General features: G+C 39.3%; 3 protein-coding genes and 1 long non-coding RNA gene across 33 annotated transcripts; 1 reads left to right on the top strand and 3 right to left on the bottom strand.

The window, feature by feature from the left end:
* Positions 1-2,329: 2,329 nt before the first annotated feature.
* Positions 2,330-61,108, bottom strand: mark3a (MAP/microtubule affinity-regulating kinase 3a). Of its 28 annotated transcripts, none has more exons than XM_047393162.1 (21): positions 60,457-61,108; positions 52,663-52,845; positions 51,443-51,496; positions 38,795-38,843; positions 37,752-37,817; positions 35,685-35,755; positions 33,873-33,929; positions 29,833-30,069; positions 26,714-26,854; positions 24,999-25,098; positions 21,000-21,112; positions 20,736-20,883; positions 20,186-20,400; positions 19,212-19,315; positions 18,909-18,995; positions 14,724-14,996; positions 12,419-12,445; positions 8,842-8,921; positions 8,644-8,721; positions 5,740-5,784; positions 3,072-3,166 (listed from the first exon to the last, which is right to left on the bottom strand). In XM_047393162.1, exons 1-19 carry the CDS (start codon positions 60,508-60,510, stop codon positions 8,645-8,647), a joined length of 2,136 nt encoding a protein of 711 aa, XP_047249118.1. In that variant the 5' UTR covers positions 60,511-61,108; the 3' UTR covers positions 3,072-3,166; positions 5,740-5,784; position 8,644. The 28 variants fall into 28 exon arrangements, 27 of the variants coding, with proteins under 27 accessions (XP_047249102.1, XP_047249097.1, XP_047249098.1 ...); XM_047393165.1 differs by having other exon boundaries at positions 8,644-8,691; positions 60,457-61,107; XM_047393160.1 differs by lacking the exon at positions 8,644-8,721 and having other exon boundaries at positions 2,953-3,166; positions 60,457-61,107.
* Positions 33,041-33,813, bottom strand: LOC124885013. Its single transcript, XR_007042564.1, has 2 exons — positions 33,396-33,813; positions 33,041-33,298 (listed from the first exon to the last, which is right to left on the bottom strand). It is a non-coding gene; the product is annotated as an uncharacterized LOC124885013 (long non-coding RNA).
* A 4,397-nt stretch (positions 61,109-65,505) lies between the features above and the next one.
* On the bottom strand, positions 65,506-75,054 carry eif5 (eukaryotic translation initiation factor 5). Of its 2 annotated transcripts, none has more exons than XM_047345934.1 (12): positions 74,914-75,054; positions 74,163-74,368; positions 71,692-71,971; positions 71,473-71,554; positions 70,290-70,462; positions 69,979-70,090; positions 69,714-69,844; positions 69,192-69,353; positions 68,926-69,087; positions 67,089-67,253; positions 66,856-66,999; positions 65,506-65,920 (listed from the first exon to the last, which is right to left on the bottom strand). In XM_047345934.1, the coding sequence occupies exons 3-12, from the start codon at positions 71,761-71,763 to the stop codon at positions 65,822-65,824; spliced, it is 1,302 nt and encodes a 433-aa protein (XP_047201890.1). In that variant the 5' UTR covers positions 71,764-71,971; positions 74,163-74,368; positions 74,914-75,054; the 3' UTR covers positions 65,506-65,821. The 2 variants fall into 2 exon arrangements, with proteins under 2 accessions (XP_047201890.1, XP_047201891.1); XM_047345935.1 differs by lacking the exon at positions 74,914-75,054 and adding an exon at positions 74,657-74,829.
* An 8,197-nt stretch (positions 75,055-83,251) lies between these two features.
* vps29 (VPS29 retromer complex component) lies at positions 83,252-91,981 on the top strand. Of its 2 annotated transcripts, XM_047345471.1 has the most exons (5): positions 83,273-83,364; positions 85,185-85,196; positions 88,821-89,012; positions 89,836-90,071; positions 91,499-91,981. In XM_047345471.1, exons 1-5 carry the CDS (start codon positions 83,362-83,364, stop codon positions 91,614-91,616), a joined length of 561 nt encoding a protein of 186 aa, XP_047201427.1. In that variant the 5' UTR covers positions 83,273-83,361; the 3' UTR covers positions 91,617-91,981. The 2 variants fall into 2 exon arrangements, with proteins under 2 accessions (XP_047201428.1, XP_047201427.1); XM_047345472.1 differs by lacking the exon at positions 85,185-85,196 and having other exon boundaries at positions 83,252-83,364.
* The last annotated feature ends 26,089 nt before the right edge of the window (positions 91,982-118,070 follow it).

Genomic DNA, 118,070 nt, shown 5'->3' with positions numbered 1-118,070 from the left:
GTCGGCCCACTTTTGAAAAATAAAAGCCACTAGTGCTGCAAAAAACAGAATAATACATTCAGGAGTTCAGGATGACTGGTGTCCTGCAACGTTGGCATTGGCATGAAGAAAGAAACCAGTGTGGCAAGTCTGCATTTTTTTTTCTCTCCCTAAAACAATGGTGGACAAACCAGCTGTAGAATTTCAGTTGGCAGAGCAAATTCTTCAGAATTGAATTCTTTTTAGAAAAGATTTGATTCTTGTTTACGTTTTTAAATCCTGTGGTTGGCTGTTCACCAAAACCATACCTTATCGCTGCCTAGACCCAGTAAGCAAGTTTGCTCTGACACAATTCAGCCAATGCAGGCCTGTGACTACCTCGCTCGGTGGGTCAGGGGCGTAACGGATATAAGCTGACTTCCACTCGCTTTGCCTGCATCGGTCCTCTGACTAAACACAGGCTAACTAAACCAGGTATTGGTACTCTTCAGTATGGGCAGGTGCCAAGCCCTACTGGGAAATGAAATAGGCATCTACATAAAGCTTAGCAGCAGAGGGAAGCATATGCTCTAAAATGTCCTGGTAGTCTGGGCTTTTCCTCCAGAGTGGGACTTCGATTTCCAAATTAAATTCAAATTTCTCTAATGAAAGTTTACACCACAGAGCAGGATACCGGTTATCTCCCTAAGATGGTTCAGGAGTGGCTTTACACAAGAAACCTGACCGCTGTAGCCCAGGTCCTACATGTCTGTGTGTGGTGCCTGTCAAAGCGCAGACTCCAGCTGCAGTCCACACCTTGTAAATACGCTTTGCTTTACAATCCTACCCAGGGTGTCATCTCTGCTGCTTGTGAACCTTTTCCTACCAGTTTTTCCTGCCACTCAGTTTTCCATCATTATGCTTGACTGAAGTGGCAAACAGCCAGCTTCTTGATCAACGGCCTTTTCAAAACGATGTTTTTTGTTTTCACAGTAGCATAAATAAAAATGACGGATGTACAGAAGAGTACGGTCATCTAGATAAAACTGAAAGCAAGATACAGTGAGGAAAAACAAAGGGCCATTTCACTTATTTTGTCTTTGATATATCATCAGCATATACCCGTTTGTGTTTTGATGTGCTGGTCCATACATTTGATCGTTCAACCTTTTTGTGAGTAGGTTCAAAATCCAAAGATATACTATTAAAGCAGCCTCTTAGTAAAAAAAAAAAGGTGATCTCTACATAGACAGGCTCTGACTCCAGAAGGAATTCCCCTTTTTGTATCAGAGTGCCAATGACCTTCTGCTGGACATCTGCCAAGTCAGCAGTCTCTGTAGGTCATTAAATGGTCATAACATTTTGGTATTAATCCTTTTTTCTTGGTCATATGTAATATTCACATTTTCTGAGAAACTAAATAAACAGATTATGTGGTTAAGTTTTCTCCAGAAAATGCTGCAGATAGGAAGGTTGTTATCCTGAACTATAGGGGTGGAGAGAGGATGTAAGGCATTTGAATGAATATTTCCAGCTCTGTTCCATTCTGGAACTGCCTCTTCCGCTGCAGGGGCCGGTGAGATCTTCCCTGATAAATGTAGCTGCATGACTGATTGTTTAAATGTTGTAAGGAAAAGTAGTCCCTCTGGACAAGGTTCACATTTTTACACGTTTGAAGCAGCATGAGTGGTCCCAATTTACCAAACAGTACCACAGTAGAGGGATGCTGGTCATTTTGGCCCTTACCTTGGAAGTTGTAGTTTCATACCAAATTTATTTTTTTTAGGTATTAAATGGAGCCATCCACTGACCAATTAAATACATTTGATATAACCCACTGAAAATCTACTTTAAAGAAATGTGTTTCACAGAACAATACCTAGCAGCAGGAGGTTAATGTGTATTTTTGGTCTTCATTCTTCATCAAGTCAACTGGCTTAAACTGGGAGAGGAAAAACAAAAACAAAAAAAATCAATGGAAGTAGGCTGGAATTCATCCAAAAATACAATACCTGCATGTAAAATTCCCAATCAGATCTGAGCATTTTATGACTATGTCCATAATTCATAAAACTTAAATAATTCGTTAAACATTAAAATGACCCGGTTTAAGTACATGGTTATGAAATGTTTTTTTTTTTTATAGGTACATAACGGAAGTAGGAAGGAACCTGTGGGACAAAAATCTGTAATTTTCACAGCACTGTATGATAAAATCATAATCTGATTTCATGTCTAAAAGAATAAAGGCAAGTCTATTCATTTAAATGTGAGCACTAAAACTCTAAAATTGACCAAATAATTAAGCTTGACAATTTGAATCCAGTTTTCTGTTGGTCATGGTCCACATAACAGTGATGAGACGGGACACTTAGGTTGACAGACGCTTTAATGGAGACATGGGTGAACCATAACCATGTGGGCATTAGCATGGACTTCCCATTAGCTCTAACGTTTAACAAAATACAAAATGAAAAAAAGTGTAGCAGTGAAGCCATCTTGAAAGCAAGATACATTATTTACACAAAAAACACAAAGCTACGTCTTGTTTTTACTGAGAGAAAAAAACAAAAGGTGAAATAAATAAGACCAGAAATGCTTTTTTTTTTTTCTTCTTTTTTCCACATTCACAGCATGACAAATCATATCCAACTGGTTAATGGTGACCTCCTGCAGTTAGAACAGACAGATATTAGTAGATAATTCAGTAATTATTGCCAAAAGCCTTTATCTATACATTATAATATTCAATACAGACTGTTTTGTTTAAAAAAGGAGACATTTTCAAACTGCTACTTGAATGATTGTACAGCTTAAATACCTCTCAATATATATTTTTAATGTATACTTAAGTCCTTTTGTTCATAGTTTTAACTCGTTGGCAATTTTGGAAGCAATGTTTTTGAAAGTGATCGATGACCCAGATATCCTTTTGAAGCGGACACCATTCAGGGAGAGACGGGGCAGCTTGCAGACCTCCATCTCCCACTGGACCAGGTTTTCGGCCCGCCCATCTCCGTGGACGCAAAGAAGCAGGAAACTCTCTTGCTGTTCGTAGTCGCAGTTGTTGGCGTCGAGCACCTTGCGAATCTCCCTCATGATGTCGCAGGGCTCCATGGAGCTGGTGGTTCTCATACTCCAAGTGAATCTGAGGGAGCGGGGTTTACCGTCTTTGATTTCCCCTTTTTGATCCCCAGGTACATGGCGACTGTTGGGAGAAAGACAGGAAGAGAAGCGTTGCTCAGATTAACCGGATCATCCTGGTGGAACTGTTGGCAAAAACGTTCTGACTTTCTGCACACCAAGAAGTTAGGTGAAATAAAGTCTTGGACATTTGCACCTGAGACACTTTCTGATCTAACTTGGTTATTTTCATGTCACTGTGGAGCCTTTAACTTGACAAAATGTAGTGAACAGTTTCAAACTGCAGGGAAATAAATTAAATAAATAAATTTATGTTTAATTTACTTTATTTTGTTTGTGAAACAAAGTTTTTATTAAAGTTTAAAGGTAAAATGAAATAGCTATTTTATTTGAATAAAATAAGACCATTTTTTAAATTATTTGATTATAGTTAATTTAGTACTTTTACTACATTTTGTCTGAGACTTCCAAACTGAGAAAGGGGAAATAAAAGCAAAACAAAAGACTGAAGCCATCTCTGAAAAACCCAGAAGATCACTGCAACTTTTAGATTTGTTACTTTTAAATGTGAGGGGCATCCCTTCAGAAAAATGTTTGCTTTCCTCTTCAAACGGTTCGGCCCAGAATTATTCATACCTGACAGATATAGATTTAAAAGGACTAACAATCAACCGAAGTTGGTTTCTGGTAGAAAAAAAGAACAGCATCTCTCAAAATATAAGATAACAACGTTAAAGGAGTAATGCTTTTTTTTACTGATAAATCATCAAAATATCAGTGGAAACATGCAAAAGCCAGTCATTGCATGTTTCCATTGATATTTGATGATTTCTCTTTAGTGATAAGATTCAAGTCTTTGAGGTAGGAAGGCCTCCTTGCCATCACCCTAATCTTTAGCTGCCTCCACAGATTCAGGGGGACTTGCAACCAGTTAAGGTGCACCTTAGAAAGGTACAAATAGGGTATATTTAATGACATAATGATCAGAAAGATGCATTCTTGATAACCCAGATCTGAAGTTTTTGTTTTATCATGCTGCATTAAGCTCACTTCAGCATCACATATTTGCCCATGCAAACAGTAGCTGCCTGGAAATTCAACTAAATTATCTAAGCACTTGACTTTACAATAATATTAACAGGGAAAAAATGATTACTTTTGACCAAGATGCAGTTCCATAAATAATTAGCTTCTTTGCCCACCTTTAAAATCAGCTGTGTAAAGTTTGTAGTTCCAGTGGATCACTTTTGACTATTTGCTATTTATGTTAATAGGGTTTTCAAATAAAGTCTGAGTCAAATATTTAGAACAGGAACTGACTGATTAGTTCTTGCAATGCTTAAATGAAGGCAAAATATTCACAAACTCAATGTGAGAACTAGAAGATCATTTTTGTTCATGTTTTGTAAAGCCATAGATGTGGAGGTACAGTTATATAGAATAAATGACTGGAGATTCCTGAAAGGAAATCTAGAAGCCGAGCGAAATAATGTATAAAGAAGACTATTCTGTATGTCAATACTCAGGGTTCTAACATTTGAAATGTTTTACACATCTCTAACAAATTCCAGTAGTTTTCAAAATGTTCTGGACATTTTAGTACACAAATACTTAGTTGGGGTTTATTATCTACAGTTTCCACCAGTTAAAACAATGCAGGGCTGAACTCTGCTTTGAATTTGCCAGAGTAGTAAAAGGCCAGTTCCCATTTACTGCTTTTTTTGCTCCTGGACCAACTTAGACCATCTCTTGAAATCTGTAATACATAGGCCTGTATGGACTGGATTATTTACTTTAAATAAGAGTGAGAAGACTTATTTTTCACAGATTCATATTTGTTTTTTCTTTTAGATAATGGAAATAAGAGATCAAGTCTGTATATTTGTCTATACTGTAGGTTACTGAAATTCTATTAGTTGCCTCAGTAAAACCTCTGTGGATCGCCTTCATTTTGCTTGATGGTATTCTACTTTGTATTAGTTTTATTTGAAACAGACACAAACAGACATTATTCGTTGGTGTTTTGTGTTGTTTTGCTTTAAAAACCCTGTAACCTTTAGCTTGAATTTAAATCTACTCACTCAAAAAAATTATACAATGAAATTCTAGTCTTTCCAGGCTTCACAGCCTGAGGAGAAATCTTTCATATAAAGATTTCTAAACGTATAAACATTCTCTACTTCACATATCGATGTGTGAAATAAAAAGCAAAACCACTAAAAATCACACAGACATTTTAAAATGTAACCATTCCTCTTTGGTTTTCTGGGTTTTTCATAGATCATGTAAAGGAGTCTTTGTTTCTGGAAAATCCCAACATAAACTGCAGACATTTGTACTGATTTAATGGCAGACTTTACATTTTCAGACTGACAAAACACCCAACATGCAGAGTTAACAGAGCAGCACATTGCAGAGCCATGCAACCAGAACACAATGATACAACAGCCAACTCAGTCATAGGCAAAGCTTTAACAACATACTGCTGCAAGACATTCAGGTATTCTGCGAGACCAATCAGAGGGACTCCTAGACACACATTTGGGTAAAGCAGCTTGTATCTGCAAGCCTTGTGCCCTAGCACAAGGAGGCAGGAGATACATGGGAAGCAGTGGGAGCAGGGGCAGGTAACCTCACCTTGAGCCCTCAAGTCTCCCGTTTCTCTCAAACTCGGTTGAGACTCTGAGACGCCATGAGAAGATCGGACAGGGAGGCATGGGGGAGTCAGGGTGGAGAAGGGGACAACAACAAAAAAGATTGTGGATTGTGCACAACAGAAACCATCTTTGATCAATTTCAGTGAATGTAAAAAGAGAAAGTGACGGAACATGGTGAACGACGGTGTGAACCACCACCAAAAACAAAAACAGAAAGAAAGAAATGGAAGATCTGGCTTCCATTAACTTCAGAGAAAGGTCATGAAGAAACTTAACAGTGAGGTTTATTTGTCTCAAACCAACAACAGAACAGACAGAATACAGCAACGATGTTTCAACCCAAATCAGCAGCAACCAAGCAGGTGGGATGAGAACCAAAGCAAGGCAGAGAAGCTGCAAAAAGCTCTCAAACAAGACTGGAAGCCTGATTGGAGAGTTTAAAGTGTGTGGAAATGAAAATGTGCAAAATATTCCAATAAACATTCCTCATATGTTTATTGCTATTAAAACATAGATTTAGATGTACTTGGACAGGGGACATCAGCTTTTATTTAGTTTAGAAAAGTCAGTGAGCAGATGAAATCTTATGGGGGTCTGTTGGGTTTGCAGACACTGAAACATGACGTTTACAGTCCACCAGTCAGACCTCCAACATCAATCTGTCCCTGTGATGAAGCTGAACCCTGATGTTCAAACATCTAAGCCCCAAAGACCTGAGGAAAGGTTTTCTGTTTCCTTCCTCAGCCAGAGGCAAAGGGATGAATGAACCTTTCTCTAAAGGGTACATTTAATTTGAGCACTTCTCAGTTTTTGATTGAACAACTTGAAAATGACCCAGTTGACCTCTAACCATGTCCTTACTAGAAGAAAACATAACATCAAAATGAGGGTATACTTTAATTACTGGAACACTTTAACAGCCGTCTCTGCAGAATAAAAAGGAACTAGATCCAGGAAACAGCTTGCTTGAGATAGCATGCAAGACAGAAGTGTAAACTAACATGAACGATGTTTGAATCTGTCAACTACTGAGTGGGACTGCTTCACTGAAATGTTGATTGATTTAATGTCAGGTGACATTTTAATTTTTCCTCCATTCAGTGAAACATTTCCATTCAGGTACATCTCAGTGAACTGGAATCATCTGCATTCTGATGAGGCTCATTTGTCAGATTAAAAGTACTTTTTTGATAATAACCTTTAAGCAGGTATTAAACATGTTTATTGGTCTGATGTGTCTATTGGTCTATAGTGTGTTTTACAGAGTTAATTGAGTTTCAGAAATAAATGCAATTTTCAATAATATTCTCATTTATTGATATGCACTTGTTACTTCCTGATTTTGCTTTGATTCTTTCATTACATTTTCACCAATAGCTTTTTGGATAATAACTAATGATCCACCAAGAAACTGACTGCTGAAAAAAAAAAATCGGTGCATCTGCTGATGCTACAAAACAGAACCATCTGCCACAGGACATGAATTAATGTCCCACCTTCAGGACAGTACGTCGAATTGACCTTGAGCTGATTTCAGCAGATAACATGAAGGCTGGACACATTCCCTGAGCTTTTAACCTCTTTCTGCAATGGAACATGCAGCATTTTGAAATATTTGGCAGCCTTCAGAAATGGATCTTTTCCAGGAATAGCCACAGAGACCCCTCTCTACAGTTTGTAATGCTAACTGCGCTTAATGTGCTAATATGTAATATGCTAAAGAAAGTAAAAAATGTCAACTCCATGTATTAACATGGTAAAATCCCATCTTCCAGGGACTACTCTCTCACACAGCATCTGCTACCGTTATAAATGACTAGGGGTGCACCGATTGCAATTTTCTGGACGATCACTGATCTTTGACAAGCCTCACTTGCCGTTTCCGGTTTTGGCCAATACCGATTTTTTTATTATTATTTTTATGATATATATATATTTTTTAAACGGACAGTCAGGTGTTATAAGGTAACAACACACTTTGAATTTTCCAATTTTATTTTATTGAACGATACCCGTGAAACAATACAAACTTGTTTTAACTGCACATGAGGCAGTGTCCTTAAATAGAAATGAAAAGTTTAGAACATTCCTGTTCCTTCCTTTAATAAAAAAAAAAAAACTTGCACAATCGGTTTCACAAGTATATAAGATCGGTTTCAAATGCAAGTATCAAGCAATCACTAATCTCCCACAATTAAGGAAATTGGGGTCGATCATTTGGCCGGCCGATCAATTGGTGCACCCTTATAAATAACTTATGATCACTCAGAGCAGCAAGGCTGGAAAGATTTTTCCAGGTGTTGAAGGCTGTTGTTTATAGCTCTCAAAGACAAATCAGAATCAGCTAAAATCGTCACCAGAAGATCGGCGCTCTACAAAAAAACAGATCAGAAACGGGCCATAAATCACAGATCGGTGCATCTCTAATATTTACTTTTACAGTTTGTATTGCTGTCTATTACTGTTCATTTGCTTATCCTCTCAAGTAATCCATTTATATTGAAACTTGGTTATATAACAGCATTCTTATGGTGAAAACATCTCAAGGTATTTAACTATAGTAATAATGTAGCAACATTAAACTTTAAAAAGTCTCCATTGAGCTCCCTGCCCCTCTGACAAGACAGGCGTTTAGGACAGGCTCCCATCATGCACTACAGCGTGGAGGAAACAAACAGGACGAGTAAAGGGCCAAGAGACTCTGAACTTTTAACATCTAAAAGAGGACAAGAGGACAAGTGAACAGACGGGACGGACAGCAGGTCCTGGGCCAGCCAAACAGGTGCAGAAAAAGAACACTACATGAGGAGGAGCAAAGTCTGAAAACTAGGCTGTTTTTAGACGTTTCCTCAGGGACAAATTGAGAGACTGAAACAGCCCTTACTCTAGATCTTCATCTTCCTACAACTCTCTATATCTTCTGCTCGAGAATCTGAAAGAAAGAGATTGGAATCTGAGGAAACTGAAACAACAAAAAAAGAAGGAAAGAATATTTAAATGGATGGCATGAGGACAGGCCAAAAAAGAAGAGAAAAACATGATAGGATGATGAGACGGAGAAACTGAAGGGCAAAAGACTTACTAAGGGTCTTTCCTCCCTGGGTAGAAGGGTTGGCAGGCCCTGTTTTGGCTATCTGCCGTTTGGCTGGGTCAATACTGACCCTGGGCAGAGAGGAAGAGCAGCAAGAGGTACAAGTTAAGGACACAAGAAGGTAAGGAAGACAAAAACACAGAAGTATCGAGGAGAGGGGTGGAGGTGGGAGCAGGAGGTGACTCAACCTAAAATGTCCTGAGGAGGAAAAAAATGATGAAAACTCACTGATCAAGTCCCAAGATGTGAAGAGCAGTACGGAGAATCAGAGCTGACAAAATTTAGTAAAAGGATATCAGACAGGTCAAACTCTGGAAGTGGAGAAAACAGTAACGTGTCCACACAAGGAAGAACTTTAGACCTTTTACTACATTTTTTCACCTTGGAGGCTCCACAGAAATGAGAACATAAAAAGCGAAGGTGTTTCAGTGGGAAGGTAATGAAACCAAAACAGACCAAGACACCCTGGATCCTGATGAAGCTGGCAGATGGAGATGAATGTTTACAAATCAGCCACAAGAGGGCGCAACAATCCTCAAGTCAGCACCTAGTGTCAGCTCCTCTTTGGGTGCACTAACTGGACTTCATGCTAAACCCGACAATATAACATGTTACAGAACCCAGATTTAACTAAAATGACCTCTCCCTGTCCCACTGGATGTTTGGCCTTCCTTACATCCTGTGAAACAACAGTTTCCCTCAACTCAACAGCATCCTCTTGCAGCCACCCAGTTCTGCAGGAACTAGGCCCATTCTATGCAGAGCAGCATGGCCAGATACTATTTAAAAACCTTCCAACCTTCATTTAAAACCTTACAAGTCTGCATAATGACTTCAAGGTAGAACATAGAACAGACTTCATTAGAATGTTACCTTATGTGGAACAGTTTGATCACAACCTGTTTTTGTTCAGGGTACCTCACCTAATTGGTGCCACTATGGGAGTTTTATGCAGTCAAAAAAACGCTGTTATTGGTGGAGATAAATAAGCCTGCTGAGGCCAAAACCTCCATTAATAAACCATTACTAATGCTGTCCACCAGGAGTACACACTGACTGAAGACTCAAGGAGAATTATGAGATAATATCCTGTTTGATTCGTTAAACTTTCTGTTCCTCTAACACGACAGATTCTACAGCTATACTGACGGCCAGTAAAATAAGATGATGCTAATTAGGCCATATTGTTTCTGAAAGTGTGCTTGGAGCAAAACCGTGTCAGTAAATATAATTATCACAGACGTATTGGGACCCCTTGATCCTCTTCTTGTTTTGTTACGTTAAAACCACAAACATTAATCAACTTATAGGGATTTTATTTGATGGACAAATGCAAGAAAGGCTAAATTGTGAAGTTGAAAGAAAACAATGGATTGTTTTAAAACATTTCACCAATAAAAATCTAAAAAAGTGTGGTGTGCATTTGTATTCAGCCCAGAGTCAATACTTGATTGAACTATCTTTCTATAAAGGTCCTTTAGGGTATACCTCTACCAGCTTTGCACATCTAAAGACAAATGTTTACAATTCTTCTATGGAAAAAGACCTGAAAACATTTTGGTCTGGACCTTCACTAGGCCATTCTAACGCATTAATATTCTTTGATGAAAAGCATTCCATTGCAGCTCTGACCTTATGCTTAGGGTCATTGTTCTGCAGGCAGGTAAATAGCCACCCTAGTCCTGGATTCTTTTCCAGTTTCTGACAGGTTTCTCTCAGGACTGCTCCATTCATATTCCCAGTAACTCAGACCAAAGCATCCACACAGCATGATGATGCCACCACCATGTGTCAGCATAAGGAAGGTGTGTTCAGGGTGATGTGCAATATCAGTTTTCAGTCACACAAAGCCTTTTGCATGTAGACCAAAATGTTCAATTCTGGTCTCATCTGAGCAGAGCATCTTTTTTCACCTGTTTGGAGTTTCCTGCAAACAGAACCTCTTACAGCTTTCTTTCAACAATATCTTTCTCTTCCATAAAGACCAAATTTGTGGAGTGCACAACTTATAGTTCTCCTTGTCCAACTGCAATGTACATAAATGATTTGGTGGGTTTGTAACTGGACTGACCAGCACACCCTGAAATGTTCAAAGCTTAGGATATTGTTTTCTAACCTAAACCTGCTTTAAAATGTTCTCCCAGACCTGTCTGCTGTGTTCCTTGGTCTGCATGATGCTGTTTGTTTACTGATGTTCACCTCTGAGGCCTTCATAGAACAGCAGGATTTATATGGAGTGTAACTCACACACACATGGATTCTATTTACTAAATAGATGACCTCTGAAAGTAACTGGTTTCACTGGATTTATTTTAGGGGACTCAATATGAATGCATGACATTGCATTGTTTTTCTTTCTCATTACAAATAGGCACAGCTTTGTGTAAGTTTGTCACATAAAATTCAATTAAGTTCAATAACGTTTGTGGCTGTAACATGACAAAATGTAAGAGTTTAAGACGGGTGAATACTTAAAAATGAAGAGATATCCGATTTTAAACTTGACCTTTGATATGAAAAACAGAGGAAGCTGTTAAAGAAGCAGGTTTTACCATCTTCACACACTGTGGTCCCAGTGTGGAAACAGTGATCATTGTAGCATTTTAATCTAACAAGCTGATGTTTTGACTAATACAGCAATTTAACAAGCACTGCTTTATTTATTGGAGTGTCCTGTATCTATGGCAACTTGTTGGTAACAATCTAATCTTTAGTGTGTGTATGCACACTGAAAACAACCCAAGAAATCAGCTGATAGTTAAAAACAAATGAGAAGAGCGTTGCATGGCCTTTATCAGCAGAAAGAATGTAAGACCAACACGGCTGTAAAGCCTGGTTTTAGGTAAGGGTTTTGCAGAAACTCAATGTAATGGAAACCCCTAACAAACCTTTACAGGAAAGGGAAAATGAACCAGTTGTATTTAATTCCAGAAAGTGTGTTTAAAAAATGTTTCTGTCGTTTGTTTTGTATAAATAGCTCTAAATCCAGAAGAACCCAGACCTGGGTTGGTCTACATCTGAGCACCAAAGAATTAGGTGAATAATGCAGCAGAATAATGTTTAAAGCATCCGTGTAATGAAAGACCTGTGTTGCTCACGACGACGACTGCGGTGAGAAAATGACCCACAATAAATGGTGGCTGGAAGAAGCGACCCCATGCATGCACTGACGATAGATTAGTGACGAGCTGGTTTGTTGCTGCTGTTGGTTTATTAGCTGATTGATCAACTCTCCCAATCAGCCTTCAGCCACTCAGACCAACCGCAGCCACGCAGAGCATTTACACACATGGCTTCTTTCTGATTCACACCAAACAACAACGTTTTACTGTAGAAGAGTCTCCCTGTATCACATCAGCTAACACAACATTTAACACAATCCATTTTCTCAAGAATCCAACTGTAAACCAGCTTAAATAAGTCACACTAATCTGTTTAAAAGCCATGTGTGCAGATGCACCCAAACAGAGCAGAGTGTTAGTTCAGTGCCAGCAGCCTCACTCAGCTTCTCAGTGAGACTGAGCTCGTTCTTGTTGGTACAGAGCGAAGAACAGTGCAGGAGTCCTACCTTTTGGTAAACCTGAATGACATGTTTCTACAACAGAGTCAGACAAAGAAACAGTGAAAATGGTGACAGAGAAAGTGGGAGGAAGAGGGGAGGGGGCATGGAGAGGCGGGGTGAATGAACAAAAATGGGGTGAACGGACTCATTGGCAGTGTAGGTGAGAATTTAGTTTTCCTACTGATTCATCATCTAATGATTTACAGGCGTTGTTGGAGAGATGTCGCTGACCTGGCTGCTGCTTCCAGAGCTTCTTCACACAGATGCTGCCGGTGAGAGTTTTTTAAAACCAAATATCTGACTCACGGCCACACTGTGACATTACTGTTAAGATTTTAGTGTAGAGCAGATTTACACTTATAAAATACACAGTAACCTCCCACCTTGTTGCTGCCAACAAAGTGGTGTTCAAATTCCCCTGCTGAATTGTGGGAATTTAGTAACTACCAGGACTACAAATAAGGGAAGCCCATTAATGAGAAGTGAAGAGGTTACAGAGCTTTAAAAAGGCTCCAGGAATGTTTTGCTATCAGAAATGAGTTTCTTTCTTCAAACTGTCAGAAACTGGTTGGAGTGTGTGTCAGAGTGCTTACATTGTAGTATCTCAATATACAGAGCCTTGCCAAATATTAACACCCTTTTAGTCACATTGTCACGTTCTCACGGTAAAATCACAAAGATCAATGTATTTTATTTGGGTTTCATGCGCTGAACTAAGAGTAGTGGTGGAAGAAAAGTGTGGCTGTACATTTGTATACACACCCTTTACTATGACACCCTAAAAAAAATCAAGTGCAACCAGCTGCCTTCAGACGTCCCCCAGCAAATAGTCCACCTGTGTATAATTTCATCTCAGGATAAAGCTCTTCTGTGGAGCTTTTAGAGGTTTATCAGAGAACATTAGTGAACAAAAAGCATCATGAAGACCCAGGGAACACAGCAGCCAGGTCAGGGAGAAGGTTGCAGAGAGGCTTAAAGCAGGTTTAGGGTATACAAAATATCCCAAGCTTTGAACATCTCACAATGCAGTCAATCCATCATTTAAAAACTGACAGAGTATGTGACTGTAGTTCTACATAGACTGGACCGTCCACCTAAACAAAGAAAACTATAAAAAGAGACAATCAGAGAAGCAGCCAAGAGGCCTGTGGTAACCTAGGAGGAGCTGCAGAGATTCATAGCTCCACTATAAGCCATGCACTCCAGAAATCTGACATTTATGGAATGGCCTGCACTTGTATAATGCTTTATGAAGTCCAGAAAGACCCCATAGCACTTTCCACTACAGTCAGTCATCCACCCATTCATACACACATTCATACAGCTACAGCTACATTGTAGCCCTAGCTGTCCTGGGGCAGACCGACAGAAGTGAGACTGCCATACAATAAGCACCACCATCAGCTGGCAAGGCAATGACTAAGACAGACAGAGTAGGGGTTTGAACCAGCAACCCTCCGGTTACTGGATGAACCCTACCACTAAACATTCAGACAGAGCTACAAAGGAAAGAGTTAGATCAAAGTATATTTATGTTTTAGAATGGCCTAGTCCAAGTCCAGCCCCAACTCCTATTGAGAACATGTAGGAAAATGTGAAAACCAATGTTCACAGATGCTCTCGATCAAATCTGACTGAGCCTGAGCTATTTTGCATTAAAAAAAAAGGGCAAAAGTTAAATTCTAGATTTTATTTGTAAAAACCATTTAAAACCAAATATCAGTTTCCTTCCACTTCACAATTATGTTCTACTTTGTGTTGTTCTATAATATATAAATTCCAATAAAAACATTGAAGGTTGTGGTTGTAACATGAGAGCGGTCAAGGAGTATAAATACCTTCGCAAGGCACTGTACATTATACTAAAGAAAAATCTATTACCAGAACACCAGTGTGTTTACTTATAAGAGTTATTTCATTTACTTTAGATAAGATGTTTTTGTCCATATCTGCATCCAAGTAATGGTTTACTGAATTATTTACCTGGTCAGGGTTACATGCCCTGATTCTCATTTCCATGTTCTCTTTATAGAGTGACGTCCAATTGTTTGTGTTTAACGTGAAGCTCCTTCAGAGAAGTAATGTTTCTCAGTCAGTCAACCAGGCAGCGACACAAACAAACTCAGATTTAATTAAAATAATAAATCACAATAATCAGAACAGTGAAGTGCTGCCCCACCATGGATATAGGCAGGATAAGGCACTGTGTACATTGATCACATGAGGTTGTAGTCTGCAAGAAGGTTTGGGAATCAAGTCTCTATTTTCTATCCTAAACATTCAAGTCAGTAAGATGATGATGATCGCCTACCTGCGGGTGAGTTTGGATGTGAGTTTAGAGAACAGGTTGCTTGTCCCGCGGCTGCGGGTTTGGGACAGCGGGGTGGCATCGTGGGACAGGGTGGGGGAGGCTGGCGGCCCGTTGTACGTGGCAGTGCGGCGGTCTCTCAGCTGGCCGCCGTGGAAGGTGCTGCGGCTGGCTGTGCCTCGGGGGAAACGAAGGCGGTCGGGTGTGGTTGCGTTGGTGATGCTGTGAGTTGACGCCACTGGGTTCCTCTGGCCCCCGGGTGATACTGAAACACTGCTGAAGTGCAAGGAGGGAAAGAAATTGCAGTCCGAAGAGGTTACAAATCTGAGCGGTTCCAGTTTTTCCTGAGCATACTTGTTCTACAGTGTAATGTCTAATAGATCTAATACTGTATGTCATTCGTGTAGGCATGGGCCTGTTACCAGTAACAATGTATACCAATGGTGGGCGATTCCAGTCCCACCCTCGACAACTGAGTATTTTTACTGAAGGTTGTCATATTGTGAGAATCTCATACCAGCCCATGCCTACATCCACGTTGACAGTATATGACTGAAGTATAGTTAAATGATTAGGAAATGTTACGATTGCATCTCATTACTCATTTTTAAAGATGGCAGCTTATTTCTGCTACATGGATTCCTTAATTGAGTTTTGAGAATATGTCAGACAGAGTGGGAAAGTTAAATCTGTAGTGCATTTAAAACACTGGATGCCATATTTCAGCAGAATGTTGGAACAGCAAAGAAATCAGAACAAACCAATAAAAAATAAAAGCATTAAACATTACATTTTTTGTCCTTGGTTAAAAAAAAACATGGTACTAGAACTGGAGTTCTTTCCTATTCTCAATACATGTTTTCAAGAGCAGGTATTATAATTAACCAATCTGATTCTAAAGCAGCAAATCAAAGCCAGACATCCATAATCCCTGGGTAAACATTTGTCATGTAAATTCACATCACTTCAAACTATTGTAGAAAAACAAAACTTGAGCAGCTTCCCACCCTGAACATGAATGCCTAGATGTACACAATGAAGAGTAAGATGGGCTGTGGCTCAGTTAAAGTCGAAAAACAGAAACAGAACATGGACTGAAGGTGCTGGGACAGCAGAGGAGAAACTCTGCCATCCAGGAGGAGGTGAATAGATAAGGGAGTCCAGGAAGAGAAGATGAATGCTAAGAGTTTACAGCAGAGAACAGAGGTGAGATCAGGAGCAGAGTATGTCAATGTTTGCTGCAGAAGCATGGGATCATCAGTGGAATGATGGAAACGTGGAACATTAACACAAAGAGTCTAATCTGTCCTTTGCCAAGGAGTGGTCGGCCAGTTGACCTGACTTTACTGATCTTAGCTAAATTCTATTTCTTCTTAAGAACAACAATCAAAATATTTTTTCTAGCCCTCTTGCCATGAGCAGTTATTTTTATTACAAGCAGATGTGACATCACAGTTCTGTGTGAGAGAACAGTCCCTCTTAAACACGGTGTTACTATATGTAAAAAAGACAAAGTGATAACGGACGATTTTAGCATCTCACATACAAGATCAGCAAGGTTAGAGCAGCTAGCATTGCAAAAGGAGCACATTTTTGTGCATTCCTTAAAGGATGTAGAGCCTAACTGAGATTTTTAAAAGACTGCAAACATTTCCAAAAATTGGCCAACTTCAGTCAGCGGCATCTCCCAGTTTTCCGTGTGACCTGATCAGTCTCTAAGATAAAAGGTCACCTTGAAAAAAAAAAAAAGGGATTTTGTTTAGGGCTCTACCATATATACAGGTCCCTCTCAAAATATTAGCATATTGTGATAAAGTTCATTATTTTCCATAATGTCATGATGAAAATGTAACATTCATATATTTTAGATTCATTACACACTAACTGAAATATTTCAGGTCTTTTATTGTCTTAATACGGATGATTTTGGCATACAGCTCATGAAAACCCAAAATTCCTATCTCACAAAATTAGCATATTTCATCCGACCAATAAAAGAAAAGTGTTTTTAATACAAAAAACGACAACCTTCAAATAATCATGTACAGTTATGCACTCAATACTTGGTCGGGAATCCTTTGGCAGAAATGCCTGCTTCAATGCGGCGTGGCATGGAGGCAATCAGCCTGTGGCACTGCTGAGGTCTTATGGAGGCCCAGGATGCTTCGATAGCGGCCTTTAGCTCATCCAGAGTGTTGGGTCTTGAGTCTCTCAACGTTCTCTTCACAATATCCCACAGATTCTCTATGGGGTTCAGGTCAGGAGAGTTGGCAGGCCAATTGAGCACAGTGATACCATGGTCAGTAAACCATTTACCAGTGGTTTTGGCACTGTGAGCAGGTGCCAGGTCGTGCTGAAAAATGAAATCTTCATCTCCATAAAGCTTTTCAGCAGATGGAAGCATGAAGTGCTCCAAAATCTCCTGATAGCTAGCTGCATTGACCCTGCCCTTGATAAAACACAGTGGACCAACACCAGCAGCTGACTCGGCACCCCAGACCATCACTGACTGTGGGTACTTGACACTGGACTTCTGGCATTTTGGCATTTCCTTCTCCCCAGTCTTCCTCCAGACTCTGGCACCTTGATTTCAGAATGACATGCAGAATTTGCTGTCATCCGAAAAAAGTACTTTGGACCACTGAGCAACAGTCCAGTGCTGCTTCTCTGTAGCCCAGGTCAGGCTTCTGCCGCTGTTTCTGGTTCAAAGTGGCTTGACCTGGGGAATGCGGCACCTGTAGCCCATTTCCTGCACACGCCTGTGCACGGTGGCTCTGGATGTTTCTACTCCAGACTCAGTCCACTGCTTCCGCAGGTCCCCCAAGGTCTGGAATCGGCCCTTCTCCACAATCTTCCTCAGGGTCCGGTCACCTCTTCTCGTTGTGCAGCGTTTTCTGCCACACTTTTTCCTTCCCAGAGACTTCCCACTGAGGTGCCTTGATACAGCACTTTGGGAACAGCCTATTCGTTCAGAAATTTCTTTCTGTGTCTTACCCTCTTGCTTGAGGGTGTCAATAGTGGCCTTCTGGACAGCAGTCAGGTTGGCAGTCTTACCCATGATTGGGGTTTTGAGTGATGAACCAGGCTGGGAGTTTTAAAGGCCTCAGGAATCTTTTGCAGGTGTTTAGAGTTAACTCGTTGATTCAGATGATTAGGTTCATAGCTCGTTTAGAGACCCTTTTAATGATATGCTAATTTTGTGAGATAGGAATTTTAGGGTTTTCATGAGCTGTATGCCACAATCATCCGTATTAAGACAATAAAAGACCTGAAATATTTCAGTTAGTGTGCAATGAATCTAAAATATATGAATGTTAAATTTTCATCATGACATTATGGAAAATAATGAACTTTATCACAATATGCTAATATTTTGAGAAGGACCTGTAGATACTTCATTCATAAATTTATAAATACAAATGTGTATTTATCATTTGCATCTTTTGTGAAGTGTGGGACATGGTAAAAATCTGAACTGAAACAATCTCTTTGTTTAAAGATCTACCAATTTCTGGTTTTCATAACCATAAGGATGTATAATGATGAAACTTATTTAGGAAACGTTCACACTGCCCGTCGTAATGTTTTTTTCCTGAGATCTGATTTTGTTTTGCGTGTATGCTACAGGTGAAGGCGTTAAGTCAGAGAATGATGCTGCGCATGTCATCATGTGTATATCTGTTCTGAAGTTGTGCAACTCGAGCCAAAAAAAAGACTGCTGTTGTGGCAAGACACAAAACTCTAGCAACAGGAAGTAACATGATAACGCGATTAGCTTGCTGCACAAGTAGCATTGTTCTGCATAGTGTGTAAAATAAAGAGAGTTTCATTTGCAACACTTTGCCAGCAGTTTAAATGTGGCCTTAAATGTAACTTACTAAAGGTCGTTTGCAGGCTGAAAAGGGTGAGGTGCATTCAACCAACAGGCTGACAACCAGCATGTTGGTCTCAATATTTTTTAGATGAAATATACTCTGTGCTTTAGTTGCAGGGTTACACAGTGTGAAGCTGGCTGCATGTGTGGGTTAGCGAGGGCAAACATGGGCTGCTACATGAATGGAGACAGACGGGGAGGGATTGGAAGCCCTGCTGTCTTACTTGGCCAAGCAGTGGTCCAGAGTGTAGTAGGAGTGGGGCAGTGTGGCCCATTCTGCCTGACAAGTATACAAAGGACCGACGGTTTGATACCTCTGCTGTACCGAAGTGGATGAGGCACCGAACACGGCGGCCGCAAAGGCAGAAGAGGGGCTAGAGGCACAAGCCATCTCAGTCATGCTGGGCATGCCACAACGAGGAAAGGAAAAAAAACAGCCCGAAATCAAAAACAGGCATGAAATAAAAAACATGAGAAAAGGTGAAAATAAGAACAAGAAAAGGAGGAACAGAAGAAGAGAAATTTAAGGGATCAATTGGACTTAATTATACGAGGTCAAACCTAAATTCTGCTGTTCTGTCCAAGATGCAAGCTCACAAACTGACAAACGCTCTCACCTGTTCTCCTTCCCATTAGGGATGACAGAGAGGCGGTCTGTGTTGTTCCTGTCATTGCAGACGTACGTGTTCCTCCTGGTCATGCCTGCCGAGGCAGAGTTATTCTGCAAAGCAAAAATGAAGGAAAGATATTCCAGGTCAAAATCACATCAGCCAGGAACTCGAGCCTTAGGTATAAACTCAGATAGATAGTTGATTCCAACTCATTTTTAACTGGGGGCTCAATTCCAATAATTTTGTCTTGAAGCTGTTTTAGAAAACTAGGCAATGAGTTTCAATGACAAAAAAAGCTCAGTAATATGGAGGATCAATCCTGCCATAATTAGGAATAAACACAGAAATAAATAAATAAATGACTCAATAAAACTATTTCTGGGCCAAAAAGTAGCTGGAAATATAAATTTACTTTCCTGCAACTTTTTTGCACAGTAATTATTTTAACTGAGTGATTTCTGTATAACAGTAATACTTGTACAGTAAAAACTGACTAAGGTCACACTCTGTTTTCTGCATCATGAAAAGCACATGTAAAAAATCAGGACGTGAAAATATTTTCTCATCTCCAGACTGGAAACAGCAAAGGAACCTTTAATCATATTTTCCTGTCGTTCTAGTTCAATCATGCAGCCGAATTTATTCAAGGTACAAATAAAACCAATGCAGTGGACTAAACTGATTTCCTCCTCAATCAGATTCATTCTTTTAGGACCATATAATGCAGCTCTTTCTGGAGACAATGCAAGCGATACATGGCTGCCCTGAAGAAAACAAAGTTGTGCAGTTCCTCTTTAAACAGCCAAGAAATGGGCTGTCACTGAAGGACTAAAGCTGGAGGACAACTGCCAAAAAAACAAAGCAAAGGAGATTTGTATTTGATATTACTGGACAGAAGAATTCAATAGAGAAAACTGATCTCACGAGTAGAGGGCCCATTATAAACCAGCCACTACAGACTGGGACTGTAGGTTACTTACGCTTGGACAGGTGGTGGCTCCCTTCTTTCGGTCGGGGATGTCAGCCTTGTTGGGGTTGTTGGCGTTGCCCAGTAAGGGGCTGGAAGGTGGACCACCTCGGCTGCCGGGGGTGCTTGGTTTCCGGAGCGATCCACATTCCTCTTTCACACTGTTGTCCGCTGTAGTGGTCTGGCTTCTCTTTGGATGAGCCATGCCTGGAGGTACATTTTGACCGACTGATGAGGCGGGGATTGAGGAGGAAGAGGGGAGTGACAGGTGTGTAAGGCATAAAGACAAAAAAAAAAAAGAATGACATTTTTAATGGTTCCATCTAAAAATGCTTACAATGAGTTAATTCTTATTTCTTTTAGAATGACTTTGATATGACAACATCAAGATCATAAAGTAGCTCCACTAAATCAAAGTAGTGACACATCCTGATAGAAATCAGACATCCCCCCACAAAACAGGAAGAGGCAAAGCAGAGTCTGAGCTGTAACGTTTTCATTTACGTGAAAATCAACATTAGCGTATAGATGACTATCTAGAAAATGACCTGTAGTCTGCTCACCTTGTTCACTGTAACGCCTTTGTTTGTGATTGGAGGAGACGCTCCGCTGCACTTTGAGGTGGGATGGTGACTGGCCGTTGAGCTCACTGTTCGGTCTAGGTTTGGCCAGAGACAGATTGCTGCTGGAGGCAGAGTCACTGGGCTCCAGCTGAGATTTAAGAAAGCATTTTAAGTCAAAACATGCAGGACAGAAAATCTTGCAATATCCTCCTGATGTGTTTATCGGTATCAACCCAACAGAGAAATATGGCTCTGTGTTTGTACCTCAGAGGCTTTCCTGCCCAGCAACAAATAGGTGGCTGTGATCTCATCATACTTCATCTTGGTCAGAGAGTCCTGGATCTCCTCCAGGTTATAGCCCATACCCACCATCACATCTGCATAAAAAACAAGGTGTTTATTTAAGCTGAGCAGAACGCAGTGCAAAGGTTAAAGAGGTATACTTTAGATAGTTGCACTTCAATTGTTAGCTAAAAGTAACTTAACCATTGGAAATTGATACAAAAAGATCTGCACCCTATCTTATTTGAATGCACTTGTGGACTTGGACCAAACATTAGAAGATGTGTGCGGATGTTCATGTTTCCAGAATTGGCAGAAAAACAACAGACTCATGTTTCTTCCATACTTTAAAGAAAATAAGTAGGTTTAACACAGAAAATGTCAGGAAACAAAGCAGGAAACATTCTCTGGAGCATTAAACATTCATACACCAGGGACATCTGAGGCCTAAAAATTTAAACCATGTTTTGCTTCCCATCGGTTTGCTGGGAACGAGCAACTTTCTGTATAATAACCATGCTGTGGCATGTGCCCTGGTATAAATAATCTCCAGCGTCAGCATTACATTACTCGTTAACCAGGATTATGGGGTTTGGGCTAAATTGGGCGAGTTAATCAGGCAGCAAAATATCTTATCTTTGTCAGAGATGTCTTCATCTCCGTAACTTGCCTGGTTACATTTGGGTCAAACCCTGAAAATGATTTGAAAGAAATTCTGACAGACTCAGATGCTGGCAGCAGTTCAAAAGGAGAAATGATTTCGACAGTTCGTCTTCTTAACAGCCAAGTTTTGAGACTGGGTTTGGAAGTGAAGGAAATGCCCCTTTCAGTTTGCAATCAAGAAACCATTAGGCCAGACGATGCCTCGGAAAAATATATTTATACTGTTTAAAGTTTTTTTTTTTTTACTTTTAGTTAAGCTACAACCTCAAACTTTATTTTACAAAAACCTTTTGTCCATCTTTATTTACCAAATAGTTAAAAGTTCAGCCAGATTAGATGGAGTGTATATGTGAACAGCATTTTTAAATCTTACCACATATTCTTCAACAGACTGGCCAGTTCTAACATGAATATGGTTTCATCTAAATCATCTCATTGCAGCTCTGGTTGTATGTAGCAAGGTGGTGGCTATGCTATAAGGTGAACCCACACCCCAGTCTCAGGTGTTTGCAGCCTCCAACAGGTTTTCTTCCAGGATTGCCCCGTCTTTCAACTCCATCCAGCTGCCCATCACACCTGACTAGCTTCCCTTTGCCCGCTAAAGAAAACAGCACCATGCTGCCACCACCATGTTTCATCATAGGGGCAGTGTATTCAGAATGACATACAGTGCTACATTTCCTGCACACAATATTTTGCATGCCAGAAATTTTTATTTTGCTCTCATCTGATCAGAACATGTTTGTTGTGTCCCCTAAATGGGTTAACGCAAACTGCAAACATAAAACACAATAAAGTGCATTGTACAAGTTTTTATTTGTTCTGTGACAAAATTTGGAAAACTTAACATGTTGGGAAAGCTTTTGCAAGGCACAGTAGCTTCTCATAGTAAAAGGTGCCAGAATGAGTACTTCATGGACCGTGACCACGGATGTGTTCAGGTGTTCTGCCAATATTCCCTCTGTCAGAGCAGGCTGTTGTTTGCATTCACCGGTGCTAAAAAACACACTATAATAATACTCTTTGGGGTTAAATGCTTCAACTGCGCTACACCTGGAAACTAACAGTGATGTTTGTCTCAGTAACATCAGGATCCCCATGTATCAAAGAGAAGAAAGAAGTTCTGCTTCTCTAACCAGGCAGAACTGGATCTGCCATTTTGCTCAGCCCGAGCACATTTTTCTCACTTTCCCCCTCCAGCTCCTCGAACACTTTGGCTTCTTTCTCAGCTTCGCAGTTCAGCTTAGCTGTAGAACTGCGAAGCTGCTGACTTCCAAGAAAAAAGAAGCTTGTGAAAACTATTCAAAAAAATCCAATATGAATAAAGTATGGACACAATTTTTACAGGTAGAATGAATCCACTAGTTAATAGGATGTTTTTTGCTTAATCAGACACAGGCCTAGACATTAGGTCATTTGCATAAATGTTCCTTGTTGCTTTATGTAGATTTGATCAGAAACTTAGTTGTGCCTCCTAACATCAGTTTAAACACTCACACCTTCCAGGTTCTGCTGGAGATTTTCCTTTTTAACCACCACAGATGGAACAAGAGTTACGACTTGTTCTGCTTCTCATAGGAAACACTATGACAGTCATAAAGCACCCTATCATTTTAATCTTCAGGTATTATTTCCAGACTCTGCAGAAACTGTAGCTTTGAAGGAGTGTCCTTTGGTTCATGTAAAACTCATAAGATATCATAAAGTTTTTAAATATATATATATTTTGTGCAGACCTGTCCGCTTTATTTTCCATGGCTGTAGGAAGAATAGATTTTACCTGAGTTTTGTTGTTCTTTGCCTTTAAATTAAAATATAGTTTTGCTGTTTGGCTGAAGAGTCAAAAGTGACATGTGCTTGACACAAGTTGGCAAGAAGTACATAAACTGCTGAATTAAAAACATATGCTGAGCATAATCACTTGGTTATAAATTTAGATTGTGAATAGCTAAGTTTTTGCATAGAGAAATTGGGATATTAACGTAATCATAATTTTGCTTTAAATTAAAACATCCTAATATATCTTTGCTATATTGCTCAACCCTGCCAAAAATGGACCACTTTTCCACTTGTTGCTAGATCATTACAGAACTTGAAGAATGTGCCAACGTTTTCCACTATATTCCTGAGTGACACTCATTTGAAGACAGCAATGTGCACATTTTGAACAGGGAAGACAAGTGGCTTGAGAGATGAGTGAAGGAAGCCATCAATGTTGAACATGAAAAACCAACACTAAACAGAGAAGGTGGCTTCGGGTTTCATCTTTCCAACACCTACTCTGCAGCCCGGTCTCGTCTCCCAAGATAGTTTTTCAGTAATTCATATCTTGGGACACTTGACCAAAACAACTCGCATGGGATTGTTAGGGACATGTACATTGAGCTGGTTAGAGGGTATGGCCTGTAACTCGCCTGTTCTAATTGCCCCATTAGTGACCACAGGGGACCTATTAGTGTGATTGTTCTACAACTTATAAACCTGTCGTTTCCATGTTCAGAACTAAAGAAACATTTTGCATGAGGGGAAAAATCTCTAAAAACAAGGAGACCAGTTGCCTTAAATACTTTGGACTTTACGCAAGTGTTGTTGTTGACCTTTTAAATTAAAGTGTGGTTGATAGTTTTACTGAACACACAGACAAGTCTTACATTCTGAATGTACTCCATACAAGTTGGTAAAACTAAACAGCCTATTATGATGAAGATATGTGTTAAATTGTTGTATGATATTTTTTCCTTACAGGCTATGTTTTTATAAGGGGAAACTGTGATATAATCACATTTGTGATTTTAGTGTTAGAGAAGAATAAAACATGTATATTTTAGCATAGTTCCTCACCCCTACCTAAAATAGCCAATATTTCTACTTATAATAGCTGGAGTATGTTCAGAATTCAGATATTCCTCAACTTTTACTCAGTTTCTTCCTTGGAGTGATGGGGACTTCACACCGACACACGTTTACCTACAGCCAACCACAGCTGCTGTTATGTAAGAGCTCCCCCTGCCATTTCCAGCTTCTATGCAGGATGTAATGGGAAAGCTTCTGTTGGTCTCTGCATGCAGCAGCACAGCTCATGTTCATTTATTCATCGCCACATCTCATCCTCCTCTTTAAGCTCTTCAGCACTGAAATAACGAGACAGCTCTGCACGATGGAGCTATGTCTTTCCTAACATTTAACACATTTCCACATCTTCATGCTGGACAGAAACAAGAGGCAATGAGATTTTACGTGTCCCTTTAAAGTACATCTGAGCAATTCTGAGGACCGCTTCAGCAGCTTGTTGAGAATTTGTCTTTTGATGCTGGTTACCTATTCTCTTCTGATCTGTGATGTCCAGTTCTGGTTCAGTGTAAGGTTTCAGCTCATCCTCTTCGTATCCCGCGTTGATCCATCGATCCTTCATGATTTGCTAAAAATTGAAGGCATACAGTTGGAGTCTGAGTCATACCACATTTATAAAGTCAAAATGGGTATTCACATACAATTCAAACAGGTTGATATTGTAACTGTACATATAAATACCTTCATGTTTCTTAAATAATTATTTGTATGCATTTTACATTTTATTACAAGCATTGGATGTGTTGCAGGGATACAGACTGCATGTGCCACCAGTCACATTGAGATGAGATCAGTTAAAGTTAAAGTCAAATCAAAGTCAAGTCAAAGTTAACATCCATATTGAACTCGGCTGCATCCCATTTGGAAGCAGTGCTACTTTTAATTTGCAGCTAATCGATTGCTCTCTGGGGTTTTGATAAGGTCTGATCCAAACTAATTATCACTGTTCAGCCTCTGATGTAACTGTCACAGTTCAGGTCAATGGGGTCACATCTAAAAACAGACAGGCTGTTAACATCCACAATGAAGCCAGAAACGTAGGCTTTCGTTGTTTTATAGTCAGCTCGGTAAAATCCTTCAAGAACCTAAAATTGAAATCTAAACAGCTCTTTAATGAAATCTGAGAAAACAAAACAAAAGGATGTTAATATGAACGAGAAACCCAGAAAGAATCAGTTTTTTTAACTTTGTATGCAGAAAACAAGTCTAAAACTGAAACCTTTACAATAATTATGTAGTTAGTGTTTGAACCTTTAGGATGTTTTGTATCAGTGAAGATATGAGCTTGTTTCCAAGTTTTTATTCATTTTTTACCAAAGACTTGGATTCACGCTTTCATCTGTTATAACATCAAATATCACATGCTTTTACTTTCAGAACTATATGGCCTTATGCATTCTTCGACACTGTTTTGGAAAGCTGCTTTTCCATTTTAAGAAATTAAAAACATCATACACAAATGTAGGATTTAACTTCAATGCACAAAAGATAATGAGCTCCAAATAACCAAAATGAGTTTGATGGCATAATTTTAGTTCTTTTTTTCAAAACTAAAAATTAAAATGTCATGCTCCATATATCACTATTTCCTGCTGTAGTTATTTCTTATTCTATTTAAGGAGAATACTTTTCAGTGTAGTAACAACAATATGCATTAAGTTATAATTGTACCATGTAAACTGTCCCAATTGTAACAATATAACAATATACTCTAAATGTGTTTACGTAGCACAACATCTTTACAAACTGCTAGGCTTTAAAAGACATCAGAAACCAAATTCTGTTACAGTTTTAGGAAATAAGCCACTAGGCATTTTCATCTTTTCAAGCAACAGTAACAGCGTTAAAAACCTTCTTATTGAGGAAGAATTCCCTGTTCAATAACTGTAAGAAGTCATTCTTACATTCGTTGATAATATATAAAGCTAATTCACTTTATGATTGTATATGCTGGCTTTACAGAACACATTTGTACAACCAGAAAAATAACTGAAATGTATTATTCATAGTTACAACATCAAAAAGGAGGAGGAGGAGTGTGGGCCAGATACGCACAGAAAACAGGACACTGTGGGCGTTAGAGGAGATGATGCATGGGCAGGAAGGAGAGGGGGAGGGGGGTGAAGATGGCATTCTCCAGCGTGCTGCAGAGAGAGGATTAAGAACTAAAGTTGTATATTTACATTGTCTGCGTCCTCCCTCACCTCGAGAGTACCACGCTTGGCCGGGCTGAGGACCAGGAAGCGTTTCAGGAGGTTCTCGCAGTCCGTGGACATGTAGAAGGGAATGCGATACTTTCCTCTTAGAACACGTTCGCGCAACTCCTGCAGAGAATAAATGGAGGATGTTAAAAAGATCCTAAAATCCATGTAGCACTTGAAAAAAAGAGCTCCTTGTATTATGCAACCAGACCTCACTGGACTTATTAAAAATAGGTATGCTATAAATAAAACAAGCAGACTCAATCTAATCTACTGCAACATCCAAAACAAAACCAGTTTAACTGATTTCTTAGATGCAGGAAAGGAATTTTAGAGGGTGAATTGGAAATTTGTATTTGATACTCCAGGCAAATATGGACTTGGATTTTCATATTAACCAGAATATTGTGTTGCTCAACTAATGCCTGTGTGAAAAAATGATTGGATTTCTCAGAGCTTTAATCTTAAATGAGGCACCAGGGAGGGTGGTCCACTCACCCAATAACTATTTGCTATTTTAATTGAACCCCTGGCAGCTGCAATTCCCCAAAACAAAAATGTTCATTAAAATAAACGTCCAATTTAACTGACGATGTGTTGTTCTTACTCGACGAACAACTTTAAACTACTATAATACTAGGAACAAATCAAAAGCCCTAACTATCCTCCAACATTCATCTCAGTCCAGCCATCCCTTTTACAGATTGGAAACATCAGGTACTTGGCATCAATACTTCCAACAGGCTGAAACAATTGAATGACACCCCATAAATTAAGAGTAGAAGATGATCCCACACATTCCCATGACTGAAAGACGGAGGTTCTTGAATGTCGTGGAGTGTCAGCAGTCAGAATGATGATCTTTTCTAAAATAAATTGTATCTTCTCTATGATCCAGGTAACCCGCCCCATACTTGTTCTAAACATTAAACTCTAGCACATCATTTTTATTTTTTTATGGACAAATAAACCTCTGTGCATAAGTAAAAAAAAAAAACTTATATAAGCCTGGTGGGAACATCACAAAATCAATAGGTCTTCAATTCTCCCATGCAGGCAAACACCTATTTGGAAGAACCCAGAGATCCTGCAAAATAGAGGGCTCCTAACTTTCCTACATTGAACAGTAAAGGGGTAAATCACTTACAAGCCATGTTTGATGGGGATGATCTGTCATTTCAAATTTTAGTAGGCTCATATGGCATTAATAAAAATAAAAATGTACTTATTGGCATACATTTGAGCTACTGGACAAACATTTGCACAAATGCATTTAAAAAGAGCCAAAATACAAATCAGGAGCTTATAGTACACACTATACAGAGAAAAGGATATTCTGAATAGGTTTTCCTAAACTAACACATCCAAACTGCATGGGAGATTTACCTGACGATTATCTACATGCACACTGGTACTGCCCACGTTTTCCATCACTTTTGGATGACTTATGCCTAAAGTACACCCTGCCAATCTGCCCACCACTCTGCCTGCTTGGTAAAAGTTGATATGGAAAGAAATTAATCCCACATGCTTCTTGAAGTTTTAAGCATCGCAAAGGTAGCAACACTTAGGAAGATATAAACAGAGTTTAAATATATTTTCAAATCTTCTCAGATTATGTTTCTTTAGAAAGAATATCTGCTTGTATGAAAACCAACAGAATGACTTCAAATCAATCTGGTCTCCAATAATTAAATACATCTCTCAGTGGGTATGGATCTTGCTGCCTCGACGTCAGAGTCAGGGGGGAGTGGGGGTGTTGGCACCATGGGTGGCGTTGTCCTTGGTGCTGTTAACACATGGCTGCTGTGAGGGGTGGAGGTGTGCGGGTTGGTGTTGCAGTGGTTAAACGGCAGCTGGGGTAAGGCTAGGCTTTGGAAAGCTGGGCTCTCTTGCTCGGCCCGCTGCTTCTGGTCGGGCTCGGGGATCTGGATTTGCTTTGGATGGGGGAGTGCCTTCTGGGTGTCCCTGGCTTGGTGGATGGGCTGGGGTACACGGTGGCAGGAGTTTGGTAGACTGAGGGTGTGGGTGCATGGTGGGGGTCAATGGATGTCCATGGATCGGAAAACTATAATCAACAATTAAACTCTTAATATTTCTCCTGGATGCTTAGCCTGAAAAATTAGCGGTATCTGTGGCTTGTTTTTTTCTGTCTGAGAACATCAGAATTCTGACTTCAAACCACTGCTTGGTCAGAATAAGCTTGAAGTTGCTCTTTAGGGCCAAACAACAGGTAGATGTGAGAAAACTAATTGTAGAAACAATTTCCGAGCTTGTAAGCCCTGACAGACATCCCTAAAATGTTCTAACAGATATATTACTGCAGGGTTGTTAAAGTGAGACTTTCAGCTCCTTCCACATACTGTTGCCATGTTATTTGTAATCAATCTATGGTTTGATGATAAACAGTAGCCTATACTGATAACACAACTAGGAAAAACGTTCAGAGTAAAACCACTGCTTAAAGCTGAAGAAGGAATTACTCCCAACGCAGTAATTTGTCATTGCGGCAAATCACAGACATTCCTAGGTGTGCATGTGCTTCCAGACATTCCCAATAGTATGAGGCATTGCACTCTCAAACAAGATATTTGCATGAATTTGACAAATTTAGGTGCGGAAATGATTCTATCATAAACAATAGGCCTGGGAAAGTTGAAAAAATGTGAGCTTTTGAGAATAAAAACTCCAAAGTTGCCCTGATCTCCACTGAGGAATTAGCTGCTTCTTACAAAAAGACATACAAAGTATTAGAACCTAAAAGGGAAATGCATTTTTAGACATTTACCTTTGAATCCTGACTTTACAACAGTCAGAACCCTGCCCTGCCCTGATGTGGTTACAATACTGCAGCAGACTCCATTATAAAGTCTCAAAAACTGATGTCATCAGTAGAGAAAGGCTAAAATCCAGGATATGATTAATGGTACAATTCTTATCCAATACAGAGTAAACAGATGGCTATAATGAAGAAAGGGATATATAATCCTAACAGAACTAGATTAGAAAAAGTCAGCAAGTCATTGGAACCTAACTAAGAAATTGTGACTATGAAGACTGTGACTGCAGCATTATGTCAAGCATACACACTATAATCCTACCTTGAGGTTTTGTCCATCAAAGGGCAGGGAGCCACTGACCAATGTGTAGAGGATGACCCCCAGACTCCAGACGTCCACCTCCGGTCCATCGTACTTCTTTCCCTGGAAAAGCTCCGGTGCTGCATATGGTGGAGAGCCGCAGAACGTATCCAGCTTGTTGCCCAAAGTGAACTCGTTGCTGAAGCCAAAATCAGCAATCTTTATGTTCATGTCTGCATCTAGCAGCAGGTTCTCTGCCTTTAAACAAGATTAAAGTGAAATACTTATTAGATATTCTACATCTTTTTGTAAAAAATATTTTTTCAGACATCTGCTTATGGGCATTCAAAATCAAAGTAAAGTGATTACCATTTTCAATGTAAAAGACAAACCTAACTTGTTGATCAATTTTTCTATAAATAGTGACCAGTTCTTCTGTAATTTGTTTCTTCATAAGCAAATCCAACAGAGTGCTGATCACCTCGCTCATTATTAAAACTCAACATGCACCAAGAAAATACACCATATGTCAGCCCTACCAGGTCATGCTAATAACATCACTCTTTGGTGCAGACTGTTTTCAATCAAAGCTGACTCAAAGCTATAACCAGCATCAGTGAGGTTCTTAAAAATGAAGTCAGAAGAAGGGATGGAAGACGCTATTAAAAAGGAAACTGTATTTACTGCAGAGACATTTCGGCTGTTCAATCAGGATGCTTGAAGAGAGAGAGCTAGATTTCTGCGGGTACAGGTCACCCCACTCCATCATTTGGCACTTTGGGAGTTTTGGGTGCTTCATAAATGACTTTGTAGAATACAAAATAGGAACAGACTTCAGCAGATAACAATAAAACTGAACAGAGTGCAGCAAAGCTGCTCTGTTTGAACCTTTTGAGCTTTCAACCAGTCTTATTCCAGGCGGTGCTGCTGTAAGTTCTGGTAAGATATTAGCAGTTACAGTAAATCTATTTGTTTTTGATTGCAAATTATATTAAGCTGTATTTTTCGGCTACTTTACAGTAGAACATAATGTTTTCCTTTGTGCCCATTTTGATTATCACACACAGACATATTCCTCGTACTTGCTGTACTATTCATGGCCGACCCTTTAACTGACTAAGTTTAACTTGTTTCTTCAACAACTGTGTGTTGAGCATGCACCCAAAGTAAAACAGGATTGTTCCTGTGATCAGTAGTACTGCTTCCACCACTTGTCTTGATTTCAGACAAGGAAGGCGACAACCAAAAGCCGTTTTAGGTTTGCCACTTTCACTTCATCAACCCAATTTCCTTTCAGCCTATGGAGATAGATCCCAAACTCAGGTTGCGGTTGGGTTACTGAAAAGAATATAACTACACTGCTGAGAGAACATCAGTTATAATTATAGTTTCCACAAATAAATTACGAAGCTTTCTGATCAGTAATAAGTCAGTGAATGATTTCCCTCTCTTTTAATCTCTGACTGCATTCTCAACCTACAGCAGAAAAGTGTCACTTATAAACAGTCAAAAAGACAACTAACCTGCTGTTAGCAGATTCAGAAGCATAATATTATCCAAGTTGTACCCTCCATAATATTGCAGTGTCCTGGTCCCATAACCCAGGAGCAACCCACTGTCTGTTTCTCACCAGAACCTAAGTTCTGTGGTGTCTAGATAAAAATGCAGCTATAATTAATTAATTTAATTTATCACCGAAGGGTTGCAGATAATTATTCAACACTGAGCAGCAAATAATTTCATAAATCAAAAAAGGGATATTTTGTATGGTGTTAATTTAAATTCTCAAATTGAAATTGATAAAAAGCTTTATTGGCAGGTCAGAGCGTTACAAAACCTGGAGATGGGTCACAAAATTCTAATTGCTGGACCTCTACATAAAAAACGTACCCACCCAAAACATTTAACCAATACACTGATAAGAAGTATGATCATCAATGTTAAAGCAATAAGATATAATGGCCAATAAGCCAAAGAGACTGATTTTGTAGGTAGTTCAAGCTTCCACACGCTGGATCTTCCATTCACTGAGCACATGCAGTCGAGACAAAATCAGAACACCCCAAGATGGCATTTGTTTATCTTAACATATAGGGACATTTTAAATGGCTAAATTTGCCCATATAAAATCAGGTTCCTATGATGAGATCATCATTACATAAGCAATTGTAAAGAGGTCTGCCTTACATAAACCATAAATATGTGCTTTGCTGTGGTCATGACTGCCAAAGAGAGACTTTATTGAAAGAAATGTCTATGGCCTTCAGAAAGAAGGTTGTATCAATTTAGGTGTCTGGTAAGGAATATATAGAGGTTTCCATTGAATCTGAAATCAACCCTTCCACTGTACATAAAATAGCCTACAAGAGGAGGATATAAAAGAAAAACTACCAGGTGCCTAGGTGTAGCTGTCAAGGCAAGTTCACCATGAAAGCAGACTGCAAGATGCTAAACAAAAGTTTCCAAATACCTTAAAATGTCATTATGGGACCTGCAGCAGGCTCTTCCTTCTGTTAGTAGGAGATTGCACAGGTTCTGCTTTTCATGGTATGTGTGCAAGTGGGTAAACCTTTACACTCCAAGAAAGCCATCAAGGCCAGACTAAAGATTGCCAGATAGCACGCAGACAAAGACCAGGACGTCTGGAATAAGGTTCTAAGTACATATTCATTTAAACTTGAATTATTGGATACAAGAACAGAGGACATAAATCAAATACAGCATTCTAGGAAAAGAGCCTCATGGCAAATGTAAAGCATAGGGCTGGGAGTGCCATGGTTTGAGGGTACTTTGATGCAGCAGGACAGGCCAACTGACCATCATAGAATAGTAGATGGACACTTCAGAAAAATGTGAGGCCATCTGTAGAACAAATTAAACCCAAGAAGAATGGATCCTGCAACATGACAATGACCCAAAACATAATAGTAAATCTGACAAGAAATGGCAAAGAATAACGAAATGGAAAATCCTGGATGCATTGAAAGTCCAGGACTCGATGAGATGCTGTGGAGTGACTTAAAACAGGTTGTACATGCAAAAACCCTGCAAAGGCTGATGGCAGAGACTAGTGGAAGGCTAGAGAAACGTCTCACTGACGTTATTTCTACCAAACAGGAAAACACTATTAGGGGCTGGGGTGTCCTAACTTTATCCAGAGTTAGAATACACATTTTGTTTATCTTTTGTTTAATGAGTAAAAAAAAAAGGTAAATTCCAGGTAACAATGTTAATTATAGGTCAACTTTATTTCTTTTCCACAGATAAATTAAGAGTAGAGATCAGTATGTAAACATTTCTTTTAAACGAACTGAATGTGTCCTAATTTTATTCCACAGCTGTATTCTCTGCATATATAGAGCAGGCAAAGGACAGAGCACTGAACTCCTCTCTCATCAGCCTCTTCATGGATCATTGATGACGCTCCACAGAGGAAGCCAATCAGCAGAGCAGATATGCTCGGCTTCTCTTGGCTGAATCACATTCCCTGTTGCACAGTTTTAAAATACCAAAACATTAATATTTATACAGGGAAAGCACAAAGGCAGAGGCATGGCAGTAAAGCACCACAGCAGCAGATGTACCAGTAAATACGTGAAGAGGTCCAGAACTGCCGACGTGTGTTTACAGACACTCCCCAACACCGGCTGAAGCGCAGTGATCCAATTCAAAAACTGGAGTGAGGATGGAGACTAGTCTTGCCAGCATGCAGCTTTTTGGTATGAAGGCGTAGTGTGTTTGAGTTATAAAACTGAACACGCCGGCATGACGTCTGCTCTCTACACCCCGACCTTTTCTACAAAATGAGTCAGACATAATTAGTCTTTATGGTGGGGGCACTGGACTATTTCTAAGCTCTGCTACTGTTGAAACTCACCTTCTTATTGTTTATTTCGAATAACCAGGATTGTCAATCTGATCTGTTAAGATCCACTGCAGATTTCCAGAATATAACATTTTAACTTTTTATTCAGATCTGAGAAAACTTGCTGCTTCGTGTGTTTGTAATCGGTTTTTCATGAAGTCACTGATGTTTACCAGCGTGACCTTTCTGAACTCACCTTGAGATCTCTGTGGACAATGTGCTTCTGGTGGCAGTACTGCACCGCTGAAACAATCTGTACAGGGGGAGGATGAGCAGAGTTCAGCACAATGTCCGCATGTTGTCAGACTGTGATAAAGGATGTGGTAGAGAGAGCGATGTGGTTGACGCCAACAGGAAAGATAATACACAGTGAAGGTGGAGCTAAAGACACAAGAGAGGTGAGAAATCACATTTTCCTACAAGCCGTGGCTCACTCTCAAAGGCCAAGTACTGTGCCTTGCAAACTATTTCAGATCCCTGGAACCTTTTCTTTTTTGTCACATTACAATGACAAACCTCAATGTATTTTATTGGGTTTTCATGTGATAGACCAGCAGAAAATAGTGCTTGATTGAAAGTGAAAGGAAAATGATGCAAGGTTTTTCAAATTTCTAACAAATAAAAATCTAAATGTGCCATGCATTTGTGTCTACAGCCTTAAGCAAGAAGACTGTAACAGTTTAGGAGTTTGGTAGGGAATATAAAGAGGTTTCATTTAAGTATGAAATCAGATCTTCCACTCTACGAAAAATAGTCTACAAGAGCAGGATACAAAAACAAACTACCAAATGTGCCTAGGTGTGGCTGTGAAAGCAAGGTCACCATGAAAGCAGACTGCAAGATGCTAAAAGGGGTATGTCGCTACCAGCTTTACACAGCCACAGAATAATTTTTTTTATACAGTCTTCCTTACAAAGAACCAAAAGTTTAGTCACATTGAATGGGGAGCATCTATGAAGACAGTAATTGTCCTCCTCCAGTCTCAAGTCTTTTTCACCCTCTAGCAGGCTTTCTTCCAACATTTTCCTATATTAAGCTCCATCCATCTTCCCATCAACTCTGATCAGCTGATCTACAAGCCACTTCTACATGTTTGCTCTGGCACTTGCATGGATTGGCAAACCTTAAAAAAGGCTCTTTATGGCTTTCATTTACAATGCCTAATGCATTCCCACAGGATGATGCTGCCACTACCATGCTTCACAGTGGGGATGATGTTTTCAGGATTATGTCCAAAGTGGTTGAACAGTGCTCTGTGATATGTTCAAAGCCCAGAATACTGTTTTATAACCTAACTCAACACTTCTCCATATCTTTACCCCTGACCTGCTGTGTTTCTTGGTGCGGTTTGTTTATTAGTTCTATAACAGACCTCTGAGGCGGACCTTATTTGCTAATTGGGGGACTTGTGAAGGCAATAAGCTCTGCTAAATTAAATTTTTGGACATCAAAGTAAAGAGGACTGAATACAAGTAGAAGAAAAACGTTTCAGATTTATAATTAGTAAAAAAAAAAATGAAATGAAAAAACATTGTAAAAAACACTGAAGTTTGGGCTGTAATGTGACAAAATGGGGAAAGTTACAAGGCACTGCAACTACATTACTGAGATACAGGATTTCTACTTTTATGTCATCATGTTAACAGCTGTTAACAGACAGAGATCTTTCTTTTTTAGAACTTTGTGCCAAATTCTTTGAGTATTTGTAAAAATATCTGCAAAAGGCAAACCTTATTAAATGTGTTTCCAGGTTGCATAAACAGTTCACTACAGAAGGATTGGGAGTTCTCAATAGGCTTACATAGTTAGGCATTGGGCCAGTTTCTTCTCTTTGCTGAGCTGTGTCTGTTATGGGTAAGGAGAACTGTTTAAACATCTCTGTTCAGTCTTTGGACAACTGAGACACGGCTGTCCTCTGAGAAAGGCCGCAGAACAGGGTACTGTCTGAGACGGAGTCAGGAGCAGAGGTGTGAAACCAGAACACTGCAGGGGGGAGAAAGTTAGGTACCTGTCTAAATTTAGCTCTGGCCTCTTTTTCCTTCATTCTTCCATGTGCAACCAGGTAGTCGAACACCTCACCTGCAAACAGAAACAAGGAATCAGGAAGGGCCTCATAGCAACGAAGGAAAAGTTGGAACCTGATGCAGGGACTGATGTGCTGAAATAAAGTGAATCATTACTTACAAAGCTCAGCGGATAAAAATAACATTTTATGCAGCTGGCGTGCTGCGCCCCCCATGTGCATACTTTGAGGGCATTTCTTGAGCATATTGACGTAAGCTAACTGATGCATCCTACAAACTGAGCCCCTCCTGAAGGCACAAAGCTGCTGCAGAGTTCTAGAAGCAGACGCTCCCCTGGTTGACACATCTACACAGCGCCGGCCCACTGCAAAACTACAGATGCCAGTTTTCTAAATCAGCTGCACTGGTTTGCATGTGAGTGAAGATCAGTGAAAGCTCATAAAAAGGTAAAAAAAAAAAAAAAAAGCAGCTAGCAACAAAACCTGCAAAAAGCTGCCCTTCTGGATCCTCAAAACATGAATTAAGCCCCCCGACTCGTCCAGAGATGACCTGCAGAGGCAATCACTGTGTATGTTTTTATGCTTGAAAGCTTAGTCATCTGTGAGCTCTGACTCAGGAGTCAAAAACACAGTGAGCTAGCTAACACCCAAAAAGCAGGCCAGCTGAGAGCTCAACAAGGGGAGGAGATTCAAGGACAAAACAAAGTTGGCAAGTAAGCAAGCAAAGTGTAATACCCCGTTAGAACTGGGAATACTGTATGAGCTGGAAAGAAATCTGAAACTACAATCGTCATGTGGTAATTTAAGATGCTAGATGAAAATATTACATTCTGGACTCACTTCATGGTGTCTGTAGCTATGGCAAAACAAGTTCCTGAAGGCTAATCTTGAATTTCAAAGAAAAAACTGCCATTTATGATTTACAGGTAATAGCTTTAATGCTACAAGCTGACCGACTAATTTGATTCAACAAACAAAAAAGGCTCCGACTTTGAAAAAACGAATGTTGACCTTTCAGAGAAGCTTTAAACAATTCGACACCTTACTCTTCCCCACTGCAGGCACAGAGGAGTTTGAGCCGTTGTATTACCATAATGAATACAGATTAATTGCTGATACCTAAAAATTTAAAACACCTAAACACTAACAGAGCAAAACAATGGAAAATTGTGAATCGTACAGAAAAAAAGAAAAATATCAGATTTGTCTTGTCTTACAACCCAGCCCAAGTTTCAACTATTGGGCTGCGGACTTTGGTCAAGATATATTAACTATTACTATACACATCTCTAATATTTACTGTCAATAAATTATATATCAGAGTTTACAGTGTAGAACTCTGCATGTAAACTGCATTTTTCATATTCTTGCTTACATTTTGTTTTTCTTAAATTTAACATGCGTTTGTGCAAACAGAATTTGCACGTAGAGAACGTCGGCGTTCAGCACGCATTTTCCAACGCTGTTCCAAAATTATAAACAGAACATCTCAAAATCTGTGTTGAATGAGCTGCTCTCCACTCACAATAATATTGCAGCTGTAATAACGGCACAAATATGCAGAACAGAGGTGCTGCAGGCAGCACATCTACAGCTGTTTTCCTAAATGTCCGTCTGTGCTCTGTCCCGCCCCAGTCATTTCTGTCCAATGGGAACAATGATCGTCACCCGCGTGGCTTTGTTTACAAGTCATAGTTCACTTGCAAAAAGTACAATGTGAAAACAAACCGCACCAAATGAAAAAAATAAAGTTTGCTTTTGGTCCGGTCCAAAGAAGCGGACCACAGGACTTTCCTGGTGTGAGAACACCCTAAGGAATTTGACTTCTTGGTGCGATGCAGAAGCAATTACAACACATTTTTAGTCCAGAGAGAAAAAAAAAAAACAAGAACACACTTTTCAACCTTGAAGAGTATTCCTCCATGCTGTTGGGTTAAAACTAGAGGAACTTCATGTCATCCATCTGTCTGAGAAAACACTGGCAAAATGTAGCAGACTGAGCGGAACTGGAAGGTGTTTTAGGCAACATGACATGTAAAGATTTCATCTCACCTCCACTGGCATACTCCATCACAAGGTAGAGCGTCCTCTCAGTCTCAATCACCTCAAACAGCTTAACTGCACAAAGGAAAGAGACAGAAAACAAATTATGAATTCAAATATATTGAAAAACAGGGAGGGAGCAGCTCCACAGCAAAATAAATGAATTCATGGACACGAAGAGGAGCAATGCGGAATAATAAAGATGTTACATGGGCCCTTGTGTGTGTGTGGTGCTAATGTAAGCATTGCGTGATGAAACAAATCCAACCTCAATAAGTACAGTGCAATAAACTCTTATGTCTTTTAATGCTCCTGCTTGCTGATTAAAGGCTGTGTAGTGAACAGCTGGGAGTTGTCCTGCTAAATATAGAAAAGGTGGGACAGTAAACAAAGATAGGAGGAGGGGAAGCACTGTCTTTCCATCACCCTGCTTATTCTAATCATATTTCCTGCAGAGGAAATTATGGGGCGAGCAGACAGAAATGAAAAATGAATTTTAATGGAATATTTTTAAATGTTAAAAACTATCACTGCATCACCTGGGGGGACCGCTGGAGTCAATACCCTGGTAAGGTGGGTGGTGCTGACCGTTGAGTAACAATTTGAATGCAGTCATAGGTGTGAAGGTATAAGTTGTTTTAGTGAACAACAGACCACAGACACAATGAGCAGCGCTGAGAGTCACGTAGAGGTAAATGGGATTCAGCTGCGGCAGTCACGTGGGTTACATTAAGTACATAAAAAAACTTTAAAAAACAAAAAATATTTTTAATACCATTTTTTGTATTGACTATATTGAAAAATGGATTATTATGACAAACTACATTAATCATTAATATAACATGAAAGATGGTATGTGTGTTTTAATTGGAAAAACCACAAAGTTGCCAAAAATCAACCCAGCAGTGTCACCTTAGTAAGTTAAGACCAGGGAGAGTGCTTTGAGCAATGATTATATTTTTTACTTTTTCCATGTGGACACAAACATATCACATTCCGAGCCATTTCAGCGTAATGCCTTCGTGCTGAAGTTCTGTGAAAGACCCACTTACCGATGTTGGGATGATTTAAGATCTTCATTATTCTGACTTCTCTGAAAAGCTGCAAATGAGAGAGACATATTGTGTTAGATTAAATACTTTAATATTTTAGCTAATACTACTCAAATTAGGCCTCAAAAACACACTAAAACACTAAATTATCCTTAATATAAAGTAATTTATCCAATTCCTGACTGAAAAAGAAAAACGAATTTATGGGTTTTTTTTGTTGGTAAATATAATTTCATAAAAAGGTGAAGAATTGGGAGGGTTAACTGATTTGACCAGGAACAATTTCAACCCAAATTCAATACAGCAGCATCACCCTTCGGCTGTACATCCCACGCTGCACTATTGCTGTATTAATAATTAGCCGCTAACTATACCACGCTCTACAATTCCATAAAAATCTAAAAAGGGTTCAATTTTTCATGATGCGGTCAGGCGTGCTGATCAACCAACCACTGCAAAGGAAGCACAGAAAAACTCAGGAAGAAAATAATGTTACAGAAGCTGGTTTTCTGCTGCAGTAGGTTATCAGGGTGGGGAATGTAAGAGGCATTTTGGCTGTCTAGTTTTTTTCAAGTGATTTGAAGCAAATTTTATTGCTTGTCCCATGAAAAGTAATAATAAAATATTTATTTAGATCATGAAATCGCTGCTCCTTATTAGACATTGAAAATGATGTCGCTGGAGGAGGCACCCTGTGCTGCTAGCTTGATGGAGGGGTGGTGTTTCTTTCCATTACCATCCTTAAAAACAGTTTATTTCTTTATTATGCCTGCTTGTCTGCTTTTATTGGACATCAGCCATTATGTTGTGCTAACGAGTTTTAGAAGACTTAATACACATGGAACGGCATCCCTCCGCTTACACTGTTAAGTTTTAGCTCAGAGATGTCCCACAAACTGTCTTAACAAATGTAAATCATCTTTATTTTTTCCTTGAAACGAACATGAAAATAGAGAGGAAAGAGGGGTGAGCTGATACAGAGTTAAGAAATCAGTGTTGTGGTTCTAACTGGCTGGCTAAAGGCTATGTTACCAAACAACAAAGGACAATAATTATTCTCAGCACCGTCCAGTTAGATTTGTAGTCATAAAGAACAGAGTTTAGGACCATGCTGTAAATACCATTGCTGCTCTGAGAGACTCAACTATGTTGCTTGTTCACATTAGCATGCCTCAGTAAAAATGATTAATTGCATCAATAATGAAGTCTCTAAACATTAAGACACCACAGAAAACAAACTTCAGCTTTATTGAGATGTTGATTTTATTTTCTAGCAGAACTTGCTACCTGCCAACACTGTCAAAAGTTCTAATACCTGCTTTAATGGCCACAGTATCACTGGTTGACTGGCAAGGATGCTGGCCTGAACATCACAGGGACTCTATGGGCTTTTGTCGAATAGAAGAATAGAGACACCAGAGCCAATACAGACCAGCTTCCTTAATACATCAGCTGAGCCACAGGTAACATCCTCCATGCTACACTGCACTGCTGAAGTAATTCATGCCAAATGATCCGACCACATACTGATTGAATTTACTGTACAGTGGATACTTCTCTGTAGGCCCATCAAACAGGAATGTAATATTCTAACGTTCTGAGAAACTTTATTTAAGTTACTAAAATAAATCAGCGTGGATTGTATTCGAATTTATTTAGATGATGCACCTCTAGGTAGTTATAAACTCACATTCAAAGCAACTCCAGCGATTTCCCACCTTTTGACATGTAGACATTGGTAGCACCATAATCACATTTTCTCTGTTGATTACTTGACTTGCTTGCATGATAAACTGCTGCCTTTCTGAGTGTTTGTCTCATCTACTTTACCTAAGCCCTCACCAGGAGTGGTATAAATAATCGCAGCACCACAGCAACAGGCAGAGGTCTATTGACAGATTCATATTCGTAGATGTACTGGGACACCTTCTGTCCAGAACCCTGCACTGCTCTGCCTAAAAGGCTGACAGATGGTGATAAGCAGCGGGGACTGTTTTCATATTCAGTGAGGCTTCAAACATCGGGCTGCCTTAAAGCACACACGCAAACAGTCTGATATAAATTTTGTGAAATATGCAATCTGTGATACATTCTACATTTTCAAACTGACCTCAGCAGTCTGTGGGTCGGATCTCGCATGCTGTGTTTACAGGTTGTTTTTGTCAATGAATCAACTGTAGATTCATACTAGTCAGACACGAAGTCCAGTTTGACCAGTGAATCAAGAAGACTGAAGTTCTGATATGTTCCAGAAGACTGGGCTGCTGATTGGGAGTTTTTTTTACCAATGACTTTATCACTTCATCTGGGGTGATTTCAAAGTGAAGTGTCAGGACAAATCTTCCATGTTACCAAGTGATCTAGCAGGGTGAGTCAGAGCTGAAAGTCTGGTAAAACAAGTCCAACAGCTTGCTTCAGCAGTACATTTACTCCTGCGCTGTACTAAAAGAGTGCAGCAAGTTTCCTACCTAATGATCTACACTCTGACTTTAAGCATCTTAGACTCCAATAAAAAAACATCATTTTCACATTGTTGTCTAGGAAACATCACTTGTTCAACATCTTGTCTATTAAAAAGGTTAGATCTAATTTACTCTCCAAAACTGCTGAACTCTGTCATTATTTCCAAATAAAAAGGGCAGACAGTTAATTATAAGGCTTGCTCAGTTCTGTGAAGGCTAGTTTGAATCAAACTTGAGCCTTTAGGTTACCAGAAAGAACAGGATCAGGGTTACTGTGAACTAAATGTCCAGAATGTTGGTTTAATAAGCCTGTTTTTCAGCTCATGTTGCCTATTTTTCCCCTTTTTGTACAGTCATGTCTTGTTGGAACAGCCGACAGCGAGTCAAGCCATTTTTTACTGCAGTGGAGATTTACAGGTTAAAAACCTGCAGTTTCATGTTGCTGGAAGGTGTGAAGGTTCAGACCAGTTAGACTCTTTATCTCAGCTCATGTTGCAGCTGTTTGGCTGTATAGTTTTAATGTCATTGAGAGTATTTTAGACTAAAACGTCTGAACCATGTTTTTAGAAAAACAAGTAAAATGTAACTCCCTAACCCTAACCTTCAGTCTCACCATCTTAAAAATGAAACCACACAAAGAACTTTAAAGGCGCATTTATAATGCTGCTCCGATCCAGGAATCAGTAAAGGATCGGTAAAGGTGAGACAATTCACACCTTCGGTTGGCCCGGTTTGCTTTCACACGGGTTTTTTTTTTTTAATTGGGCCAGACAACGTCAGAGTTTCAAAAGACTGGGGGGCAGTATTGCTCCAGTATTTTGCTGATTAAGAAGAAAAAAAGCGCGACGAAGAAAGTCTGTTTCATAGGGGTTCTGTTACCACTTTGGTTTTAAAATGTAGTTGTGTGTCTGCACCTCTTCACTACTCCACGTAGCCCCACAAGACAATTTCAAACTCTTTCATCTCCGGATTCACGCAAATACCTTGTTTTTCCTCAGCTTCTTCTTCTTCTACTCAAATGCACTGCTCTTACATTACATCCTCTCTAGCTGCTTTAGGTACGCTGGCCCGGCATGCAATAACACTGCCAGCAAACCGCTCCAGGGTCCGGATAAACCCCGTCAAACCCTGCAGTTGTAACCGTGCCAGGGTATGGTTCTCTGGTCCGTTTCAGGCTCTGGGATGGGTTCATACCGGCATGATCCGCCCCTGGCACGGTAAAAAGTTGTGGTGTAAAAGCACTGCAAGGCTAAAGTCAGGACAGCAAGTTCCACCAGGGAACACTAGCTGTACTATGATTTACTTAAAAGGTCCAGGGAGAAAATGGGTTTTAATTATGAACTCTGATCATCAAAGCCTCCAGGAACAACTTGGCGTGGATGCCAAGCAAACAAATGAACTAGTCTGAGTGTGATTGCCAGACAGAAAGATCTGTTTCCTATGCCCGTGACAAATTTCATTCTTTAGAAAGCTCTGAACACAGGTTATACCTTCCTACTCCACATATGAAAGCATTCACACTCTTACATGTGTATTACTCATGGTAAATACCATTTGTAGAAAAGCGCAGCAGGATGAGGCAAGGTCACCACATTAAAGACAAACTAGGTCAAGGACAAAAACCTGCAGGAAACTCAGTCATCCCACTGCAACAATGCATGGCTGAAAATACAATCCATTTAGTGATCGATTTAAGGCACCTTTAGGTGAAACAGCACACAGCTCCAAGCTAAAATCCCAGATGCTATCAGCTGTCATAAGTGATAAACCTAGAGGAACTGTTCTACACGTTCCTGTTTCCTGCAGCGAGTACAACTGATGAACAAGACTGAGTGGGCTAAACTTTAGATCATTTCCTGGCTTTTGTTTTTGTTTATGTGTTTTTGGAAACCTCCCTTCCACCAGGTTACAAGTTGAGCTGAGTCACTATAAACAGATTACAGCCTCTGGAGTATTAGCTAAGGAAGGAAGATGTGTGGTTGCTTTTTATTGCAGCAAACCCATGTTGTTTAACTCAGTTAGACATAACATAACAGACGGTCATTCTCCACTAGTGGGTTTTAAGTTCAGCTCATCATTGGAATCCTTCTCAAGCCTAAATGTGGCTGCTCTCATCTGGACAAACTAATCAGCCTGAAGGAACATATACTATAATTAACAGCCCCTTTCACACCACGTTTGGGACACTTAATATGTAATCAGCCCAGCTCTCTGCTCTGTGTAGATATAGAAAGTAACCTCTATGCAAGATCAGTGGGTTTTCTTCCAGCCAGACAATTCAGCACTGAGCTAACCAGCCATCATACAACGCTATGGAGGATCTAACATAAAGAAGAAAAAAACAGATTGGTCTTCTCATGCCTTGCAGATAAAACTAGATGGTTCCACAATAAATACATTTATGAAGCGATAAAAGTAACATGTAGTACATCTGTGTTAAAGCTTTTCGGTTCAAAATGCCAGCTGTTATAAATCTGATGACATATTTAAAAAAACTCCTGGAGGGATGGTATAGACTGGCATATCAAGATAATTATGTTTCAGATACATTTTCTTCTTAAAATATTCATACCCCTTGACCTTTTGGACATTTTGTCATGTTACAGTCACAAACTTCAATGTATTTTATGTGATACTGTAGATCAACATTAATTAGTTCAGTGAAAGGAAAAGGATGCATCAGAAAAGTGTGTGGCCTTCGGCCCCACTGAGTCAATGTGTTGTAGGAACATGTTTAGCTGCAAATATAGCTCAAAGCCTTTAGGGGAATGTTTCTACCAGCTTTCTACATCCAGACAGGGACATTTTTGCCCATTCTTCTTTGCAGAATAACTAACCTAGTCAGACTGGACAGTTATCTTCTGTGGATTATTTTCAAGCCTTGCAAGAGGTTCACAACTAGATTTCAGTCTACAGTTTGATTTCATTCTGACCATGAACCTGCCTGCTCTGAACTTGTGAGGTCTTCCAGGGTGACCCTGTATTTAGCTCCATCCAACATCCCATTAACTCGGACCTGCTGCCCTGTCCTTGCTATGCAGAAATATAAAAGGCGTCCCCTAATTATGATGCTGCCACCACTGTGCGTCACCGTGGGAATGGTGTGTTCAGGAAGATTTGTGGGTTTCTCCACACACATCAACATGCACATAGGCCAAAAGTTTAAAAGTCAGTTAGTTGTACTGGATTTACAGAGCCTTGCGAAAGTACTCGGCCCCCTTAAACTTTTCAACCTCTTGCAACATTTCAGGCTTCAAACATAAAGATATAAAATTCTAATTTTTTGTGAAGAATCAACAAGTGGGACACAATCGTGAAGTGGAATGAAATTTATTGGATGTGTCAAACGTTTTTAACAAATAAAAAACTGAAAAGTGGTGCATGCAATATTATTCGGTCCCCTTGCGTTAATACTTTGTAGCGCCACCCTTTGCTGCAATTACAGCTGCAAGTCGCTTGGGGTTTGTCTCCATCAGTTTTGCACATAGAGAGACTGAAATTCTTGCCCATTCTTCCTTGCAAAACAGCTGGAGCTCAGTGAGGTTGGATGGAGAGCGTTCGTGAACAGCAGCCTTCAGCTCTTTCCACAGATTCTCGATTGGATTCAAGTCTGGACTTTGACTTGGCCATTCCAACACCTAGATATGTTTATTTGTGAACCATTCCATTGTAGAATTGGCTTTATGTTTTGGATCATTGTCTTGTTGGAAGATAAATCTCCGTCCCAGTCTCAGGTCTCTTGCAGACTCCAACAGGTTTTCTTCCAGAATGGTCCTGTATTTGGCCCCATCCATCTTCCCATCAATTTTGACCAGTTGGATTATGGTTTCATCTGACCAGAGCACCTTCTTCCACATGTTTGGTGTGTCTCCCAGGTGGCTGGTGGCAAACTTTAAACAAGACTTTTTATGGATATCTTTGAGAAATGGCTTTCTTCTTGCCACTCTTCCATAAAGGCCAGATTTGTGCAGAGTACGACTGATTGTTGTCCTATGGACAGACTCTCCCACCTCAGCTGTAGATCTCTGCAGTTCATCCAGAGTGATCATGGGCCTCTTGGCTGCATCTCTGATCAGTCTTCTCCTGGTTCGAGATGAAAGTTTAGAGGGACGGCCGGGTCTTGGTAGATTTGCAGTGGTCTGATACTCCTTCCATTTCAATATGATTGCTTGCGCAGTGCTCCTTGGGATGTTTAAAGTTTGGGAAATCTTTTTGTATCCAAATCCGGCTTTGAACTTCTCCACAACAGTATCTCGGACCTGCCTGGTGTGTTCCTTGGTCTTCATGATGCTCTCTGTGCTTTGAACAGAACCCTGAGACTATCACAGAGCAGGTGCATTTATACGGAGACTTGATTACACACAGGTGGATTCTATTTATCATCATCAGTCATTTGGGACAACATTGGATCATTCAGAGATCCTCACTGAACTTCTAGAGTGAGTTTGCTGCACTGAAAGTAAAGTAGCCGAATAATATTGCACGCCCCACTTTTCAGTTTTTTATTTGTTAAACAAGTTTGACACATCCAATAAATTTCACTCCACTTCACGATTGTGTCCCACTTGTTGTTGATTCTTCCCAAAAAAATTTAATTTTATATCTTTATGTTTGAAGCCTGAAATGTGACAAGAGGTTGACCAGTTCAAGGTGGCCGAGTACTTTCACAAGGCACTGTAATTTAGGGGTTTAAGGTGAAAGGAGGCTGAATGTGTATGCACACCGCTTGTAAATAAAAATTGTGAACCATGTATCTATTTCCTTCCATGGTTATGCACTACTACTACTAGTGTTATGCTTTAGTCCATCACATTAAATCTCAATAAAATACATAGAAGTTTGTGGTTGTTACATGACAAAATGTGAAAAACAAGGGGTAAAGGGGGGCTGAATACATCTGGATGGCAGTGGAAGTCCAAAGTTCCCAGACCCTCAGGAAGTCAAAGACATGCTGAATTAAATGTGCCTAAAAGGTTCAACCTCCCACGCAGGGAGGCGTTTGGTATTAATTACCTCTGTGTTATGTCTTGTATAAAAAGGCAGCTTTTACATTGTGTTTTTAATAAATTACTAGATTTTGCATTTTCTTTTATCCTAATATATTAAATAAAAATTTTTGAGTTTGGACCAATTTCTGAAAAACAAATGTGCCCAATTTACATTTTTCTACAACTTCTTTAAAAAAAATAATTTTGCAACTTATTTTTTTATTCATAAAAAGTATTAGAATTATATCTGTGTGGCTTGAAATGTTGAACATTTGTAGGTCAAAAGCAGCACAGATTTACATTGAATAGGTGTACTATTGCCTGCTGCATTCATATTGGCTAATGTTAGCTTACATCAGAAGATACTAGGGCATCCCAGACATTACTGGGTCAACATGCTAACTTTAGCTTAGGAAATTCATTTCTAACAACGATTGTGTTTCAGCTGAAGTTACATAACGCTGCTGTAAAGCAGCTGGGTTAAAAACAGAAATCAACCTCGTAATGGGTCTACATGATATCGGATTAAACAAACAAGATGCTATCAATTGTAGATGTATGATGAAAGGTTTTTAGTTTAATTTTCTTAGTATTTTACCCCTAGCACAGCATGGTTCATTGTTTTAGGCTGAGCAAGGTGCCATAGATGATGTTTTAAACTATGAGAAGAACAACAAGTTCATTAAAAGTGTGCAGGCTAACAGACTCCAAGCTTTAAGCCTCCTCTGTTTACATTTCATCAAAATGTGAGATTTGCATTCCTTCCCTGACCTTTGACAGCGATCACAACAAGAGCTTTGGCGATGACAGATGTGTCAACGCAACCATACTTAATTATTAAACTGCTGAAAAGGCAATTTAAGGCCTCCTGTCTGCTATCAGCCTCTCAACCATTTGTGCAGTTACAAAAGAGTCCAGTTTTATTTAGGTTGGCTGATTCTGGATCGCTGGCTTACAATCCTGCCATCACAAGTGGAAGCATCACCCAGACCATAAATTCAAGTACCTCAGGATATTCAGTACCATGCAATGAAAGATTTTGAGGTTAGCTCCGGTTTTTTAAGTGATGAAGTTATTATCGATAATAGTTTCATTAAAACCAGCTAAAACAAACGGTGTACATCTAACTGCTGGTCATCCACCACCTCCTGAAAGCTCACGGTGAGATGACAACTTTCTACTACATGTAAGGGAGTTATTACCATTAACCTAACAGATCCTTGCTTCAAAAAATCTTAACTAAGCCTCTAAAGCTGTATTTTCAAGTAGGGGGTAAAATCTGGCCTTTAGTTGAGAACTGAATAAAGGGATTACTAACACCTTTATGTGTTAGCGTTAATGTATTGAATCAGTGCAAACTCAACTTAAAAACTGAAAACAGAGGAAACAGCTAGCATAGATCAACAGTTATGGATTCTGAGGTTAAGACTGATAATAAACCTAAGACAGATAAAAACTGTAAAGGCATTCCGGTAAATTATTCCATCTTCCAAAACCATGGAACGGCATGAACCATTAGTGTTTTAATTTAGTATATTAACTGTTGGGTTAACCAATGTTTTAAAATAATTTCGACTTTACTACAGTTATTATTGTCTTTGACAATGTGAGTTTTACTTGTAAACCCCCTAAACATGAGTAAATGTTGGTAAACCTACTGTTTGATGTCTGCCTTAACTATGGAACTAATCTGATCTTGACTGGATTTCCTTCATCCCAACAAAAATAGGAGAGAAGTAAAAAGAAAAGGGAAAGCTTGCCTATAAATGGAAATTTGACATGAACATGAACATGGCCTGCTTCCTAAAAATAAACATTAAAAGAAGTCAAACACTTTGTGGAACAGCGTGAAGAATAATCTGATAAACAACTAAGGGTCTCTTTTCTTGCCGGTGACAAAGCAGTAACCCAAAAACAACAAGGACTGACACAAAAGCCTCACGCTTTGTGTTTCTGTGAACAGCGGCATCATGACTCAGTGTCTTTGTGTCAGCGTGGTGTCACAGGAGACGCCGAAGGCCCTGGGCCCCTGAGCTACAAAGGCAGCAATCAATGGAGCTTTGGAAAAACTGATGGAAAACCACTAGCCGACCACTGAGAGAGACGAGAAGCAGACAGCGGCGCTGTGAGGTGGGGCCAGCTGAACACCAACATCAGCAGCAGGCGCTCTCTGCCTCTCATCCGTGTGACGCTTTAAAAAGAATCGATGCTGCTCTGATTTCCCAGAAAACCTCAGAGCCAGGAGTCAAAGTGGCATGGAACAAAACACACACCTCCCTTAATAAGTATACACCCCAAGAGATGCAGTATATGGAGCTCATTTCTAACTCATCAACTGCTATTTACTGCCTACCTAAAGAGCACTATCCCAGTGTGTAAAATCAGCATTTAGAAAGTAGAGCTACTTCCTCAGATGCTCAACTGACCTCCAAAAGTATTCTGACACATTTTATTACAATCACAAATTTTAATATATTTTATTGGGATTTTATGTTACAGACGAACACAAAACAGTGAAAAACTGCAAACTGGACAAAAAATGATAGAGCTGAAAAAAAATCTGAAAAGTGTTGCTTACTTTGGTATTCTGCCTGCTTTAACCTGATACCCCAAATAATATATAGTGCAACCAACTGCCTCAAAAGTCCCAATTACACAGATTTCACATATGTGCAATTTATTCTGAAAAATCCAGCTGTTCTATGAAGCCCTCAGAGGTTTGTTAGGGAACATTAGTGAACAAACAGCATCATGAAGACCATAGAACAATGCAGAGAGGTCAGGGAGAAGGTTATGGAAATGTTTAAAACAGGGTTAGGTTATGACTCTCAGAGCAGTGTTCAAACTGAACACATCATCCCCACTATGAAACATGGTAATGGCAGCATCATGCTGGGGTAATGATTTCTTTCATCATGGACAGGGAAGTGGGTCAGAATTGATGGGAATGGGCATGGCGCTAAATACAGTTTCCACAAGAAGACTTGAGACTGGGATAGAGGTTCCCCCTCCAGCAGGATGACACCCCTAAACAGACAGAGCAGCTATGGATTGGTTTAGATCAAAGCATATTAATGTGTTCTAATGGCCAGGTCAAAGTCCAAATGTAAATCCAACTGAACATCCTTGACTTGATACTTTATCTCAACAGACATTCTCCATGCAATCTAAACAGGCATGAGATATTTTGTAAAGAAGAAGAATGGACAAAAATGTCCATCTCCAAATGTGTGAAGCTGGTAGTGAAATTCTCCTCTTCCATGGGTTCTACTTTAGCCAGCTCCACTCCACTCAGTTCGCTTTGTGACCATTGCCATTACTGGCTTTTCCGGTCTGGTACTAGCTTTCTTGGTCCCTGCTCATCAAGACATCCCATTTGGTCTGAGCAGGGTCGTAATGTGACGTAAACAGGCTGCTGTTCACTGATTGGCTATGAGCATGGTCCGTCATATGTCCAACCCCTCCCTGAGCTGCAGCTGGAAGTTTAAACTCTGGTAACAAATAAAAACATTTGCTAAGCTCTTTAGTCGATGAGGCTAACACAAAAGTGTTCATTCCTCATGAAGCAGAGTGACGAAAATGCTAAATGTGGTAACACTTCAAGCTAACACGAGGAAACTTATGATTGAGGGCACCTTAAAAAGGTCAGTAAAGCTCCTGTATCTCCAGCAGTGAAGTAGTAATCCTCCCAGAAAACATAAGCTAACGCTACCTGTTTAAGTATTAGCGTCATGGACACAGACTGCCCAATGACGGTGCTCTAGGTATGCTACCATAAACACAAAATGCCAGGGGATTAAATCGTTCCAACGCTCCAAATTAAAGAAGCATGTTAAAATGTTTAACAAGATGACACATTTTTAGGCTTTGTTATTCTTGCTGCCTATTATTGAGAAAATATAATCATTTATATACCAAAGTAATTGAGTGAAATTTGGTTTACCATTGGAGAACTTTGATTTATAAAAAGGACAGAACTTGGACTGTATAATTAGTAGGTTAATGACATAAATGTGAGAACTGTGTTTCAATATCTGTATAACAAGACATCCTTCCAGAATAAGACAAAATGAGGGTAAACATGATCTGACATACCAAACATGAAAGTTCACTCCAAAGATGTTTTGTAAATGAGTAATGCCAGAATAAACCATTGTTTCGGTATCTGCTTCACAAAAAGAACCATTTCCATGAAGAAAGTCTCTGAAGGCAGTAGTAAGTTGGATATAACCTACGAGGCATTTTAAAAGAAGCCTCCTTTACTTTGTTGGTCAAAAACAACGTTTGTGATAAAAGCCAGACTTTATCCCAGCAGATATTTTCCACAAAGCTGAACGCAACATTCTTTTCTACTGCACTATGAATCAATGTAGGTAAACGTTCATCAGCTGACGGCTCAGACGGCTGCTAAATGCTAAAGCAACGAAACAAACCTCTGCAACCCACCCTGCTGCTGTAGTTGATCACTGAAGAAAATATTCAGCAAAATTACCAGGAAGACAAATTGTTCAGGGATGCTGCTGAAATCGTCATGGACCTGATCCAAAGTGTTTTCTATGCACCAGATCCATGTTTCTTTTAAAACACAATTTATTTTAGTATAGAATAATCCTTTATTTGTCTGTCAGTAGGAAAATGTAATTGCATCAACAGCAAATTGACAGAGAAATGGAAGCACACAGTGTCACACTAAAGATAAGCCATTATAATAAAATAACTACACGTCTGAATCCAATCTACATGTTTCCATAAATGGTATAAACACCTAAATTAAGTGTTATCTAGTCTACCAAACAGGGAAGGGACACCTTTTATTATATATTTATCTAAATGAAGGCTGAATTGTTCCCTATTTATGGATTTTGTCTTAATAAAAAGGAATTTAAAACATTGTCATACTGTAACATAATTTTCCCCCAACTGTGCCTTCAAATACTTTGCTAGCATATTGAAAATGGTACCAAGTATATTTCTTAGTATCGATATCGAGTTGGAAACATTAGTGTCATGACGACCACAGTGGCGAGATTGATCATCATTGAGCAGAGTCATCCCAACTGCACAGTTCAGAAAACACACAATGTAGCAACCATATCTTCATACTGGCCCAGCAGAATCTGCTCCCTATCTGCACCGTTTACACGGAGTAAAGTGATCCTGCTCAGCTGGGATAGAAGAGACTGAAGACAGTACAATACCTTCTGAAGGCTGTTGGGGTTCAGCTGTGTCTTGTCTATTATCTTTATTGCCACCTGTGGAGAGAACAAATAAATCACACCTTAGATAAATGGGACAGAAGAGCAGAGAAGAGGTGGAAATGTGTGAAAAAGAAAAAAGTGGGATTAACACCCGCGTAATTAAAAACAACACACAGACACAAAGAAGGGCTCTGAAAACCAAAGCAACTGTGACTTTAGAGGCCGACTACAAACATTACTGGCCTGTAAGGGTCTCATAATCTGCATGCTTGTTTTGTTAATTCTGAAATCTAAATGTGCAGCAGCAGCAGCCTGCCTCAAAAACAGCATCAACTAGATTTAGAGCCCTGGATGTGTCAATGGATGGACCCGACATCGTCCTGAAATCCATTTGATCTGACACAGAGTCAGCTTTATGCCTAAGATACAGACTGGGTCAGCATCTGAGGTTGAACACCCCTGTTTGACCCTGACAGAACATGAACCCCCCAAGGCTCAAGTTTTTCCCAATTAACTCACGGACTGAAGCAAACAGACCACCGCAGCAAGGCTTACTGGGACTTTTTATTGCTCTGTGTTTTGGCAAAAAGACAAGACAAGGATGTCACTCATCAGCCTGATTTCAATGTTTTTATTCCAAAAATAAGATCTTGTCCAATTTAAAGTCCGCGTAAATGAAACTTAGGTTAAGTGGTTAGGTGGTTGTAAGTGACCTACTCTGGTATATAATTTTACAGGTAAAAGCTACAGATTTTACAGTGGTGTTTTTATTATAGTTTCTACATTTGTAGTTACATTTCTATATTTTTGATTTATTTTCAATATTTCTAACATAACATCTCATTTATAAAAGGTAAGTTCTGTACTTCTAAATTCTTAACTTTTTCATTTTGCAATTTTTAATTTAAATTTAAATTTCTTCTATAACTTTTAAATGTAGAAAAAACATTTATTTCAAATATCCTACTTCTAATTTAGTTTTAATTATCGTTTACCTTCTAAAATATTTATCTTCTACTTTCTAATTTAATTTCTTATTTCAATCATTTCTCATGTCTACAGCTGCAGCTTTAAAGCAGATTTTCCATTATTATGTAACTGCTGTTACAATTTAGGCATATATCCAAGTTTTTCTGGGTAAACAGATTCAGTCTTCAGAGTTTTGAAGTTTCATGCCGTGTTTACTTCTTACAATGAAGACGTTATCCTCTGCCTCTTACCTCTCTGCCAGTGAGGATGTGGCGGGCAAGTTTAACTTTGGCGAAGTTGCCTTTGCCGATGGTCTTGAGCAGCCGGTAGTTGCCGACGTGGGGCTGCTGCGACTCATCTGAGCTACGGGATCGCATGCCGGTCCGACCTGAGCGTGTGCCGAGCTCTTGCCGCCCGTTGCTGTGAGACGTGTGCTGTGGACAGAACAATAACGTTACATAAATGCTGCTTCTTCAATCCTAACAATGGAGCATCTTTGTACATCACCCATGACTCAGGAAAGGAAGGGAATAAAACAACAAGAATCTTTATAACCAATGAACTTTTCCAAAATTCCTGGCAAACCTATTTTGGTTTAAAGGGAAAAAAGTTCTTATTTTATAAACTTAAATCTCCAATCAGGTATTCAGTAAGACACTTTGCTGTTGAAGTACTTAGACAAGAAGTGTGAATCAGTGATTGCAGTTTTGATAGATTCTCCTATTACTAGTGAAATTGTTGAATGACCAGAGTTAGTTTGCCCAGTCCTGATCGATGGCCAGTCGGTAGGAAACTCCAAAATCGGACATATTTCCAACCAGCGAACCCACCATACCTAAGCACTAACATTTCATGCTAACCACAACTTTCTTTGGTATGTAGGTTGTTGAGTGAAGAAGATTCAAATTCAGCTATTTTTTATAATCCATGGAGTGTTTTAAACATGAAGTCTAAGGAAGAACAAGAAGTGTAAGGGGCTAATTAAAAGGAAACTGTGGTTGATTCAGGCTTTAGGAGAGAACTTTCAGCAGATAACAGGAAGGCTATCTAAAGCACAGCGAAGTTGTTCCGTCTGTTGATATTAAAGTGTTGCCCAACACTTTACTTAACTAGGAAATGCACACACAGAGTATTGCTTATAATTACTATGCCTCACCACGCTAAATGTTAATACGTTAAAATGTTAAAATGAGTAAAATCCTGTTCTACCGTGACTGCTCTATCACACACACTGTGTAAATAATGATTTAGCGCTGGAAGCAGAAAAGCTTTAAAGAATAATTTTTAATTCTGTTCATTGTACTTCTTAAACAGAACAGTTTGATAAAAAATATAGATTGTACAGATACAAATCTGATTGGTGTAGCTCTATAGTAATCAACGCCATCACAGAAATAAAAATAAAAAAAAACTCATCTAAGAGTTTTATTTCCTTACATAGCCCACCCACTTTTAACCATCCTCAGATGTTCTTCACCTGAAGTACTGCATTCTAACATTAAAGGTATTCATTTAAATAGGTCCCAGATTCTGGTGGCACCGTATGGGACCAGACAAAGCATTCTGGGCTAAAAGAACTTTTATGAGTTACAATTTACTTGTTTTGTCATTTGCGCAGTTTCAAACAGAAGTTCTTCACCTTAGATACAAGGTGCTGCTGCCCAGACAAGGTGGACAGCATCTCTTTAACTTATCCCTCAGACTGTACGGTCTGGTTTCTGTTAATTAGCAGGCAGAATGTTAGGGTAACAGTCCAAATTACTCACATTAGATCATTATGTGTTAAAGGGGTCCAGGACAAAATCATCTGTCCTGCCTAAAGTCAACATTTTGTCAGCACATAAAAATAAAACCTTGATCACAGTTCACTTTCATTTGTGCGCTGAAATTTAAAACCACGGGTTAATAATGTGATACTGCTATGTCACTTGGTTGCTCCTAGAAGACCGACACCAATGAAAACCACCTGTGGCACGTGTAGTTGAATGCGCTTTAATGGAAAGACATGCATGTCTGAATTAAAGTTAAGGGGTCAATCAATTAATCAGTCTGGGTAAACAAGCCACTACCACCTAACTAATGCTAAAAACGGCTGAACTGTGAGCCACAACTAGAACACCTGATAGCATAAGAAACATAACAGGGATTTTAATCATTAATATGCAAACAATGATGGTCAGGGTTCTGTTAATTGATTATATCCTCAGTCTGACATTGACAACTGTTTTGATGTCAATCCCATTGTTTTTCTGTCCTGTTCTGCTTAAGGCCAGGATAAGAGATTCCCTGGAAATAAAACAGAAGAAAAAGCTCACACCATTTATGGAATACAGTCAAACAGTAAAAAGAAAAATACAACGACAGCCGATGAGCTTTGTTATGATACAAGGTAAAATTAAGCACTCACAGTTCAAGGTTGAGTGACCATAGGAGAAAAGAAAAAAAACATTTTTTGGCAGTTCTTCCCTTTGTGTCCCAACAACTGCAAAGACTGAGCAGACAGATAGTCGATGCTGTTCGGTATCGATGACCCGACCTATCCCTTATTAACAGCAGAGGGAGTCTACCCCGCCTGAATGACACAGCCCATCTTTTTCAACCTCCACCAAACTAACCCCATTACCTTCACAAACAGAAACTGAGACCCTGCTATTAACATTTATCCTGAGGAACCACATCCCTCTCAGCTGATAGAAATTCTAATCAGCACTCAGGGTCAACATAGATTGGGCTCTCAGGTGAGCAGCCAACAGGATATCCTCTGCTAATAATTATCTAACATCAGGATACATTCAGTCACCTGAACTACCTGCACTTGTAAAACGCTTCATCAAGTCCAAGGAGCCCAAAGCGCTTTATACTACAATCAGTCATCCACCCAATCACACACTGACAGTGGTAAGCTACATTGTAGTCAGCTGCCCTGGGGCAGGCTGACAGAAGTGAGGCTGCCATACAGTCGGTGCCCAAGGACAAAACAAATAGACAGAGCAGGGGTTCAAACCGGCAACACACCAGCTACAGGACGAACTACCGTCTACCATTGTCGCCCCGGTGGAGTCTGTGGAGTTGTTTGCTACTGACCCCTTGATGAGCGTAATTATAGTCTATGAGACGTGATATGAGAGAAGTAACAGAGGATGAGCAGAATACAGCTAGAGCTGAGTGTCAGCGCGCAGACACTGACCATTTTAACCCAGATGAGAGACTACAGGCTTTTATCAAGCAGGTAATGCAGAGTAAAGTGAGTGAACATGACAACACACAGCTGTCTGCATATTTTGGTAATTTAAGAAGTTGACCATTGTGACCATCATGATTTAAATTTAAGACCTCCATGAATGACAACAAAAAAACTGTTTAACTTAATTACAAATAGTCAACAGATTGATTTGCTAAATAATCGTTAGTTGCATTCCTAGATATTAACCGACTAATAATCAGATAGCAAAAGGGGCTTTGAACCAGGTGAAGCTAAAGCCGTCCCACGTGAGGAGTTCTGGATAGAGTTATTTACAGATGAAGGTTTTTCATCCTGGATGCAAAATGTATTTACTATACCATTTTGAATTACTGCTCTGAGTGGGTTGTTCTGTTAGCAGATGGCATGCTTTAGAGTCTGTGTACTGCAGTAAACGGTTATTTGACTACTAAACTAGTTGACGATTATTTCAATAATCGAATAATCACAATATGATTAATTCTTTCAGCCCTATAAATAACTTCATTACACAGAAACTTAATTTGTCTCTTAGCTCTTAATTATCAACTTGCTTAGCAACTCAAAATAAAATAACTTTTCAATCTACCTTGTTTTAGGCTCAGGAACGTGGGTGAATTGCTTTTGCACTTTAATTATGAACTTCAGCACTTTCACACAGTAGTCCATACAGGCAGTGTCACAACACAACAGCTTTCGACGAGTTTTTATTCAACTATGGAAATGAGTTTTGACCGTGTTAATTTTCCTTTCTCTCCTGAAGGAGCTGAGGGGAAATAAGGGTCAGGGCTCCAGGTCAGTTCGCCTCTTCATTTGTACCTTTAAAACCATTTCGTAGCCCATGTACTTCAACCACTGCATATGAGATAGTGTTTTGTTATAGTTTTATCATAGAATGCATTTTCATGAATTAGGGAGAGAACATGCACTTTCCTTCAGTTGTCTGACAATGTTCGACGCTGGTTTTACAAAATTCCGGGTACAATCCATTCCCATAATGATCGACACAAACACCACATTACACCGAAAGCTTCCACATCCACACCATGTCCTGTATCCAGTAACCAAAATGGATAAACAACAGTTTAATCATTTTAAATAAACCAGTTTGCTGAATTGATATTTCTCTAACAGGGCCATTTCCATGTATAAGTTAGCCTTTGGTTTGTTTCAGCTCAGACTACTAAACTAATGCAGATTAAACGCCTCAGGCCACCCCAGAAGGTGGGGACAAACCATCCTCCAAATGTTTTAAGTACGTTCCCACCGTTTTATAGCACTACCTGGGTGTGCTCAGCTCTCAGGATGAATGTCAGCGCCATGTCTGTGATAAAGTTGGGAATTTAACCAATACAGTGAAAACTTCCAAAAAAATCCATCTTTCTACACGGAGATCAAACATGAAAAGCAAACAACATAAAATCAAAGTTAAATGTTCAGAAAAACTCAGCGGAGGAGCTGCAGTTATGACCCAAGTCAAAACGCGACAACATCTAAACTCGATGCTGAAGCTTTGCAGCACTATACACCAAAATAAGGCCAGTTTAACCCTGAACTAAAGAGCCAGATGTTTTTTGAGTCACTACAGGAATATTTTTGGACTTCTTACTGTGATAGCACTGAAGATAAAAATATCATCAACTAGGATAAGGTCACTGTTGAATACTGCAGACAGAAAAACAACTGAGCGGATATTAGAAGGAAACTAAGACTACAGCTACAATAAAATCTACTCCTACCATACAACAGTGTTTTCTTAAAAGCACCGTTTCATTTTCCAGCTCATGACTTCCTGGTAGGAGACAGAAAAACAAAAACATTCCTTTGGTAAAAGTCCTTCCTTTCTTTCCAAGAAGTTACTTACAAAGCTGCGGTGCCTCCTGGCTGCCTGGGATCCGGTCATGTCTCGGCTCTCTGTCCCACTGATAATGTCCAACAATACCAGATCTTCCTAACTCTCAGAGCCCCACTAACCACACAGGAGGAGAAAGCTCCTACCCAGTCAAGCCTGCTGCAGACCCTCCCAAACCAGAAACCGGCCCACATGCTTTCAAAATAAAGGCTCCCTCATTCATGCTGGGAACATGGAGTCCTACATTTCTTTTTCATGCTCCCTTCATCTAAAAAGACAATTTCAAATTCTTACAGCTCACTTTGTTGACCCAAAAGACAGGCACAGCAGAAATTGCACAGTACCAGCTAAAGAAACAGCTTCCTGTCACTGAATCAATAATTGTATGCCCTGTTTGCGCTGACTGTGCTGCTACCATGACGAGTCATGAGACTGATGGGGTCACATGGAGAGGTTTTGTGTTTGCAGCCACAGTAATGGAGAAAGAAATAAAACAAAACAGTCAACCTTTATGGATCTCCTTTAGTTTTAGTTGGGCTTTTTTCTAAGAAAGGCAACAACAGGAAAATTATTTCAAAGTAAAGAAAAACAGATCTTTAGGAATTCCCCAAAATGTCACATTTTCCTGTATTTTCTCAGCTAATGATTATTTTTGTTTCATTCGCAACAGATTCCCGTTTCCCTGTGTTTTGGAAAATATGGATTTTCTTGGAATTTGGAAATGCTGCCATGAAATCTAAACCAAACTTTTCCGTTCCAATAGCAAGAAACCTGTTTTGAAAAAAAGGGCTTTATAAGCTGGAAAAACTCTTTAGCATTTCTAAAAAAAAAAATCCGGCAGTTGTTTTTATCATTTTGTATAAAAAAAGAAAACTGGAATCTAAGAAAACGTGAGTGGAAATTGTTTATCTGACAGGTAATGAAATGAAATATTCAAAAGAATTACACATAGTTAAAGTATAAGTAACTGTGTGTAAATTCAGTTAATTAAAGTACCCTGAAGAAGTATTCACACTCCTTAAACTTTTATCAGAATCAGTTTTTTTCGCCAAGTTTGTGGAAATTGATCTCAATGAAGACATTTAAAATATAAACATGTAAAAAGAGAAAATAAAAAAGATTTTCTTTTTTGTTAATATGTGGGGTTTTTTTTTTTTTACAAAAGGAGGAAAACTAGGTTTTACACATATGGTTAAGTTACAAATGACAATCTTCAATAGATTTTACATGATTGAACACCTAAAGCAGTCCATATTTCGAAAAGCAGAAGAAAATCAACATATGCTTCCCAACATTTTTACATATAAAAACCTGAAAAGTGTGGCTTGATATTGTTGGTTTTTTTTTTTGTGCCACAAGTCAATATTTTGTAGAACCAGCTTTTGTTGCAATTACAATGACTTCAGGTCTTTTGGGGTACGTCTCTACCAGCTTTGTACAGCTAAAGACTGAAACAGCTCATGCTCAGTCAGACTGGAAGAAAAGCGTTTGTGAACATCTATTCTCAAGTCGTGTCACAGATTCCCTTAGACTGGGCCATTGTAACACGTGAAAATGCATTGATCTAACCCATTCCATCGTAGCTCTAGTTGTATGTTAAGAGTTGCTGTTGTGCCGTAAAGCGAACCTCTTTTGGAGCTTCTAAACACTGTATGTTTTAAGATTGCTCTGTATTAAGCTCCATCCATCCTCACGTATTTTTTGATGAGCTTCATCATCCCTGGAGGACCATATTCTCACAGCATGATGCTGCTACCACCATGACCCACTATGAGATATGTGTTTAGAGTGATGCGAATAAAGCTTCCTGACACACATACATCTTTGCATGTTGACCAAGAAGTTTTGGTCTCATCTGACCAGAGCACTTTTATTTCCACCCTTGTCGTGTGATAATGACAACATCAACATATAATATCAACAGATTCTCCCTCCTGAGCTGCAGATCTCCTCCAGAGTTACCACGCCTCTTGGTAGCTTTGAGGTGTGCCATACTCTTTCCATTTATCTGATGCAACTTAATGTTCATTGGAGCGTTTGTTCTCTAACAAACCTCTGATGCATTAACAGATCACATGGGTTACACTGAGATTAAATTACACAAAGGTGAACTCTGTTCAATAATTAGGTGACTTCTTAAGATGAATGGTTAAACTTTTTATTTAGAGGTGGGTGTGAGAGTAAAGAAGGCTCCATATAAATCTACACCAGACTTGAACCATGTCTTATTTCCTTCAACTTAACAGGTATACATTACTTTTTGTTAGTCAAACCAGAGTATTTCAATGACATTTGTGGCTGTAACAATGTTAAAATCACATGTTCTTCTTCAAACAAATTTTTTTTGTTTACAGTGAACCAATTTTAAGAGATCTTACTCCTTACAAAAATGAGAATCCACCATTATAAATGATTAAATAAGTGGATTTGTTTGGAAGAAAATAATTTTAATTTTGAAACTCCTGTCCGGAAGCGCATTTAGCTGCGTCACAATGCGCTTGACAATTTAGCTTCACACAGGGAGATTCAAGCTGTCACAAAGGGGCGGGACCACGGATGCTCAAAACCGGGGGCTGATTGGATAAAGCCCTTTGGTGATAGCTGCGACAGCCAATTGACAGCCAACACAGGAACTACTGTTGCCTGCCAGACTCAGCAGGCAAAATACTTTAGTTTTGTTCGTGGTTAGGCCTAAATATGTGGAGTGCACCGTTATTACTCATAAGACTAATTATTTGGCGACAAGAAAAACGTCAAGTTTAGAGTAACAAGCTACAACCACATGTAAGATGTACAGGACGTGATTTGACGTAGAAGTTAAACTTGTTTACGATTTCCAATCAAAGTATAACTCCCATAGTGGAATAATTTGCCATCATGCACACACGCAATAAAAGACATGGGATCTTTGATTTTAATCGCATATATGTGAAATTCCATGAAAACATCTAATAAACAAGCTCCTATACTTACACTTTCCGTCACCTTCTCGTTGACCGTCGGTAAAGGAGTTTTTGTTGACATCATTTAATTGGTCTTCCTTAACCAGGAGCCGTCTGGGGTGCGAAAAAGCCTCCGTTTTAAAGCCAACAGCCAAGAAATATAGTTATTATTGCTTTGCTTTGCAGCTCTCTGTGGAAAAACAGGCTCAGCATGGATCGTGACAATTTTCACCTCAGACCGGACGTCTTAGAGTCGAGCACCTGAGATATTCCGGATCGTCAAAAAACAATTACAAACAACTTGTATTTACTGTTTAAACTGCACATGTAACATGTTCCTATTGTAACCTTTGTTCAAGTCGACAGCCAAACCGGAGTCCGTTTGTCCGTTCGGGTTTCAGTCAGTGAAGCTAACTAAACTAACGTAAAGGCGCTGTCGGTCGTCACTTCCAAAAATCACCAGTCCTTTTTCTTCCCCCAGAAATGAGTCGTTTTAAAACAACATGGCCTCCAATGGTAACAGTGGGTGTTGGGAAGTCGCTTTTAAACGGTCCGGATGACTGCAACGCTCGCCATAGGGTCGGTTTCTCCCATCTCCAGCAGCCCAAAGTGAAGCGGGTCTGTCTGTTTTAGGTGGGACCAAAATGGCTACTCAGCGGCTGGGCTGGATTAAGATGCATTCACGGACACCTCGCTTGTCCGGATATCCACAAGTCTCAGATTTGATTATTTTTAAAGATGCTGTCCAATGACAAAAAACTGCTATTGGATAGTGACGTATGTATTTCCACTGCTTAATTTCGCTAAATATATTCACAACAGCGCACTGAAGAAAAGTCTTGATTTGATGCTACACTGCTGAAAAAAAATTGAAAACATTCTGAAAACACTTCAGATCTAAACTGGGGGGGGGAATCATACTGGATACACATACTGAAAATTATCATTATGAAAATGAAATGAAAATGATCAACCCACAGAGGCAAGGTTATTTGCGTTGCACATTTCAGTGACAAGACAATTAAAAGCGATTTACATGATGATAAGGAAAGAAAACAGAAAAGTACACTGCAGTGGCATAATAAAGGAAAGAAAAGAAAAGAAAATTTGGACTACAGACTGAGAGTAATGATGTTTAGGTTAATAGTTTAAACAGTACAGTCAAATGTATCTCTAAACAAATGGGTTTTAACCTTGATTTAAAAGAACTCGGGGACTAAGAGGGCTTAATCCGAAATAACCGAGAAAGTTAAACTGATGGGCCAGGCTAGTTGTATTAGCTAAAACATCATTGCAGCAACTCAAATTGTACGCATGCCTGACAACGTCAGGGCATGCTCCTTATTAGACGACGGATGGTGTCCTGGAGTATATCCTCCCAGGGTTTCACTGAGCTCCTTGACAGTCTGAGGTGCAACCTGATGCAGTTGGACGGACCTAAACATGATGTCCCAGAGATGTTCTATTGGATTCAGATCAGGGGAAAATGGAGGCCAGTCAATAGGATCAGCTCCTTCATCCTCCAGGAACTGCCTGCGTACTCTTGCCACATGAGGTTGGGTATAATCATGCACCAGGAAGATCCCAGGACCCACTGCACCAGAGAAGGGTCTAACAATAGGTCTAAGGGTTTCATTCCGATACCGAATGACAGTCAGGGTGCCATTGTTTATCCTGAACAGGTCTGTTCATCCCTCATGGGCATGACTCTCCAGACCAACAATGACCCACTACTAAACCAATCATGCTGAACAATGTTGCATGCAGCATAACGTTCACCGCAGCTTCTCCAGACCCATTCACCACTGTCACATGAGCTCAGAGTGAACCTGCTCTCATCTGTGAAAAGAACAGAGCACCAGTGCCAAACTTGCTCATTCTGGTGTTCTTTGGCTAATGCCAGTTGAGCTCCACGGTGCAGAGCAGTGAATACAAGTCCTACTAGAGGATGTAGAGGCCTCAGGCCACCCTCAAAGTCTGTTGGAGATAGCGCTCTGGTGGTACTCATCCTTCCTGCTTGGACAAGGAAGCAGATACCAGTCCTGCTGATGGGTTAAGGACCTCTGACGACCCTGTCCAGCTCTCCTAGAGTAACTGCCTGCCTTCTGGAATCTCCTCCATGCTTTTGAGACTGTGATGTGGGGGACAGCAAACTTTCAGCCAATTACACCTTTTGATGTTTCATCCTGGTGCAGTTGGACTGCCTCTGCAACCTAGGGTCCAAGTATCTCCTCATGCTAACAGTAGTGACACTGACCCTGGTCAAATGCAACACTACTCAAGAAAAGTCAAAAAAATACAAAATGATGAGGAAAAAAATGTCTGTGGCCTCCACTTGCAAAACCATTCCTGTTTTTTGGGGTCATGTTATTGTTGCCTTTTTAGTCCCCCTTTAGTCCTTTTTAATTTTTTGAGCAGTGTTTTTGGGTAGATGACATCACAAGAGGCATAAAAATGAGCCGTATTTTTTTAAAACATGCAGTGTTCTCACGTATCACTTAAATAATTTGCTGCAGCCGTACAGAATAAAAGTGAACACTTTTATTAGAGGTAAGTGACTAAAACATGCAAATGGAGAGGAAAGACAGAACTATACAAATGGCCTTAATCACACCTCAAAACTGCCAGGATTATGATCACTTGCCTTATGTGATGTCACCAAGGGCAACTATGAAAACCTTATGTTTGGAAGCTTAGATTTTTCTTAATAAAATTTAAGATTTACAACAAAGTAGCTAAATAGAACAAGCCATGAGCAAATAAATCTAAGGTGAGGAGTTATTTTATTTCATGGGTCAGAATAATTTCTACAGTTGTTTTGTTTCTGTCTTAAAAGCATAAACAATAATAACCATTTAAAATCAAAAAGTTGAGGGTAATTGTTTTGATTTTAATCAGTTTTTCACCAGCAAGTTAAAGCCTTGTCGTAGCTAGCCTAAAATGTTTGTCAGGATCTTAGATGTGTGAATTAGTTTTAAAAACTGTCATGCAGTGTAGCCTATTCTCAGTTGTTTTAAAAACTTTAATACGGTTAACACTTTTCATACATACGATATTTTACATTTATTCACAAAAATAGATCACTGGTTGACATGTTATAAATAATACGTGCCTTACCTGGTATCTATTTCTAAACTGCCTCATCAGAACCAAATAAAAATGCATAATTCTTTTTTAAAAACAGGATTTTTATTGATACCTCATTAATAATTTATCAGGACGAACAATCCCACTATCAGACTGCTTGTCACAGAGTTGCATTGATGGGTATTTAGTTTTTGTTGCAGTCGACTGTAAAGATGAAAATCTGTGGCAACCAACACTGGTCTGCCTGTTGAATGCCTGCTTGAAATGTGTGTCTTTAGTATTTGAATGCTATCAGCTTATATTGCCAATAGCTCTTAACATCACAATAAATAGCCAATCCCTGTGGTTTCCTTATTTGCTGCTAGTAAACATTATTCCCACATCCAAGCTCTGATAATTCAAGCATTATTGCCAAATTAAAGTTAAGTCCTTAGAGGTGAATGGAACAGGGCTTAAGTAGCATGGGTTCACTCTCGCCTGCTTCAGTTTGTATAGAGGGGTTATTTAAATATGATCTACTTTCCTATAGAGTAGTCTCTGTCTGAAGCAAAGATGTGATAATCCTTTGCTTGTTTTGGTGTTTGATTTTTAACTTGTAAATTTCCTCTTGGTGCCACTAAAGGCAAATCAAGTACCACTGGTGATATGCTTGGTCTTACGCTAATTCTCCTGCAAATTTTTGTTGTTTATCAATAAACAACGTTTTCAGTATTATTTAATGGTGTATTATGGCTGTTTGGTTAAAACAAATATGATTAAGCTGCAATTTATTATTTCCACTCTGCCCAAATGATCTATAACCGATTTGTCGGTTGATTACTTTACTGTAACTCGTTTCTTTCTGAAAGTGCTCAAATTGGAACCCGTTTGAGTAAAGAATTTTTCAAGTTTTCAAAAAATACTTTGAGAGAAAATATCTTTTAGTTTTTTAAAGATACCAAAGTGTACATTGAATTATTTCCTTGTCATTTACTTCACTTTGTTAAACTAGAGATAAATGTATTAATTGAATTCATTTGTAACATGAATCCCAGAGTGAAGTCGTCCCATTTGTGAGGTTTGTTTCACCAAACTTTTGTTTCCGACGGCACTTGAAAGCCCCATGAGCATGTTTAGCTGAACGGACGGAAACCGACTGACCCCGGTCCCACAGGACTACAAAGTACTGTAGGACTGTCACCGGTCCGGAGGAAATGGTTGTGTTGTTTGCTTCAAAGGAAGCCTGTGCTGCTATTCACGCTCAGCAACTCCAGCGTAAAAAAAAATCAAGGCCGGCAGTGATTTTATTTACCCATTTAGTCTCGGACATTATTTGGTTGTATGGAAGTCGAATGAAGTAAATGACCAATTATAGTTGTAAAACTTTAAAGCAACAGACTGATGAAAACGCAGCACTCACTGACTAGATATAGGGATTTCTTAGAAAACTTTTACCTATAGAACATGTCATGGTCAGTTTTACTTTAGTTAAAAACTCATTTTACAAAGATTGAATCAACCCACCAAAAACAAGCTTCCAGTCACACATCACAAGCTGATCAGTATTCTGAGTCATTTTTACTTTTTCTTCCCACTTTATTTGCATGTTTGTAATGAAATTCCACCCGCAAATGTGTCTGTCCACCACTGTGTGAATACTGATCCAAATCCAGCTCGATCATTGGGCCACCAGTAATCTAGATACTTTTTGTTAGTGGAAAAACACATGCCACTGCACTTCTTTAACACAATAATCAAACATTACTGGTTGTAACTGATCCATTAAATTGTACCGTTTTATTATTTTTTTTTAGAAACAGAATTTGATTTCTTCACACTAAAGTAAGCAGTATATAGAGGTACTCTTTAATGTTTCAGCAAACCTCAACTAAAAAAAACCAAACTTTTAAACATTGAGGACTAATCTCAAACTCTTCAGTTAGCACATATCTCAGGATTAAGAGTCATCCATCATCTATAATTTTCAACACTAACCATATTAAACAGTCAGGCATGATGGATAGCAAAACATTCTTTATTGACTGGAAAAATACAGCGACCTCAAAACAAAAGGAAAAAAAAGTGCAGTGAAAAAGATCCCACAACACCCTTGATTAAAATTCCCAAATCAGGCTCATTTAATAAACTCAACGCATTGCAGAATTACTGTGTAGCAGGTGAAGCACTATACTATATCATTTCATTAAGCCAGATGGGTTTGCAGCGGACGGCAGGGAAAAGGAATCAAGAAGGGAAAATCTAAGCAGTATTGGTTGTTCAGGGATGTGTGATTCAAAAACACAAGAGAAAAGCAGCAGCATCCAAATCTCTCAGATTGCATCGATGTCAATATCATCCTCTTCTTTCTCAGGTGTGTCTGGCTTCACAGTCTCCACTTTGAGCTCACGGGCAGATGAAGAGTACACCACCTGTGGGAAGAAAAGCAAACACCAACACTTTTACCCTACTGTCTGATGAACTTGTAGATGTAAAGTTCAAGTATTGCTTGTAAACAAACTACTTCCATATCATACCTGTAAGCCATTTTGTACTCATACCCAAGTATGCCAGAGATTATTTTTCTATCTAGAGTCTTGTAATGAAATATGGAAATAAATACTCAAATGTTATAATTGAGTATATTGTGAAAAATCTTCCACCTATTTTGATTCTGCTCACTGGACCCTCATGCTCCTATGAAGGATAATACCTTAGGACGCCTGATCAAACCAAATAAAACCGAGCCAACTCCTAGTAGTATGCATCACTGGAGTCCCACAACATTTCCTTACAATAGATTATGTCTAAATTAAAGTTGCATAATATTTGGATTACAAAGGATCACCTGGCTGCAATTTTAATAATTATTAGAAAGAGTGAGGAAGATGTGGGGTAATAACAAAACAGACTGCTCCATTTTGTACCCCAAAAAGTCTGGTTCTAATCGATCTGCAAAAACTAGAAAACAGCAAAAGTATGAAATGACCAAGATTATGCAATTACTTCCAATTTTAATATTATTAAGATAGTCTGTTATTGGGCATGGCGCTGGTGGTGTAGGGGTTAAGTGCGCGACCATATATAGAGGCTATAGTCCTCAATACGGCCGTCCCGGGTCAGAGTCCCAGCAACCTTTGCTGAATGTCTTCCCCCTCTCTGCTCCTCTTTTCAGTCTACCTACTGTCAAAAAAATGAAAAATAAAGGCTATTACATAGCCATGTGTTGACTACTGAGCCCTGGAATTCTTTTAAATAGACAGGTGTCTAATCTTTCATAGGAACAGACAAATACCAGTTTTAAAATGTCACACACACCCTGAAAAACAAGACCTGTGTAAACAAGAAATAAACAGAAAAGCTGTACTTCAACGTTTTCATCGTCTTCCTCTTCCTCCTCCTCTTCACTGCCCTCGCTCTCTTCCTCTGCCTCCTTCAGCCATTTGACAAACGGAGCAGCCTTGGCATGGATCTCTTTGGCAAGTTCCTTGGAGACGTACTTCTTAGAAACCTTAAGAAAAATTGTAAACACAAGCATATGAGAGATATTCAAAAGGTAACCATAAGAACTGAAACACCAAACACCGCTTGCACACTAACCCTTTCAGCCCAAGCAAAGATGACGTCCTCTTCCAGCAGGTCGGCATCATACAAGTCTTTGAGGATGATGGCGACACGCGGCAGCAGCTGAACCTTGTGGAGCTTCACGACACACTCAAAGCCTCCCAACAGATACTTCTGGGCTTTCTTGTTGTTGTGACAGAACTGAGAAAACATTCAAATACACATCAGAAAAATGTATAGCTGCTCATGTTTATAACAGAAAGAGCTTTTAAAAAAAGGATTTCGTCCAACATCAGGAAGACACTTTTAATGAGTGTTTAAATTCAAAGTCAAAATGAACTGACTGGGAACACTGATGGTCTGATGGGTATTTGCGTTGTGCAGTCTGATGTCCAATCAAGTAACATCTAGTAGCCAAGTAACCGATTTAAAAAGGGATTCTACTAGTTATACAAGCATTCCATCATTAATTGTTTCAACATTTTAAGGATCGCAGAGGTTTTAAGATTGTACAAGTTATTGTGTTTTCAGCATGCCTCAAACAGCTGTTGGCTTCAGCCTATAGGAAAGAGTCTTTCATTTAGAATAGAAATGACCTTTATGGTCCCTCAGTGAGGAAATTCTGAAATGCTCACCACCTTTTAACAAATCCTTACTTTAGAAAACCTGAACTAATCCCCTTAAAACTAAGACGCCTTAAGTTAACGCATGGATTAGCATGTCTTAAACAAAGGGATGGGGTGGCTGGAAATCACACGTTACATGTGTGGTTCTAACAGTTTTGTCTGAAGGATATTGCAGAATTGATAGTTCCATCGGCTGTAATTTATGTAAAACTAAAAATTAGAGGATGACAGATATGGGTCATTTTATTGGTGATACTTAAATTCCAAGGTGGCCACACTTGGTGGTTAAAGAAACAAAGTTTCTTTTTTTCTTCCCTTTTCCAATTCTATTGATCGAGTCAGGAGGCTACAGACTGCTTTGCTTTTCAGCTTCAACCATTAAAGATAACCTCACAGTCAAAGAGGTTGAGCACCCAAAACAAGTCTGCTTTTTTTCCCCAGACAAAATATATTTGCATTTGACCTTTTCCTGCTAGAGCAATGTTCTTAAGACAGTTTGCAGCTCATACTTGTACAACGCAGGGCATGAAGAAAACGCAATACAACGTGGATTCAGTCTATTCTGATTGAGTAGAGCTCAGTGGATAGAGTTCACTTCACAGAGTTGGCTAAATGTGTCGGTAGCAAACATTCACATCATAGTCTGTATTCTCCAGTTAATGATTATTCAGTTACTAAATTAGTTTATTTCATCACAATTAACTGTTTCAACCCCATTTAGTTAGGCCTCATGGTGTTTGGATGCTACTGCATGCTAAACTAGAGATGATCAACTAAAGCTAAAGATTAGCTTAAAATAATGCTACATAAAAAAATTAAAAAAAATTATATATATATATATATAAATACAAATAGCTCTGAATAATAAGTTGGTTTTTTTCCTGGTAGCTGAAAGTTTTTCAAAAATTAGCTCAGGGTAGTAACCACTGTCCTCTGGAATAGACCTGTATCTCTGTGACAGACAGCAGGGTGTGCTGCCCAAAGATATGCCCGTCTAAAAATCCACGTTGGCCATGAATACCGACTGCAAATGCTTTAAAACAGACAAATATCAGGCTGATTTATCGGCAGACTCATACCGGTTGACCTCTAAAAGTCAAATCTTTTTAGTTATGCATCATTTGCAGAGTCCAACTGTAAACAAAAAAAGCAGACCTTTTGACTTCATGCAATTATGAAACAAATACAGGTCATTTAAAAAGTATATTAGGCCTGTTGTGTCAGTGGCAGCTTTAACAGAAACATACTCTCAGGAAGTGGCGTTTGTACTTCTTGATCTGGTCACGGATGTTCTCGTTGAAGAGGAGCTCGCTGAGGATCAGGGGCCCCATGGCCTTCACATCCAGACGCTCTGCCTCCGCCAAGATTTCCTTATCAGCACCATCGATGGTCCCACTCTCCTTCTTTTGCTGGTAAAAAGAAAACACAAAGGAGGTGAACAGCTGCTGAGAAAGAATATTTTCAGTTAACCCTACTGACTTCCAACTTGAGTCTACAGTAAAACTGATCTCACTTTGACAAAACTGTAGAAGAGGTTGACCCTCTCCTCCAGAGGTTTCTCCAGGTCCTCGCTGAGTGTGAGATTCTTGGCGTGGTCACTGATCTCTTCCATCCGACGTCTCTGTGCCTCCTCTGTCGTCTCTTCTGCCCAATCCTCGTCGTCGTCGTCTCGATCCTGGATACAGGAAGGACGAACAAATTATTGCTCAGACAAACTATAGCTGCTGGACCAAAAAAAAGAAAAGAAAAAAAAAGAGGACTCATTAATAAAGTATAAGTGGGTATCACTACTAACTGGATGGATTATACAACAATAAAATCACTAGAAAATGGTCAACGCTGTTTTTAATAAGACTGTGTAGACATCTGAGAATAAAAAGGTTTAAATAAATTTACTTATTCTGGTATTTAGACAACACAGTGCACACTGACAGCCAACTCCCTATGTTCTAATTATGTAAATACTAGTGTTAAACCCATCTAATTTTGGAGATTATTCATTTATTTAAAGTCATGTGAAAGACAGCAAACACACCACAGCCTCAGGGGCATCAATGTTGTCCTGGTTTCCAGCCTCTCCGCTGCCGGAGCCATTTTCCTTGTCCTTCTTGCGGTTCTTCTTTTCTTTCTCCTTCTTGACAGATGCAGAACCGCTATCAGTGCTCTCTGGTATTGGGAGAAAAAAGCCCAAACAAACAAGTTGGGAATTAGTGGATTTGAGACAAGGAGTTCATTTTCTGGTCCATCCAGTGACCAATAGTTATCCCGGAGCAACTTTTAGCCACAGCTCCAAATCTTACCAGGTGGGTTTTTGAGAATGAACGTGCAGAGTTTGTGTCTGGTGTCTAGCATGCCGCGGTATCCACAGGCCTTACAGGAATTGCCGATTGTTTGTTTCTTAGGATTGACATGCTGGAAACAGGACAAAAATAAACTAGAACCATGTAACAGGATGAAACAAGGACATACATTGCTACTCCTCTTTCACCCTGAACATAGCAACCCCATTCTGCTGTGTGTAATGTCTTCCTTTAGTTGAACTGTGCAGAGTTAAGAATGATTTCCAGCTTTCCATTTATCTTAATCCTCAAAGAAGCAGCAAACAATTTACCAGGTCAGTTTCAGGGTTGTCACACTCGGGACACAGCACAAATTTTCTGATGAACCCATCCAGCATATCCTGCAACTTGTTCGCCTCGTGGGATCCGTTGACGATGTAACGATCGTTTTTGGCATCAAACTGGGTCTGAGCACCGAGCTCACAACCAAAAAACTTGGTTGGGTCTGTAGAGAAGAGAGAAGGCCAGTTTGTTAGTTATTTTAACCGTTTTAACAATATTATAGAAGATAGATCAATAAAGACTTGGTGAAAATTAAATTAGAAATACATGTTATTTTAATCTGTTTCTAAAATCCTAAGTTTAATTTTTGATTTGGTTCCGCTGTGTTTTGAGCCTAATGTTCTAACTATTGCGGCAGCAAGTTAGGAACAATATTATAGGTCAATATTGAGACAGTGATATAGATTAGGTTTAACGCAAATTTTCCCCATTACTCTTTTCTATCATCACAATGCCCCCAAATGTCACTGAGAGCTTTGTGTTGTGAGCAAACATGACGTCGACAGTTCAGAGATTTAATGGATCGCACATGAAGCTCTAGCCGACCAAATATTACAGTTATAGGTCTGCCTTAAGAATATTAGTGTTTCATTATACTGTCGTCTCCAGAAATGATCTCATCATTACTGAAATGTTTCGTGTTAAATCTTTGTGTTAAGCTCAAGGTTCATTTGTGTTTTAGAATGTTATAAGTTTATACAAGTCTCATTATTTCTCCATTCTGACCTTTCGTTTAAGATATCCACACATTTTCCCATTTTAAAAATTCCCACTTTTTCCGACTCAAATTTCTGTATTTTTCTGCCATTTCTATAACATAAAGCAAAAAATCTACCCACCTGTCTTCTAATAATCTCTGTGCTCCATATATCATGATAAGTATTAAAAATCAGATTATGAATTTATTTTGTTACCAAATATTCAGCTTAATGGTATCAACGCTTTGTTTGGGGTCTAAACCAGACACATTTTAAGATCAACAGATGCCATAGTTCACACAGCTAAAGGAAACCAAAGTGTTATTTAGTTTTTTCTGGCACCGTGCGAGGTTAATGTTTGTCACCAACTAACACACAATTTGGAGAAACAAGCCCTGTGAACCACAGGTCCTTTAACACCCGTTTACATTTTCTGGCCCAGACAAACCAGGGTAAAAGGTCAAGGTTTACTCACATGTTGGAGGCCTGTTCAAAGCCTTTGCAACATCAACCATGTTGACAATGACCGTCTTGATTCCATTCCCTTTGCCTTCAACCTACAGAAAAACAAAAAAAGAAACCATGACTACAAGCGTCGCTAGAAATATAAATGCAACTGCAATACTTTGTAGGTAACCGTAGAGATAGTTAAGTTATATGGTGAACCTTGCATAAACTGACAGCATAGAGTTACCTTGGCAATCAGACGGGGCATTTTGTAGCGATAGAACTGGTCTGACACGCTACGGTTGACGTTGACAGACATTTTGGCTGGATGTTAGTACTATCAGTAAGATAAAAGGATCTTGGTTGGGGATTTTTCGGGATCTTCTGTCTGGAAAAGAGGGGATGACATAAACGACTGCAAGCGTGCTCGGTCTCTGACATGAAAAACGTCGTGCCGCTGTGGCTGCAAGCTCCTTGCTTGATAGCTAGATTTCCACCACACAGGTTCCAACGGCTGCGCAACAGCTCTGAAAGAGGAGAGGGACAGGCATCAATATTTTATACACAAAGAAAACAACTCCTCTGCCCCAACTAACCTGACTGATGAACACCAGATAGTAGGTGTGCTGTGCAACACTCAGCTCATGCCAGAGTTCCCTCAACTGACCAACTTATCCTCTAAGCTCAACACTAAAATGTCAGAGAAGTACTAATCTCAGTTTTTAAAAGTTGAGTTTGTACTCAGATTAAAATGAACCGTACATGTCATTAAGGGCTGATCAAAATTATGCAGTGCTGTAAGACAGTTGTGGACCAATTAATGGAAAATTCTGTTGCAAATTTAATTTTTTTTTTTTTTATTGAAAACATTATGTGCCATTTACATCTCACTTTCCAAAGATATTGGTCAAATTCCTAGTCAGTATTACTATTTGAGACAGAGTTAAACAGGTAGACAGCCTTTTTTGCAATGAGGTTTTGTCAGTAATAGTTTTAATATCACATTGAGTTTGTAATATAACAAAATTATTGGACTAGTGGGGGGCTCAAATCTAGTCTGAGCAGCCCCGGTTTAGACAATGTCAAACAACTCAAAATGTTCATTTTCCAAGAGATAAATCACTTTATTCGTAGATATTGGTTATCTAAACTTGGGGATGGGAACCTTTACAGTCCAAATAGCAATTTATACCTCTTCCCCATAAATATAATTTGCTTAGAGCTGGAAAACTGACACTTTGACAAAAAAAAAACAAAAACAAAAAAAAACAAGTTTTAGTAATACCTATTCTGGAACATATTAAATGGCTAAAATTAGCATTTACCTTTACACATTCACTGCTCTTTATCATTTTTGATGAATGTTATTAATAACCACTGTGGAGGGCCCTGAAGAGCCTCAAGCAGCTTTGGAACTCGAGGTTTCATTTAATTCAGTTTGGGATTATGCAATTTCCCTTTGGATTGACTGAAGTATTTTTAAACTGAGCTGCAGGTCCCTGGCCCCTAACATCTTCAAGAGACCAGTTATTATGTTGCAGTTTTCCTCAAAACCACGTCACTACGCTACAGGTACATTAGCAATAAGAACGTACAAATCCACCTCAGCTATATGGGCACCTTCCAGAAAGGTTCAAAAGGTTTCCTCCATTCTTGGAAGAGACTGACGAGCCACAGCTGACGGAGCAGATTGATACAGACTTAAACAACAATTTCCCATAGTAACACAGATGTTCAGCTGAAAAGAAAGTGACAAACTTAATATTCCCTTATGAAAGTGCTAAATATTTATATCTGCCAATATGGCATTCAATCCAACGGATATGTGTTCAGGTTGTTTTTAACATTAAAACCAGCTAAAACGGAGAAATCCTACCAATTAACGGAGGATTTTAGGTTTTTTTTTTCCAAACACTGCAATAATGCAGGTAAAGAACACATTAGTGATAACCTCAGAAACTTACTACAAAACCAAAAACTAGCTCTATAAATGATAAAAGCTAAGAAAGTTATATTTTCCATTCTTCACAAAAGTTAAATGTTGCATGGTTTTGTTTAGAGTCCCTTAAAAAACATGTTTATCAGAACCATCTAGAAATTTAGCTCAAAATGAATTCCTAAACATGTCAAATCCAAAAAGATATCTTGTATTTAAAAACAGCAAACATGCATTTTTACATAAAATAAAACCAATCCTTTTAACATTTACCTTAAATCCCTCTTTGTGGCCACAACAATGCCTTTTGTTTTATGTTGGGGCCTCTGGCTTTTCAAATATAAGGTCTGCTCTTTTCAATAGGTCACAAACATGAGGCCCGTTAGGACGCAAACAACTGTAGCCCGACTGATGGCATCAGTCCAAATTAGTCAGACCCAGTTAGAACCTGACCGATCAGTGATGTTCGCCACAATAACACTCACAATTGGTTTGTCTTTGAAGTTAGGCCGTTTTCGAAAACCAGAGGTCAAACCTTTTCAGTGAAGGCTAACAAACTAGCTCATCTGGCGGCTTGGTGCAGAGTGCGTCATAAAGTCACTGCACACGAGTGACGAGACTGGGAGAAGCCATTTTGAACAGTGGAGGAGAAGACGGGAAAAATTGCTCAATAATGCGGACTAATGGCAAATAATCTACAGTAAAATAACTGCGTAACGTATAACTTACAGAAAAAAAACCCCCAAAAACAAGATACATTAAAAGTTGTTCCCCCAACTTACCGTTTTCGCAAAACAAAGACATAAACAACGCTGATCGTCTAACTGCCGCAGTGAACGGTGGTCGATAGCTGGTGGTGTTTTGATTGCGGCAGCAGGGTGTCTAAAATGTTTTCTCAAAGCTCAACACCCTGAGGCGCTCAAACGGTGTCAGTGCCAGGTTCGGAGACAGAGGAGAGCTTTCTGGAACGTCCTCGATGTCCAGGAACCTTTTCGTGAGAAAAAGGGAGCCATTAACCGCAGACTGAATTGTCAGCATCAGCAGGTGCGACAGTCGTTAGTTTTCAGTACATCTTATCAATGTCTTTGTCATTATTCATTAAAAACTATTAATGCTCTTCTAAGTATAAAATGCAGAAGAAACATGCAGACAGATTCCCTGATTGCTAACGTCACATGCGTTCTGGGTAACGAAACATTTAATTGCGAGCGGTCTACAAGAGACACAAACATATCCATTTTAAGTGTGTAATAAGTTAACAATTCTTAAGTTTTACCGCTAATCATGTCCACCGAGACCAATGACGCTCATAGGAAAAACCCCAATCCCCAAACGCAAGGCCAACTGACGCCACGCAACCAACGCTAACAGTTAGCCGAATGCAGTCGACGCCATTCAGTGAGATATTACCAATAAGCAACGTTTATAACACCGTGTAGCTAGCTTCAGTTTTTCTTCTGCGTTGTGTCTATCGAAGTAAAATCCAAAACAAGACGAACTGAAACAACTGCGGTGCAGATATTTATCACCTACCTCTCGAATGTTCTGCGAAATGCAGCTTCTCGTGTCGACTTTTTCCCCACTGACAAGTGTCAATAGTTTAAATATACTTGGCAACATCCGATATCCCCTGGTTTCATATTAAAAGTCTGCTCAAATAAACACTCGAGTATAAGTGGTACATTATTGATAGCACCAAAAATGTGACAGTTGTGAAATTGTTCAACAAAGAGAATAATTTTATCCTTTATTAATGTCATGAAAACACGTCAAATTTAAGTTTATTTGATGTTTTTGCCGATCTGAACGGCACAGATAAGATCTGCGTGGGTTTTATTTTGAAAGGATAAGGAAAAGCAGTGTCGAGCTTGACGAAGTCTGTTTTCCACAGGCTTCGTATATAGATCTAAACAAGTAGACGTCGCCTGAAACCCCGGAGCATACGTCAGTATCGTCGCCATCTTGTGTTGGGGAACGCTTCTCCCTGCTGGCTAATTGAAATGAAGATGCCAAGGAGGAAAGATGCTGAATTTTAGTGTTGCTTCCAGGTATTAGAACGACATTTTAAAAAAGAAAATAAACGCTAAACATTCCGTGGGTGGGACGAGTTGTTTTTTTATAGTATAATTATTCAATGTTAAAACCCTTCCATTATACAACGCTCTGTGAGCAATCGGGTTATATTTTAATGACCTCCTCTTGGAGGATGTCAAGGACCGTTCGCTGGACAACTGTCAAATGAGAAGTTTTCACCACGATAGTATATGCTATACAATGGCCATAACAAACATGAGATTTCTATGTACAAAATCTTTTTATTGACTCGCTCTAATGTAATAAAAGTTTCAGAGAAAGTCGATTTTGTGATTTAATTAGCTGTAAGCCATAATCATCACAATTAACAGAAATAAACCCTTATCTGTGTGTAACAAACAAATGGGATATATTAGTTTCTAATTTTAAAGGGATTTCCTTCTCCAATGAAAATAGTATATTTACAGAGTTAATTTCAAATAGGCTAGACATAATTGGCTATGTAATTTTTTTAGATAAACTATTTTTTATTTTTTTTTGTATTCTCTGTTAAATATATGCCTGATTGTGGGTGCTTAAAATTGGTAGAGAACTCTGTGGTTGTGTTTGTAGAGAGCTTTTTGCTACAACAGTTCGTTGTTCTATAGGGAGGAGGGTTCCCCGTACTAAGATGTCGGCTGGATTGACGCATTATTCCAAATGACCAGCAGCAGTCATGGCAACATCTACGTGTTTATATCTATGAGCTTCGTTTCTCAGTAAAAACGATTACAACAGTACAGCTGCCATATTGTGAGGGGCAGGATCGGTGGGGAAAGTAACACAATTGAATATTTCCATCTACTAATTTAGACTTTTAGACATTAGACATTTCAACAATATTTCCAAATCAAATAAGACTGAACAGTAAACTGTGAGTTCTTACATGTCATACACCGATATTGAGTACTGCTTGATGTTATTAGTGTTATAATCTTTGAGACTTTGGTCTTGTGTTTTGCTTTATTTTATATATATATATATATATATATATATATATATATATATTTGTCATTCTTCCTTTATTCCTAACACACAGAAATAAAAACACTTTACCCCCACTTCCCAGATCTTCTAGCACACAACTATAAAAAAAAAACATAACCTGGTCTAAATTAACTAAAAGACATACATCAATTTCTCAATAAATCCCAGCATGCTGGACAACTTCGGCCCTTACCTCCTCCACAAAGTGACGAAACAAAAAGGGGATAGGACAGGATGAAACACTGAATATATATGGAGGAACCCCCCAAAATAGTGCACACACACGCAAACAAAAAAAACACAGGTTTTGTGTTCAGGTACTAAAATAGTGGGTTGTATCCCTGCTAGTGTTTACTTTTGTTAGTGTCTTTGTTCCCAGATTTGCCTTATAGCTTTCTTCAGTGCCTCAACTCCCAGCACTCCCAAGCGGTCTCCCATTGAATTTCAATTTAATTCGTTTCATTTATATAGCACCCATTTACAACACGTCGTCTCAAGGCACTTTACAAAGTGAATTTAATCAAATCAAGAGAAAAACAGAGAGAGAACATAGAGATAAAAGCTGAAATAACAGAAAATCACACAAAATTGGAAAGTAGTAGAAGAATGTAGCAGACTGAGGGTAAGTGGTTATTATGTCCACCAGCGCCCTAAACCTATAGAAGCATTACAGCAGAGATAGCTCAGGATAACCTAAACCACTCTAACTATAAGATTTATCAAAAAGGAGAGTTTTAAGCCTAGCCTTAAAAGTAGACAGCGTGTCTGCCTCACAGACTAAAACTGGGAGCTGGTTCCACAGGAGAGGAGCCTGATAACTAAAGAATCTGCCTCCCATTCTACTTCTAGAGACTCTATGGGAACCACCAGTAAACCTGCAGTCTGAGAACGAAGTGCTCTGTTAGTAACATATGGAACAATCAGATCTCTGATGTATGATGGAGCTAGATCATTAATGGCTTTATATGTGAGGAGGAGAATTTTAAATTCTATTCTGGATTTAACAGGAAATCCTAGATAACACCAAGGTTCTTTATCACTGGAGATCATTTAATGCCATCCAAAATAAGTGATACATTTTGATTTTAAGAGGCACTGGTCCAAAGATGATGCTTAGATGCTTCATCTAACTTCTGTGTTATCTGAATGTAAAGGCAGAACAAGGTTTTTAATTTCTTTAAGAAATACCATACTAACTTTATTTATAAAGGGCTTTAAAACAACTACAGATAAAACAAAGTGTTGCACATAGCTGCAAACTATAACATATAGCATATATGTCACATATATATATAACATATATTAAAAGAAAAGGCATATATGACTATGGCATAAAAACAATAAAAGATTAAACACTCGTACTCGTACTCGTCGCCTTCCGCTTTATCCGGGACCGGGTCGCGGGGGCAGCAGACTCAGCAGAGACGCCCGACGTCCCTCTCCCCAGACACCTCCTCTAGCTCCTCTGGGGGGAGCCCAAGGCGTTCCCAGGCAGCCAAGAGACATACAGGTCCTTCTCAAAATATTAGCATATTGTGATAAAGTTCATTATTTTCCATAATGTCATGATGAAAATTTAACATTCATATATTTTAGATTCATTGCACACTAACTGAAATATTTCAGGTCTTTTATTGTCTTAATACAGATGATTTTGGCATACAACTCATGAAAACCCAAAATTCCTATCTCACAAAATTAGCATATCATTAAAAGGGTTTCTAAACGAGCTATGAACCTAATCATCTGAATCAACGAGTTAACTCTAAACACCTGCAAAAGATTCCTGAGGCCTTTAAAACTCCCAGCCTGGTTCATTACTCAAAACCCCAATCATGGGTAAGACTGCCGACCTGACTGCTGTCCAGAAGGCCACTATTGACACCCTCAAGCAAGAGGGTAGGACACAGAAAGAAATTTCTGAACGAATAGGCTGTTCCCAAAGTGCTGTATCAAGGCACCTCAGTGGGATGTCTGTGGGAAGGAAAAAGTGTGGCAGAAAACGCTGCACAACGAGAAGAGGTGACCGGACCCTGAGGAAGATTGTGGAGAAGGGCCGATTCCAGACCTTGGGGGACCTGCGGAAGCAGTGGACTGAGTCTGGAGTAGAAACATCCAGAGCTACCGTGCACAGGCATGTGCAGGAAATGGGCTACAGGTGCCGCATTCCCCAGGTCAAGACACTTTTGAACCAGAAACAGCGGCAGAAGCGCCTGACCTGGGCTACAGAGAAGCAGCACTGGACTGTTGCTCAGTGGTCCAAAGTACTTTTTTCGGATGACAGCAAATTCTGCATGTCATTCGGAAATCAAGGTGCCAGAGTCTGGAGGAAGACTGGGGAGAAGGAAATGCCAAAATGCCAGAAGTCCAGTGTCAAGTACCCACAGTCAGTGATGGTCTGGGGTGCCGTGTCAGCTGCTGGTGTTGGTCCACTGTGTTTTATCAAGGGCAGGGTCAATGCAGCTAGCTATCAGGAGATTTTGGAGCACTTCACGCTTCCATCTGCTGAAAAGCTTTATGGAATGAAGATTTCATTTTTCAGCACGACCTGGCACCTGCTCACAGTGCCAAAACCACTGGTAAATGGTTTACTGACCATGGTATCACTGTGCTCAATTGGCCTGCCAACTCTCCTGACCTGAACCCCATAGAGAATCTGTGGGATATTGTGAAGAGAACGTTGAGAGACTCAAGACCCAACACTCTGGATGAGCTAAAGGCCGCTATCGAAGCATCCTGGGCCTCCATAAGACCTCAGCAGTGCCACAGGCTGATTGCCTCCATGCCACGCCGCATTGAAGCAGTCATTTCTGCCAAAGGATTCCTGACCAAGTATTGAGTGCATAACTGTACATGATTATTTGAAGGTTGACGTTTTTTGTATTAAAAACACTTTTCTTTTATGGGTCGGATGAAATATGCTAATTTTGTGAGATAGGAATTTTGGGTTTTCATGAGCTGTATGCCAAAATCATCCGTATTAAGACAATAAAAGACCTGAAATATTTCAGTTAGTGTGCAATGAATCTAAAATATATGAATGTTAAATTTTCATCATGACATTATGGAAAATAATGAACTTTATCACAATATGCTAATATTTTGAGAAGGACCTGTAGTCCTTCCAGCGTGTCCTGGGCCGTCCCCTGGGCCTCCTCCCGGTGGGACGTGCCTGGAAAACCTCCCGAGGAAGGCGTCCAGGACGCATCCGGTATAGATGTCCGAGCCACCTCAACTGGCTGCTCTTGATGTGGAGGAGCAGCGGCTCTACTCCGAGCTCCTCCCGGATGGCCGAGCTCCTCACCCTATCTCTAAGGGAGGGCCTGGCTACCCTACGGAGGAAGCTCAATTCAGCCGCTTGTATCCGGGATCTCGTTCTTTCGGTCATGACCCAAAGTTCATGGCCATAGGTGAGGGTAGGAACGTAGACCGACCGGTAAATCGAGAGCTTCGCTTTTCGGCTCAGCTCTCTCTTCACCACAATGGACCGACACAGCGACCCCATTACTGTGGCAGCCGCACCGATCTGTCTGTCGATCTCCCACACCCCCTGTGGGGGGTGCCCTAGGAAACTCCTACGAACCCTCGTGCACCCTGTAGAGGGTATAGAGCTGGTCCAGTGTTCCACGGCCGGGACAAAAACCACACTGCTCCTCCTGAAGCTGGGGTTCGACTATTGGCCGGACTCTCGTCTCCAATACCCTGGTGTAGGCCTTTCCAGGGAGGCTGAGGAGTGTGATCCACCTGTAGTTGGAACCCACCCTCCGGCCACCCTTCTTATGAAGGGGGACCACCACCACAGTCTGCCAGTCCAGAGGCACTGTCCCCGACCGCCACGCAATGTTGAAGAGGCGTGTCAATCATGACAGCCCCACAACATCCAGAGACTTGAGGTACTCAGGGCGGATCTTATCCACCCCCGAAGCCTTGCCACCGCGGAGCTTTTTAACCACCTCGGTGACTTCAGCCCGGGTGATGAAAGAGTCCAACCCCGAGTCCCCAGCCTCTGTTTCCACCAGGGAATGCGTGATGGCAGGATTGAGGAGATCCTCGAAGTACTCCTTCCACCGTCCGATAATGTCCCCAGTCGAGGTCAGCAGCCTCCCACCCCCACTGTAAACAGTGTTGGTGAAGCACTGCTTCCCCCTCTTGAGGTGCCGGACGGTTTGCCAGAATCGCTAACCCTAACCCTATCAATAAATACGCCTAGGTTATTGCGAGAAGGTAGCAGATTCAGCCATGTTTGGCGATCATACACCAGCAGAGACTCATTTTTCGTATGACTAAATTTAAAAGCAACACTAACACACACAAATAAGGCACAGACAGACAAGCAACCAAACACACTGGTGCCATATTGAATGTATTTATAATCTGAAGTCTGTAGTATTTAAAATGCATGTAGTCTCCCTGACAGATTCGATTAATCAGGATTTATGGATAAATATGGCTGAGTATCATTGGCATAGCAGTGGAATATCATATACATATGTTTGTTTGTCAGATTAAGTTTTAGGAACACTTTTCATTAAGCCCACATTTCTGTAGTAAAAATACATTTAATAATCTCAAGGATTTTTATAACCTGTGAGAAGAAAATCATAATTAAAGAAATAAAGGCTTAGAAACATCAGTCTGTGTAATCTATAAAATGTGTTTCACTTAGTGACTTGAGTTCCTGAAACAAGTTAACCTTTCAATAACATTTTAATTATTAAATATGATAGTATATGCATGTAAGAAAATTTGCCAAAGCACTGACCCTGACGTACTCCACAAGTACCCCACCCTGGTGTGTGAAGATTTATCATTTAGACAAATGAACTAAAATCTGTCTGACAAATATGATCTAAACCCGACTAGTGCTGTTCTCTTGATCATTACAGCATCTAGCCCAGGGGTCGCCAACCTGTCGATCACTATCGACTATTGACATCAGTGTAAAGTAGTTCGGAAGGCATTTATGGCTATTAATATATTATTTAACCTATCAAAGGTTAGGTCATTTCAATATTTTTTCTATGAGCCAACCAGTCTGTTGTATAATGTGTCACTCTACTGTTCCCACTTCTGATCGGCTCACGATGTCTGAATTTCTTGTGATGTGTGATTGGGTCACATTACTGACATACAAGCAAAGCTACAGAGAAAGTTCTTTGGCAAAAACTGAGAGCTGCATGACAATGTAGCAGCGTAAGACGGCAGATGGCGTTCAGAAGAAGCTGAAAACCTACTACTTTCATTAAGAATGAGAGCATGAGACTTTGGTTCATTACATACCGGTCTGCTTGCTTTGCACCCAATTGGTTGTGCTGGTGAAAAAAAGCAACCTCGAAGGACATCATGAAATTCAAAGAAGACTTTCCATCTAAAAGTGCTCTGCGTTCTGCCAAAGTAGCCAAATTAAAGGCGGCATCAAAGACGCTTCAGCAGCTGTTTAGCAGGTCTGCAGAAAAACTAACAGCTTCCACAGAAGCATCGTTTTGTGTGAGTCACAAAAGCCCATTTACAGATAGGGAGTTAATTCAGGAAGAACTATTCATGCCTGTGGACACCTTATTTAAAGAGTATAAAAACTAAGATGACATCAAAAACACATTTTGGAGTGTACCACCCTGCTATCAGAGGATCAAAGCAAGTACTATGGGATTTCTTTTTGTGTGAATGCTTCTCTCTGCAAGGCGACGACTCTGTGGACATTAGGGACACCGTCCAGCTGATGGTGTTTGTATGCCGGAGGATTTCCTTACACTACGCAAGGTGATAGTGTGCACTCACAGCCATCACACTGACTTCGATCAGATTTTGTACTGTTAAGGTGAAACACTGTGCATTACAGTATATCTGGTTACAGGTTTATTTCCTTGTTCTGCACTTTGGTATTTAAGTCAGTGGCAGTTCACAAATGACAATATGTGAACTATTTTGCCTGGTTACTTAACTTCACTTAACTACAGTGAAATACATTTAGATTTAAGCCCCTTTGACTGACTTGAAAAGGTTAGTACTGTGCATATTGTCCCTTGATGAAGGCCACATACACTGACTGTTAGTTGTTAAATGGCATGTGGGGAAAAAAGAAACAGCCGTATTACGCATTTTTCCTAATATTAGAGAACCTATCACACTGACTTTGAGGCAGTTTATTATAATTTGGGTTTAAAATGTCGATGATAGCTTTTTTTAAACCTTGTTATTTGGCATATGATTCAGTGTGAAACTCATGAGTGTCCCTTTTTCCTAGAACTGCATGTAATGCATCACAGCTGTTTTTGATATATTCTACCTTCACAGTATTTCAGATTATGTCATATTTCAGTTCATACAATGCTCTGGTATAGCAAGCATGTACTAGTCTGAATTAAAATTGTTAAAACCAACTGTTTGGTAATTAAAAATCCAATATTTTTCAGCATGTATTATTTTATTTCTTAGAATTTTAAATGGCAAATTGTTGCCTTTATTTAAATGTGTAAATTGATCTCGGCTTGGAAAAGGTTGTTGGCCACTGGTCTAGCCTGTTGATACTGTAGGGATGATTTTCATTTTTTTGTTTTGTTCAGCAGAAAGGTTAAAAAGGGCTTTTCAACCGCTATGCTCTGTCGTATTGGATCCAATGTGTAATTGCCTGGATGAGTTTTTTGATCCATTCTTTAGCTTTCTAATGTAAAAAAAGAAGAGCTTTGTCCTTTTGATGTCTCAAAGTATGTGACCAGACCACAGAGTCACATAGCTTGACCTAAACTCTTCAAACAGAGCTGTTATGAAAACTTTTTTTCTGCGTTGTAATAAAATGCCACTCACAATATGGCGGGGATGTCGACTTCCGGGACGTTCATGCGACGTCTACTCTTCTCTACTCTTACGTTACGTGCGTAGACGCTTCCTCATCTGGACTAGCAGCAAACAGGAACAGACAAGATGGTGAGTATGAAATGTCGAAAGGACCACCATTTCCTTCATGCAGTGCGCTATTTCTGCGCCTGGTGCCTTAGTGAAGTAGCAGTCTACATAAACAGGGTGACGTTGCGTCCCAGCGTCGCACAAAGGTTTAGTTTTAGGGTTACTTCTACTTTAGCTCAATTAAAAGACGTATCGATGATCACATGACATCTTTAGTTTTTAGTACCCCAGAAATCTGCTGCCAGTTTCAGTCACCCCTTAGTTAACAGTTTCTTTGCACGCTGATTCCTTGGTTCGCCATATTTGTTCCTGCAGTATTTAGTTATCCCAGCACGTTTTTTGTTGACCTATTTAAACAGTCAAATTAGCGCTAGAATGGCTAACCAGCTAAAGGCAGCTTCATCTTCTAATACTTGTACTGCATTAATGAGATGAGATATGCTTCCTGGATATTGTCCCATACTGCTTTGCCTATTAGTTCTTGTTAGGACAGGCAAAGTGGAGACATTTTCCAGTGATACGGGTTTTATAATGTTTTTATTCATTTATTCATTCATTTTTCCCTTCTAATTTCCAGACTGTTACATTTGTTAGATTAGACAGAGCCAGCCCAAGCTTGAATGGACTTGATGTGTGGCCCCCCTTCCACCTAAACAGCTACCACAGCATAAGTAATATCGCAAGCTTGATAGTCTGCATATTGTAATTTCAACACTGTTCAATTTTATAGTTTTTACAGAATATATTCGATTGGCTTACAAATTATTCATTTCACATTATCTATTAAATAATTAGCTATTTCTTTGACTTAGAGATGCATTAGACAATAAAATGGAAGAGAATGAAAATGTAGTTTTTTGTAGTTTCTTTCATGTTTTAAAAATAAGAACTCCCTCCATTTTCTGTCTGTAAATGCATGAAGTGTCAGGTTAAAGACCTATAATTAGCTACGTGAACTGGAAAATTCTTTTATTCCTTAATTTTCTGTTTTTTTCAAAACAACATACCTTGTGCACAATTATTTTGCTTTTATATATTATAGTCCCTGAAAAATCGAAATTGGAAGGTCAGACCCTAAAGAAACTGGAAATCCGTATTGGCCGGGAAAAACCTGAATCACTCATTTTTGTCTGGCATTTGCACCCGAGGTCCATTATGGATTTGTTATAAACTCTGTGGGAAGGAAGGTATGATCACATGTTGCGCTTCTTTCATCAAACTTTAAATCTTTGAATTTTACTATTAATACATCTATAAAGCACTTTTTAAAAGTTGGCTTGTCCTCCTTTAAAAAAATTACAATTTGCAGTTTGACATCTGTGTTTTACGGGTAAAGTCCAGAGATCTTGGAGGGATCCAGACGGGTATTGGGTGCCCTAATATATAGCCTAAATCTCGTATGCCTTGGCTGGCTCTGGGTTTTAATATTTCTGTTGAAATGTTTCTACCCCATTATTTGTACTAAACAACAGTAACCATCAGATTTGCTTTGGCACTTGATTTTGCATCAGATCACACTCAAGTTCCTGCATTTTTTTTCAGCTTACCATGATCACTAACCATCAACCATTAACTAATGTCTTGACCACTTTGCCGTTTTTACATTTTCATTATTTGTTTTTGAATGATTCATTAATTAATCTGCCTACTTATTCCATTCACCTTTTAATTTGTCCCAACTTTCTTCTGTTTATTGTTTCTTTCTGGATTTTTTTTACCCCGATCTTTGAACACTTCCTGTGTTGTGGTACACATGCACCTCCTCCTCTCTTCCACGCTTCTCCCACTCCCCTCACCTCACTCCCATCTCCACCCCTATGTATCTGTCTCCAACCAACCAGGCTGGTCACCGGGTAAGTCTGCTCGCTTTATGCTGGATTCTTGTTTTTCTGATCACCCTGCTGCCTGCTACTCTAACAGGGAATGGGATTGGAAATTTGTGAAGGTCTGACGTATTTTGCCTTTTTGCACAACTAGCCGCTGCTATTTCAACATCTGCAGTGTAGTTAACTCATGCTGATGTACACTTGATCTGTGCTGTTATCACAAACATGTAATGTGGACTAAAGTGTTGCCACCCCTGGTGAAGATGTGTGAAATGCTTTAAAATAAAATAATCCTCTAATGACTCTCTGTTTCACCGGTGTATAGGCCATTTCATTTATTTCAGCTCCTGGCCACTTTGCTGGACGAGGACCTACATTTATTTTGCCCTCACGCAAAGTGGCCAAGATAGTAGGGGAGCTAAAATAAACCTCCACAGCTCACTGTCTTTATACTTGGAATGACCAAGTTTCCATAGCAACCATTAGAAGATATCTACATGCCAAATGTTTAGTTGGGAGTGATCTCCAGCTCTCAGAAACATGATCAACATGCTAAGCTTTAATAGGACCTGGACGGGAGCTTCGTGCTTTGGTCATATAGGACTAAAATTAAGCTTTTTGCTCCAGATGGGTTTGGTTTGAGACACAGGATGAATATGTGGAAATCCCCCCCATGCCCACTGTTAAGTATAATGGAGGATCAGAGATACTGTGAGCCTGTTTCTCTTCCAAAGGCTCCAAGAACCATGAACCCTGTGAAATACCAAGAGATTTTAAATAAATCATGGCCTTAGATTAAATAAACTTAAATTAAAAATATTTAGTTTAGTTGTGCTAGAGTAATAAAAGATTAATTTGTTGTAAGACTTTTTACACAACATTACCAGGGGGTGCAAAAACATTTGTCTGCATCTGCAAAAACACAAATTATACAATCAAACCAGATATCAGACTGAGATGAAACTTAAAGGTCTTTTTTTTAAGAAATCCTTCTTATCTGGATAATAAAACCCTCATTTACCACCAGGTCCTAAAATTGAATCCAATTTCAGATGAACGGCATCATGGGCAGCGGGAGTAGATGAGTTTTGCCCTGAGATGCTGAAGGCTGTCAAGATTGTGGTGTAGAAAGAGCTGAGCCACAGAGCAAAACCCAGCCTATCTGTGGTCCATTTGGGTCAAAGAACGTCATCATGGATTCAAGCGGCAGAAATTTGCTTCCTCAGTAGGGAATCCAGTCTTAGGACGGGACCCGGGGGCAGACCCCAAACGTCCTGGAGGCATCTTGGGATCAGACACCAGATTAACCCGGAGAGTGTCACTAAAATGGAGAATGTGTTGGTTTCTCTCTTGGACTTTTTTCCTCCGCAGTTCAATCTTGGTGAAGCAGAACACTACGACTACTGAACTACAACTAACCTGGAACGCAGAAGCGGTCTATGCAAAGGGGTGCACCCATGCTGCCTCTGGAGGATTTAAAAGAGGTTGCAGCCCAGCTGGTGCTGTTACTAAAATGTTCTTTTAATAACTCTTCCTTAACAGCTCCGTAGAATGATCTTTGGCCATCTGCTGATGCGGAGAAAAAAATCACCAGCGATTAAGTTAAAGTGATGCTTCTTCCTGCACAACATGTACAAACAAACAAAGATTGGAAAGAATATTTTCAAATGATCTGCAGTCCTTCCTCTACAGAGAGAAACATTATCTATAAGATAAACATTCAGGATAGCTGTGAAACTTCCCAGGTGTCATAATAAGTTCTGATCAGATTTTGTAGTGAGTAGAGAACTTACCAATAATTTAACAGACTCTTTTGGACTGGACAACTAATTGGGCTTTTTTGCTGCCACCGGATCTGGAAACCTTGCAGTCATAGAAGTAATCATTAGCTTCTCTGCATAACAGCAGGTGTTTTGGTCCTTTTATCCAGTTGATCATTTCATGCCCAACTGTTTTGTGATGTAATGGAGCGGTGGGATGGTTTGCACTTACTTTGTCACTGCTGCTTACTGTGGTTCAACCATCTGATGTTTCTTAGGGTAGCAATGTTTTTCTCACAGTGCTGCATATCATGTGGTGTTCATCTGAGGTTGGATTTACTTAACTTTTTCCTTAACAACTGTTAAGTGTCAGATTAAAAGGGAATCCTTTTACTGCTACTTATGGTTGTACTGTTTCAGACAAATAAATAATGAATCATTTGGATGTTTTAGTTCTAGACAAATTGGCTTGTTGGTATAGCCATAAAATTGCCCTGTAGCCTTCTGTTAGATGGGACCACACATTTAAAATCGGTGCATCAGCATTTCTAGACTTTATCTCCTGTTGAGCAGATAAACGGAGTTTTAGCTTCAATATGATCTTTAAAATGTTACATTTTTTACCCCCCTTGGCTCTAAGCTAAAATAGATTTGCACCCACTGCATCTGGTATTGGCTATCGTAATTAAGTTGTGATTTCTGGATTTCATGTTTAGTATTGGAGGGATATTTCAGGATTTTTATAATCAGGAACTGTTAAAAGATTATAAACAGTTAATATCTCACCTGCAGCACATCACTCTCTTGGCATCTTCATCAGAATAGTTTGTCTTGGAACGACAGATGCCAAGACCTAACTGGACTTCTACCATCTAAAAACAACTCATAATGGTTGATGCAAATGCAGTTTTATGAAGCTTTAAGCTGTCATCACTGTTACATTCAGTGGTTATGTACAGAGAAGCTGCAAATTATTCACACAGCAAACTGAGGTAGAAGGTGGTCCAGAATCAGAAGAACTGTCTTAACGTAAGGCAGCCTAGAAATCAATAAAACACCAATATTGTTTGCTTTTTACACTTCGTTATCAGATGTGCATTTTCTGTTCTCAGTACCTTTTGACATAGGACAGTCATTGGTGTTGCACCTTCTCCAACACACGTTAGATAATCATGTACCCCCTCTCCCCCATGTAAACGGTGTGACTGTTTATTGGTTCATTAAATCGCTGTGACGTAAACTGTTCCAGTTTTGATATTGGAGTCGTTTTAACTTGGTAGAAATCCCTCTTTGATCCTCTCGCATTAACACTTAGTTTCAGCTTCGCGATGACAGTTTCAGCCTCTGAAACAAACTGATCTGGATTCATGCTAAATGAAGCTGTCAAGAGAGCTACACTGTCTGTTTGTCACTTCTTGTTACATAAAAATATCCATCTCTCTAATCTGTCGCTGAGCGTCTGAAGTCCAACTGTGCATATTCAGTTCATGGCTTGTTGGGCTTTTTGAAAACTTGATGAAATTACATTTAGAAGCCAGTTTGAATTCAGACAAACACACTACATGTTCAGGGTTGTACTTACAAATGTTGCTGATGTTAAGGCTTTGAGTCAGGTGTTTATCAGCTGCAATAGATTATAAGGCATTTCAGTACAATAAAATAATCTTTTTATATTTGTCTTATTCTGTTAAAAATGGTGACAAATTCAACACTAATAAAGGTGTGGGGTGGTTATTATGGGGTTCGTGTCCATTATTTTCTGCTGCTGGATTGACCAATGGCATGCTGCAGGGCTCTGTCTTTGGACTACTTGCTTTTTCAGTCCTCAGACAACTTAACTCTGTTGTGGGGGACTAACTGGTTTTTGTGTGTGTTTGTGCGATGTTATTAGTTGGTTTTGGTGTTAGGTGACCTGCACATTCCCCACCGGTGCAACACTTTGCCAGCCAAGTTCAAGAAGCTGTTGGTCCCGGGGAAGATCCAGCACATTCTCTGCACCGGGAACCTTTGCACCAAGGAGAGTTATGACTACCTGAAAACCCTTGCTGGAGATGTTCACATAGTGCGGGGAGACTTCGATGAGGTCTGTACTGTTTATTAAAGTCAACCAATTTAGTTGTACCTCTCCATTAAAAAATACTTAACTTGCAAAATAAATAGCATCCAGAGAAAAAGGAATATTAATTCAAATTGAGGTTCACTGAGCCTTGCAAAAGTACACCCATTGAAAATTTGTCCCATTACAACACAAACATCATTCTTCTTATTGAATTAAATTTAGATCTGGGCTTTGATTGGATCATTCTAACTAATTAATGCACTTTGTTCGAACCCGTTCCTTTGTAGCTGTGATCACCACGTTTCACTGTGAGAATGATGAGTTCAGGGTTCAGTGTACCCTTTCAGATACATGTGGCGCCAGGTTTGTTGTGTGTCTTACGCTATCCATTTTCAGATGATGGATTGAATGTTGGTGCACAATATGTTCAAAGGTAGGGCTATTGTTTACAAGATGAGTGTGTGTTCCTTGACCTTTCGAATGCTGCTTGTTCAGTAATGGTCCCTAACAAGCCTCTGATGCCTTAACAGAAAAGTTTAATTTATACTGAGATTAAATTATACAGAACTAAGTTGTATTCACTAATGTACATCACATTAGGAGGTACTTATTGTTAAAGCACACAAAGGTTTGTTCTTCAAGTGTAAAAAAATGTGAAAAGGCTAAATGGTGTGAATACTTTTGCAAGGCAATATACAGTACCTGTCCAGTAAATAATGCTTTTCACACTAGATTTCACAGATTTCAGCTGGTCACTTCAGTTGACGTATTCACTGAAATTGAAGCTGATGTGCAGAGGCTTTACACTGCTTATTATTTCTCTGGCTTTACATGTCCTCCCTTTTAGAACCTGAACTACCCTGAGCAGAAGGTGGTGACAGTGGGCCAGTTCAAAATTGGCCTCATCCACGGCCACCAGGTCATCCCCTGGGGCGACATGGCCAGCCTGGCGCTGCTCCAGAGACAGCTGGATGTCGACATCCTCATCTCGGGACACACACACAAGTTTGAGGCTTTTGAGAATGAGAACAAGTTTTACATCAACCCCGGCTCTGCTACCGGGGCCTACAATGCACTGGAAAGGTAGCTGTGATTATAACTCATACATTTTAAACCAGGAAGTGTTAAAGTAGAGGCTAAAATATAACAAGTCTGGTTCATTACTTCATCAGTGGGTTTGGGACTCCTTGGTAAAAAATAATTGCAATGGACAGTTCCATTCAATTCATTTATATAGCGGCCATCCACAACACATCGTCTGAAGGGACTTTACAACAAAAAAATGCATTTTAATCCACAAAGATTCCAAATGATCTTAGTTATCAAACAATTCAGTAATGTGTAGTTTATTATTCAAATTGGTTAAAATTCTTTCTATGTAAGTAAACCTAGCAGATTGTATCAGTGACTTGCAGCATTCCCTCCTCCTGGATGAGCATGTAGAGACAGTGGACAGTCACTGGCATTGACTTTGCAGCAATCCCTCATACTGAGCATGCATGTAGCGACAGTGGAGAGGAAAAACTCCCTTTTAACAGGAAGCAACCTCCAGCAGAACCAGGCTCAGTGTGAGCGGCCATCTGCCACGACCGACTGGGGGTTAGAGAGAACAGAGCAGAGACACAAAAAGAACACAGAAGCACTGATCCAGAAGTACTTTCTATGGGAAGGAAAAGTAAAACATTAATAGATGTAGTAGCTCCTTTAGAAGCTTCATCTAAGAGAAAAAGACAGCTAAGCAGATGAACTCTGAGCCAGTTTTCAAGTCTAGAGGAGGAAAGAAAGCACACACAGTTGGTCACAGTAGAAGCTCAACCAGTAACTATGTCTAGAAGAGACAGGGTTAAACACTGAAAGACAGGGACAAATGGATCATTTGTAGAAGGTGAGCATTAAGTTGTTGGCAGCAGAAGCTTGGACGATGCCCCCTTCCAGGAAGGTGTTACAGCTAAACACAGAGCAGAGGGTGAAAGTGGTCATTATGTCCTCCAGCAGCCTAAGCCTATAGCAACATAATTACAGAGATAGCTCAGGATAACCTAAGCCACTCTAACTATAAGCTTTATTAAAAAGGAGAGTTTTAAGCCTAGCCTTAAAAGTAGACAAGGTGTCTGCCTCACGGACTAAAACTGGGAGCTGGTTCCACAGGAGAGGAGCCTGATAACTAAAGGATCTGCCTCCCATTCTACTTCTAGAGACTCTAGGAACCACCAGTAAACCTGTAGTCTGAGAACGAAGTGCTCTGTTAGGAACATATGGAACAATCAGATCTCTGATGTATGATGGAGCTAGATCAAGCAGCATGATCAAGGGCTTTAAATGTGACAACCACATTAAATGTTTGGATTGAGATATAAAGGAGGGCTCTAAAATCAGATGAGATATAAAAAAAAATTGAATCTGGAAAAGGTTTGAGTTTTCGAATGTAAAACTGTAGTAAACCCTGCATTTCTGTATTTGTTAAACCTTTTGCTGTAAAATCTTATATTTTGTTCTGCTCTCTGTTCCAGAAACATTATCCCCTCCTTTGTACTAATGGACATTCAAGCATCTACAGTGGTGACGTATGTTTATCAACTGATCGGCGATGACGTCAAGGTGGAGAGAATTGAGTATAAGAAATCATAAAGGAGGTGTTGGGAGGAGGAGGAATGGCACAAGAGTTATGTTAACGAGGCTCAGCGTACTGTTTCATTCATGTCCACCAGGGGGCAGCAGCTCCCACAGTTCACAGTGTTGATGCTATAGCAAGCTGTTCATGAACTGAACTCTAAAATTCTTGTGTATCGTTTTTATGTCATCTGCATTTGTAAGCAAGCTGTCATTAAAGAATACAATAATGTCATATGTTTTACTATAAAAAAAATTGACTTTTTTTCTGTGATTTTCATTTTTATTCTTATTAAATCCTGTACAGGTGACCAGCACACCTTTAGCTTTCTGTAAATTGCCTTATTCATTCACTTCCACAATAAAGATGGAGCTTCCCTCCATATGTTGCTTTGCCTTGTTTTCCAAGCAGTTTTTGCATACATTTGTAGTCAGATGTACTCATCATGGGGAACAATGTCATTTGTGTATTTTTAATGATTTCTTTGAAGCTTTCTTTATCTGAGGTTGAAAGTTGATTCAACAGGCAAGGATTTAACAAAAAAAAAAAAAAAGAATTGGGTGCATACGTTTGGCTTTAATGTGGATGTTTCTCTAATCCATATATGGTTAAAGTTGAACATACAAGCTCAAACACATCAATTTACCTAAAACAATATATTGTTCTGTTTAGGTATTTGTAAAGGTATAGTTGTATTTGGAGTTTAAACGCTTTGTGCAAACCATCTGAAGCTACAAAGGCAACAGTTGGGTCGGTTTGTTAAACCCCTTTATGCTATGTTACTTCTCTGTATTGCATAAAGAGGTGTGTCTACATCAGAGGTCACCTGCTTTTTGAAGGTGTGAGCTACTTCAAAGATGTTGAGTATTACAAAAGCCTGTTTTTTGAACAAGGACTTTACAATCCAGTTAATTATATTTGCTGCAAAAATGAAAACAGGTTGAAAGTAGGATTTGAGCATCCTTGGAAGAGCTGCTGTCAAGAACATTCTCGAATTGGTCCGGAGCACACTGCTTACATGTCAGGACAAAAATAAATACATCTGGTGACTGTTAGAAAACCCTCAGCATGTGACATTTAACCTTTAATCTTCTCCTCAGGAAAGAGAAAGTTATTGTTAGCATTAAACTTGTGGTCTCATAACAGAGAAAGTGTTCATTGATTTTATGTTCAAATATCGATATGGTTACAATGATCATTTTCATGCCAGTTGTATTGTGAAGTGTTAAACTGATGGATGAGGAACTTCAGAAGATTATCCTGGAGCCTCGGGATGGAATATCTCAGAACTAGCTGAGGGTCAAGGGTTACCACCTATAGGTTAACCATTCTTTGCCAACATTTATCCTTCTAACCTCCCCATCACTGTCACTGAAGGAAAGAAACTGTTAAAAGCTGTTCATCTAAACGAAACAGATTTAATCCATTGTCTGTGCTAAGATTGTTGGAGAATATATATATATTTTTTCCAACAACATTGTTTGGCCATCTACAACATTCTTGAGCAATCTGTATTACAGCAAATCTGAAGAAGTCTCTGACTGAAATCAATCTGTTGTTGTATGACAGTCCGATGAAGAAGATGCTCAGGGATCTCCATAATGTTCTTCATTTGATGAAGACTCGCTCTTTGCACAATGATCTCCAGAGGTTCCAGAGTAGTCCCCGGAACAGAACCAACCTTATTTACCAGCTTGTTGGAGTTTTTTAAGTCACTGGCTGTAATGCTGCTATCCCAACAGATGATGGCAGAAGAGATCACACTCTCCATATCAGACATATAGACAATTTAGAGCATCTTGCTGCAAACACTGAAGAACCTCAAGAAGAACAATCTGCTCTGTGCCTTCTTGTAGACAGCTTCGCTGTTGTGTCTCTAGTCTTGTGTGTCTAACTTTTTTGAAACTCGCCTGTCTTGGACTTTCGAAGCTAAAATTCCTCCAGACGTCTTGAAACTTTCTGCAGTTTTTTGCATGGTAGAGAAACATGCTGACAGATTGCACAATTTATTCACCTTTTGATACAACTTAAATTAAAAAACTGTTTTTATTTGTCCAACTTTGAAAATGCAGGATGTGTTCAAAATTAAACTTATAAAAGCACAACCTTGGAAGAACACGTTTTTTTTTTTTACAGAATTGTCATTTTTCAGATTTATTTCCTGTTATTTCAAGTCCTAACAGTAGTTAGCAGGCAGTGGTTCCAAGAAACTGGCATTTGGACCGCAAACATCTAAAAATGTCCCAAAATATCGAAGGAAAACCACGTGAAGACCACCACAGAGCAATCTGAACCCATGCACTAATGTCTAACACAAGTGACTGAGCGGTAGAAGATATTGCTGCCTTACTGTTAGGTATTAATTAGTCAACTCAGAGGGAAGAAGCAACGAGTCTCTTAATCTTGCGCAAGAGGTAGCTCACACTCGGAGGGAAAAGCACTTTGTCCAGACATGAGTGATAAACAATACAAACGTTTTCAAACCCTAACACTTACATAAAGTATTCCTTTGTTTATTTATTTGTTGCTTGAACTAAAGGGACTATCAGTTTTTCCTCCAACAAGTAGTTCAGGAATATCCCTAGTTTTGCCAGAGGCTTTCTTCTTGTTGCCAAAGGGATTATAAATTCAAGCCTTCCATCAGGGAGAGGCTTGAAAAAAAGGGGAAAACAACATGCAGTCGTAGTCGATAGAGAAAGTTTTACACATATTGAGCAATCAGATAAAACGTTGACATCACCAATTTAACGAGCTAAGATAAAATGAGATATCTCACATAAAGCTGAACCCTGCCTTTGGGAAAACACTGGAAAGGTGTGTGGGAGGGCCGTGTTATTGAAATGAAACGAAACACATTCTACGCGGAATCAAACCTCTAACCTTAACCCAACCACATCAATGTTATTTATAAATGTGTGACAGTAGAGTGCTATACTTTGATCCAAAATACAAATACATCAACATCCATCTTTGGCCAAACACTATACAACAAGTACATGCATGTAAACACCTTTATAACACACTGATCAAGCACAACATAATAATAGGTGCCCCCATTCATTAATATAGCAGGCCATAATAAGACAATGAAATCATAATTTGAAAACTACTTTTTGAATAAATGCAGGTTATTTTTGTCTGATATTAAATATTAGCTTGATGATTTGAAAACAATTGGTGTTGCACATAAGCAATGACAGGAGAAATCTTTAAGGAGGCAACTATTTTATCATAGGACTGTATATAGAAGCACAAGATTTTGACTGTATGTGCAAAGAAAAAGTGCAGAGAAGGGAATGCTTCTCCCAGTCCCATGCATTACTTTCCCCAGCTGCCTACAAAAGAACATTTTTTACCTTTTACTTGTAATGTTAATTGTCCAAGTTTATGTTTTAGTGCTCCTGTCTCTGTCTGTTACTCAGCTTTTGATTTAATAAGAAAAGTCACATCTTCTGTTTAAACTTTGGGCAAATTGCATGCACCAACTCTCCTCCACAAACAGGGAGAAACAGTTACGTTAGCTGTTTTATAGAAACTCTTACAACATTACTTAGTGTAGCTATCTCTACTCTAATGGGACTGATTACAGGCTTTGAATTGATTTATTTGGACTGAAAGTGGGACTTCTCTACTTTCACTTTCCACTTATAATCCGACAAAGCCCCGTTTCACTTACAGTTTAGTACAGCATGGCAAACGGCTCTAATGGTATATGGAAAAATATTAGCATGCAAATTATTTCAAGGAAACAGAGCTCTTAACTCACAAATCAACACAACCCTGAGTGTGTTTTGCTGAAAGGTGCATCTTCTCTTCTCTGCAAGAAGACAACAAAGCTGTGATTTTTGCGGTTTAGGTTGTTGATCTTTGATTTTGGGTTGAACTTGGATGCAAAGTAAACAGAAGAACTGAGATGGAGAAGGCTTTTGAAAACGAAAAGAAACGTTACATCTTTAACATTCACCAATTAAACAAACTGTTGGAATTCAATTACACTGATTATAGAGTTAAACTAGCAGTCCAGGTTTGACTGGCCATTATATTGTGATTTTAATGCTTCTCTAAATCTAAATCTAAGTTGTTGGTGCAAAAAACATTGAACTGCTCTTTACTGTATTTTCCCAAGTATAATAAAAGCTTCTGAAATGCAAAACACTTTGAAATAATCTCCATTCACTGTAGAATTATGAATGAATTTTAGATGTTGAGCTAGAGAGGATGAAATGCAGTCTAGACTCATTAAAAAGCCCTTAAATTTAGCAACCGGAAGGAGGCTCAGAAGCAGATTCCCATCCAATGTTTTTAGTTTCTAGCAAGATGTGATATTTTCATAGTGCCCACAAATCATTCATATTTTGTCTACCAGATTATGTATTTAAGACAATAAGTACTTAATAAAATGTAAAATATTATGACCTAACCATTACCAGTACATACCTAAACCTAAACTCAATCCATACCCTAATTAGGTGCCGCCAGGGCAAATTTTGGGACTTGGACTTTTTTGCTGGGATTGTTAAGGGCAATTTAAAAGAATTTTTAGTGCGAACGGAATTCAATTTGGAGGTCGTTAAATACCTTTTTTTAATGTTTAAAGTTGCTGCAATACCGCAAACGGACACCAGGTGGCACAAGGAAACAATGGAACTGTATTGAAATTTGGAATTGGGAAGTTTTCTTCCACTTTTCCATACATTTCAATGTAAGATATTAGGAACATTTACTATTTCAAAAATTAACTTCAAAAACATTTATTACATTTTAATAACTGTTCAAAAAAGCAAACAAACATGCAAATTAATGAATACTACCTAGTTTTTATTTTTTTTATAAAGTAAATGTTATATTACCATTAATTTATGTATGAATTGTAAAATATTTTTAATTGTTATATGTATGTATTTTTAAACTATATATTAGAATGTGTAAAACCTCTCCACTACAAAACTAATAGCAATGGAGAAAACCTTTTAAAAATTGTTTTAACACCACAAATGTCAAATGACTGAATATATTCCAATATGTTAGGATAATTATAAATAGATTTGTAACATTTCTATTGCTTTTTTGATGTTACAAAACAAGTAGTACCATCTCATGGATATATTTACAATTCAAAAACCCCTCCAACACAATTTAAATGGCTGATTGGAGTAACCAATTTATACAAATACAATGAATTTTACAACATTTTCTGTTAAAAAACATTTAATCCAAAAAGTTTTACATGTTTAGACCTCAAAGAAAACAGCAGTGTAAAAAGCCCCAAAAGAGATTTACAGTTGACTCCTTTGACCATATGAAAGAAAACACTGCTCACACAATCACACACAACATTATTACCTATTTTGGGGATCTAATCTTCTATATCAAAATCAAGCTTTTTAAAACAGGGGAGTGTTCCAGAGTTAATATTACAAAGTTCACTATGATTAAGAAGAGTTTTGAGTGTGAATTCCATATTCCAATTTACAATCTATGTACTTGTTCATAAATTGGAACTGTGAAACTAACCTTGAGCAACAATGACCCCAAAGAGAAGGGAGCACCTCTACACACATTCCAGATTCTATCTACTGGTCCTTCTCAAAATATTAGCATATTGTGATGAAGTTCATTATTTTCCATAATGTAATGATGAAAATTTAACATTCATATATTTTAGATTCATTGCACACTAACTGAAATATTTCAGGTCTTTTATTGTCTTAATACGGATGATTTTGGCATACAGCTCATGAAAACCCTAAATTCCTATCTCACAAAATTAGCATATCATTAAAAGGGTCTCTAAACGAGCTATGAACCTAATCATCTGAATCAACGAGTTAACTCTAAACACCTGCAAAAGATTCCTGAGGCCTTTAAAACTCCCAGCCTGGTTCATCACTCAAAACCCCAATCATGGGTAAGACTGCCAACCTGACTGCTGTCCAGAAGGCCACTATTGACACCCTCAAGCAAGAGGGTAAGACACAGAAATAAATTTCTGAACAAATAGGCTGTTCCCAGAGTGCTGTATCAAGGCACCTCAGTGGGAAGTCTGTGGGAAGGAAAAAGTGTGGCAGAAAACGCTGCACAACGAGAAGAGGTGACCGGACCCTGAGGAAGATTGTGGAGAAGGGCCGATTCCAGACCTTGGAGGACCTGCGGAAGCAGTGGACTGAGTCTGGAGTAGAAACATCCAGAGCCACCGTGCACAGGCGTGTGCAGGAAATGGGCTACAGGTGCCGCATTCCCCAGGTCAAGCCACTTTTGAACCAGAAACCGCGGCAGAAGCGCCTGACCTGGGCTACAGAGAAGCAGCACTGGACTGTTGCTCAATGGTCCAAAGTACTTTTTTCGGATGAAAGCAAATTCTGCATGTCATTCGGAAATCAAGGTGCCAGAGTCTGGAGGAAGACTGGGGAGAAGGAAATGCCAAAATGCCAGAAGTCCAGTGTCAAGTACCCACAGTCAGTGATGGTCTGGGGTGCCGTGTCAGCTGCTGGTGTTGGTCCACTGTGTTTTATCAAGGGCAGGGTCAATGCAGCTAGCTATCAGGAGATTTTGGAGCACTTCATGCTTCCATCTGCTGAAAAGCTTTATGGAGATTAAGATTTCATTTTTCAGCACGACCTGGCACCTGCTCACAGTGCCAAAACCACTGGTAAATGGTTTACTGACCATGGTATCACTGTGCTCAATTGGCCTGCCAACTCTCCTGACCTGAACCCCATAGAGAATCTGTGGGATATTGTGAAGAGAACGTTGAGAGACTCAAGACCCAACACTCTGGATGAGCTAAAGGCCGCTATCGAAGCATCCTGGGCCTCCATAAGACCTCAGCAGTGCCACAGGCTGATTGCCTCCATGCCACGCCGCATTGAAGCAGTCATTTCTGCAAAAGGATTCCCGACCAAGTATTGAGTGCATAACTGTACATGATTATTTGAAGGTTGACGTTTTTTGTCTTAAAAACACTTTTCTTTTATGGGTCGGATGAAATATGCTAATTTTGTGAGATAGGAATTTTGGGTTTTCATGAGCTGTATGCCACAATCATCCGTATTAAGACAATAAAAGACCTGAAATATTTCAGTTAGTGTGCAATGAATCTAAAATATATGAATGTTAAATTTTCATCATTACATTATAGAAAATAATGAACTTTATCACAATATGCTAATATTTTGAGAAGGACCTGTATACCCATTGAGATGGCTGGAGGAGCCTAAATCTGACTAGCTTCCACGTTTTTAGGATAAGTAGAGGTAGTTTGAACATAACATTTCTATGACATTTTTTATGTTGCAACACAAGTAATCCTTCCTCTTGGACACATTTACAACTATAACCCCCCCCCCCCCCATAATGTAGAAAAAAACACCTTGGATGGCTCCTTGGGCTGTATTTTAACAAGTTCATATCGAGCACAGCTATTCATGTCAAGCAGAGGTACTTGGAATCTATCATTTGCATATAGTTTGGCCATGGAGAAACATGACATTCAACCTCTACAAAAAATAAATAACCACACAGACTTACAATAATGTAGGAAAATGTCTTTGGATGCCTGCTGTGGACCTTGAAATGACTATATTCCAGGTGCTTCGGGTCATAAAAGGTACTTGGAAGCGAACAATTTTATTATATTTTTTAAGTTGAAAAACATCTAAACCCAATAGTTTTACATGTTTATACCTCAAAAAACACACAACAGTGTAGAAAACCCCCAAGGGATAGCTGCAGGGGCCTCCATTTGACCAAATCAATGATAAGCTGAGGTACCTGAAATATAAGATTTTCATACACTTTGGCCATGAAAAGACATGAAATTCAACTTCCACACAACATTAATAACTCTACAGACCTGCAATAATGTAGGAAAATGTCTTTGGATGCCTGCTGTGGACCTTAAGATGACTAGATTACAGGTGCTTCGGGTAATAAAAGGTACTTGGAAGCGAACAATTTTATTACAATTGTTTAGTTGAAAAACATCTAATCCCAAAAGTTGTACATGTTTATACCTCAAAAAACACACAACAGTGTAGAAAACCCCCAAGGGATAGCTGCAGGGGCCTCCATTTGACCAAATCAATGATAAACTGAGGTACCTGGAATAAAAGATTTTCATACACTTTGGCCATGAAAAGACTTAAAATTCAACTTCCACACAACATTAATAACTCTACAGACCTGCAATAATGTAGGAAGATGTCTTTGAATCACTTCTGGGGGACAAATGTGGCTATATTCCAAGTCCTTAGAGGTACTTGGAAGCAAACAATTTTATTACATTTTTAATGTTGAAAAACATCTAATCCCGAAATCTTTACATGTTTAGACCTCAAACAACACACAACAGTGAGGAAAATCCCAAATGGATAGCTGCAGGGGGCTCCATTTGACCATATTATTAAAAACGGCTCACACAATCACAGGCCAAATTACAATCTATTTCAGGAAAGGTTAGGGATCCTAACTTCCACATTCTCAATCTACTTTTTTAACTCATGTTAGTGTTCAGAATCACTATTGCAAAGTTTACTATGATTAAGAAGAGTTTTGAGTGTAAATTCCATATTCCAATTTACAGTCTATGTACTTGCTTACCCTAGAAGGTCCTAGGTGACTCTAGGACCTTCAGTTGAGAAATGATGGGCTTTAACAACATCCATTTTAAGAGAAACAGTATAACCTGGTGTGATTCTAAAATTTTAACCCTATTTTTAGTACCTTAAACAAACCTCTAACTCCCATATGATCAGGATGTATGTCCACCACCCTAAGGTTGTTGCTGAAAAACCTTTGTGATCCTAGGACCTTCAGTTGAGAAATGATGGGTCTTAACATACTCCATTTTTAAAAGAAATAGTTGAGCCTGGTGTGATTCTAGTATTTGATCACTCATTTCAGTACCTTGACCTTGACCAATTGCACCCATATGTTCAGGATTTATGTCCCCCACCCTAAGGTTCTTCCATCAAACGTTTGGTGATCCTAGGACCTTCAGTTGAGAAATGATGGGTCTTAATATACTCCATTTTTAAAATAAATATTCAAACCTGGTGTGATTCTAGTATTTGACCCCTCATTTCAGTACCTTGACCTTGACCAATTGCACCCATATGTTCAGGATTTATGTCCCCCACCCTAAGGTTCTTCCATCAAAAGTTTGGTGACCCTAGCACCTTCAGTTGAGAAATGTAAAATACTAACAATCTTCATTTTAAATGAAACAGTCGAACTTGGTCAGATTCTGACATTTGAACCCTCTTTTTAGTACCTTAACCTTGACCTATGGCTCCCATACGTTCAGGATGTATGTCCACCACCCTAAGGTTGTAGCAAAAAAAGATTGGTGATCCTAGGACCTTCAGTTGAGAAGTGATGGGTCTTAACATACTCCATTTTTAAAACAAATAGTCGAGCCTGGTGTGATTCTAGTATTTGACCCCTCATTTCAGTACCTTGACCTTGACCAATTGCACCCAAATGTTCAGGATTTATGTCCCCCCCCCTAAGGTTCTTCCATCAAAGGTTTGGTGATCCTAGGACCTTCAGTTGAGAAATGAAAAATATTAACAAACTTCATTTTAAATGAAACAGTCGAACCTGGCCTGATTCTGAAATGTGAACCTTATTTTTAGTACCTTAACCTTGACCTATGACTCCCATACGTTCAGGATTTATTTACAGCACCCAAAGGTTGTTGCAGAAAAACTCTGGTGATCCTAGGACCTTCTGTCATCACAAACAATTTGTGGGACGTTATGTGCCAAAAGCCTCTTAATATGTTTGTTTAATTTATAAGTGTTTGAGCACTAAATATTGATGGGATGTGCAGTAATCGTTAGGAAATCATCCTTAGAAGCTACATGAATCAACATTTTAAAAATAATAAGCATTTGAAGATTTCCAAATCTAGAAAATGTGTAGGTTTCCTAAATGAAAATTTGGAAATTGCTCATGTGGACATAAATGAACATTTGGAAGATGGAAGTATGTAATAACCCTTCCTTGGAAGAATGTAGAGGGATGGAACCTTGACATCCCAAATGCCTGCCAAACTGTCACCAATAAACATGAAACATACCCCATTAGATGGAACCATTTCTTCAATAAAACCTGGTGTCAGACCAACGTTTGGGTAGCCAGTTTGGCACCTTAACATAGAGCTACCACCACCAAAATGCCTGGGTTTCTTCAGCATAGGGTAGACTTTGAACACTGTAAGTTTGGTGACAGTAGGACCTTCTGTTGTGAAGTTCTGGGTCTCAACACACTTGATTTTTAAAGGAAAAACAGGACAAACCTGGCGTCATTCTGACATTTGATGTCTCATTTAGGTAACTTAACCAATTGCTACCAAACTTTCAGGAGTTCTTTCCCAACATCTACAGCTTGTGCAGAGCAAATTCGCTGACCCTGCAGCCTTCTGGTGAGACGTTATGGGTCTCAACACAGTTGATTTTGAAACCAAAACAACGGGGCAAACCTGGTGGGATTCTAAATGTGAACCCTCATTAAGGTAACTTAACCTTAACCAATTGCTACCAAACTTTCAGGGCTTATTCCCCACACCATATGTATCGTGCTCAGCAGACATGGTGACTCTACACCGATCGGTTGAGAAATTATAGGTCTTAACAAACTGCATTGTTAAAAGAAACAGTCAAACCTAGTCTGATTCTGACATGTGAACCCTCTTTTTGGTACCTTAACCATGACCTCTTGCGCTCATACATTCAGGATTTATGTCCCCCACCCTAAGGTTCTTCCATCAAAAGTTTGGTGACCCTAGCACCTTCAGTTGAGAAATGATGAGTCTTGATATACTCCATTTTTAAAATAAATATTCAAACCTGGTGTGATTCTAGTATTTGACCTCTCATTTCAGTACCTTGACCTTGCCCAATTGCACCCATATGTTCAGGATTTATGTCCCCCACCCTAAGGTTCTTCCATCAAGTTTGGTGACCCTAGGACCTTCAGTTGAGAAATGAAAAATATTAACATCCTTCATTTTAAATGAAACAGTCGAACCTGGCCTGACTCTGAAATGTGAACCTTCTTTTTAGTACCTTAACTTTGACCTATGACTCCCATACGTTCAGGATGTATGTCCACCACCCTAAGGTTGTTGTAGAAAAAAATTGGTGATCCTAGGACCTTCAGTGGAGAAGTGATGGGTCTTAACATACTCCATTAGAGAATTTAAGTGCACCCTTTCATCAAACATTTTGACAGGTGGGCGGGACTTCCGGTGAGGGCGGGACTTCCGGTGGGGGCCATGTGGTTGCCATGTGGGCAGGAGGTCACGTGGTCAAGCAGGGGGGTGTGTCCAAGGGGGCGTAACCGTGGATGCTGATTGGTTGTCGTCATTAGGGGCGATACCTTAAATGAGTCAATTAAAACACACAGGGGTGTGTTTAAGGGTGTTATTAATAATCTGTATGTTTTTTCAGGCGTTAATACATCTAAAAAACAAAAAAAAGACATGCATCCTTTTATATTTTAAAGGTATAATCAACTTAATGTTGACCTATCACATGAAATCCTAATAAAGGAACTGTGTAACCTGACAGAATTGTAAGTTAATTTTGCTTTACAGCAGGACCTATTTGTTGAATATATGAGCCAGTCTAAATCCGTTCAAAATAGAAAAGACCTAAAAAAGTAAATAAAAAAATTGTGCTTCACTACATCGATGGAACGAGAAAAACCTTCAGCTTCTGCGTCAACATACTGGAAAAGCAGCTGAAAGAGGTAAGACGAATATGAGATTAACAGAAAAAAAAAAGAGCTTCAGTATACTGTTTCCAAGTTACAAATTGACTCTAGCAATGATGTGTTTGTTTTTGAATCATGAGAGACTCCATTTTAGGAAAAAGGAATGATAATTTTAGTTACCTGTAGCTTTTCTAAAACATTTACTTTTTCATCTTAGAGTAAAAGGTTATTCAGGGGGGTTACAGTTATACTATATCCAACTGTTAGGGGCGATGTCAGGAAGGGCAGTTACGTCTGTTCATTAGATAACCATATCACCTTTGAACTGGAAAAGCAGCTGAAAGAGGTAAGACGAATATGAGATTAACAGAAAAAAAAAAGAACATCAGTATACTGTTTCCAAGTTACAAATTGACTAGCAATGATGTGTTTGTTTTTTGAATCATGAGAGAATCCATTTTAGGAAAAAAGGAATGATAATTTTAGTTACCTGTAGCTTTTCTAAAACATATACTTTTTCATCTTAGAGTAAAAGGTTATTCAGGGGAGTTACAGTTATACTATATCCAACTGTTAGGGGCGATGTCAGGAAGGGCAGTTACGTCTGTTTCTTAGATAACATATCACCTTTGAACTCAAGAAGGGTTTTGGTCTTAAAAACATAGTCTTTGCAGTTGATATAACACTGTCATGTTCTGGTATAAATACTGTGTGTAAATGTTGGGGCTCTGTTTCATTGGTTAACCTCAGTGTCAGGGTCTTCAAATGCTGAATGTCTTTGAACCATAACACTTGTTACATTGAAAATACCAGTACTGACAAGAAAAAATGTCGGTAAATATTTCAGGAAACCCGGAAATTGTGGCTTCTACTTCTGATAATTCACAAAAGCACAATGACATCTTTAAACGTAAGTAAGTAAGTAAGTATTCATTTTTAAGAAATCATTAAATGCATGTGAATGTTCTCTAATTTTGTTTATATATATTGTTTATATATATATATATATATATATATATATATATATATTTGTTTCTTTGTCATAGAACCCACCGCTGATGACCTTGATGATTTCATCTTGACACAATCAGATTATGGTAAGTAAATGTTAAATGCAATAAAATATATATATATATATATATATATATATATATATATGTATATATATAATATATATATTATAGTTAACCCTTGACAATGTTTCAATTTATAGATTTGATGAGAGAGGTAAACCCGAATGATCAAGTTGGAGGGTTCAGTGGCTGGAATCGACAGTCAAAATTGAGAAGGCGAATTATTTCCAAACAAGAGAAACCCCCAACAACAACTGAACTTTCTTTTAACACAGAAATTAAAACTGATTCTTTGAATACCCCCCCGTCAATTATCATCATTTCCCCTGAAGACACACCGGATAAGTTACCAGCACCACCAGAAAGTAAGTAAGTCCTAAGAACTATCTATTTTTCTTTGAGAGTGAATGTATTTTAAACCTCAGATAAAAACTGTTTACAGATTCGACTGAGAGCTCTGTGGAAGACACAGTTGTCGAGCAGCAGCAGCAGCAGGGTAGAAAAAATAAATAAAAATTAAATAAAAACAATATATATGTATTTTAAGCATAGTTCAATAAAATGTCATATAAACCTGTTTACAGATACATCCAAAGATGCCACATTGAATCCGCCCACCAGAAGGTCGCTTTTCAAAGATCAAGACAGCTTTCAGCAGAGAGGCACCGTTTCAGTTCAACAAGAAGTGAAATCTGGAGGTTTTACCGCAAAGAATCGGAGTAAGATAAAAAATAAAAAAAACTTGTGTATTTTAAAAACTATTTTTCGTTTTATTTATGAACGCTGTGCTGCGCAGCGTAAGATAACTTTTATTGTCTTCTGTTTTTACAGAATATTTAACCCTGGCCAAAAGACAGCGACTCTCCGCGCTACAAAGCAGAGCAACGCTAGTGAGTGGATTAATGAACGGTACGTTTTAATTCATACATACATACTGAATTAATTTGAATTCCTTTGTTTTTTTTCCAGCTTTAATGTGATTATTTCAATATATATATATTTATTATCTATTTATTTATTTTTTGTTCATTCTCCTTACAGAGGTAACGTTGATGGTAGGACAGATTGGCCACAGAAACGGACAGCGCAGGAAGACAGTCTCTACAGCCTCACGGAATCTTCGTAATAAGGCCTCATCGTAACGCTTCTGGCAGCATGTCAGATTCTGTTAAAGAAGCATTTTGGTGACATCAAGGTGATTTTAAACTGAACTGATCACTGTGTTTTGTTTTTCGTTTTTTTTTTTTTTTCTGTAGGTTAGTTTTATTTTATTTTGTTTCTTATGTTCATAGAAATGGATAACCGAATCAGACTTGCCCTGGATGAAATAAGAAATTTAGTTAATGAACTTAACGAAATTCCCGTTAATGCAGAAGTAAATAGCGCACCGTCTCCACACAGCATTGAGCAAAATTATCCACCTGACAGTCATCAGAATCCTTCTACGTCACACGCCGCAGATCGGCACGGGGGTCATTTCAATACGGACGTAGCAGTTAGTTCTGATCAAATAATCAGACTTGCCCTGGATGAAATAAGAAATTTAGTTAATGAACTTAACGAAATTCCCGTTAATGCAGAAGTAGCAGATAACCGTTTTAAATGCATCTCCTGCTAACAGTGAAAATGTAATAAATGAACATCAGCACGGTGACGTTTTAAACGTAATCAATCAGGCTCTTTACGATTTAAATAGCGCACCATCTCCACACAGCATTGAGGAAAATGATTCACCTGACAGTCATCAGAATCCTTCTACGTCACACGCCGCAGATCATCACGGGGGTCATTTCAATACGGACGTAGCAGTTAGTTCTGATCAAATAGAGCGAGATCCTCCAGCGGTGGTTGAACGTGAACATTTTAATAACCATGAAATAAGGAGACCTTTTACCATACCGCCGCCCTGTCCAAGTAACGTTCCAGATTTAGCAGCATTCTATACAGACATCATGCGTATTATAATTGAATTAGCCCACGCTGCGAGATCGTTAACCAGACGTAACGACGTTGTGCAGCTGGAATTAGTGGGTGAAAATCTCAATCGTCACATCACATTTACTGTTACAGATGATGGAAATATGATCCTGCCTGCTTTCGAAAACTTCCTCGACGATTTAGTACAATCGAACGCAAATATACCTGTAGATAATAACATGGAATTTGTTCTTCAGGTTGTTAATGACCCAGCAGGAGGTTCTAAGCGTAAAGCTGCAGGAACGTTAGACTGTGAACTGTTTAATAAGAACATGCGTCAATTGTATATTATAAACAATACCGGTAATCAGTTATGTTTTGCAATCAGCCTCGCACACGTCTCTGATCCTGAGCTCACGGATCACCGTGCTGTAGAACTGGGGAGGAGATGGCAGCATCAGGCAGGCCTCGACGAGCAAACAGCAGTTACTTTTAGTGATATTGGTAAATTTGAAACCATTCTGAAGAGAAAAATTGTAGTGTTTCACAGAACCACGGGCTCTACTGCTCTGTGTAAATTTGAGACCAGTTTCCCTGATCGTTCAAACCCTCTGTTTTTGCTGTTATTTCAAGGTCATTACTATGGGATAAAAAATCTCAAAGGTTTTATGGGGTGCAGATATATTTGTAATTACTGTTACACCAGCTATGATAATGCAAATACACACCATTGTGAAGGTTATTGTCCAGTGTGTCGAACATATAAATGTATGCAAGAGATTAGCAATCCTGTAAGCTGTGCAGGCTGTCAAAGAATCTGTCGTAATTCCTCATGTTTCAGTAGACACAGGGAACCGCGCATCAGAAATAGTGCTGAAAGGCCTATGAGTGACTGTGAGTTGGTAAAACTGTGTAAAGTATGCAAACGGATATACGTTATTCCAATCAGTAAACCGAATAAACCACACGTGTGTAATGTAAAATGCAGTATTTGCGGTGAAAATGTTCCCCCCAGCCTAGACATTACATGCGATGATCATAAGTGTTACATTCTGCCTTGCAGTGCAATTAATCAGCTTGATGATAAACTGATTTTTTATGATTTCGAATGCCTCGTCAATGAGAGCGGCATGCATACCCCCTTTCTGGTCTGTGCTAAAACGTATATATCCACCAAGTAAGACAAATAATGTGTTTATAGCAGCATTCACCACCGCTTATGCACGTTTGCTGTAGTTCCACTGCACTACACACATTTCAGGTTTGAAAAAATGAAAATAGTTAACCCTGTATTTACTCGAGAACATGAAGCTGAAAAAGTCTTCAGGGTTAGTGATGACTGTGGTCTGAGACAGATCACTTCTTTGCGCAAATTTCCCCCAAAAACTGTTTAAACACAATTTTGCAACCTGCCTTTTGGCAGAATTCATCTCGATTTTCTCAGGGTCTAATTGGATGCCCTGATGCTGTTTGTAGTCGCTTATATACTTTGACTTACTCTCCTGATCCACTGCTTCAGACGGATAGCCTGAAGCCTCCTGCTTACCCTTTAAAAAGCAATGAATGTAACCTTTAAAAATTGTATCACTTCTCTTTTCAAAATGCCACACCTCTGTGATTTTAGCAAGACGATAACTACACTCCAACGCTTTACAGAGTTCTACACTCGTCCAAACTCCCATCAAAGCTCTGTCCTGATCATTATGCGTGCAAGGACCTGACTGGTAATTTAATTCAGCGCATGAGCGGCAGAGAGTGAACACAAGTTTACCTTGGGATGTTCTGTAAGGTAAAACAGGGAACAACAGGTTACGTGGTGGGTAGACCACAGCTTTGATTATACCGAAGTAGCTGCTGGGGTCATCAAAATCTTTGTAAATGATGGTGGGGTGTCCGAGGGGAAAAACGCAGTTGGCGTTTACATAAGGGTACAGAGATGTGTAATCCACATAGTGTACAGTTTCATCCGGTTCCGCTGTGTACCTCAACTTCATAGGACAGGTGCGTCCACCATACAGCGCATCCCGGGGGGATAGCGGTTCGGGTGCATTAACTTTCTCAAGAAAGCTGATCACCCCTGGGTCTGATTTTTTCATTTCAATCCACTCATGCTCCCATATGACTTCGAGACGAAGGCCGTACACAGTTTGTAACACCTTGCTTCTCTCAACAGTGGCTGCGTAAAACTGTTCAAATGCGACCCCTCTCAACGGACACTTGTCATGAGGCATGTAACACTTTTTACAGCCGTGGAAAAAACAGCCGTAAAATTCAAACGCAACTTTGACACCGTTAATCTCTGCATACCCATCCACTGAATATGGCCCGATTTTCTTTTCACCCCTATTTAATGCATGCTCGATAAATATGGCTCTGCTGTCTGCAATCCAGCTGAGCCATTGAATGGACGCGCTGGAGAACGTTTTACTGCTACGTCTGTAGTCCAGAGGTGATGGAATGGCTAAGGTTTGAGGAGGAAGGAAATTGGTTACAAAAACCTTCATGCAGGCTGATGCTATTGTGATACTTTTAAACGGATCCACACTTGTCTCCTTAAAGAACTCGTCTCTGAATTTTAAGCATCCTTGAAAAAGAATTTCAACGTTATTTTTACAATAACGAATAGCTTCTTTCTTAAAGTCAAAGACCTCTTTGCACGCTTCTCTGTACCAGCGGTTAAACACCTGTTGTTCTTGAAGACTCATGCGTTCTACAGCGTAGCAGGATGGAGGAGGAAAAGCCCCCACATACTGGAGATGTTGTTCAGAGGAAAATAGGTGGGGAAAAAAACCCTTGCTTTGATTGGTAAAGCCTAACGCTTTCGGCATGGCACTAAGCTTCATGCACATGAAGGACAGGCTATCAATGTATTTTAACCTGTAATCAGGGTCGGTTAAACAGAGAAGTTTACTCCCTACCATGACGATATGAGGTTTAATCCCTAACTGCAGCTTTGCTGTGAGAATCAGGTAACCATCGTACCCCCGCGCATTGTGCGCTATTAAGGTGTAACCTCTGTACTTTGGCCTCCTGAAATACAGGAGAAATTTTTGGGTGCAATTCAGTCCATAAGCGTACCATTCATCACCTTTCAATGTTTTAGCACAGACCAGAAAGGGGGTATGCATGCCGCTCTCATTGACGAGGCATTCGAAATCATAAAAAATCAGTTTATCATCAAGCTGATTAATTGCACTGCAAGGCAGAATGTAACACTTATGATCATCGCATGTAATGTCTAGACTGGGGGTACATTTTCACCGCAAATACTGCATTTTACATTACACACGTGTGGTTTATTCGGTTTACTGATTGGAATAACGTATATCCGTTTGCATACTTTACACAGTTTTACCAACTCACAGTCACTCATAGGCCTTTCAGCACTATTTCTGATGCGCGGTTCCCTGTGTCTACTGAAACATGAGGAATTACGACAGATTCTTTGACAGCCTGCACAGCTTACAGGATTGCTAATCTCTTGCATGCATTTATATGTTCGACACACTGGACAATAACCTTCACAATGGTGTGTATTTGCATTATCATAGCTGGCGTAACAGTAATTACAAATATATCTGCACCCCATAAAACCTTTGAGATTTTTTATCCCATAGTAATGACCTTGAAATAACAGCAAAAACAGAGGGTTTGAACGATCAGGGAAACTGGTCTCAAATTTACACAGAGCAGTAGAGCCCGTGGTTTTGTGAAACACTACAATTTTTCTCTTCAGAATGGTTTCAAATTTACCAATATCACTAAAAGTAACTGCTGTTTGCTCATCGAGGCCTGCCTGATGCTGCCATCTCCTCCCCAGTTCTACAGCACAGTCATCAGTAAGCTCAGGATCAGAGACGTGTGCGAGGCTGATTGCAAAACTTAACTGATTATTATTGTATATTATTGTTTATAATATACAATTGACGCATGTTCTTATTAAACAGTTCACAGTCTAACGTTCCTGCAGCTTTACGCTTAGAACCTCCTGCTGGGTCATTAACAACCTGAAGAACAAATTCCATGTTATTATCTACAGGTATATTTGCATTCGATTGTACTAAATCGTCGAGGAAGTTTTCGAAAGCAGGCAGGATCATATTTCCATCATCTGTAACAGTAAATGTGATGTGACGATTGAGATTTTCACCCACTAATTCCAGCTGCACAACGTCGTTACGTCTGGTTAACGATCTCGCAGCGTGGGCTAATTCAATTATAATACGCATGATGTCTGTATAGAATGCGGCTAAATCTGGATCGTTACTTGGACAGGGCAGCGGTATGGTAAAAGGTCTCCTTATTTCATGGTTATTAAAATGTTCACGTTCAACCACCGCTGGAGGATCTCGCTCTATTTGATCAGAACTAACTGCTACGTCCGTATTGAAATGACCCCCGTGCTGATCTGCGGCGTGTGACGTAGAAGGATTCTGATGACTGTCAGGTGAATCATTTTCCTCAATGCTGCTGTGTGGAGATGGTGCGCTGTTCAAATCGGAAAGAGCCTGATTGATTACGTTTAAAACGTCACCGTGCTGATGTTCATTTATTACATTTTCACTGTTAGCAGGAGATGCATTTAAAATGATGTTATCTGCTACTTCTGCATTAACGGGAATTTCGTTAAGTTCATTAACTAAATTTCTTATTTCATCCAGGGCAAGTCTGATTATTTGATCAGAACTAACTGCTACGTCCGTATTGAAATTACCCCCGTGCCGATCTGCGGCGTGTGACGTAGAAGGATTCTGCTGACTGTCAGGTGGATCATTTTGCTCAATACTGAGTGGACAAAATGCGCTATTTAAATCGTTAAGAGCCTGAATGATTACGTTTAAAACGTCACCGTGCTGATGTTCATTTATTACATTTTCACTGTTAGCAGGAGATGCATTTAAAACGATGTTATCTGCTACTTCTGCATTAACGGGAATTTCGTTAAGTTCATTAACTAAATTTCTTATTTCATCCAGGGCAAGTCTGATTCGGTTATCCATTTCTATGAACATAAGAAACAAAATAAAATAAAACTAACCTACAGAAAAAAAAAAAACAAAAAAAAAAAACACAGTGATCAGTTCAGTTTAAAATCACCTTGATGTCACCAAAATGCTTCTTTAACAGAATCTGACATGCTGCCAGAAGCGTTAACGATGAGGCCTTATTACGAAGATTCCGTGAGGCTGTAGAGACTGTCTTCCTGTGCTGTCCGTTTCTGTAGCCAATCTGTCCTACCATCAACGTTACCTCTGTAAGGAGAATGAACAAAAAATAAACAAATAGATAAATAAATATATATATATATATTGAAATAATCACATTAAAGCTGGAAAAAAAACAAAGGAATTCAAATTAATTCAGTATGTATGTATGAATTAAAACGTACCGTTCATTAATCCACTCACTAGCGTTGCTCTGCTTTGTAGCGCAGAGAGTCGCTGTCTTTTGGCCGGGGTTAAATATTCTGTAAAAACAGAAGACAATAAAAGTTATCTTACGCTGCGCAGCACAGCGTTCATAAATAAAACGAAAAATAGTTTTTAAAATACACAAGTTTTTTTTTTTTTATCTTACTCCGATTCTTTGCGGTAAAACCTCCAGATTTCACTTCTTGTTGGACTGAAACGGTGCCTCTCTGCTGAATCAGTTTTAATTTCTGTGTTAAAAGAAAGTTCAGTTGTTGTTGGGGGTTTCTCTTGTTTGGAAATAATTCGCCTTCTCAATTTTGACTGTCGATTCCAGCCACTGAACCCTCCAACTTGATCATTCGGGTTTACCTCTCTCATCAAATCTATAAATTGAAACATTGTCAAGGGTTAACTATAATATATATATATTTATATATATATATATATATATATATATATATATATATATTTTATTGCATTTAACATTTACTTACCATAATCTGATTGTGTCAAGATGAAATCATCAAGGTCATCAGCGGTGGGTTCTATGACAAAGAAACAAATATATATATATATATATATATATATATATATATATATATATATATATATATATATATATATATATAAACAATATATATAAACAAAATTAGAGAACATTCACATGCATTTAATGATTTCTTAAAAATGAATACTTACTTACTTACTTACGTTTAAAGATGTCATTGTGCTTTTGTGAATTATCAGAAGTAGAAGCCACAATTTCCGGGTTTCCTGAAATATTTACCGACATTTTTTCTTGTCAGTACTGGTATTTTCAATGTAACAAGTGTTATGGTTCAAAGACATTCAGCATTTGAAGACCCTGACACTGAGGTTAACCAATGAAACAGCCCCCGAACAACATTTTACTCACAGTATTTATACCAGAACATGACAGTGTTATCTCAACTGCAAAGACTATGTTTTTAAGACCAAAACCCTTCTTGAGTTCAAAGGTGATATGGTTATCTAATGAACAGACCTAACTGCCCTTCCTGACATCGCCCCTAACAGTTGTATATATAGTATAACTGTAACCCCCCCCCCACCGAATAACCTTTTACTCTAAGATGAAAAAGTAAATGTTTTAGAAAAGCTACAGGTAACTAAAATTATCATTCCTTTTTTCCTAAAATGGATTCTCTCATGATTCAAAAAACAAACACATCATTGCTAGTCAATTTGTAACTTGGAAACAGTATACTGAAGTTCTTTTTTTTTTCTGTTAATCTCATATTCGTCTTACCTCTTTCAGCTGCTTTTCCAGTTCAAAGGTGATATGGTTATCTAATGAACAGACGTAACTGCCCCTTCCTGACATCGCCCCTAACAGTTGGATATAGTATAATTGTAACTCCCCTGAATAACCTTTTACTCTAAGATGAAAAAGTAAATGTTTTAGAAAAGCTACAGGTATCTAAAATTATCATTCCTTTTTCCTAAAATGGAGTCTCTCATGATTCAAAAACAAACACATCATTGCTAGAGTCAATTTGTAACTTGGAAACAGTATACTGAAGCTCTTTTTTTTTTCTGTTAATCTCATATTCGTCTTACCTCTTTCAGCTGCTTTTCCAGTATGTTGACGCAGAAGCTGAAGGTTTTTCTCGTTCCATCGATGTAGTGAAGCACAATGTTTTTATTTACTTTTTTAGGTCTTTTCTATTTTGAACTGATTTAGACTGGCTCATATATTCAACAAATAGGTCCTGCTGTAAAGCAAAATTAACTTACAATTCTGTCAGGTTACACAGTTCCTTTATTAGGATTTCATGTGATAGGTCAACATTAAGTTGATTATACCTTTAAAATATAAAAGGATGCATGTCTTTTTTTTGTTTTTTAGATGTATTAACGCCTGAAAAAACATACAGATTATTAATAACACCCTTAAACACACCCCTGTGTGTTTTAATTGGCTCATTTAAGGCCTTCCCCGTAACACCCTTAAACACACCCCTGTGTTTTAATTGACTCATTTAAGGTATCGCCCCTAATGACGACAACCAATCAGCATCCACGGTTACGCCACCTTGGACACACCCCCCTGCTTGACCACGTGACCTCCTGCCCACATGGCAACCACATGGCCCCCACCGGAAGTCCCGCCCTCACCGGAAGTCCCGCCCACCTGTCAAAATGTTTGATGAAAGGGTGCACTTAAATTCTCTTCCATTTTTAAAACAAATAGTCGAGCCTGGTGTGATTCTAGTATTTGACCCCTCATTTCAGTACCTTGACCTTGCCCAATTGCACCCATATGTTCAGGATTTATGTCCCCCCCCCTAAGGTTCTTCCATCAAAAGTTTGGTGACCCTAGGACCTTCAGTTGAGAAATGAAAAATATTAACATCCTTCCTTTTAAATGAAACAGTCGAACCTGGCCTGATTCTGAAATGTGAACCTTCTTTTTAGTACCTTAACCTTGACCTATGGCTCCCATATGTTCAGGGTTTATTTACAGCACCCAAAGGTTGTTGCAGATAAAATTTGGTGATCCTAGGACCTTCCTTTCATCACAAAAAATGTGGTTTCTGTAGCACCTTCCTGTGGGACGTTATGTGCCAAAATCCTTTTAATATGTTAATATGATGGGATGTGCAGTAATTGTTAGGAAATCATCCTTTGAAGGTACATTAATGAACTTTTTAAAAATAATAAGCATTTGAAGATTTCCAAATCTAGAAATGTGTAGGTTTCGTAAATGAAAATTCGGAAATTGCTCATGTGGTCATAAATGAACATTTGGAAGATGGAAGTATGTAATAACCCTTCTTTGGAAGAATGTAGAGGGGTGGTACCATGACATTCTACGTGCCTGCAAAACAGTCACCAATAAACATGAAACGTACCCCTTTAGATGGAACCATTTCTTAAAAAAAAACTGGTGTCAGACCAACTTTAGGGCAGCCATTTAGGCACCTTAACATAGGGCTCCCACCACCAAAATGTCAGGGTTTCTTCAGCATAGTGTAGACTTTGTGCACTGTACGTTTGGTGACTGTAGGACCTTCTGTTGAGAAGTTATGGGTCTCAACACACTTGATTTTGAAACCAAAAAAACGGGTCAAACCTGGCGTGATTCTGACATTTGAAGCCTCATTTAGGTAACCTACCCCTAAGCAATTAATACCAAACTTTCAGGATTTCTCTCCCTACATGTGCAGTGTCCGCACAGCAAATTTGTTGATCCTGCACCCTTCCGTTGAGAAGTTATGGGTCTCAACACACTTGATTTTGAAACGAAAAAAACGGATCAAACCAGGCGTGGTTCTGACATTTGAAGCCTCATTTAGGTAACTTACCCTTAACCAATTGCTACCAAACTTTCAGGATTTATCTTCCAACATGTGCAGTTTCCGCACAGCAAATTTGGTGATCCTACACCCTTCTATTGAGAAGTTACGGATCTCAACACACTTGATTTTGAAACGAAAAATACGGTCAAACCTGCTGTTATTCTGACATTTGAAGCCTCATTTAGGTAACTTAACCTTAACCAATTGCTGCCAAACTTTCAGAATGTCTTGCCCAACATCTACAGCATGTGCACACCAAAGGTGGTGATCCTGCACCCTTCTGTTGTGAGGTTTTGGGTCTCAACACACTCCATTTCTATAAGAACCAGTCAAATCTGGTGTGATTCTGACATTTCAACTCGCTTTTTAGTACCTTTACCTTGACCAACAGCTCCCATATGTTCAGGATTCACTTCCCCCACCCTAAGGTTCTTCTATGAAAAACATGGTGACCCTAGGACCTTCTGTGCAAAACAAATGGGTCTTAAGACACTATTTTTAAAAGAAACTGATGAACCTGGTGAAATTCTGACATTTGAAGCCTCATTTAGGTAACTTAACCTTAACCAACACACTCACGGGGCATGCCAAAATGTACGAGATCCATGCTCATCTGTGCTAGCCAAATATATAACCTTTATAGCTGTAACACCTACTCCTGCCAAATCAAAAATTAAAAGACACTCCAAATCCCAAGACTTTGAGGCCTTCTAGCCCAAAGCAGGAAAGGCTCACAGTCACCATTCATGTGCATGTTCACTCAGGGCAGCGAGGCCTTTCCATAGCTACCTCACTCGCCATCCTACAACAAACGGCTCAAAAGTTGCCAACCCTAGCCCTGCCCATCAACAGGCTCCTCTGGCCTGCTGCCCCATTTGAAGCCTCATTTAGGTAACTTATCCTTAACCAATTGCTACCATACTGTCAGGTGTTCTTGCCCAACACCTACAGCTTGTGCACAGCAAATATGGTGACTCTGCACCCTTTTGTGAAGTTATGGGTCTCAACACACTTGATTTTGAAACGAAAAAAACGGATCAAACCAGGCGTGGTTCTGACATTTGAAGCCTCATTTAGGTAACTTACCCTTAACCAATTGCTACCAAACTTTCAGGATTTCATACCCAACATCTACATGTTCTCCACAGTAAATATGGTGACCCTGCACCCTTCTGTTGTGACGTTATGGGTCTCAACACACTCCAATTTTACAAGAACCACTCTAACCTGGTGTGATTCTGACATTTGAAGCCTCATTTAGGTAACTTCATCTTAGCCAATCGCTACCAAACTTTCAGGATTTATTCCTAACCCGTCAAGGTTCATCCACAAAATAAATAGTGTCTGTATCCTCTCCCTGCTGGTAGTTATAAACTAAAACTTTCAGCATTTATGTGACATTCTGGTGTTCCACCACTGTTTTGTGCGTAACATTGGATAGAAAGATGCAATCATGACTTGGCCTGCATATTTGTGTTACCGGCAATGAGTAGATGCTGTTTGATATAAAATATGTCAAATTTGGTCGAGTGGTTGTCTCTTGTCCTCTCAAAATCAGCCCAAGTGTCCATGAAGCACTATGGACCCCAAGACCATATGTCAGGTCAAATCGAGGGTTGGTAAAGTTGCCCTACAAAGGTGTTGGGTCTAATTCGACTCAGGATATTTGTTGTAGGCCCTCTCAGATATTTACACATGAAATCTGGTGCCTCGGGCCTGTTCCAATCAGGAGCAATGGCCTATTTTCCAATCGATTCTTCTCAATGCGTTGTCAATGGGGAGATGTCTTGGGGGTTTGTAAACCCTCTTAAAAAGCATGTACAACTGCCAAATTTACATATGTCATTCACAAGATCACCCCGATTGCAACGGTGCTGAAACCAACTTCTTAGGTAGTACGGGAGCCACAATATAGCCAAAAAGCCGGCTTAATTGTTTTGACATTTGCCCCAGAGAATCGAATGGCTTTATAAGTGTTTGAGCACTAAATATTGATGGGATGTGCAGTAAATTTTAGGAAATCATCATTAGAAGCTACATTAATCAACTTTTTAAAAATAATAAAGATTTGAAGATTTCCAAATCTAGAAAATGTATAGGTTTCATAAATGAAAATTTGGAAATTGCTCATGTGGTCATAAATGAACATTTGGAAGATGGAAGTATGTAATAACCCTTCTTTGGAAGAATGTAGAGGGGTGGTAGCTTGACATTCTACGTGCCTGCAAAACAGTCACCAATAAACATGAAACGTACCCCTTTAGATGGAACCATTTCTTTAAAAAAAACTGGTGTCAGACCAACTTTAGGGCAGCCATTTAGGCACCTTAACATAGGGCTCCCACCACCAAAATGTCAGGGTTTCTTCAGCATAGTGTAGACTTTGTGCACTGTAAGGTTGGTGACTGTAGGACCTTCTGTTGAGAATTGATGGGTCTCAACACACTTGATTTTGAAACCAAAAAAACGGGTCAAACCTAGCGTGATGCCAACATTTGAAGCCTCATTTAGGTAACTTACCCTTAACCAATTGCTACCAAACTTTCAGGATGACTCTCCCAACATGTGCAGTTTCCGTACAGCACATTTGGTGATCCTACACCCTTCTGTTGAGAAGTTACGGGTCTCAACACACTTGATTTTGAAACCAAAAGGGGTCAAACCTGGCGTGATTCTGACATGTGAAGCCTCATTTCGGTAACTTACCCTTAACCAATTGCTACCAAACTTTCAGGATTTCATACCCAACATATACATGTTCTCCACAGTAAATAGGGTCAAACCTGGCGTGATTGACTTGGGCCCTTGTAAACCCCCTAATTTCACTGTCATTCACGAGGTCATCCCGATTTCAACGGTATCAAAGCCCATCTCGTACGTTGTACGGGAGCTAAAATATAGCCAAAGAGCAAGCTTATTTGGTTTGACCTTTGCCCCAGAAAGATGCAGAGATGTGGTAGGCTGCTTTTTAAGTGTTTTGGCACCAAATATTGAACAAAAAGTGGCACCTA

Source organism: Girardinichthys multiradiatus, chromosome 19 (genome assembly GCF_021462225.1).
Source record: "Girardinichthys multiradiatus isolate DD_20200921_A chromosome 19, DD_fGirMul_XY1, whole genome shotgun sequence".
NCBI classification, from domain to species: Eukaryota; Metazoa; Chordata; class Actinopteri; order Cyprinodontiformes; family Goodeidae; genus Girardinichthys; species Girardinichthys multiradiatus.
The sequence above is the reverse complement of the archived record's forward strand: the minus strand, read 5'-3'. Positions and strand labels throughout refer to the sequence as shown.

Excerpts from the sequence above, each read along its gene's own strand:
- mark3a (XM_047393141.1), bottom strand. The coding sequence starts at position 60,510 with ATGATGTCAACAAAAACTCCTTTACCGACGGTCAACGAGAAGGTGACG. Across the intron at positions 20,401-20,735 it reads AAGGCGTTACAGTGAACAAG|TCGGTCAAAATGTACCTCCA; the intron begins GTGAGCAGACTA and ends CCGCCTCATCAG. Across the intron at positions 18,996-19,211 it reads CCTAATGGGAAGGAGAACAG|CATGACTGAGATGGCTTGTG; the intron begins GTGAGAGCGTTT and ends TGGCATGCCCAG.
- eif5 (XM_047345934.1), bottom strand. The coding sequence starts at position 71,763 with ATGTCTGTCAACGTCAACCGTAGCGTGTCAGACCAGTTCTATCGCTAC. Across the intron at positions 71,555-71,691 it reads TGCCCCGTCTGATTGCCAAG|GTTGAAGGCAAAGGGAATGG; the intron begins GTAACTCTATGC and ends GTTTTTCTGTAG. Across the intron at positions 69,845-69,978 it reads CATTCTCAAAAACCCACCTG|AGAGCACTGATAGCGGTTCT; the intron begins GTAAGATTTGGA and ends TCCCAATACCAG.
- vps29 (XM_047345471.1), top strand. Across the intron at positions 89,013-89,835 it reads TGCGGGGAGACTTCGATGAG|AACCTGAACTACCCTGAGCA; the intron begins GTCTGTACTGTT and ends CCTCCCTTTTAG. Across the intron at positions 90,072-91,498 it reads GCCTACAATGCACTGGAAAG|AAACATTATCCCCTCCTTTG; the intron begins GTAGCTGTGATT and ends TCTCTGTTCCAG.